Genomic DNA, 144,179 nt, shown 5'->3' on the forward strand with positions numbered 1-144,179 from the left:
ATATATATATATATATATATATGTTTCTATTTTCTACTTATGTGTTCATATATCATGATGATGTGTTCGATTTTTACAACTAACGCAAATGTAATGCATCTGTTAATGTATTCAAATTTTTTGGAATGTGCTGATATGTAATGTAATCAAAGCTTATTTCCAATAATTTAACACACAGATACATGCACAAAATTTGTGGATTTCTTACTGAAAAATGACCATTTAATTGTAGCACAATGCATTGTGAATCTAACTTAACAACCAACTTTTTGATTTCAAAAGCAACTGCTTTTGATAATAGTTCAATAACTGCACTATAGTTGGTAATATTATTAGTTGTTCATCCTAGGAAAATACCTTGTAAATTGATCAACTCACCATCAGGGGCAAAGAGTGTCCAAGATGTGGAAGATAAGTTACGTGTTCTATGACAAGCACCATCAAAAAAACCAACAAAATGGTTCGATGACATTTACGAACCGAGTGGAACATAGGATAAGCAAGGGAAACATGTCTGCAAAGCAAACAATCACACCAAAAAATCAAAATGCACACTAATGAATTCCCATACTAATGTACAAAATTAATTACGTAGAACTCATGCATAATACTTTTTCAGATAAAGCTCGTTGCAGGGTTGTGGTAATGCATTACCTTCCTAGTCAACCAACTCATATGCACCTTTTTACAAAATGAGTTTCACAATGTATGGCCCATGCCACATAGGTTCGAACATCCCAACTCCCAGCTTATTGTTGGCTTGGTCATACAACAATACCAAGTCACCTTCAGTGAAAACTCATGGAGAAACAGTTTGATCATAATGAGCTTTAACTCATTTTTTCTATGCTTCGATAACCATCGCAGCAATATGTTGGGTTTCATCAAGCCTCTGGGGATAAAGTAAACGTTCCTCTTCGGGTGAGGTATCGGGGAGTAACTCAATAGCTATTTTTAATGAATGAATTTCACACTCGATAGGGAGTGTTTCCTCTAAACCATATACCAAGTGGAATGGAGTGAACCCAGTGGTTGTCTTAGACGAAGTTTAGTACACCCAAAGAGTCGAAAACAACATGAAATGCCAATACTTTTTATGCTTCCCAATGGTATGTTGAAGCATAGTAATTAATACTTTATTAATCGCTTCAACTTGGCCACTGGCTTGTGGTTAGTAAGGAGTTGAGCTGTCGCAATGAAGACCCCACTGAGTAGGAAGTGTTGCCATCATGTACTGATGAAAATGTGATCCATGATCAGTGATAATGGCTTGAGAGATGCAAAAACGGGATATGACATGGTTAAAGAGAAATTGAGCATCAATTGTACTGTCAGCATTATAAGTGGGCATCACCTCAGCCCATTTCGTAAAATAGTTGACAAAGATGATGATATAGCCATGCCCCTCGACCAAGTGAGGGTTACAATTCATGAAATCAATTCCCCATTTAGAGAATGGGCCACTGGTAACAACTGGGTGCAAGGGTGCTGGCAGGGTGCACTGTTTATAGTTATATATTTGACATTCATGGCACTTTGAACTACCAAGATGCAATTTTAAAGATAGAAGGCTAGAAATAAACGGCGTGAAGGATCTTCTGAGAAGTGGCATAGCCTAACATGTGACCACCACATGCCCCAGAGTGGCAGTCATTTAAGACTCATTCAGCCTCTTCAAGTGTTAGACATCTTCGAAGAACAAAATCAACACCAAATAGGTACAACATACCGCTAATAATCCAATAAGGTTGAGACTGTTGCTGGATGTAGCGTCGGTCAGATCGAGACAAATCAAATCAGAAAGTTTGGGTATGAAGATAAATAATAACATCTCCATACCATTTGTCAAGAATACTGATAAGAAACAAGGTTTCATAAGGAATTTGCTCATTAAAATCATTGGAGGTGTTTGTAGAAGGAAGCACATAGATCAATTCGAAAAAAACGAGCGACTTCTTTAATTTGGCGATAGTAAACTCCAAATCAAACTCTTGTAGGATAACGATCCATTTAGAGTATTTTACCCCAAGAAATTGGTGATTCATAATATAATTCATGGGGTTATAGTCAGAAATCCCCGTGTTCTTTTGTAGAATAATATAATGGAGAAATCATTGGATAGCATGGACTGTTGCCAAGGAAAGCTTCTCAACATGAGCATATCAAGTTTTTGTGTCAATAAGATTTCGACTCAAATAATAAATCACGTGTTCATTGCCATCGACATGGTCCTGGACTAGTAGAGTTTAGGCTTCTGTGATCCATATCAAGTTTGCAAAAGATTTTTCGGCAAAGATCACATGAAACACCATTTGTCGACGCGTTTCGAACCAACCAGTGTGGTTCATCGTCAGGACAAGTTGAAGAAACAGATCCAGCTTAGCAAGTTAAATAGACAGAGTAGAGCCTCCAATGGCTAAAAAGACCAAAAACTACTTTTGACTATGGTACCGGGATCAAAACCTTTTTAATAATTTAAGGGAAAAAAGTTACCCTAGGGGGACCAATCCCTTAAAATAAATAAAAATAATTTTATGATAATAGTTAGTTAAAAATTATTAATAAATAATTAAAATTTTATGTTAAATTAGTATTTAAAAATAATTCATGATAATAGCTAGTTAAAAATAAATAATTTAAATTTATAATTTAAATTAATATTTGAAAGAATTTAGTTAAAAACAGGACCATTCTAATATGAATAAATGAATATAAAGGAAAGAGATGGTTAAAAATATGAATAAATAAATGAGAAAAATAATATAAGTCAACTTAAAAATAACAAGAAACGAGAAAAATAAAATAAGTCAGAGAGAGAGAAAATAAATAAATAAATAAATAAATAAAATAAAATAAAAATGAAACCTAAAATATATATATATATACATATATATAAACAATAAATAAACAAATAAATAAATAAAAATAATAAATTAAGAATAATAATACTAATAATAATAAATATATAAATAAATTAGTTAAGAAAGAATATGGTAAAAAAAAAAAAAAAAAATGAAGACTAGGTCGAGAGTGCTGGGACCCAACACCGACTGATTTTCCAGCCATCATCTCTATTGAGATTACTCGACCTCTTTTCAATCTCAAGCGCCTCCCTAAATTTCTGATGATGGAAGTGCGAAACCTTAGCAATAACACTAGCTTCCTCAATACAAACATGATGATTGGTTTTCTCAGCATGCTCAGCTAAAGCGGAAGACTTAGTTCGCCTATGTTTAAGGTCTACTGCATGCTCACTAATCCTTTGATTAATGGAGCGACCAGTTTCCCCAATGTAGGGGGTCCCACAGGAATAGGGGATCATGTACACACCTTTCATATCTTTAGGGTCGATAGGATCCTTCGCTGATCTGAGGGACATGCGAATGGTGTTCAGGGGCCTAAAGGTCACAGAGACACTATGCGTCCTGAGAATCCTACCAATCTTATCAGTATTCCCCTGAACATATGGAAGATGGACACCTGGAACTCGCTCCTTCGGTTCTCTTTGAGACAGCGAATTCTTGGAAGCTTTAAGGAAAGCCTTCTGACCCATGTATCTACTATAACCATTCTCAACAAAGACATCAAGGAGATGGGATTTTTCTTTCTCAAAACTCTTCTTATCCGAGATCCTTAGGGCCCGAGTAGCAAGGGTATTGAGAACACCCATCTTTTGAGCCGGGAAATGGTGGGAACTGGCATGAAGATACTGCTCAGTATGCGTTTTCTTCTGAAAAACTTGGTGGCCGAGGGAACCATCACTATTCTTAGAAATAAGAATATCGAGGAACGGAAGGCAACCATCGACCTCCTGCTCCGTAGTGAACTTAATGGCAGAGGATTGATTATTGAGATGATTAAAGAAGAGATCTAATTCTTCTTGGTCATGAGACCAGATAACATTGGTGTCATCCACATATCTTCTCCAAAGCTTTGGCAAGAGCCAGGAAGAGTTTAGAGCCTTGGACTCAAAATCTTCCATGAAAATATTAGCAATGACAGGGGAAAGGGGTGAGCCCATGGCAACCCCGCAGGTTTGCTCGAAGAACTCTCCCTCAAAACAGAAAAAGGTAGAAGTGAGACATATCTCAACTAACTTAGCAGTGTCAGGATCTGTTAGGCGGTTGATTACCTCCATGGCCTCATTAATAGGGATGCAAGTGAAAAGGGAAACAACATCAAGACTAACAAGAATGTCCCCAGGGTCAAGCTTGATGTCCTTGAGCTCCTTAATGAAGGAAGTAGAGTCCTTTACGAAGGACTCCGTACGACCAACCAAGGACTTAAGCTTTAACGCAAGGAACTTAGCAAGAAGGTAGGTAGGACCACCAATGGTGTTGACAATGGGCCTCAAGGGACCTCCATCCTTGTGAATCTTGGGGAGACCAAAACCATGCCAATAGTATTGTCAGTAGCGGCTAGGTACAAGAAATAATCACGGTGATAGTCGGGGGGATGCAATAAAGGAGCACTAATGAGTGTTTTCTTTAGAGCATCGAAAGATTGTTGGGAAATTTCATCCCAAATGAATGGGATCCCCTTCTTAAGCAAGCGAGTAAATCCTTTGGCAAGCTCAGCATAATTAGGGATAAAGTGGTGAATAAAATTGGCCTTCCCTTGGAAACTCTACAACTGGTGCAGGGATGAAGAAGGGGGTAGATTTGCAATAGTCTCTACTTTCAGAGGATCTATTTGGATGCCTTATTTAGACAAAAAAAAACCTAAGAGTTGAATATATTCAAGGTAGAAGACACATTTATGCATATTGAGACGAATATTATAGTGTCGACAACATAGAAAGATTGCTCGAAGGTAGTCCAGATGGTCGCGATGCTTAGCCGAATGAGTTGGTAAGTCATCTAAATAAGGATGAATGATGTGTTTAATATCATGAAATGCATATGACATCGCTCTCTGGAAGGTACACCAATATTTTTGAGACCGAAAGGGAGCTTTTTATAAGAAAAATTCCCCCAAGGACAGATGAAAACAATTTTGTGTTGATCAACAGGTAATATGTTAATATGGTTATAACTAGAGAGACCATCCATAAAATAAAATATCTCACTCCCAGCACACTCATCAATGATATGATCAATAAAGGGAGTGGGATAATTGTCTTTATGGCATGCACGATTGATATCGTGGTAACCAACACAAACTTGAATTGTTCCTTGCTTTTTAGTGATGAGTACAATATTGGAAACCCAGTATGTCAATGGGATATGGTAAATAAAACTAGCCTTTAGAAGCTTTTCAAATTCCTCCTTAATAGTAGCGACCTTTCTAGGATGCACTGGATGGAGTCATTGATGAACGGGCTTCGCATTAAGATACTTGGGTATTTCATGCACCACTATAGCTAGATCGATACCAGGCATTTCCTCATACGACCAAGTGAAGACATTGTGAAATTCTTTAAAAAGGTCAGTTTAAACCCTGATCTCTTTCAGAGAACAGGAAACCACGATGTGAATATTCTCAACAATCCCAATTTTAATGGAAATGTCAAACGACATGGTTGTAGTAATATTTACCATATTACTTTCGGATAGAACTTCATGCATCATAACGGGTGTTTGAAGTGGATGCATTGGGTTATGAGAAACAAAAGTTTCAAAACATGAGGGAATCTCCACTAAGACTTGGAAGAAACGAGAATTGATGATGGGCATCATTCCAAGGAGTTTTGTGAAGAGACATAACCTCAACAATACTTTCGCTAGTGGAAAATATATCGTTCAAGGGATTCGGAGAATGCCAAGAACCAAGCCAAGGATATTGCGAATATGTGTCTAGGTGCATACGAAGAATAGTATGACTTTCAGAAGTAGCCGTTAAAGCCAAAATAACTTCTTGATAAGCTTGTTCTAAAGGACTTAGCAGCATAACATCACTGAAAGAATCAACCTGACCTATAGTAGGGATGATCCATGTATCATTTGAGGTAGAGATCATGTTGATCAAGGCAGCATGCAGAGATGGGAGAGAAAAAATTCCCATTAAAGAAGAATCTTTTAAAAGACCAGCCTGCACACTCTCATACGGAATCTTGATATTTCCCACATATGGGACATTTCCATTTGAAGCACTAGTAGAGAAAAAGCATAATTAATCGATAGTGACAATTTTCCCTTCATGAGGAAAATGGATCACATGGAACAAAGAGGAAACTACACAAAATATGGCATGAGTCCAACTTCATCCAGGTAGAAGGTTTTAATTCAGATTTGCATCTATGACCTCTACTTCTAACTCGACAGTTTTGCCTTCCAAGATGATGGGAAAACTTGTGAGAATACCATAACGACGGGAACCTCCACCATCAAAGGCTTCTAATGTGCTCGGAGACTGATTTAGAGGTGGAGATTTGATGGCCTTCCAACATGAAAACAACGTTATGTGGGTGGAATCACCCTCATCAATGACAATCCAATGAATCCTCTTTCATTTTATAATGGCTTGAAACAAAAACAAAATTTGATGGGGAAGATGAGGAACATGGTTTTCTAGATCAAAAGTGATCAAATTTGAATTGGAAGGATCAATTCCTCCTATAGCATATAATAATGATTTCCACTTTTTAGACAAGTTTGGAGAACTTCCAAGGCAGACATCGTTGAAGAGCCAGATCTTCCACAATATTGTAATGTTGAGTAGCTCTAACATTCAAATTATAAGATGACTTTCGAAGGAAACCTTTAGGAGGTGGTTAGATGAAGGATTCATTATTAGGTACCTCAATAGGAAGAGGACTAGAACTGGGTGGAGCGTAAGTAGAAGGTGTATCAATGGATTCCTTTTCCATCGTCTACTTTTGAGGAGTTTGATAATATTTCGACCGGGTGGCAAAAGAAATGGGCACTGTACCACTCATGAAAACTTGAGAACCTGAAGAGGCAGATGATTGTGGTTGGTCTATGAACTGGGTCTATTGTGATGGAAATGGCTCTTTCAGTACAACCGTAGTCCCTTTCAATAAGTGAGTAACTTCTGCATGACAGGGACAACCCATGGTATAGTGATCTTCCTCGCAAATGAGGCAAGAATACTTAGGCTTATGTTTGGAGGCATTATCAACAGACGGCGTAGGAGGATCCTGTTTTAGGGTATCAGATTTTGCTTTACCTTTCCCATTTTTCTTACCTTTTGAGGCTTTGTTTGCGGAGGTAGACTAGACAATATTAAACTTAGAGGGTTTACCAGGATTCGACGAAGATTTCAAAGGAGGATTGGAAGTAATATTCGAAACGTATTTTTTCTTTGAAGAATATTTGTTGGAAGTTTGAGATACTGATCCAATGATACCATCGACAGGTGGTACACTCAAAGATTTTGAAGATGATAGATTCGAATATGGCCTCAGAGCATTAGGAAAAATTTCATATAGTGTGCCAGATTGGGAATAAACCAAATCTAGATATTGTGAATGAGAAATGGCTTAATCCTTAGTAACACAACCTCCCATTTCTATATGTGCAACAATTTTGTTCACAAATGATTTGGTGAACCATTCAATTAACAACTCATCAGGGATTTCAAACTTGATGAGGCGACATCGACATCTCCATTCATGGATGTGATTAGAGAAGTCGGTCATTGTATCTTGTTTTAGAGATGTAAGTAAATGAGCACCAGTTTCATAAAGAACGGGTAATTGGAAGTGAGTGAGGAAGGCCATGGCCAAAGAATTGACGTCTGAATAGGTACCTTGAGGCAACTCGATGTACCATTTTGTGGATGCACCCGTCTAGGTTCGTTGAAAGAGACAAAAATGAATAAAGTCGTCAACATAGGAATTGGAATAACACCATAAGTGATAAGTCATCACATGGGCCTAAGGGTATTATTTAGATTTTCCTTCGAATTTTGGGAAATCACTAGGAATATTAGTGGGAACTGGAGGCCAATAAGGTGACTAAAGTATTGGATCATTAGCAAGCCTTGAGACATCTAGTAGTTCCAACGTCGCTAGAAATGGCACTTACAGGTTGAAAGGCATGCAAGGCCTTTGATAAGGCCCATTTTGTGTATTCCATCCTTTCTAGTAAGGGTTTGGTCCCCAAAGTGGAGGATTTTGATCATAAGGGGCTTGATTTTGCCCCCACTGAGGGATACCCTGACCATAAGGTGGATTCTTGATCCAAAATGGATCTAACATAGACTTCAAAGTTTATGAATTTTCCTCACAGAGGAAAAATGAAAGTCATTGGATGATTTTCAAAATAGTCTCATTTCGTAGATAGTTTCATTCTGAATCGAATGCAATTTGAACGGGCCAAAACGGACTCCAGATGAAGGAGTTATTGTAAAAAGAAGATTTTTCCAATGTCCTTAGAAAAGGAGGCATTTCTTATTAAATTTGGCCTAAGGGTTAATATTAGGCTTATGTGCTAAAAACCTTTGTTAAGTGCTAAAACCTTTATAAAACGTGTTTTACATTGAAAATAACATGGGCAATCTCGGCCAGGTGGATCCAAAGAATTTAAATAAAACGAGCTAAAACCCTTTGAGTTCTGGAAGGAAGGTCGTAAATGGTATTTTGGGCAAGCTCTAGGCAGTAAATGGTATTGGAAGGGTTGAACTAGATTCCATACACTAGCCGACACGTAGCAGGCCACAAGAGAGAGAAAACCGCTTTTTTGGGCGGGTAATCTCCGTGCAAGTGGGCCACCCGAAAAGACTGTCAATCGTCGAATTAGACATCATGGATCAACGATGGAGACTGAGTGGACTACTTGCTGTTTCAAGTTTAGAGTGAATTTTCGGATTAAACGGTAAATTGACGGACAAGATTAAGTCACGATGTTTTAACCAAAGGCCAAGGGCATTGCGATATGCGATAGGCTGATTGCGATGAGCACTTCGAGCCATCAGATTAGAAAAGGAATCAACGGTGAGGATCTGATTGGAGATCGATGATCAGGAAAGCTTAAGGGCTGCAGACCATGGAAGCAGCGACCACGGATATGCCGAAACAGCAATATAGCAATGGGCCGATAGCACTGATCGGAGCGATCGGAGATCGGATCGCAGCAATGCAAAGGGGAACATAGGGCTATGCGACATGCGATTTGTGATGAAGGCACGAACTCGATAGGATTAAAGGGGCGATTGAATTCCGTTTGAAATCCGACTTTGCGGATTTTCATTTGATTTCTTTGTATTTCCCGTGTATTCCATTATTTTGGTTTTGTTCGGGTTTAGCCATGGGCAATGAGAAAATCGACTTGTGAAATGCGATGAAAGGACAGGCCCTAGAGGATTATAGATGCGTATGAATTCTATTTGAGTTCCAGCTTAAAGGCTCATGATGTGTTTTCGTGAGTTTCGCCTGTGTATTCCGTTATGTGTGTATTTTGGGATTAAGGTAGAAGTAATGCCAAACGATCGAGTTGTCCACGCCCGCCTGTTCCTTTTCAATTACGAAATCATTTCTAATTCAAACATCATTGTTCCCCACCGTAAGGAAATGATGAACAAAATGTGTCATGAAAACATGAATTAAAACGGAGAAGGAGGCGAAGAGATGGACAGTCGGTTTCCATGCTTTAAGCGATTGTGGTAATAGAACGTGTTATAAAATGTGATGAAACCAGAGATTCTACGTGGACAGAGGATAGCCACCAGAGCCGCAGAGCCAGATTTCTTGACAGAGGCAGAGCCATCAGAGGTTGGAGGCAGAGCCGTAGATCCAGAGAGCTCAAAGCAGAATTCTAAGAGCCATGATGTTGTAATGAAGTTCAGAGCAACAAAGAGATCAAATGATCAAGCCATTGTTGGTGTTTGATGTGTGCTAAATACAGAAGAAGGAATTCCTGAGACAGTAAAAGAATTTTGAGGGAGTTGGTGCAAGCCAAGAGCTCAAATAGCCTAGAGCACTAATTGAAGAAAGCTAGTGCAAAGAAGCCTAGATCTGTCTGCAGAGTATGGACCACCAGTTGGATAATATGTTATTCTAAACCCATAGGTGCAGTTGTAAACTAATGGATTTAAGTGTGGAACTTGTAAAAGAAGCATTACCATAATCCCAAAGAGCCTAGTCAAGTTAATCAGAGCTCAAGGAGACGTAGCCCAAGATATCATGGTGAACTCTGTATTATATTATTGTCTTATGTGTTTGTTTATTTGCTGCATTTTATTGTTATGTGTGTTTATATATTAGTTTAAGAAAATAAACTTAAGGCAATTAAGAAGTTAAAGGAAAACACAAGCATACACCTATTTCAAGTTATTTATTCCGCAAATTGTCAATATAAGCATAGATCTTAGAAATTGTTTAAGCTTTGGAGTGGGAGAGGTTCTTGTAAGCTGACAAGAAGCCTTTAGTGCCCCATTTCAGAGCAGGTGGTATCAGAGCATCAGGTTAATTAACCCCACCTTCAAAGAAGGTGATATCAGAGTTAAGTTATATCATGATGCAGGTGATATCAGATCAGGATGCTTGATTGACAGAGTAATTTATATGCTTGTTTGACTTGAAAAGTGTTCAAACAGTAGAAAGAATTCAGATTGTTTGATTGTTTGTAAACTGATTGTTGTTTGATTTTGCAAAGGTGAAGGGAAAGCTATTGATATCTAAGTCTAGGAGAGGACAAGAAGGAAGAAGGGTTGAAGACATTCTTCTTATCCAAAAGGACCTCAAAGCAATCCTTGAAGCACAAGAGGTTTTTTGAAAAAGGTTGCTTGAATAAGCTCTTTGTTAATCTTGTTTGAAGTTCTTTTGTTCATTTTCATAATGACAAATTCTACGAGTCCTCAAATTCTTCCTTCATCACAAGATTATTTGATGAAGACATGAAGCAAGACTTGTTCACCATGATAGATATGGTGAGAGAAATGTATGAGGATGGAAGGAAGAGCATCATACTTAGAGAGCAGTTGAATTCCATGAAGGAAGAGAAGTAGTTGCTTTTTGACAAATTGCAGGAAATGGAGAGGCAACTTCATATTGCAAATATGAACTTGAAAAGGATGCATGAGTTGGAGACACAGCTCCTTGTTGCCAAAGAAGCCTTGGTCAAGTATCAGCTTGAAGAAGGGGTAAACAATTCTTGTTTGTCTTCAAATTCTTCTAAGAATGTTTATGTTGGTTCTTTTGAAAAACATACCAAAGGCATAGGGTCCAAGTTAATGTCCAAGATGCGATATGAAGGAAAAGGATTGGGAAAACATGCACATGTATTGTTGACCCAATAATGGTTGAGTAAAGGCCTAAGTATTTGGTCTTGGCTATGGACAATCTTATGGAGAAAGTTCCAAAGCTGTCATGAAGACAATTGAAACGGTTCCTAGAAGGAGTTTCATGTCAGGTCTTCTACCTCAGAAGTTCAACAATTGTATTCATGGGGAATGCAATAGCTTGAAACATCATTTCTAGGAAGAAGGTGTTCATAAGCATACACTTGAACCAAAGAGTTTTGGAAACTCTGAAACCATTGAATAGGTTGATGGTGTTCCAAAGGGAGCTACTTCTTCATTCAATTCACCTCCTCATGAAGGCAATAAAGGTGAAAGAGAAAGGTATAAATCTGGTTCTAATCATATTCCTTTTGACTATGTTAAGCATGATAAATTTCCATATAAGCATGGGAAAAGAATTGCATGTTCCTTTTGGGGTTTGGTTAACCATAATGTTTCTAGATGTTGGAAGAGAATGACCACATACAGGAAAATTTTGAAGGAAAGAAAGCAAGAAGCCAAAGGTCCATTGGACAAGGCAAAGTTTTCAAGAAGATGCACGTGCATTGCACTTACTACCATAAGCAAGGACATATTGCTGCAAAATGTTGGACTTTGAATCCAACAATGCTTCCATGAAACTTGAATAAGGTGGAAAGAAAGAATGGCAGGAATGGAAAGAAAGATTCCATAAATGATGTGTTTCAATATGATTCACATGTTGTTGTTGATGTGCAGAAAAAGGAAGGACCTTTGAAATGGATTGGGTTTTACCAAGAAGGTGAATGGAAAATTTTTAGTAGGAGACTCACTTTATTGCTGCAACATTATATACATTTCAGCTTCGAAAGTACAGTGTACTTAAGCGAAAGTTGAAGGATGAAATGCATGCATGAGAATGATGTGCATGAACACAGGGATGTTGATGATTTCCTTGTATTTGAACATATATGTGTAATTAACTTGAAGGTTTGATTACTTTGTTTTTAAGCATGCATGTAATGTTAATGTTGACTTGGAAAAATTTTATTTGGTCTACAAGATGGAGATAATGATGAAGTGTTTCATCTTTGAAAAAAGAGTCCTACAGTTCTTTTTCTACATGCTTGACTTGAAGGGTCAATGGTTTTAAAGACATGTTTTGTTGGCCTGTTATCTAGTTAATCATTTGTATGCAGATGTAAAGACATGGAGGTGTTCACAAGATGTGAAATCTGTTTCGTTTATTGAAGCAGGAGTTTAGGCCATCTAGTTGTTGTATATAGTCCTGTTGTTGTTAACAGTTGTTGTTGACAGTATGTCAAATAGATAGAAATGTAATTTTTTGTGAAGAAGATGTAACTTCACATTGGTTTGAGTCACTTTGAATCAATGATCAAGGCAGAGAAGTTCAAACTACCTTATGTGACCTTCTCAACAGGAGTTCTGTAGGAAGTCAAGGAGGAAGACAGTTCTTCCCAGGACGACAAGCACATCGAGGAAGGGAGTGTTCAAAGGATTTGGATCAGAGGCACTATGCAAGGCAAGTGTATGGAGGCTGAAAGAAGAGGGTGAGGTACTCTCATTTACTGTTCAGATTAGTATATCAGTCTTTTGGAGTCCAAAATCTTTTTAGTGGGAAAGCGTGATCCAAAATGGATCTAACATAGTCTTCTAAGTCTATGAATTTTCCTCGCAAAGGAAAAATGAAAGTCATTGGATGATTTTGAAAATATTCTCATTTTGTAGATTGTTTCATTCTGAATCCAAAGCAATTTGAACGGGCCAAAACGAACTCCGGACAAAGGAGTTATCATAAAAAAAAGATTTGCCCAATGTCCTTAGAAAAGGAGGCATTTCTTATTAAATTTGGCCTAAGGGTTAATATTAGCCTTATGCGCTAAAAAAATTTGTTAAGCACTAAAACATTTATAAAGCACATTTTACATTGAAAAGCACATGGGCAGTCTCAGCTAGGCGGTTCCGAAGAATTTATATAAAATGAGCTAAAACCTTTTGAGTTCCGGAAGGAAGTCGGTAAATGGTATTTTGGGTAGGCTCCAGGCGGTAAATGGTATTGGAAGGGTTGAATTCGATTCCATACTGTTTCTGGGAAAACTAGTGTCTTTTTGATCTGCTAGCCCTCTAGGATTGGCAGCTATCCTAGAAACAAACAATCAAAGGAATTTGGGATTTCCTCTATGTATGATAGATAAGAGAGAGACAAAGGAACCAATCTGGATCTTCCACTTAACTCCTTCCTTGATCTCTCTCTCCCTTGATAGAGCTTGCAACTTCTCTCCTACTTATCTCGCTTAGAGAATACCTATAGAAACAAAGTAACAAAACACCATCAAAGCATATTTATCTATTATGTCATAAACAATGTAGAATCAGAAATACATCGAACATACAATGGAATTCACAAATAACAACATTCACAAATACTTGATTGTATGGAGGAAAACTCAAAGAACTTTATTAAATATGAAGGGAGAATTACAACCCAGCTGTCTGATCCAGCATCATCCTCCCAACATCAAATCCCTCTTCACCTCATGAAAAGCAAGATCACCCAAAAATTACAATGCTCTTTCTCAAAGAAAAACTATCAACACTTCCTTACAAATTACAAAATTCCAGCCTCCAGATCTCTCAGATGAGGGATCCATTTATAGATGTCTACAAGGGTGTGAGTCATCTCTGGGTTTTTTATTAGTGTCATTCCACTTCCTATTCTTGGTTTTACTTGGAAATTTCTTGGATCTCTTACTCATCCCTAGGCAAATTCAGAGAGGCAAGTGTCATAGGAGAAGTTTCTAGAAGATTCCATGAGCATCCACTTAGAAAATTGCCTTGGAAATTTGTCCATTCTCGCTCATCGCACCCCACAGAAGGCCTCTTCAAAATGAATCACACTTGGCTAGTGTAGAAGTCAGTATGCATCGCACCCTGACAGTGGAACAGTTAGTATGGTCCAGTTTTGGCCAGTTCTGAGTGGTTTTTCCGGTGGAACTTTTGGGGAATGATGTAATCAGTTGACCATGATCCTCTAGGGTATGAAACAACACTTTTAGGGGTTAAAGAGCCCTAGTTTATTGACATATAAGATTGGGGTTGAAGTGCCCAAATATGTCTATAACAATTTCCCCCTAAAGCATGAAGTCATAAATCTTTGATGTTGAGTGAAATGATTTATCATGAGGATCCGAGGTATTCAAACTGAGAAGATGACATGTATAAGATACAATACAATACATCATCATCATATTATTTTCATGTTCTAGCTAAGGCGAGCATTCCCATGCTCAACTATATAAATTCATTTTCATGTACATAGGATAAATAATCGTCTGCAGTTGCAGACTGGTGATTCTTTATATGTAGAGTCATCATCCCTAGCTTGGATGACCATTTGTTTATCGTCTATGTATATTTGATGTCTTCATATTCCTAAATATATCGTAGCCCAGATGGATGAAACTAGATCCAGGGTCTTCAAACTCATTCAATATTTGCCCAATGTACAAGTCGATCCATGTGAAGAAATGTTTTGAAGTCGAACATGGAAAGACATCGCCTGATTACTAGCCAATATTGTGAGCTGTTAACATACACGAGAGGAATCACCGATAATGATGATGACCCTCAAGGTACTACACTACAATTCACGTGGTGTGAATATATGATCCTATGTCGAACACCATGCAAAATCTTTCGGTCGAAGGCCATTGATGTCCACCTATCAACGGAAGTGAGAAACTTGCCATTGAGGCATGCAAGCTTCAAAGTACTGAAAGGGTTGTTTCTAATTCAACTTCTTGGATAATGAGCTAATGTCGACAGGAAGTGACCCGTCGTAGGAGGGCCTTAATGTATCCCACATCTATGACATGAAATGAAGCAAATGATTTTCTAGAGGTGAAAATGATCTAATGACACAAGGTTCAGGAATGGCGGTCATGAAAAATAGAGGGTGAAGGTATTGCAGTGGATGAGGCATTGACTGGATTGTGGTTTCTCAACTGAATGACTTCTCTTGAACATATTGGCGACACTAAGATGGATTGGTAGCATTAACCCCAAAAGATGGGTGGTATGGAGGACCAATGGTGATATGACCGGTGAACGGAATAACCCAACCCGACTCAATCATGGTGATGGAGTGAAAGTGTCATGTTTAAGAGTGAACAGCTACCATAAAATTCTTCAAGTTTTCTTCCCTTTTTCCCCAGTCATTGCTGACCATTACCTCTTTATTTTTGTCAAGCTTGAGGAAGATAACATATGCTTGTTCTATATTTTTCCCTTCAGGAAAACCTATTGCTATGTTTTAGCCAGCCTAGTGACAGCGAAACTCGTTCTCATCTGGGGGACAAGTTTGTTGCTATTGTTTCAATGAGTTTAACGACAAGGATAACTCGGCCCTTTTCATGTTTAGAGAGTTTGAAAAGGGACGAGAACGAAACTCTAGTAGTTATTTTTCGTAGCATAATCCCTTAAGTCCAAAAAAGGATAAAATAATACAAAAGGGGTCATTTTTCGATCACTTTAGCGAGCCAAAAAGACAAGCACTCAAACTTTTTCATGAGATAATCCCTCAGGTCTGAAAAAATTAAAATGTACAGAAGGGATGGCACTTTCAATTACTTTAGTGGGCTGGAAAGGCCAATAGCTCGACAATATTTTCATATTTAATGAGTCTGAAAAGAGTTTAAAGGAGACTCGTCTTTGAGGAATGAGTGGCGTTTATCGTAGAAAATTGTTTCTGGGTGAGCTTGGAACTTCTCAAAACATGGTGATGTGGAGAGGTTGGCTAACAGGACCACTCATCGCAACTATCCCTCAAAAAGGTAAAAATCGAGTGGAAGCGTATGATCGGCCAAAAGCATGGAGGTGATGGCAGGAACACAACCAAGGCTCAAAGGACTGATAGCATGGCAATCACAAAGGTTATTTACCGAAGGTGGTTTTATTTTTTAACGAGCTTGAACTAGGGGAAACTATGCTCAGTGGTAGGTTTATTTTTTAACGAGCTTGAACCATGCGACAACATGCTCAGTGGTAGGTTTATTTTTTAACGAGCTTGAAGTATGTGATAACATTTCTCAGGGGCGTATTTATTTTTTAACGAGCTTGAACCATGTGATAACATTGCTTAGTTTTTATTTTTTCCTTTTTTGTAAGCTAGAAATGAAAAAACTAAAAAGCTGGAAAAACAAAAACTAAAAAGCTAGAAAACTAGAAAGCTAAGGAACTACTGAGGTTAGGTAGGATGGTTTCATCAGCAGTTGGACAAAACACTTCCTTTGCTTCGTCCTCAGAGAAGAAAAAGGTGAATGGTGTGTTAGAACAATCATCTAACCTAAGAAGTTAAAAAGCTAAAAAGATAAAAAGCTAAAAGGCTAGAAAATGAAATTGGTCGTTTTCAGCTTGCATAGAAAAGGTTTGCATGCCCCCAGGCATCGAGAAAAGGAGAGTTTCTAGTAACCATATGGAAATCACTGTGGTTAAGCAGGACTATTTTTGTCAGTGGTTAGACAAAACACTTACTCGTTGGCTTTGCCAAAAATAGACAAAAGTGAATGGTGTGTCAGACCAATAACTTAACTTACAGGGAAACCTATCTTTTCAGCTAGGTTCGTCCCCCAAAGCAGACAAAGATGCATGCCCCCTAAGCTTTTTTACATTCACCGGACTACTCTCAGCAATCAGGTGGATGGAATGAAGGTTGAAGAGACATTCTTGATGCAAAAGGACCATTTACAGATGATGTTTGACTTGGAGCTGTGTTTAAACCGGGAAATGAAAGCTGGTTAATAGTGACAGTTTTGCCTTCATGTGGGAAACACATCACTCGAAAGAGTGTTGAAACAATAGCCTCCATGTTATAAACATAGTCACATCCAAGGAGTATATTGTAATCTAATGGTCCTTGGACTACCATTATGTTCAAGTGAACAGTTTTCCTTCTCAAAGTAATCGGTAACTTAGGAAGGATCCCTAACAGTTGACTTGTTCCTTTGTTAAAGCTTAAAAAATTCTGTGTAATAGACATAAGCGATGGAGAACCAAGTTCTTTCCAAGTAGTTGAGGAAAGGATACTCATTGATGCCCCTTCATCTATGATAACACCAGACACGATCATTTTGTAAACTTGTACTATGATCTGGAAAGGTACGTAAGATGGAAGGCAAGATCTTTCTAGTCGATTGCAATCAAAGGAAGTGACTAGACTGCTTGGAGGGGGTACCGAATAAATGGTTGAATTAACCCCTTGAGTCGCAGGAACTGGGGGATTCTCTTCCTGTTGTGAAAGAATGGGTGGATTGCCCCCAAGTTCATTGGACTCTGAAGTAACAAAAAGAATTTGAACAGTATCATTCTCACTCTCTTTACGAATGGTATCATCTGAAGGTGGACCTCATGAAGGTAAAGCTAGGTCAACTGCCATCTCAACTTGTTGACTTTGGTCTGGTATGGACTCAAAAGATTCACTTTCAATGATAGGTGTTTTGACTGAAGATTGAGTTATGTCAGTTGGATTTTAAACTAGTAAACGACTTGGGGAGAGTTTCCTGTATCCAGGTGGAAGTCGCTACGGTGAAGCAGGACGGTTATGTAAGACTCTTTTGGCTTCATCCAAAAGAGGACAATGGGAAGGGTATGGTCCCCTTCACATAATCTACATGGAATATTGACCTTTCTTTTCTGCCCATTGACTTCACTATTGCTAGTTGATGGTGTGCTATCAACATGATCACTAGAGGTTGATGACACCAGTTGGTGTGAATGGGGGGACCATTCTCTCAAGATCCAAGGAATGCACAAAAATTCTCAATGAAAATGGTCTCCTTTGTAAATTATGCATGGATTTCTAGGTTTGGAAAGTTCAGTGTGCGAATTTTCACCAGATTCTGCATGGTTTCTCCCTTGCTTAACTGACTTCTTCTTCTTCTCCTTCCCTTTCTTCTTCTTCTCAGTCACCGGGTTACTAGCATCGCTACTTTCACCAAGCAAAGAGGAAGAAGGGTATGGAGAAACAAAAAAATAAGAAGGTGAAGGGTCAACTTCAGTATTAACTGGTTGCTGATTCGATTACTGAGGAATCATGGTATTTTGAACGATAGAGGTTGAGAATAGCCATACTGGCAGGCCAATTGTGATTCCCGGAAGGGACAATGTGGCCATATATGGAGCACCAATATTTCCCCAAGAAGAAAATGGATTAGGATTCCCTTCAAAAGGGATTCCTTGATTGGTGGTTCGTGGATTTGTCTCCATATATCTCAACCTAAGATCAATGAAGGAAAAGGGATGTTATTCTGAATTAAATAAATTTTAATGACGTTTTGACAAAACTTTTCTTTTTCAATTTTTAAGAGTCGAGAAAAAGCTAAAGATGACTCTAGTCCCCTTCGAGTTTTAATGAGCCTGAAGTGACAAGTTCTCAGATGGACCTTTTCTTTTAAGGAGTCAAAAAGGAATGAAAGTGACTACTCTGGAAATCTAGACAGAGGGATTACCAAACCAATCGCAAAACTGCAAAATAAACCTTGGTGATAAATTAAAGAGAAATTACCAAGGACTTATGTACGACAGTCAATCCTCTCGAATGTTGTTTTCAGTTCATTGCGATTGATAGGGCGGAAGACACAACTTCCTATGGATAAAGGATAGAAGCCTATTGTGGTCTTCCAATATATACTCGACGGTACGGGGAGCACAAGCTCGTGCTAGCACTTGTCGTATCAAAGAGGAGGAATCACTTAACCTTCGATGAAAACGATAGTTGCTAGATGTTACGACGTCGGAACACGTCTCTAGCCTAGACCTCCAGATGTGTTGCGTTAGGTTCCAAAGCGTTGTTAAGTTCATTGAAATTTATTCTAGGGTTGATCTTGTTTAGAAGTTTTCCTTTCAATGGTTCACCGCTTAATGTAGATGTAAAATTCCTAAATATGCAATCTACAATGATAAACAATCGTTGTTTATTTTTAGCAATGAGAATCTTAGCTACTAAGGAAAGAAGATACAATTTCTTTCAAACAAAGAGAAAAGAGCACACACTAACTACACTTTTCCTAAATAGTTTATATGCAAATGCAAATGCATGTATTTGTTTTTTGTTCCCCTTAATGTGAAAAATGCCAAAAAAGGAAAACTAAGTATAGTAAATATATGAAATAATTTTACTCAAAGCGACATTTCGACAATTTATTTTTCAAAATAGAAAGGAAGACTAAATGACACTTTTCAATTTTGAATAAAAAATTATTTTGACACTTCAAATATCAAGAAATCAAATCAAATACTTGAAGAAAAGTTCAATCGACTATTCAGAGAAGGAAGACTCAATGACACTTCTCTTTTTGACACAAAACAACAGTTACAACACTTTTTGTACCAAAACGACACATTTATTTAAGCAACTTTTCGACAGAGGATTGTAAATGATGGACAAATACATAAAAACATTTACTAATCCTAATCAATTGAGGCTGATCTATGTAATGCAAGTAGGCTTCAATAATGATATATTGTTCATAAGCAGCAAAAAACAACTAAACAGAGCTGAAAACAAGGACAAAAACCACAAATTTCAAGGAGAGAAATAGGCTTAGTTAGTCATCACACTTGGGCTTCACAAAAATAGGGATGCATCGGACTTTTCAGGCTCGAGAGGTTTGATGCATATTGGATAACGGTGACAGACAGTGCGATGGGCTAGAAAGTGCAACCAAGATGGGTTTTAGCTCAAAATTGCAGTTGATTTCAGTGAGTTAAGCTGAGCTATGATGGACAGTAAAGAGAAAAGTATAGAGGTATGATCTTGAGAGGTTACTGAGCTACCAAAACGGCATCTAGAATTCTTGTAAGTCAGATGTTCAATTCATAAACTAAACTAGAGATTGACTGAAGCAGCATTCATCTACTTTGCAATTGCAGAGCAAGAGCAATTCGAAGGCTATCTAGCTAACTTCAGGCTTTGTATATAGTTTATAAAACAAACAAAAACAACCAACAAACATCTATTCGTTCCCCAGTGGAGTCGCCATTTTGTTTCCGAGAAAACTAGTGTATTTTCGATCTGCTAGCCCTCTAGGATTGGCAGCTATCGTAGAAACAAACAATCAAAACAATTTTGGATTTCCTCTATGTATGATAGATAAGAGAGAGGCAAAGGAACCAACCTGGATCTTCCACTTAACTCCTTGCTTGATCTCTCTCTCCCTTGGCAGAGCTTGCAACTCCTCTCCTACTTATCTCACTTAGAGAATACCTGTAGAACAAAGTAACAAAACACCATCAAAGCATCTTGGTCTATTATATCATAAACAATGTAGAATCAGAAATAAATCAAACATACAATGGCATTCACAAATAACAACATTCATAAATACACGATTGTATGGAAGAAAATTCAAAGAACTTTATTAAATATAAATGGAGAATTACAACCCAGCTGTCTGATCCAGCATCATCCTCCTAGCATCAAAGCCCTCTTCACCTCATGAAAAGCAAGATCACCCAAAAAATACAATGATCTTTCTCAAAGACAAACTATCAGCACTTCCTTACAAATTACAAAATTCCAGCCTCCAGATCTCTCAGATGAGGGATCCATTTATAGATTTCTGAAAGGGTGTGAGTCATCTCTGGGTTTTTTATTAGTGTCATTCCACTTGTTGTTCTTGGTTCCACTTGGAGATTTCTTGGATCTCTTACTCATGCCTAAGCAAATTCAGAGAGGCAAGTGTCATAGAAGAAGTTTCTAGAAAATTCCATGACCATCCACTTAGCAAACTATCTCGGACATTTGTCCATTCTCACTCATTGGACCCCAAAGAAGGCCTCTTCAGTATGCATCACACCTGGCTAGTGTAGAAGTCAGTATGCATCGCACCCTGACAATGGAGCTGTTAGTATGGTCCAGTTTTGGCCAGTTCTGAGTGGTTTTTCAGGTGGAACTTTTGGGGAATGATGTAATCAGTTGAACATGATCCTTTAGGGTATGAAACAACACTTTTAGGGGTTAAAGAGCCCTAGTTTATTGACATATAAGATTTGGATTGAAGTGCCCAAATATGTCTATAACACATACACTAGCTGACACGTAGCAGGCCGCAGGAGAGAGAAAACCACTTTTTTAGGTGGGTAATCTCCGCGCAAGTGGGCCACCTGAAAATATTGTCAGCCTTTGGATTAGAGATTGTGGATCAACGGTGGAGATTGAGCGGACTGGTTGTTGTTTTGGGTTTAGTGTGAACCGTTGGATTAAACAGTAAATCGACGGACAAGAATAAGTCACAATATTTTAACCAAAGGCCAAGGGCATTGCGATATGTGATAGGCTGATTGCGATGAGCACTTCGAGCCGTCAGATCGGAAAAGGAATCAACAGTCAGATCTGATCGGAGATCGCTAATTGAGAAAGCTTAAGGGCTACAGACCATGGAAGCAGTGACCGTCGATATGCCAAAATAGTGATATATTGATGGGTCGATAGCACCAATCGGAGCGATTGGAGATCAGAGATCGGATCGCAACAATGCAAAGGGGAACATTGGGCCATGCAACATGAAATTTGCGATGAAGGCGTGGACCTGATAGGATTAAAGGGGTGATTGAATTCTGTTTGAAATCGAGCTTTGCGGATTTTCATTGGATTTCTTTATATTTCCCGTGTATTCCATTATTTGGGTTTTGTTTGGGTTTAGCCATGGGCAATGCGAAAAGCTACTTGTGATATGTGATGAAAGGATGGACCCGAGAGGATTATAGATGTCATTGAATTCTATTTGAGTTCTGACTTAAAGGCTCATGATGTGTTTTCATGAGTTTTTCCTGTGTATTCCGTTATGTGTCTATTCCAGGATTAAGGCAGAAGGAAGGCCAAACAATCAGGTTGCCCACACTTGTCGGTTCCTTTTCAATTATGAAACCATTTCTAACTCAAACATCATTGTTCCCCACCATAAGGAAATGATGAGCAAAATGTGTCATGAAAACACAAATTAAAACGTAGAAGGAGGAGAAGAGACAGACAGTCGGTTTCCACGCTTTAAGCGATTGTGGTAACAGAATGTGTTATAAAACATGATGAACCCAGAGATGCTCGGGGGACAGAGGATAGCCATCAGAGCTACAGAGCCAAAGTTATTGACAGAGGGAGATCCACTAGAGGTTGGAGGCAGAGCCGCAGAGCCAGAGAGCTCAATGCAGACTTCTAAGAGCCATGATGTTGTAATGAAGTTCAGAAAAACAAAGAGATCAAATGGTCAAGTTGTTGCTGGTGTCTGATGTGTGCTGAAGACAGACGAAGGAATTCTAGAGATAATAAAATAATTCTAAGGGAGTTGGTGCAATCCAGGAGCTCAAGATAGCTCGGAGCACTGATTGAAGGAATCTATTCCAAAGAAGCCTAGATCTGTCTGTAGAGTATGGACCACCAATGGAATAATATGGTATTCTAAACCCATAGGTGCAATTGCAAACCAATGCAGTTAAGTGTGGAACTTGTAAAAGAAGCATTACCATAATCCCAAAGAGCCTAGTAGAGTTGATTAGAGCTCAAGGAGACGTAGCCCAAGATATCAGGGTGAACTCCATATTATATTTTTGTCTTATGTGTTTGTTTATTTGCTGCATTTTACTATTATGTGTGTTTATATATCAATCTAAGCAAATAAACTTAAGGAAATTAAGAAGTTAAAGGCAAACACAAGCATACACCTATTTCAAGTTATTTATTCTACAAATTGTCAATATAAGCATAGACCTTGGAAACTGTTTAAGCTTTGGAGTGGGAGAGGTTCTTGTAAGCTGACAAGAAGCCTTTAGTGCCCCATTTCAGAACAATTCTGCCCCCACAAAGGTGGGTTCTGTCCAGGGTAAGGTTGATATTGACCTATCATAAGCCGTTGAGAACCATAAGGAGGATAAACATTTTGCGTGGCATATGGATTGTAAGGTTGTTATTGCAACTGCTGACCCTGGTAATAAATTTGTTGGCCCTACTGCTACAGAGGTTGGCCTTGTCGCTAAAAGGCTTGACCTTGTTGATATAAAGGTTGGGTTTGATGCTGCAAGGATTGACCTTGCTACTGCAATGGTTGACCTTGTGGATACAAGGGTTGATTCAATTGTTGGAAAAAACATGTTTGTTTCTACAAAGGTTGCCCCTACTATTGCAAAGGTTACCTCTCCTGCTGTAAAGGTTGTTGTTGAACATTTCCTTGAGGAATTCCTTTTTGATACTAATAAGTTCCAATTGGGAATTGACCATATGAATAGGGAATAGGATTTTGACCGGGTTGCACATGAGGACCTACTTGTAGAATATAAGGTGGATTTTGAAGTGCTTGTGAACCATATGGAACATAACACTATTGGAGAGGTATTTGAGCCGAACAAGGATGTTGATAAGGGATATTATTTTCTCCAGCTAGAATAGATGATTCATCCAGATTAGGAATACCACTAACAGGTTGACTCACTCCAACCATGTGAGGTTGTGATCCACTCACTTGGGTTCCACTTGCGATAAGAGGGATATTTTTAATTTCCCCCCCATGTTGTGAATGAGTTGGTGGCACATTTTTTCCACTTTATGGACAAATCGAGGAACTCACAGATGTATAAACCGAAATTGTCAGTTGCACCGAGATTGAAGGTTGAAACCAAGGAGACGGTTGCGTCGGAATATTCTGTTTAATCAGAGTTGACGTAACGACATTTTGCACCTGGATATGAGAGGTCACATTAGGAATAAATGGACTAGAAGTAGGCATATCACTCAAAGACAAAATTGGATTTTGGTATAACGAAGAAGCACTGGGAGTTCCTGAAACTAGTTGAGCCAAGCTGGTATAACGATGTGGAAGCATAGGCCACTATTTTCAGGAGGTGGTTGAGATGGAACTCTTCCTACATAAGGAAAGCCTTCCGAAGGAAAATTGTATTCGAAATCATTATCATCACCAGGGGTGTGAGTAGTTGAAACTTTTGGAGGACCTCGAGGAGAGGTTGGAAACTCACCTTCTGAAGCCATGGGTGGAAATAGTTGGTGAGGAAAAATCTGATATGAATGAGGAGATAACTCCAAAGTAACACCAAGATGGTCGTATGGACTATAAGTTCTTTGAGGAGATATCACAAATGGTTCAAAAAGTGGATTCAGAGGGTATAAAACAAACCTCTGTGGACTCTCAGGGGTTTCTGGATCAGACTCTTGAGATGAAGATGAGTCTCAAGGTGGGGGATGAGAAGCAAGGGGTTAGATACTTGGGACAATTCCAAGTTCAAAGCCTTGAGCTTCAAGTGACTGTGAAATTTCAGGATGAACTCCTTGTGATGAACCTTCAGTATCAGATGATGAAGGGGAGTTGTGAGGTGAACCCAATGGTTCAACCACAATGACTTCTCTCAAGAGTAGAAGGAGAAGAGATGATTTCAATGAGGGCTTTAAAAATTAAAATTTACAAGGAATTAAACAATGTGAGGTCAAGAAGCAATTGCATGGGTTCAACATATTATCGTTGGTAGTTAATTTTATAACTCAAAACAACAAATAAATAAAAAAGGGTTATACTAGGCAAGACAGTTTACCAAGTATCTGTGAACCATTATATACACCTTAGTCGAAACTAAGGACTTAACATACGATGGCCAATCTCCCCGAAACCTAGTGGGGTCTACCAATATATACTCGACAATACGGGGAGAACAAGTCCATGTTAGTGTTATCTAATGTATAACTATTTGGTGAGAGTATCCCCATATATTTCCATACTGAAGTGCCTCCTATATACCTGAAAGCACTGGAGAACCTTAGATATACTTCCGTACTAGAACGAGATTTCACCCTCAGGATATAATGCAGGAAGTTAACAACAACTGCTATGTTTAAAGACACCGGAACACATCTCTAGCCTTGACCTCTAGATATTTGTATTAGGTTACAAATTCTCCTTAGGTTAATTGAGGTAAATTTTAATTTTATCTTGAAGTAGGTTTCAATTTTATGGCTCAATGATGTCACTTGAATTCCTATGATGCAACTAAATGAGAAAAATGAAATATTTTCATTCGATGAAGGCTAAACTAATGAGGGAAGAGAGACAACCAAACAATGCTTCAATCAAGCAAAATACATCAAAACAAATCTCCCTAACTTGTCCAATGCAAGATGCAAAAACGAAAACTACTCTTTCATTTTCACTAACAGATGCAATGCCAAAAATGCAATCTTATGAGAAACAAAAACACTTTCTTTCACTAAGAGGCACTAATATTTTTTATTTTTTCTTTCACTTTGATTAAAGATGCAAATTAATGCACAAGCAAAACAAAAAGTAAAATTCAAAACAACTAAAATGAAAATTTCATTCACTTTTGGTTTCGAATAAAAATCATTTCAAAAATACTCAAATGAAGAGATCCTCTCACTTTTCTTTTTGAAACAACAAAATCAAAACAAGCACACACTTTCAGTTTCACCAAAGCAAACAACCATAATCTACATTTGATAATGGAGCTAAAGTAATTTTCAAAGTATGAATATGATCCAATACTAATGAAAACAACTCCACAAGTATGAATTGAAATAACCTTGAAAATGATGTTCTGATCACAGTAAAACTCTTAAATGGAGGCAATTAATCTCACAAAAACAAGCCAAGTGACGAGTGAAGGGTGACCTACACCTAGAAACCCTAGAAGACAACCTAACTTCAATCACACATCAACATAAGCTAAGAGACAAAAGGAGCCATTAAAGGATAGCAATAAAGGCAAACACGTTGTGATCACACTGAAAAAACACTCAGAGAAGTTGAGATCCACAGAAAATAAGAAGAAATCCTAATTTTCTTCTAACCTATGGGATTATAGCATCTATTAAAGGAAAAGTAGCGATGAAAGGTAGAGCAGCATGATTGTAAATTCAAAATCAGTGCTGGCATCGCTTCTGTAAGACCAGAAAACGCGTAGGACAAGGAAAAGAGGGAAAAAACAAAAATCTTCAAAAATCATAATAGACTCAACACTCTCAAGAAAAAGCCAATGACTATATAAACCTACAGTGATGTACACAATCCAGGAAATCGACAGTTGGTCAAAATCATCAGAGAATCAGATCAAAGGAATGGATGAAAAGGTTATAGCTTCCCTAGTGGAGTCGCCATATTTTTGTCTAGCTAAATCTTCACTGCAAACATAGACGATCCCTCTAACCCAATGAGTAGGTATAGTAATAAACGAGACAGTATACAAGACAGTTTCCTAAATTACAATCTAAATGAGAGAACAGGAAGGAGACCTACCTCGTTCTAATGCTATAATGCGCTCCTTTTTTGAATATGTTGATCACTTTCTCCTTAGGCTCAGCCCTTATTTCTCATAGCATTTGAATACCTACACAAGAGGCCCAAGACACAACAAATCATACAAGTGCATCAAGCATAATCGAATGTAATCTAGTTAACAGATCAAGGAGCATTAAGATAAATGAAACATTGACACAAGAATTTATGGAAAGTGAACTGGAAGTTGTATATATTAATGAATAAAAGAGGAAGCATACCTACGAGGCCTTGATGTTAGTAAGCCCTCTTTGAGTGAATGTCCAAGTCCAAGCTCAAGCTCTCCATGTACTCCTTCTCCAAGCCAAAATGAATAACATGTAGGCACTATCTCAACATAAGGGTGAAAATAATTAGAGACCAATCATATGGGAATGGAAGAGGATGAATATATAGGTATGGAGAGGGAGTTAGGATCTCACCAAAGATAGGGGAAGGTCCTCATATCAAGGAGGAAGCTCATAGGGATAAGATCAAAGGGTAATATTGGAAGAATTTGACCACATCCACAATGAACATACAAATCGTTGTTCTGGAAGCCTCTAAATCATTAAGTTTCTTGTCCTGTTTAGGAACACTTTCCTTTTAGGGATCATTGCGAGTATCTCAGTAAAAACCGCGTTGCTAGCACGAGGCTAGTATGGTGCAACCCGCCATCAACACGAGTAGGCAATGCCACAGTCACGACGACCCTGAAACTAGGGTTTTGAGCTCATTTCCTCATGGAAGACTCAAGGCATGTTTTCATTAGTTTTTTAGGGAAGATCTGAACTACATATTGGGATGGGTAAACTACATAATTGTTAAATTTTGGGCACTCCGGAGTATGACACAGGGAATTGCAGGAGGTGTGACAAAATACTATGTAACAATCCCTTGGGTTTAATATTATTACCTTGGGTTTATAATCCCTTGGGTTTTTAGTATTAATTCCTTGGGTTTAATTCCCTTCAGTTTATAATATCAATCCATTCAGTTTATTAATCTAAGGGTTCATATTCCTAGGGTGTAATATTATTCATAGGGTTGATAATATTAATCCTTGGGGTTATAGTCATGGTCAACCATGTTCCAACATCACATTGTGACAAAGATTGTCTCAATATGAAAATGAACCATGGTCAACCATGTTTATTTTAGGGTTTATAATATTTATCTTAGGGTTTATATACCTTAGGTTTATACTATATTAACCCTTGGGTTTAATATTAAATTAATTAATATAAACAAATTAATATTAATTAATTAATTAATTAATATAAATTAATACCTATTATTAATTATAATAATAATAATATTTTTATTATAATAGTCACTTTTTGTATTATGATTATTATTATTATTATTGTTGTATATTTATCACTATGAATATTAATATTATCATTAATATTAGATCTACACCATTAATGCCTAATGTGTTTTTCAACCACAGTTAGCGATGTGGTTGTGCTAGCATATATTAAGTTGACGCCTACGACATATATCAACCACATTTATATTAATTATTAATTATTATATATATATATATATATACATATATAACTAATTACAGTTATTTTATATATTTATCAATATGAATTTTAACATTAACATTAAATTTATATCATTAACGCTATTTCAAACACATTTATTAATGTGGTTATGCTAGTAAGTAAGATTTTTTTCTTAAAAATAACCATTAATGATTTTTCAAACATTTCAGTAATCTACCATTTTGATAGAACTATTATAGATTTTATATTATTTCAATTAGTTTTCTCACAATTTACAATAAATGAGACCCTTTACTTATCACAAAAAGAGACTTTATATTGAGAATTCTTCACTCTATGTCACTTGAGCTTCGAAAGTTCATTGTTACGTAAAATATTTTGAAACACCAAGTGCAAGGCTTGTGTCTCATACTTTTTTCCTTAAAAATTCAGAAAGACACTTTTTTATGAGCAAAATATATTGTGGTTAGGAACATAACATTTTAATAAATTGTGGTTTATAAATTTAAGCTTTTAAATACATAAAATAATTTATTTTTTTATATAATCCTTTTTCATAAAAATGATTTTTTATTACTTATCATCTTACTTAAATTAATAAAATGACTCATTTTATCTTTATCCAATCATCTTTCTCTATAATAATTTTATTTTTAATCAATTATTAACTTTTTTTAATGATATTTATATTTGATTATTTTGTCTTAAAAAAATTATTAGAATATGTTATATAATTATTTTCTTGTTTCTTATAAAAATGTATTCACTATGTGCATGTTTTAAATTATGTGCATAATATACTTTAAAAACTTATTAATATTGCTCCATAAAAAGCCATGACTAACCTCTAAATTCTCTAGGTTCTAATTAACCCTCTAACAGTTTAACCCATTCCCCTAAGCCTTGAAACCCCTAACCCGTAAACCCTTAAACAATAACCCTTTATCCCTAATCCCATAAAGTAATTAACCCCTAACTTGACCTAACCCCTTAATCGACCCTAACGAAAAAAATCAAATAATATTTCTAGTCCATATTAAGATGACAACCTAGATCAAACACCTCCCAAAAGAATACTATAAAATAGATTTACAATAGAAAGAGAATACAATTTATAATACAAAGACATACAATCTAAAATACAATATACAAGTAAACATTTATAAAAAAAAATCTACAATACAAAGACATATGATGAATAACTTACTAATGGATGATATTCATGTCCACCTTCAATGTGTCGATAGTCTCTAAAATGATTTTTAGCTGATTTTATTAGAATTCTCCTTGGCCTCAAGCCCTTGTGATTTCTACAAGGGTAATAACATCTTCGATCCTTAGAAGCTCTCGATACTGATCCCATGTATCCCTTGTCTCCTTGAGCAATGTTATGTGATATTTTTGTCACCAAATTTACAGTGATGATTTCATTCAAAAATTAAACTCAAAATAAGCATATAACCTTTCAAAACAATCACAACTAATATATATAGAAACTACGTCAAAGTTATATGATGTTTGGGCCTATATATATCTATATTATTGATATTAATATTAATATATAATAATATTATTATATATAATAATAATGATGATGATGTTATATTTATTATATTTAGTTAAACTAAATGTAAATTGGTTCAATATTAGACACTATAAACGGAAAAAATCCATTAATGATGGAATCAAATTTTATGCAACCGTTAATTGCCATTTATCGGATATTGGACAATACATTTTAAAATTGGATATAATGTCAAATATTCGATGGTAAAATAACTCCCATCGGATATTCGATGACTGCAGTGATTATAATTTTTATTTTTATTTTAAATATAAAATGTTAGATAGTTGATGGGTAAAAAAATTCCATTGAGTATCCAACTGGTAAAGAACACATGTCATATCATTGATGACTGTTGGGATTTAAAAAACAAAAGCAAAAAAAAAACAAAAGATACATTTAAATTTCAACACTTTTTCCAATTTTATTTGTTTCATCGGATTCCACCATCATAATTTCCGCCCAAATGTAGTAGTGATAGTGGGAAGTTGATTGGGAGGCAAGATTCTATAATTCTAGGGAGCAGGAGGCACTTTTTGAGCATTCTGATAGCGCAATGCATAGTCCTTGGAGGAAGTGATTATGCAGTTTGTAGTTCCAAGAGGCAGGAAAGGTTGACTGAGGCCTAAGACTATGCAATGCATAGTTTAGGGAGGAAGACCAGAGGGAGGTTGATCGGGGAAGGATCATCTTCAAAAATGAATAAGTGTGGGACCAAAGAGTAGAGAGATGGGGGACCAGAACATGATCACACACTTATAAATGATCAACCACTCGAAAATGAAGCACTTACCACCCAAAATCAACATGTCCTCATCAAAACGATAGTAGAACAACACTTACCTCCAAGTGCGACACTTAAGATACATTTTGTGACAAATGTGACGACACTAACAGAACAATGCTTGATACTTGGGGAATGATTCTAATGCATGTATTTAAGATAGATAGAACACATTGTTACAAAATACTACATCAATTCTACCCTTCAAGAGTGTACAGATAACTCCCTTTAACTAGATGTGACACTTCCCTTACCAAAATGCAACACTAAGGAAAAGTGAAAACGACACTTAAAAAATATAAAGAAAGTGAAAGTGACACATGTTATAGAAAAGATAACAAAAAAACACCACTCGTATAAGTGAAATCAAACAAAAATGACACTCACAAAAGTGAAAGAAACACTAATGAAAACCAAATTACACAAAAGAAATAGTTGAGAAAACTCACTGGAATAGAAGTACAAATGAAACCAAAGTGAGGGAAGACTTTCAATGGAGGGTGCACACTGGTTGTTGACATAGGTTTCACGATTTAAGTACAAATGGACTACACAACCACTATCAATGGTGATTGTGCAATGCTTGACTTACTAGGATGTACATTGATAGTTGGGCTTGCTTGAAATAAAAGTGCTTGTAAATGCATCAAAAGTTAAGCATGTGTAAGAAAGTGACTTTAATAGTCAGAAACATCAATTGAACATGAAGTGACTATGAGAAATCTAGGAATGATAGATCAAAGGATCACAAGTAGGCCCCAAAATTCAGGTGTAGGCAAAATTTTGGAGGGTTTTTGTCGCAGTGACAATAGTTGCCAACACACTAATAGAACTCTAACTTCTATGTTTAGGTTTTATATTTAAGTGAAAGGTCTCCTTCATTCAAGAAATATTGATTCACCATGTAGATTACCCTACCTTTTCCACTTATCCTGGTTAAAGATATCATTTCCTCTTTTCCTTTCACAACTTCAAACACATCAGCATAAGACTAGTCACACCTCAATTGTTTTGATAGGGAATAAGGATAATAAGTATACCGAGATTTTGATAAGGGCATTCCCCAATGTTGTTCCACTAGTGAGTTTTTGCAGCACCCAAATAGAGTCATCGTAGGGAATCACAAGCATTTCATTATTGCTAGCAGGCATATTTAGTACCCTGACGAAGTTTCTTGTTTCACCTCTTTGCATAGGAAGACTTTCTCTTCTTCACCTTTTTATTTAGTTATAAATAGAATGTGAAATGGCACTTATGTATTTTGAAGGTGGAAGAGGGATCCTGACTTATTTAATTTGTAAGAGATCTTGGTTCCTTGTTTAAGGGATTTGAAAGATAACTGAAGTTAATATGATTGCTTAAATTTTTTCTCCTTTTCCTTATCTACTTGATTGAGTCGATAGGTAAAAACACCATTCAATACAACGTTGAGTCAGGAGCGAATATCCTAATAAAAATATTGGATTCATATTTCAACCAAAGGCTTTCCTTCTGGAACGAATCATATTTTCCTTTCAATCATCATGGACTTTAAAGATATATAAACCCAAAAGAGAAGAGGGTAACATATTAGCCAAGCATTATTCGTCGTCACAATTACCCTTTCAAAACTTTGCAATATTTGTCAGACTAGGAGGTAACTCCTCTAATGAAATTATGATATTCATTTAGGTTGTTCATTATTATATAGAAGAGGGAGTGACTATTCAGTTCATCTCTTGATGGCTCTCCATTACCTCTGTTATTTATTTACACTAATTACAGTTGTTCACCCAATCCCTATGATTAGGTATCAACATTTCCTCCCTTAATCTGAAGGGATGTTGGTGAGTCCAACAAGCATTGTTCTGAATCTTTCAAGCTTTTCTCTTCCAAGCGCTTTGGTGAAGATGTCTGCAATCTGCTCATTACTGGAACAATGGCGAAGATGGATTGTTTTGGCCTCAACATGATGTCGAATTAGATGATATTTTGTATTGATGTGCTTTGTTCAATCATGGAACTTTGGGTTCTTGGCCAACTTTATTTCCGAGGTATTTTCAATCATGAGTGGACTCGATTGTACTTATTTTACCTACAAATATTCCAGAATTTTCCTGAACCACACAATTTCTTTTGTTGCCCCAACTACTGCCACATATTCTGCCTCTGTTTTGGAATTTGCTGGAACTAATTGTTTGCATGATCTCTAGGAGATAGCTCCTGATCCAAGACTCATAGCATAACCCAAAGTAGATACCCCTTTTTCTTTGTCTCCATCGAAGTCTGAATCAGACTATCCAATCAAGCTGAAGTCGCCCACCTATGTATACTTGATTCCAAAGTATTGAGTTCCCTTCAAGTACTTTAGAACTCTTTTGCAGCAGACCAATGTCTCTCACAAGGCTTCTGCATAAACCTGGAGATGATTCCTATAGCAAACAAAATGTCTAGTCTAGTAGTAGTCAGGTAGTTGAGACTTCCTACAAGCTGTCTATACTTTGTTGCATCCTCAAATTATTTTCCTTCAATGGATGTGAGCTTTAAGTTTTGTTCCATTGGAGTAGTCAGAGGATTGCATTCAGTCATGCCAAATCTGTTCAAAAGATCTCCAAAGTACTTATTTTGAGAAAGGAATACAGAATTTGGATGTTGAGTTACTTCAATACCAAGATACTAATGCACATAGCCCAAATCAATCATTTCGAAATCTTTCCTCAATTCCTTCTTTATGGATGCAATGTAGCTCTCATTGTTCCCTGTCAGCAAAAGATCATCTACATATACCACAATATATACAATTGTTTTTCCAACCCTAACAAACAAAGTTGCATCATCAAGATCATAATGTTTGAACTTGAGTTTCATAAGATGCTTAGTTAGTTTTTCATACCAGGCTCGCGATGCTTGTTTGAGGCCACACAAGGATTTCAAAAGTTTTCATACTTTATGTTCATGTCATTTTACAACAAATCCTTCATGCTGGGACATAAAAACATTATCTTTTATATCTCCATTCAAGAAAGCAGTTTTTACATCCATTTGATTGACTTTCGAACCATTTTGAGCTACTAGGGCAAAGAGTGTCCAGATGGTAACCCATTTTATTGTGGGGGAAAATGTCTCCTCATAATAGACCCCTTCCTTCTGTACAAAACCTTTTTCCACAAGCTTGGATTTGTGCTTGTCAAGTGAGCCATCATCTTTATACTTGTTCTTGTACACCCACTTGCAGCCAATTCGTTTGGTTCCTAATGGAGGATCAACCAGCTTCCAAGTGCCATTCTTTATTAAGGCATAATACTCCTTTTGCATTGCTTCTTTCCATTCATCATGAGAAGCATCTTCTTTGAAGGAAGTTGGTTCAAAATCTGTAGACAAATTCAATTCACAATCATAAGAAACGTCCATATCAACAAGTGAATCAAAGTCATCTACATCACCTCCATTTTATCGGGTTGAATTTCTAGTTCTTGTCTTTCCAACTTCATTAGGATGAACACTTTCAAGTGTCCTTGTCATCCACTTTGGGAGTCCTTTCTGATATCGTCCAGGCTACTCCGTTGATTGAGTTGGGACTGAATCAAGATTGAGTCTCCCAATTCTGTAAATCACATCACTCAAAGTATCATCCATTGTTGGAGTTTCATACAGGGGAGAGAGTGCTTAAGAAGAAGATTCCACATGTTGATCTAGTATAGGAATCCCCCCTTCAAGATGTGGAATCTAATTATCAAATTCTTGAAATGATTTTTCATTTGCGAATCTATCCAAGAGATCAAGTTGCCACTCAACAACATTATCAGTTTCGGATAATTCGAGAAAGATTACATCTCTAGATACAACAAAATTTTTATTGAATTCATCATAGAGACGGTATGCTTTGGATTAGTTTGCATAACTCAGGAAGATACACTTACGAATTCTTGCACCAATTTTTTTTTAATGTACCTTTGGTATTATTATGGCCTAAATCTACCTTAGGATGAGAAAGGCAGGTCTAGGGTATCATCAAACCACACTTAACTTGGTAGCTAGCCCTACTAGATTGGGAGAGGGCTCTCTCCTTGTGAATCTCAGGAAATATGGAAAATAATGGACGAGATGACTGATATAAAGACTAATTTTAGGCTAGGTATATGCTCAGAGAAGTTTTATTGAGTTTAAAGTTGATTTGTTGGATCAGATGAGGAAGGCAGTTTTGGGTTCGGGGAATGAACTCAGATTTGTAGAGGTTTCTGTGGAGCGAGGTAGGCAAGTGTTTTAGTACTTCAAATTAGGTGTATTGGTGAATTTAAAGACTGGTGAGGAGTTGGAAAGGGCATGCAAGTGTCATGAGTCCTCTTCAAACAGTAGAAAAGATGTAAAACTAAATAAACCCTAAGGCAGAGCATTGAAACATCAATGAATTCCACCTTTACACTTGATCCATTTAGTTATGCAGAGAAAAAGAGAGATAATGGCACACATAAACATATGATAAAATAAATCACGTAGGAGAAAACAATACTAATTCACCTTGCCACAAGAATCCCACAAAATACTGCAAAACCTCGGTCTATGTCCTTTCCAAACAGCAGAAGTGATGTAAAATAGTGCTCAAAGCATCCACAAGAGTCCAACCTTTACAAATGACTGAAAAAACACATGATATAGAAATCCAAACCACCTTTTCTATCCATCAGGGGTCAAATCCATGAGAAAAGGGGTGGTTTCAACCATATCTAAACTAGGAACACAAAAGTAGGCAGTGGAACAACTTGCCTCTAAAACTTAGGAAACCAATTCATTACAGCTCAAAACCACCTACAACTGATGTATCTACCTCCTTAAGTCAATTTTCATCATTTTTACATCATAGTACATCAATTTACATCATATTACATCATGAATTTGACCATGAGAGAGAAAAATTCAAACTGGAAGAAAACTAGGCAAAATTCTTAGCAAACAGGCAAAATTGGCACTTTTTCATCCTGTGCGTAGCGCCATTTTTCTGTGCGTAGTGATTTTTCCAAGCCATTTTTGGAAGGATTCCCGAAGTCCAAATCAGTTTTAGGATAGCTCATTGGAAAGATTGGTGAGTCTACTTTCTGAGACAACTTGAACTTTTTGATTTGGAGTTCATTTTCCCCTCAAAAAATGCAATCTCCCAAGACTGCTTCCTGTGTAGCCAAAAAGTGGCAGAAAGGGCATTTTTAGGGTGTTTTTAGCCCTTTTGGGGGTCCAAAACTTTTCAAAACTTCACAGCCATTTCTGAGAAGGCATAAATTTTCATGATGAATCCAAAAATGCAAAGTTTTCTACAAATAGAGATCCCCATCAAAAGCGTAGCGCCGGTGGCGTTACGCACCTGCAAGAAAAACCTGTTTTTTTCCTGAAAAAATTCAAAAATGTCAAAAATTTCACCAAATTTCTTGAAATTTGGCATGAGTGATCTGTTAGGTGCTATGCTGAGCCAATGAAGCTTCAACCAAGATCTTGAGCTTATCTTGCTCTTTCTTGCTCCTCAAAGCTCTCTCTAACTTGGCTTTTAGGCTTCTTATCCTTTTCTTACAAATTTTGTTCCGGGCCAAATAGTGATAAGCCATGTGGCGCAACATTTTCTTCTCCTTGTTAGCTTTCTCAAGCAGATTCTCCAAGTGCATATTCACCTTCTCCAAGAAATATTCCTGGCCATTATCTTTTTTTCAATGGATGTCAACTTGCCCTTTTCCCTCTTGGAATTTTGCCGGTTTTCTTTGATGATCTATAGCTCCAGGAGTTCTTGTTTGTCGGTAAGCTGCTTCTTTACTTTCTCAAGGAAGTTGATAATCCACTTAGCCCTCTCAAGGCGAAGTGATAAGGCATGGATTTCGGCTTCTTTCTCTTTGATAACCTCCTTGAGTCTTGAGCTTTGGGAGCCCAAATCAATGTCCTCTTCCTGAATCAAAACAAAATCTCTCTCTTGACCTTCAGAAGGCCCTTCATCATGCAAAGGTTGCTTTCCTTTATCCTGTACCTGTACTGCTGAAGAAGAAGGCAAATCTCCTTTCACCCCAGGTGAAGATAACATTTTCCTATGGTCTAGTGAAGGAAATGAGACCCCTTCCACCCCTGATAGAGGTAATACTCATTTGGCAGCTGCAAATAGTCTCCTTGTGCATTTTTCATAAGTGACAAACACTGGCACACCTGTTGTTTTAGTCTCATGACCCTTTGGCTGATTTGAAGGCCCTCCTTCCTCTTGAAATACTGATGGGGTCACCTGAGGGCTTTTGAAAACCTCATGTGAAATGAAGGTATCCCATGAAATATTCAACAAGCTTAGCTGATGCAAAACAACAATCTTAATCAATGAAAATTGGTAAATGCTACTAAACTGCTGAGGAAGAGGTTTCCTTTGCACATATGTAGCCATCTTCTCAATAGTTCTGCATATGAAATAGGGGAGGTTTATCATCCTCAATCTAGTGAAGTACATCAGCAATCTAACATGGTAAGTATACAAATGAGAAAACCTCCCTTCACAGGTGAAATACTTGATAATGAATTTCATAAGTGGAGCATAAGTGTCTTGTAGGTATATGAAAGGAAGGGCCCTATTGATTTGCCTTTGATAACTAGCCTTGATGTAAGGCTCATAATTCACTCTGCCCACATGCTGCCCCTTATTCCACTGTTCTCCCACAAGGAATGCCTATTACTGCTACAATAGTTTCAGGTGTCAAAGTGAAAGAAACACCAGCTAGGTTCACCTGGTCATTATGAAGATGAAGAACAAATAACCTAGCAAGCTCATGGTGATATTTCACCCTCTCCACCATCTCACAAAACTGGTAACAAGGCTGATGTTTAAAACGTGTTACTGCAAGAGGGCAAGCTAGTAACTCTGTGAGAGTGGTGGGCTCCTCCCGGATGTGTTTTCCTCCTTTATGTGGTTTTCTTGGTGCATGAACCTCTTGGGAAGAATCACTGATAGTTTCATCATCCCTCTCATATGTCGAATTTGTTTCCATACTTGCAAATGTGGAGTGAAGAATGATGAGTATGAAGAGATTTTCTCAAGTATAGGGTGACTGCTATTTTTCTTTTGGGGATAAAAGGATTGACTGATAGTAGGACTGTGAATGAGGGTTTTAATGATGGCAGTAGAGTTTTAGGGAATGATAGGGTTTGCGAAATGGGAATTAGGGTTTTGAGAATGGTAGGAATTATGTATAGGACCCATGGTTTGGTGATAGGGAGTAAGGTGAGTGTCAATGGGAGAGGGAAAGAGGAAGGGATTTAGGGAAATTTAGTGCAGGGGGATAGGATGTGGGAAAATAGTCACAAGGGAGTTAAACAGCAAAAACAATAAAAACCCTAAACAATTTGGCAAGACAACTTTGAGAGTAGCTAGGGTTTCATTTTTCAACATTCAAACCACCACCATAGATGAGACAATCCATTGCTAGGGCAGATGAGAGGGTGTACTTACTATTTGAGAGTTTCTTTGCAAATTTGGAACCTTGAGAAATTAATACAATGCGTTTTGGAGCTCATCGAACAGATGCACCACGCTAACCCCCAAGTGCGTAGCACCCATTCAATTCCCTTTGTAAATCCCACACCTGGTGCGTAACGCCAGGCAGGTGTGTCGCGCCAGTGCCCAGGTTTGTCGTGCCGATGAAAACTTGAAATTTTGCTGTAAATTTCCCTCTTTCTCCTCACAATGCGATTTTCTCCCTTGCTCTCTCTCTCACTTGTACACAATGAAATCTTCCAACACCAATGATAACTTTATATCCACCTTGACTTTAATTTTTCATTTAGAAACCCACTTTCCTAAAGTTTCTTTCACTTTGCTTTAAAAACTCTAATTTTTGCAGTTTGGCTCTTTTTTTATCATTTGATGAACTGATGTTTTGATGTTTTTTGTTTCTTACAGTGGCTGGAATGCTGGAGATGGAAAGGTGACCAAGGGCTATAGCTGAAGCTTTATTACATATGAAAAAATTAAAATTACATAGAATTTGTACATGAAATAGAGAAACTCTGTTTTCACCTCAAAACAGAGTTTTGAGGTAAAAACCCTTTATGAAGCAAATCATCAGTGAAATTTGTGATTTTGTGAACTTATTAGACATCCTCATGTGCCTATTGACCTCTTATTGAGTTTTTGAAGACCATGGTGGCAAACCCTAGACCTAATGAGACCTAAAAACCCTAAAATGACATTTTCAAATGGAATGAAATAAAAATGAAAACAAATGATCTGTACATGTGAAAAGAGGCCAGCAAATGATAGGCATGAGGGAAATTGGCAAAGAACCACTACCATCAGTTGATCCATGACCTAATTAAATGCAACTAATCAAATGAGACACCTAATATGAATGCAAAAAGATAAATTTGATCACTGATGGAGGGATGAAGATACTGACACTAACATTGGCTCCAATGGGGATGGTAGCTCCTAGGAGGTGCCAAGAACCATAAATCTCTAGAAAGCAGACCAGTGCCTTTCCCATTGGGAAAAATGGAGTCAATAACTTTAGAAAACTAAAACCAATATCCTGACTCAAAACTGAACTGACTAAAACAAAAAATGACTCAAGACTTACTTAACTAAAACCAGTACTTACAAAGCTTTTAAATGGTAGCATACCATCGAGATTTGAGGGCTTCAAATCATGATTAAAACCACCTGCCTACTGATGAAATATGTACAATCATGTGAAGTGGGCCTTCCAATGTAACCAATCCAGCAGATGGCTACATACTGAAATTCTGCTCTCACTTTCGCCGAGCAAGTAGAATGATGTACATGTAGGCCACTCACAATAACAATTGAAACCAAGGCTTATGCTAAAAAACTAGGAAACATTCATCTTCTCTAGTGCTTGCAAAAGAATACCGAAAGGATCTTGAAAATCTTGAAGCACTAGGTTGTCTTGAGATCCAACAGCAAAAATACAAGTACTCACTTTATTCTGATCTGAAAGAACAACTGGTTGTTGAGTGATAGGAAGGCATAGAGAAGTATAAGCTTCTGTTATTTGAGTGTTAGTTGTAAATTCCTTGAGCATGAGAAATTCTGGCATATTGTCTCTCTCAAGCTCATATTCCTCAATTTCATGGTCTAGGTCATTCTTAAACAGAAAAAAATCTTCAAGATTATCAAACATGATAGTATTATCATCTTCATGAAAAAAAATATTATCTTTTCGTTGATCTAAAAATCTAATTTCAAGAGTGTCATCATTTTCAAAAGAGGAAGAAGTTTCACCAACACCTTCTTGACCATGTGCACACTGCAAACCTGCATTAGTTTGGGCTGTAACCTAACCTTTCAGGAGTTGATCTATCTCATCTTCATACAGAGGAGATAATAATTTTTGTTTTCGTTTGCTCAAACAATGATTCTCTTCTTGAGATAACATTTCAAAACATGAAAAACCTGAATGACAGTCCTCATTTCCCTAATCTTCTGAAATTTGAAAACATTGTTGATCATCTTCATATGACATGGCAATAAAATTATCATTTACCACTCAGTTATCGAAAGAAGATTTTTCACTTACTTGAACAAAGATCTCATCTTGTTTTTCATAAAAGGACTGGACTACTTCCTCGTGAAGACTTTGTTCTAATGAAATGAGAACACTTGGATCAATAACTTTGTCTTCTTCTTTCCAGACAATCTCAACAATAGATCTCTCCTTCATGGGATTTAGAACAAGGTACTCTTCATCATCACAATCTAAAATTGAAACTTGATTTCCCTGCATACTGTCCTCTTCTATGAGCAGATTTGAAATAAGACTTTGTCTTTCATCATTTTCCATTGTACTGAGATCTTGGTCTTGCTACAAATTTTCTTGAGCATCTTGATAAGTATCCACTAAGCTCTCTTTATGCTGCTAAAATGGATTTTCATACAGGGCTTCCATGATTTCATCGTCCATGAAATCATAATATTCATAAATTTTCTCAATGTTTTCAATAAAACTATAAACATGTTTGCAACAGTTCTGAACTAAATTTAAGGATGGATAAGATTCTTTATACCTTTCAAAGAATGTGGTATGAAAATACTTCAAAAAATAAATACTAGTAGGCAGCAAACTTTCATACCAAGATCAGGCTTCACCTTCCAGAGTGGCCATGAATATCTTCATCAAGTAGTATTCAAGAAAATCAACCTTCAACTTGTGAACATGCATGTGAAATCTAACCAGATGTAAAGCAATATCATTCCTATCATCATCTTTAAACATAGGAAAATTCCTTTGCCAATCTACCTTCGGAAATCTGGAAAATTTGGAATGTGATGTCAGCTCATGGGAGCATACCTTCGATCCAACGAATTCATTTTGATAACAATGAATTCACCAAGAAATTCTTTAGGCTACTGATTCTTGAAGAGTACAGTCACCATAAAAAATCTGAACCTTGGGATTCTTTGACACTGGAGTCGCCAGGTAAATGATTTCAGCCTTCCGGTGTCTGATTATTTTTCACCATCATCAATCAGATCTAAACTTGATAGATTTTGTTGAGGAACATAAAAATATGTTTCCCCAGTATAGTCACCACTATGTTATGGCCTAAATCTACCTCATTCTAGGAAAGGCAGGTCTAGGGTGACATCAAACCACGCATAACTTGGTAGCTAGCCCTACTAGGTCGGGAGAGGGCTCTCTCCTTATCAATCTCAGGAAATATGGAAAATAATGTAAGAGATAACTGATATAAAGGCTAATTTTAGGCTAGGTATAAGCTCAGAGAAGTTTGATTGAGTTTAAAGTTGGTTTGTTGGATCAAATGAGGAAGGCAATTTTGGGTCCGAGGAATGAGTTCAGATTTATAGAGGTTTCTGTGGGGCGAGGTAGGAAAGTGTTTTAGTACTTCGAATTAGGTGTAATGGTGAGTCTAAATACTGGTGAGGAGTTGGAGAGGGCATGCAAGTGTCATGATTCCTCTTCAAACAGTAGAAAACATGTAAAATTAAATAAACCCTAAGGCAAAGCACTAAAGCATCAATGAATTCCACCTTTACACTTGATCCATTTGTTTATGCAGAGAAAAAGAGAGATAATGGCACACATAAACATGTGATAAACTAAATCACAAAGGATAAAACGATGCTAATTCACCTTGCCACAAGAATCCCACAAAATGCTACAAAACCCTAGTCTATTTCCTTGCCAAACTACAAAAGTGATGTACAATAGTGTTCAAAGCATCTACAAGAGTCCAACCTTTACAAATGACTGAAAGAACACATGATATAGACATCCAAACCACCTGTGCTATCCATCAAGGGTCGAATCCGTGATAAAAGGGGTGGTTTCAACCATATCTAAACTAGGAACACAAAAGTAGGCAGTGGAACAGCTTGCATCTAAAACTTAGGAAACTAATTTATTACAACTCAAAACCACCTACAACTGATGTATCTACCTCCTTAAGTCAATTTTCTTCATTTTTACATCATAGTACATCAATTTACATCATATTACATCATGAATTTGACCATGAGAGAGAAAAGTCAAACTGGAAGAAAACCAGGTGAAACTCTGAGCAAACAGGAAAAATTGGCACTTTTTCATCCTGTGCATAGCACCATTTTTTCTGTGTGTAGCACTTTTTCCAAGCCATTTTTGGAAGGCTTCCCGAAGTCCAAATTAGCTTCATGATATATCACTGGAAATCTTGGTGAGTCTACTTTTTGGGAAAACTTAAATTTTTTGATTTGGAGTTCATTTGCCCCTCCAAAAATGCAATCTCACAAGACTGCTTCCTGTGTGGCCAAAAAGTGGCAAAAAGGGCATTTTTAGGGTGTTTTTAGCCCTTTTGGAGGTCCAAAACTTGTCAAAAATTCACAGCCATTTTTGAGCAAGCATAAATTTTCATGATGAATCCAAAAATGCAAAGTTTTCTACAAATGGAGATCCCCATCAAAAGCGTAGCGCCGGTGGCGCTATGCACCTGCTGGAAAGACCTGTTTTTTGCCTGAAAAATTCAAAAATGTAAAAAATTTCACAAAAATTCTTGAAATTTGGCATGACTGATTTGTGTTAGGTGTTATGCTGATTCAATGAAGCTTCAGCCAAGATCTTGAGCTTATCTTTCTCTTTCTTGCTCCTCAAAGCTCTCTCTAACTTGGCTTTTAGGCTTCTTATCCTTGTCTTACAAATTTTGTTCCGGGCCAAATAGTGATAAGCCATATGGCACAACATTTTCTTCTCCATTTTAGCTTTCTCAAGTAGCTTCTCCAAGTGCATATTCACCTTCTCCAACAAATATTCCCGGTCATTGTCTTTTTGTTCAATGGATGTCAACTTGCCCTTTGCCCTCTTGGACTTTTACCGGTTTTCTTTGATGATCTGTAGCTCCAGGAGTTCTTGTTTGTCAGTAAGCTGCTTGTTTTCTTGCTTAAGGAAGTTGATAATCCACTTAGCCCTCTCAAGGTCAAGTGATAAGGCATGGATGTCAGCTTCTTTCTCTTTGATGACCTCCTTGAGTCTTGAGATTTGGAAGCCCAAATCAATGTCCTCTTCCTGAATCAAAACAAAATCTCTCTCTTGACCTTTAGAAGGCCCTTCATCATGCAAAGGTTGCTTTCCTTTATCCTATACCTGTACTTCTGAAGAAGAAGGCAAAGCTCCTTTCACCCCAGGTGAAGATATCATTTTCTTTTGGTCTGGTGAAGGAAATGAGACCCGTTCCAGCCCTAGTGGAGGTAATACTCGTTTGGCAGCTGCAAATAGTCTCCTTGTGCCTTTTTCATAAGTGACAAACACTGGCACACTTGTTGTTTTAGTCTCATGACCCTCTGGCTGATTTGAAGGCCCTCCTCCCTCTTGAAATACTGATCGGGTCACCTGAGGGCTTTTGAAAACCTCATGTGAAATGAAGGTATCCCATGAAAATTCAGCAAGATTAGTTGATGCAAAACAACAATCTTATTCAATGAAAAATGGTAAATGCTACTAAACTACTGAGGAAGAGGTTTCCTTTGCACATATGTAGCCATCTTCTCAATATTTTTGCATATGAAATAGGGGAGGTTCACCATCCTCACTCTAGTGAAGTGCATCAGCAATCTAACATGGTAAGTATACAAACGAGAAAACCTCCCTTCATAGGTGAAATACTTGATAATAAGTTTCATAAGTGGAGCATAAGTGTCTTGTAGGTATCTGAAACGAAAGACCCTACTGATTTTCCTTTGATAACTAGCCTTGATGTAAGGCTCATAATGCTCTCTGCCCACATGTTGCCCCTTATTCCACTGTTCTCCCACATTAGGAATGCCTGTTGCTACTACAATAGTTTCAGGTGTCAAAGTGAAAGAAACACCAGCTAGGTTCACTTGACCATTATGAAGATGAAGAACAAATAACCTAGCAAGATCATGGTGATATTTCACCCTCTCCACCATCTCACAAAACTGGTAACAAGATTGATGTTTAAAACATGTTACTGCAAGAGGGAAAGCTAGTAACTCTATGAGAGTGGTGGGCTCCTCCCGGATGTGTTTTCCTCCTTTATGTGGTTTTCTTGGTGCATGAGCCTCTTGGGAAGAATCGCCTCTTGGGAAGAATCACTGATAGTTTCATCATCCCTCTCATATGTTGAATCTGTTTCCATACTTGCAAATGTGGAGTGAAGAATGATGAGTATGAAGAGATTTTCTCGAGTATAGGGTGACTGCTATTTTTCTTTTGGGGATAAAAGGATTGACTGATAGTAGGACTGTGAATGAGGATTTTGATGATAATAATAGGGTTTTATGGAATGATAGGGTTTGGGAAATGGGAATTAGGGTTTTGAGAATGGTAGGAATTATGTATAGGGCTTAAGGTTTGGTGATAGGGAGTAAGGTGAGTGTCAATGGGAGAGGGAAAGAGGAAGGGATTTAGGGAAACTTAGCGCAGGGGGATAGGATGTGGGAAAATAGTCACAAGGGAGTTAAACAGCAAAAACAATAAAAACCCTAAACAATTTGGCAAGACAACTTTGAGAGCAGCTAGGGTTTCATTTTTCAACATTCAAACCACCATCATAGATGAAACAATCCATTGCTAGGGAAAATGAGAGGCTTTACTTACTCTTTGAGAGGTTCTTTGCAAATTTGGAGGCTTGAGAAATTAATACATTGTGTTTTGGAGCTCATTGAACAGATGCGTCGCACCAACACTCAGGTGCATAGCGCACTTTCTGTGCGTAGCACCCATTCAATTCCCTTTGTAAATCCTACGCCCGGTGCGTAGCGCTAGGTAGGTGCGTCGCGCTAGTGCCCAAGTGCGTCGTGCTAGGGAAAACTTGAAATTTTGCTTCAAATTTCCCTCTTTCTCCTCACAATGTGATTTTCTCCCTTCCTCTCTCTCACTTGTACAAAATGAAATCTTCCAACACCAATGATAACTTTATATCCACCTTGAATTTAATTATTCATTTAGAAACCCAGTTTCCTAAAGTTTCTTTCACTTTGCTTTAAAAACTCTGTTTTTTGCAGTTTGGCTCTTTTTTTATCATTTGATGAACTGATGCTTTGATGTTTTTTGTTTCTTACAGTGGCTGGAATGCTGGAGTTGGCAAGGTGACCAAGGGCTGTAGCTGAAGCTTTATTACATATGAAAAAATTAAAATTACATAGTATTTGTACATGAAATAGAAAAACTTTGTTTTCACCTCAAAACTCTATTTTGAGGTAAAAACCATTTATGAAGCAAATCATCAGTGAAATTTGTGATTTTATGAACTTATTAGACATCTTCATGTGCCTGCTAACCTCTTATTGAGTTTTTGAAGACCATGGTGGCAAGCCCTAGACCTAGTGAGACCTAAAAACCCTAAAATGACTTTTTCAAATGGAATGAAATAAAAATGACAACAACTGATCTGTACATGTGAAAATAGGCCAGCAGATGATAGGCATGAGGGAAATTGACAAAGAACCACTACCATCAATTGATCCATGACCTAATGGAATGCAGCTGATCAGATGAGACACCTAATATGCATGCAAAAAGAGAAATTTTATCATTGATGGAGGGATGAAGATACTGACACTAACAGGTATCAAGGCATAACATGTGGAACCAAAGACCCTGAGATGCTTTACCCAAGGAATGTGCCCATACCACATTTCATAAGGAGCCTTGTTTCTAATAGCATTATATGGACATATATTCTTTACATATACAGCACATAGAACTGCATCAGCCCAAAACATCAATTTTACATTTTTTAAAAACATCATGGAGCGCACCATATTTAAGATTGCCCTATTCATTCTTTCAGCTACTCCGTGCTGTTGGGGATTATAAGGCACAGTTGTTTGATGTTTGATCCCATGTTGGCAAAGATAGTTTTCAAATTCATTTGAAGTGTATTGTTTTCCATTATCAGTGCAAATAGAGCTAATATGAGATTGTGCATCATTTTCAATCCATGTCTGAAAGTTCTTGAATGTTTGAAAAACATCAGATTTGTTCTTCAATAAATAAACCCAACACATTCTGGTGTAGTCATCAATAAATGTCATCATATATTTATTTCCATTTGTAGAAGGAACTAGCATTGGACCACATAAATCTGAATGAATGAGTTCAATTTTTCTATGTGCTATGGAATGTGAATCATGAAAAGACTGTTTGCTATGCTTTCCTAGAATGCAAGCATCACATTGCTTAAGTTTCCTAGGAATTGTAGGCAAAACAATAACACCATTTTTGTTCAATAAGAAAAGGCTGTCATAGTTCAAGTGTCCAAATATAGCATGTCGTAATAAACTTGATGGAAATGTACCTTCTTCATAATGAGAATTGTATGAGAAATTTTGTGCACGAGCAGAGGTACCATGTATTTTGAGAAGCCTTTCTTCTTCTTTCCCCATCATGACAAGTGAATGGTCTGATGCTTTTGTCACCTCAAGCTTTCCATCAAACATATGAATGGAGTGTCCTTGCTGGCAAATGTGGACCAATGACAACAAGTTTCTCCTCAGTTGTGGGAGATATAAAACATGATGCAGAAGAAAGTCTGGAAGACCAAGCTAATGGCTTGAGTTTTGATTTTTCTGTAAAGTATACTGCTCCATCAACATTGTTAGTAAATTATCTCTTCTAAAAGTCATGTGCCAAGTTTCTCCTAAATCAAACCAATAATTTTTCCAAGAATCAAGGGAAGCATTAAATAAGTCTTCATTTACTCCAATAATACAGTGTACCACAACATAGTGAGCAGATTCAAGTGCTTTACGTTTCTCTTTTTCATTAGTTTTACCTTTGGGTTGGTTTCTCTCATGCTCAATTCTGTCCCAAGGCAACTTGCATGTGGATGCATCGCATGATCCATCTCTTTTACAGCGTATGCAATGCAAATCTGGCTTTTCTCCTTGAGAGTGTCTGCCCCACTACCTCTAAAATTTCTTCCTCTTCCTCTTCGACCACCTCTTCCTCTGGAAGAATATTGAGCAATATTCTTCTCTCTATGTGCAAGGAACACAACCTCTTCAGAAGACTAAGGAGTTATCTTCTTCCCAAAAGATTTCCCTCTTTCAAAAAAAAAATTCACAAGGGAGTCAAAGGTAATATCTTTGAGGTTTCCATTTGCTTGCAATGACTCAAGATAATTTGAGTAAGTGGGATAAAGTGCCTTGAAAAAAGCTATCGGAGGAATGTCCAGTTCAACACTAGTGACTTTGATAGCATGCATAATAGATTTTACTTCTGATGCAAGAGCAAGAGGATCATAATTTTTTAATTCAAGGGTGAACAATTTAATCTTGAGTTGAAGAACTTCAAGTGCAGAGTGTGAGTCATATAATTCTTTCAGTTTTGTAAGGCTTTGAAATCATTTGAAAATGGCAAAATATGGTGACTCACCTCTTCATTTATTAATGCTACAATTAATGCATAAGCCTTTCTATTCTTATTTTCCCAAATGGAAAATTCCTTGTCTGAGGTAGGTTGTTTTGGCTCTTTGTCTCCTTTTCCAACACACATTCCTTTCCATAGCTCATTAAAAATGAGACTGTCTTTGATTTTCCGCGACCATTCTGGATAGTTCTCCTTCTAGGTGTGAACCACTCCCACAATAGATATCAATGAATGCATTAAAAAAAAAAATGTACCCTATTGCCAATATATAAAAAATACACTTCTGGTGGTTAAAAGTTTCACTTTGATATATTAAAAATAGAGGTATTATTTTGGGGAGGGAATATTTGGGGGAGCTGGACAGTGTAGAAGCCAAACAACATGGTATATGGAAATAATGTTGTATACCAATGTTATAATGTTATATATATATATGGAACAATGTATATATGGGACAATGTATTACATATACGGAACAACATATATGTTGGGACAACGTATTTCATATATGGAACAACGTATATATGTTGGGAGACAACATTTTATATATGGGAAGATAGCATTATATGTGAAAACATCGCTTATAAATTTGGAGACAACAAGTTATATATATGGAACAACGTGGAGTTGCCAACGTTTAGGAGCCAATTTTTACATACATGAGGGAGCAGCGCATATAAGGGAGTTGCACATGTAAGGGAGCCAGCATAACCAAAGCCTGGAATAGTGTTTATGGAGCTCTTATGAAGAATCCTAGAGCCTCTTAAGAAACATTACAACAATACCCATAAAATAAGACTTCGAAAGAACGATTGAGCATAAACTATGTAAAACGATGCTTAAGAAGTTACAACCTTGAGAATCAGAAGAGTCGAGGGCACCACACCCATAAAATCATGACCATTGCCTAAGGGAAGTATTATCAAAGTAATAAAAAATGGACAAAAGAAACATTAGCACAAAAACATGTCTTCTACATAGCAGAGAAATAGTAACTGCTTACTCACAACACCATAGGGCTTGCTTCCACTGCACTAGATGGCTCCATCAATCAAAGCGTGAACCAGAAGAAGTTCAAAGTAGAACCATATATTTTTTTTCATTAGTGTAATATGCAGCTAGGAGAGGCATGGGAGAGCAGCCCATGAAAGTGGAGGAGCATGGGAGATGATTCATTCAGTCAGGAATAGAAACGCATATGACAGTGCACTATTCAGGCCTCTGGAGCATGACAAAGGTGTCAGTTCTAGAAAATAGGTAGAACATAGGCCACGAGGGAGTTACAAGGGAAAATTGTAATGCCAAAGATACAACTGGCTCTGATACCATGTCAAACCAGGAGGTAACTCCTCAAATGAAATTATGTTATTCATTTAGGTTGTTCATTATTATATACAAGAGGGAGTGATTGTTTAGTTCATCTCCTGATGACACTTCATTTCCTCTATTATTTATTTACACTAATTATAGTTGTTCACCCAATCCCTATGATTAGGTGTCAACAATATTGTCTTTTGATCCAAAATAAGCATCTTTCATGCAAGGTCTTATTAATAAAAACATAAAAGAAAATACAAGACACAACAAGGAAACGGGATCAAAAGAGCAAAGGCAATATGAAACTGAACTAAAAGCAACATGCGAGACATAAGTAAGAAAACAAAGGAAAGATTGAAGGAGATCAAGTGTAGGATGAGTACAAAAGGAAACTATAACACAATTATACATGTTCCTAGCCTAACTAGCTTGAAGGTTAGGGTCGAGTGTAATGAAATTTCTAATGTAACTATCATAGTTGTTCTTGAACTATAATAATAAAGATACGAATAATTAAAACTGATATAAAACAATGTACAAAAGAAAATATGAGAACTTGAATAATTTTCACAAAATACTGAAGGTATTTTCTAAAGGAAGAAAGATGTGCCATAAAAACTAACCTTAACAAACCTACAACCTCACCTCTTCGATTAGAAGAGAAATCAAGAAAGCCTTGAAAACTTCTTATGAATGAACTTGAATATGTGTTTTCCTCCTTAGCAAAAATCAAGAGAGATCGAAACTCATTATTAACACTAGGGTTTTCTAAGTAAGATGCTTCCATCTAGTCATAGATTCAATCATAAAATATAAAACAACCCTTTTGAAAACTCTGAAACTCTTGGAAAGATGAACTTTCAGTTAGTGTACTTGAATTATAAGGAGAACCGACAATATCAATTAATGTAAGACAACTATCATCAAATGTACTAATGGGAGAATGATTCATTGAGTGACAGTTTTTAGGTCCAGTGTTATGCACAGATCGATGAATTAGCATATGAAATTCCCAATTCTCCATTGGTTCCCTTTTTATATGATTACATACTAGACTAGTGGTACAAAATCTTGTAGAATTAAAAAAAATTCTTGGCCTTGTAAATCTGAGAAACCAATTAGAATAACATGTTGACAGTAGGTTATAAGGATATGTCAAATCAAATGTAGCATCCCTATCAGCATGGGGGTTTTTATACACTAAATTAGTCAAGAAATGAATGATACACAAAAAGATTGATTAGGATAGAACAAAATTGATTAGCTTCATGACATTCACCATCAAGATTAGGAGTTGACTATTCACCAAAGAACTTAACAGATATGAATTCTTCGACTAATGATAATATTCAGAATGATAAGATTCATAGCTCTATGCATCCATGAGAGATATACATTCCAAACCCAAATTATATACAATAGGTATACATGAATATGAATTAACTACAATAGAATCCTCTATCTGATAAAAAACCCAATCTTGAGAATTAGAGAAATTATCTCGAAATAACCCAAAATCCATCAAGAATGAGTTTGCATCCAGTGAAATAATACAAAGGAAAGAGTTTTGTAAGGAAATCCAGATTTGACATGGTTCAAGGATCTTACCAAGATTGAAAGAACCTGACATAACCATCAACGAAAGTTGAAGGGAATTGGCTTCCTAAAAAGTTACAGAACTTTGAAAAGTTGGATAACTACATTTTGAGAACTAAGTCAGATTGAAAATTACATGTGGACAACTACTATCAATTTAATCAACAAGATCACTATTATCTCAATGGTAGCCATATACATCAATGGTTTTATCATATTTTACAACTTCAACAAATAGATTACTCAATTCATAAGATCCTTTTGGTTTTAAATCTAGAGATTTATGAGTCAGAGAAATATCATGAGCAACCTTTTTCGAAGAGTTGTCCTCATGCAAAGTAAAATATTGCAAGGAATGGGATGGATGCTCAATAATTTGATTACTTTCTTCTTCATCATGGATAACCTTACTACCTTGTTTCAAATCAAAATTTTGCAAATTAGACTGTAGATTCAAAAAGAATGACATATTTTCATTACAAGAAATAAGACACAAGGAAAAATGGGTTGAAGAAGAAGTTTCCATAAGAAAACCTTCAATGACCAATCAACTTTTAGATCTAAATCTTTCAAATCAAGATCTTCTTGAGAAACCAAAATATCAATTGGTGTACTTTGGCATTCATTATCATATACATCAATGGAATAATCGTCATCAGACGGTTGGTTTCCCAAGACTTTAGATGGATCATGCGAGTAGATTTCATTTGATTGACTATCAAAATTACTAGATTCTAAATCATCCAAGAATGAAAAATCATTATCTTGACATACAAAAATTTGAAAAATGGAATAAATATCAAGAGAATATTCACCTTTATGCTCCTATACCTATCATATAGGACTACCTTTCACCTGATCGCCACTTGGATGTGGAAGAGATTGATAAAGTAGATCAAGGGGCAAAGGAAATTGACAGAGAGATGATAGAGGATGACAGGTATCCAAATCAAATTCAAGACTACAGTTATGAGTGCTAATATAATATTGAGGAATGGAGGGATTAGTCTTCACCCTAGGTTCCATGAACCATTCCATGCTTTCCTCCATCAAATCAAGATTGTGGAAAGTGGATGAAGGTTGAAGAGATGAATCAATAATTTGGTTTCTAGATTTCCCATCTCCAGCATCATCACAAGAAGGCACCCATATTGTTTCTAAAAAAAGAGGGGGGAAAGGAATGAAAGGAATAATAGTTTCCTCCTCCAAAATTAAGGGTGTCTCATGGTTCACAAAAGTTGGAAGAGAAGAAACATCACGGGGTTCATATTCACAATATAAAGAGATTTGAACCAAATGTTCAAACTTTTATTTAAAGAGATTTGAACATGATTGAAGGAATTGATTATTAGAATCATCAGTTGACTCATTGGGCTTCATTCTTAGTTGATTAATCCATTTAAGGACATCTTAGTAATGATACCTATTAAAGGCTTGATGAAGCTCCTTGAGGAATTATTCAAATGAATGAATGGAAGTGGGTGGTAGGGTATAAAACCATCATTTAACTCAACCTTCAAGTGTGAGGAAGAAAACAACAGAAGTCAAATATTCACAATCAATTTCATAATGTTCACATAACTTGAGAAAAAGAGATCCCTCACCATCAAACTTTAATTAAGACATGTTATAAAGAGGTTCATCAAGATTAAAATTTTACTGTTGGATTTATTGGAAAATAACCTTGGGAGTATGCTTTGGGGATGATCCATTTAAGATAAGATATTCAAAATAGACTCAACATGATTAGCTTGTCATTTGGCCCTCCTTCTAGCTCCAAATATAGATGGTGTTGGAAATCCGTCAACTAAGGGCCTGAGGATATCCCCAGTATGAAGTCTCAATTAGACCTCACATTGTTTGGAGTAGGAGACCCATCTAGAGTACTGACCGAGCTACCATAACTCTAATGTTTTCCTTAGCTTGAATGAATAACATAAGAGAGTATGCACATAACCTTTGAAATCAACAAGTAAGTTGACACTGTGAAACACCAATTGAAATGTGTAAAAGGAGACTTTCATGAGAGGGAAGTAAAGAGTGAGTTTCTAGAAAGAAAGTAATAGTACTATCCTAACAAAGGCACACAAGAGAAAGGAAAGATTCATTAAATAACTGGTCAAATAGTTCACATTAACACAATGATCATTAAATAAAATATAACACAAATTCAACAAGATAAGCACCAAATCCCATGAAGTAATTCAATTTATTTAGTACATATGAACATAACGTATACCACAAACATCCAAATAATAGTATTACAATATTCATGATACATGCATGAAAATGTGTTAACTTAGTGAGCTTCTAATTATTAGGTGAAATATCCAAGTACACAGTTATAATGGTGAGACACTATCTCCAATAATGGAACATTAAGTCACTTCTTGCTTCTCCAAAGAATGATCTTCTTTCCCATGACAAGCTAGAGAAGCCAACGCTATCTCTCCAAAGTATATGACTCCAAAAGCCCCCTTTTTCCTTGAGTTATGAGGGTTTATTTATAACAATAGGAATGACCTTTCCTATCCTCATAACTCTTGAGCTTCCCTCATGACTATTGTACTTCCAAATGACTCTTGAACTTCTACAAGACTCTTGATCTTTTCTTAGTGACTCTTTTTCCACATGTGACTTTTCATATTCCACTTGTGAATCTTGTACTTCCATACATTTACATTTTTTTATCTTCTAGAAATACATAATTACATTCCAGATCATTTTGAAAGACCCATTGGCACATATGACATTGTGATGAAACTTGTACAATACTTGGAAAAATACGATGGATCTTCGTGATGATGTATCGATGCCAAAATTTTCTTCTTGTTGTTATCTTTGTCTCTTCAAGATAGATGTATCATGTGCTTCATCTTCATACTCCAAGATGTTGATTGCTATGGAGTCTTTCTGTGATCTTGTTCTTTAGTCTTATATCATAAGCTAGTGTCCCTTCATCTTCTTGCTTGATGACTCCTTCATGGTTCCATGTTCCCAAGTATCTTCTTGTGTGATATCGTTTGCATCCTCCTTGAACATAATCTTTTCATCTCAAGAAACAAAAGCTACAGATGGAATTTACTCATGACAAGATGACATCAGTCAAGAAAATTCCTAGTCTATCTGATTCTTCATGAAATGCACCAATCAACCCAAAAATGAGTTTTGGCTAGAGGAGAAGGCTCATGGATTATGCAATGCACAGTTCTAGGAGGTAGGAGTGAGAGACCGATGAATGTGACTGCACGATATGTAGTGATAGAGGCTTGAGAGACAAGAGTGCAAAGTTGAGGGAGATAGAGTTAGAGTGAGGTAGGTTTTTCCATTATGACTACTCAATGTGAAATTTAAGAGGGAGAATGAGCCACTAGATTGTGTTGTTTCACAATTCAGAGAGAAAGATAAACAAGCTATTGACTAAAAATGCGTACTGGAGGCTTATTGGGAGGAAATATTGCACAGTTCTTGGGAGAAGGAGGCAGTTGTTAAGCATTGTCATTATGTAGTGCGTAGTCCTTGGAGGCAGTAACTACGCAGTGTGCAACTCAAAGAGGTAGGATAGGCTGACTAAGGCTTGATACTACACAATACGCACTTCAGGGAGGTAGACCAAAGGGAGTTTGATCGACGAAGGATCATCTTCCGAAAATGACTAAATGTGGGACAAAAGAGTAGATAGATGGGGCTAAAACATGACTTGAATATGATCACACACTTATATATGATCAAGCACTTGATGATGAAGCACTTACAACCCAAAATCAACATGTCCTCATTGAAACAACAACATAACAACACTTACCTCCAAGTGGGACACTTAAGATACACTTTGCGACACATGTGATGACACTAACAAAATAGTGCTCAATACTTGGGGAATGATTCTAATGCATGCCTTTATGATAGATAGAACACATTGGTACAAAAGAGTGCATCAAGACTACCCTTCAAGATTATACAAATGACTCCCTTTCACTAGATGCAACACTTCCCTTGCCAAAAGGAAACATCAAGAAAAAGTGAAAATAGCACTTGTAAAAGCTAAAGAAAGTGAAAGAAACATATGCTATAGTGAAGAGAACAAAACATCATCTCTTCTAGAAGTGAAGTCATGCAAAAGTGACAATCACAAAAGTGAAGTGACACTAATGAAATCCAAAGCACACAAAAGTGACAGTTGAGAAAAATCACTAGAATAAAAGTGAAAATGCAACCAAAGTTAGAGGAAGATTGGTAATGGAGGGTGTGCACTGACTGTCAACATAGGTTGTGCAATTTATGTACTGATGGACTATGTCGTCACTATAAATAGTGATTGTGCAATGCTTGACTTACCAAGATAGAAAGATAAGAATGTGTAAGAAAGTGACTTTGATAGTTAGAAACATCAACCAAACTTGAAGTGACTACGAGAAATCTAGGAATGACAAATCATAGCAACAAAAGTAGTTTCAAAAATTCAAGAGTAGGAAAAATTCTAGTGACTTTTTGTCGTAGAGATAACACTTACTTAGCCTTATTATAGATGTAGTCTCTTCTATTCCTATTGCAAGCTTAACACATTTCACAAGACTATTCAAACTTAAGTGGTTTCGATCAAGGAGTAGGATTGTGTGAGTTTCGCGTGTTTATGATATTCATAGTTTTAGTATCATTTTTGGTGTTGCTTCATTGCTAGTAGGCCTATTCAGTGCCTTGGTGGATTCACTTCAAGGAATCACAAGGGATAAAGAGGGATCCTAACTTATTCTATGAGCAAGAGAGTTTGTTTCTTGTTTTACATAGAATCTTATATGTAACTTTGAAATTAGTTTTCTTTCTTAAGATTTATCCTTTCCTTTTTCTACTCGATTGAGTTGACGTGTTTAAGAAATATCAATATAAATGGTCGATTCAATGAATGAAGAGCCTATTATAGGTACGAGCATTGTAGACCTTCTAATGTTTTTTTTAAAGATGAAACATATTTTTCATACATGCATCATTGACCATAAAATCTATTTAGGCCCAAAAATACCCTTTTAACCTTTTGCCACATTACCTTAGAGCCAAACAAAGCAGTTGGAATATACAATATTATTAAAAGAAAACAAGTACCATGAGACAAAATAAAATCAACATGACATAAAATGAAAGAGAACAGGAGAGAAAAGTCAAACATAAAGACTTGTAAAGACATGTAAGGAACAAGACTCCAAAGAGAATGAGGGTTTGGAAAAGTATTGTAATGCGATGAAAAAGTAAGTCAAATTGACCTAGATTTTCTTGGATGCAGAGAGCTATTAAGAAATATGAACATAATAGCCCTCTGCACCCAAAAAATAACATTCCAATCCTAGGTTTAATACAAGAGGTTTGCATGAAGATTAATTAACTAAAACATAATCCTCTATCTGATCATAATCCAAATCTTGAAAATGAGGAACAATGACTTGGAAATGTTGAAAACCCTTCAAGAATGAGTTTGCATCTAGTGAAACAATGTAGAGATAAGAATTATGTGAGAAAATCCACATCTGACCTAGTTCAGGGATCTCATCAGGATCGTGATAATCTGACATAACCATCAACAAGAGTTGAAGTTCCTCGACTTCCTAAAATGTCTCGAAACTTTCAAATATTGAATAATTATTTTTAGAGAGTTAAGTCATATCATGAATTATATATAGGAAACTTTTATCAATTATTTCAACAAGATCGTTGTTATCTGGATGGCAACTATCTACATCATTGGTTTGATCAAATTTTCAACCTTAAGAAATAGATTACTCAAACCATAAGGTTCTTATGATTCTGTGTCTTAGGATGTATAGATCAGAGAAATTTCATGAGAAACCTCAACTAAATAATTATCCTCATGCAACACTGGAAATTTCAAGGCATTGAATAAATGCCCAATGATTTCATTTTTCCCTTCCTCATCATGTGCGACCCTACCACCTTATGTTAATTCAATTTTTTTCTCGTCAGACTGTGAATTCAAAGAGCATAGCATATTTTCATCATGAGTTAATTCATTAAAAGTTGTAGGACACAAGGGACAGTGAGATGAAGAAGAATTTCTCATAAGGAAATCTTATTTGATCGAATCAGGTTCTAGATTTAAACCTTTCAAATCGAAGTCTTCTTGAGAAATCAAAATATCAGTCGATGTACCTGGGAATTCGTCACCATATATATCAGTGGAGTCATTTTCATCAGAATGATGGTTGTCCAAGGCTTCAGTTTGATTAAGAATCTAATTTTGTTTGACTGATTTCCAAGATCACAAGATTCTAAATTCGCCAAGAATGAAGGAACAACATCCTAACATAGAGGACTTTGAAAGATGGAAGAGAGATTAAGAGCATCTTCTCCCTTCTACTCCTCTACCTATCGAATGTGACCACCTTGTACATGATCATCAATTGGACCAACAAATTGAGAATTGAGATTATCTAAAAAACTTGCTTGTGAAGTGGATTGATCAAGCGAATCGAGATACAAAGAGCCATGAGATGTTGATGATAGAGGATAATAAGTAACACTTAAAGAATCAATATTTTCGATGATATCAAATTCAAGATTTATATTATGTACATTCATCTAATCTCAAGGAATCAAGGAATCTGTCTTCACCTTACGCTCCATGTATTTATTGAAACATTTGATTTTTTTCTAAATAAGATATCGATCATGGAAAATAGAAGAAGGTGGAAGAGGTGGATCAATAATCTGATTTTCAGATTTCCCAACTTCAACATGTGCATGAGAGACCACCTTGTTTGGTAATGAAAAAGGAGGAGTACAAGGGACAAAAGGGGAAGTATATTCCTCCTCTGAGATTCGGGGTGCCTCAGGATTGAGAAAAGTTGGAGTGATATCAACCAAGGATTCACATTCAAATTGTTTCAGGGAGATTTAAACCAAAAACTGAAATTTTTCATTGAATACATTTCAATCCACATCTTCTTCAGGAAACTCATAAAATTGGTAAGGAAATTTGTCGGCAAAATCCTCTATTGATTCATCAAGTTTCATTCTAAGTTGATTAATCCTTTTATAAAAATCTCATTAATCGTACCTATCAAAGGCTTCATGAAGCTCCTTGAAGAGTTGTTCGAATGAGTGAATGGAAGTGACAAATAAGGTATGACACCACTACTTAACTCGACCTTCAAGTGTGAGGGTAAAAAGTGTACAAGGAACCTCTTCACAATTCATTTCATGAAAATCAAAAAATTTGAGAAACATAAGTGTATGCTCTAGAATAGATGTTTTACCCTCTCCATCGAACTTAAGATGTGGCAAGTAATATATTAGTTCCGTGGGGATTCAAAGATTGACATCCCATTAAAGAAATTTCGAGGTAAAAATGGGACTAAAAACAAAAATGTACAACAAAATTCAACTTTATAAGAACCAATAGGATTCAATATGATGATGTCAACCATGGGGGACGATTCACCATTTTTGGAGTAAAAAGGTAAAAATATTAAAACATTAAAAATAAAAATAAAACTACTTTTTCGAATTGTATTTTTAACTTATCTCTCTATTATTTTACTCAAATTTTGAGTGGGAGCACTCGTTGGATGCATAGTTTAATTTTTCATCCAAAGACTATGCATGTTGCATACTTTAAATGCACCCTACTACATGAAAAATGTGAAATACATGAAAAAGTGTGATTGCAATCATGTTTTTTCATGTATTTCACATTTTTCGTGTAGTAGGGTCCATCGAAAGTATGCAACATGGGTATTCCTTGGATGAAAAATTAAACTTTGCATCCAACAAGTGCTCTCTCTTGAAATTCGAGTAAATCATAGGGAGATAAGTTGAAAATACAAATTCAAAAAGTAGTTTTTTCTTTTTTCCTCCAAAACTTGATGTGGTAATCTAATCTTATTTTATTATTTCCACTATTATTTTATAATATTCCTTGGGAGGTCCATTGCATACCTCAAAATTTCTCTAATGTCAGAAAAACACCTCAGGATTAATATTTTAGAATGAGCTAATCAGGATGAGAGATTCAAAATAGACTCAACAATCTTACCTTGTCAAATATCCCTCCTTATAATGTCAATTTGTTGATGGTGTTGGAATTCTGCCAACACAGAGGGTCTCCCTCGTATGAAGTTCTAATTAGACCTCACATTGTTTGGAGTAGGAGCCCCATTTGGATAACAGGTCTGACTGCCATAACGTAAATATTTTCCTTAGATGCAATAAATAACATAAGAAAATATGAAAACAACTTTTGAAACAAACAAGTAAGTTGACACTGTGAAGCATACAATTGTAATGTGTATAATATAATTTCACGAATGGGGAAAGAGAGAGTGAGCCTTTAGAAGAAAAGTAATAGTACTATCCTAATAAAGACAAACATGAGCATAGGAAGAATCATAAATCAACCTGTCAAATATTTCATATAGTGACAATGATCATGAAAGAAAGTAACAACACACATTCAATAAGATATATACCAAAGCCAAAAAAATAGTTCATTTTCTTTAGTATGTAAACAATATCATATATCGTAAAAATTAAAATAATAGTCTTACAACATTCATGATACAGCATGAAAGTGCGTTGACTTTGAGTCCTTCTAATATTAATTGAAAGTTCCAAGATACATGATTACAATGATGTAACACTAACCCCAATAGTGGAACATTAAGTCACCACTTGCTCCCCCAAAGAATGATCTTCTCTCCTATGCCAATATTTAGAAGCCAAGGTGAAAATTCCTTTGCTTGAGCTATGACAGTTTATTTATAACAAATGAGGTGACTCCACCTCCCATGTGACTTTTGATCTCCCCCATGACTCTTGAGATACCATATGACTTTTGTGCTTCTATGTGAGCCTTGAGATCCTACATGACTCTAGGACTTCCTAATGACTTTCCACATTCCATGTGTCACCCTTGGGCTTCCACACATTTTACATTTTCTCATTTTTTGGAAATAAAAAAATACATTCCAAAAATTGTGGCATAATACATGGACAACATAATACTTTTGTGATGACACTTTGAGAAGCCATAATTTGGCAACTATGAATAAGACTTCATTTTAATGTATCAATTGAAAGTTCCTCTCATTATTGTTATTTATTTAGTTCTTCATGATAGATATAACTTGTACTTTTGTCTTCACCCACCAAATGGGTCTGGACAAGTATTGGAACCTTCAAAGTCAACATGAATTTCCATTTCTCTATCATGGTCCAATATTTTTTTACTCCTGCGTGATAGGATATTTGTGTCTCATCTCCACAAGTGTCCTTATTGTAACCTTTGCTAACCTCCTTGATCATAATCTTGCCATTATAGGATGATAGCACCTGCAAATGGAATTCTCTCATGAAAAAACAACATCAACCCCAAAATCACCTAGTCTACCATGTTTTCTTTTGCAAAATGTTGACTATAATGGGGCATTGCACAAGGGATGAGAGAAATGCCTTCTTTGGCATAGTGTGAAAGATTAGGAGGCAAAAAACGGAGGACTGGGAACTAGGAGCATGCAGTGCACAATGGAAAGAGGTATAGGTAGGTATTTGTGCAAGTGAGCACTACAAGGGCTGAATAATGGACCTATTGTCCATTGAGACTATGCAATGCACAGTGAGGGAAAGTTTGGCCAAGGCATTTCACGACTAAGTGTAAGATACAAGAGTGGCAAAATTGAGCATTGTGATTCTGTATCGCATAATCATTTAAGAGGAGGCTCAAGGGATTGCATCGTTTTCCACTAAAAGGGCTAAGATATGACCCCACTATCCACTGAGACTGCACAATGCACAATACAAGTTAGAATTGATCAAGGACTACACAATGGGAAATTGTAAGTAGCAAGGTTGAGGGTTTGTGCTTTGAGGTTGCTCAATGCATAGTTGAAGGTAGTTTTTGTCAAGATGGGAATAGTTCACAGGTATAAGCTATAAGGGTCCCATCATTGATGCTTAAAAATGTACAATGCACTCACCACTTGGCTAGAAGTTGAATGTGCTCATGATTTGTGCAATATTTGAGGATAGGGAAGGACTCCAAAATCGACTAAGTGTGAGATAAATGAGATAAAAGAGTAAGAGAATATAGCTTGTATTGAACATGATTACACATAAACATATACGCCCAAGCACATGACAAGAAGATACAAATTACAAAAATCTAACATGCATACAATCTAGTGATAGTAAAAGGACACGTATATTAAAGTGTAACACTTAAGATGTATATGTTTATGACACAAGTGTTAATTGTAACCAAAATGTGTGCTATGCTATGGGAAAGTTTCTATCACATGCTCTTATGATAGGTAGCATCAACTAGTGCAAGATAGTGTGTTGGAGCTTCCTCTAAAAGGTGTGTCGAGGTGCTCTTAGGATATATGAGAGTGACACATGTGAGAGTGAAAAAGACACATGTGAAAACAAAATAAAACACAAGAGACACATGTGAGAGTGAAAAATACACATGTGAAAACAAAATAAAACATAAGAGACACATGCAAGAATGGAAACAAGAAAAATTGACACTTGCAAAGAGAAAAAGAAATCAAAAGAAACACTTGAAAAATCAAAAGAAATAGTAAAGAAACTCACTCAGATGATGGCACACTTGTAACCACGAGTGAGAGAATACTCCTTATGCTCCAAAAGTTCACAAAGATCGAAAGACAAAGATGAATGTGATATGATCTTTAGGTTTGACTCTTTATATAGGCAAAGAAGACATGTAGTTAGGGTTAAGATTGTGAGGGCGTTTAGTGCATGTTGAGAAACTAGGATTGAAGATTGAAATGAATTCCACTAATAAGTTTGATAGTACTAACTTGGAGAAGTATACTCTCACTATCAACAAAGAGTGCATAATCACTAGTTGCATAGGATGCCCTTCCATTGTCACTAGGAACTTTGAAATCACTATGGGTAGGGATTGCATAGTGACTATGAGCAAGGGTTGTGTAGTGACTAACTAGAAATTACACAATCATTATTGGAAAGAATTGTGCAGACATGAAGGCATGTGTTAGCTTGTGAAGACATCAATAGTTTGGCATGTGAAAGCAAGTAGATTGAGACTTAGGATCCCTAAAGGAAGACTTGAACACTTAAACAACATGACTAGGAATGACCTTAATGGCTTGATGGCATGATCATAATGAGGCTCCAAATTTGAAGGTAGGAAAAATTTGGAGGGTGTTGTAGTAGCAACAATAGGAGACAAGGGTGTGACACTGTAAAGATGTAAGAGGTTGTGAAAACAGATTGTGTAGTGGTATTGGATCAAGATATAATTTTGAAAAGAAGGAACAATGAATGCAGAAGTGTAAGAGAATGGAGAGCATGAAATTGGTAGTGGATGTTGATCTACCAAGGAGAAATAACATTTTCTAACCTTGTTCTATATTAGGGAAATTATTCCTTCTTTTTTACTAAGGTCAGTGTGTGTGCCTATGAATCAATTGGTCAATGAGATTTCAATGGATTTGGATCATTCAATGCTTGATTTGGGGCTAATAATCCATTGTGATTCTTTCTAGAAGGCTGAAAAACCACTTGGCGAGCTAAAACACCTTGGTGCTTGTTGAAAGGGATGATAAACTACTAAGTGTTAGCCTTGAGTTTGATAAACCACTTATTTTCTTGCCCAATAAGCTAATAACCACCTAGATAGTGGGCTCTTGGCCCATGCAGTGCTATCCTTGGGGATGGTAAACCATTTGGATACTTGTTGGAGGGTTGATAAACCACTTGACAGGCTAAGACACCAAGGTTCTTGCTGAAAGGACTGATAAGCCACTGAATTCTAGCCTTCGGGCTGATAAAACACCAGGATAATGGGCTCTTCAATCTTGTAGTTATTTCTTAGAGAAGTAAGTTAATAAACCATCTATATAGTGTATTCATTCTCCTTGAACTAATTTGTAACTCATTGAGCCTTGGATGAATTCCCATGGTTGATTTCTACTAGGACAAAAAGTCACTGTGGTGCTTACTTCTAGAAGCAATTGATAAACCTCCTAGAAAGTGGGCTCCTCCTATTAACATATATTTTATTGGTTATTGGTGATAATAATCTTGAGAAATTAAATCCATAGAATCCAAATCTATCTTAGGGGTGGTCAGCTACAAGAAAAATTTCGATGTAGTTGTCCTACAGTTGGGTGGAGAGTTGAAGTCCCTCCCACAATCTCTAGTCACTCACAATAATGAGATAAGTATATCTACTTATACACATGTAGCACAATGAATGATGAATGATGTTTTGTGGTATGTGATAATGAATGTATCAGCTTTGTGAATGGAGGAATATGATATTCCTGGTTGTTTATAATGAAATATTGATATTAGTGTTCTCATGGTTGAAGGGCTTGTGGAACCTATTCTTTTAATATGTTATTGAGATGAAGATTCATTTATATGTTTATGTTTGATTATTTGAAATGATCAGTTGACTGTTAATATGCAATATTTTTCATGGTTTGTTATGGTATGTGTAACATGGATTTCTATGTTTACAGACTGTTGATTGTCTCTCTTGGTGAGGGTATGTAAATGATATAATGTATAATATATCAATGGATCTGATAATGTTTCTTGGGACCAATTATATGGGTTAATATGATATTGTCTTGTTTGAAATTACAGAGCAGTGTTAGCCATGGATACACTTACTCTTGTGCCTATTAGAAGACATGCCAATAGCCTTGTCTCTCATGCTATGAGTATGTAAAATGTTGGACTGTTAATGGTGTAATGAAATTTTTATTCCTAAGGAAGTCAGTGTCCTAAGAAACACTTCAATTCAAGGAGAACCTGGGAAAAATAGCCAGAAATACCTTAGAATTTATATGTTGAAATATGTAGAATCAAGCTTGTATACAAGTTTGAATAAGTCCTTGGTACGTTTTATATCTGAGAAAGATGCATTTTAGGTCCAACGGATATATCCATGAATCCAAAAATCCAGGAATTTTGTGTTTATGCATTTCATGGAAGCATCCTATGTGATATGATCTAAATATGTCGCATGAAAAGGGTAATATATAGGGTGGGCCTAGCAACATGTTCAAGGCTTAGAGCTGTATTCACTTTATGTCCACTGGATGTATATGGGAATCAAAACATTCCGTATTTTTTGTTTATGTGTTTCATGGAAGTGTCGGATGTGAATGATCTAGATATGTTTCATGAAAAGGGTGAAATCTAAGGTGGGGCCCATCGAGGTGTTATTTATTATTATAAATAACTTATATTCAATTATTGAATTGAGGCTTCTATGATCCATATCAAATATAAGAGAGTTTCTTTGGCATAAATCACAAGAAATTTCATTTGTCGACGTGTTTCGAACTTGTTGGTTCGAAACGTGTCGACAAATGAAATTTCTTATGATTTACGCCGAAGAAACTCTCTTAACTTATATTCATATAATAGTTTTATAAATATTTGATTTTTTATAAAATATTACTATAATTAATAATAATTTCTTATTAAAAAATAATGGATTTTTGAGCCATCTTCTAATCTTACCAACATTTCATATCCTATCCAGGTCAAACCATACCACAACTCAATTTAAGCAAGTGTTCCAAGGGAGATGCCAATAGGTCATATGGTGTGCATAATATGTTGAGTCAGTTCGTGAATATTCATCTATATAAGTTATTTAAGAGACATCTAGGTGATGCATGTGGGATAATTGTCCCATACGTTCCTAACAACAAAATAGAGGAGCATCACACCTGTATTGTAATTTTTTGCAAATGTGGTATGACACCATCAGATCACGAGTGGGGTGAATCAATGGCCTAGGATAACTAATAGACCCCATCATATGCTAGATGTTTAACAAGGGTGGGGGTGGGGGGATACGATATTTTATTTTATGAAAATAGTGTTTAGTAATGTGGAAAGAGTTGGTGAATATCATAAACCCCCAAATGGTTTTCAATACCTCTATATATCCCCCTTCTATTTTGCTTATGTTTTTTACCATACGTCTATACAATGTTAGCGTGACATTTAATCTATCAAATGAGGTAGCGATGGAAGTTTCGAACCCGCAATTTTAGCAAGACAATTATTCTCGATAAACGTTGTTCTGAGTACTAGCTAATTCTCATGGAATTTCACAAGCCTGGGATAGAGTGGTTTCTACTTATGTCCATACTCTTGCAATCTTATTCATTGTTTCTCACACTTATAAATGTCTATGTGTATCTTGTAAGCAAGTTGTTCTAAGCTACAACATCTTTAGTCAATCCATTTTCCAATATCTTCAAGGAGAATGTATTTTATATACTCTATTTCACTTGTGGTCTATCTTTGAAGGATGTTCTCCTTGTTCACTTGTTGGAAGATGTATTTCTTCAACTCAACATAATGTGATGTACAGATTGAAGAAGCATAGAGCCAATGTTCCCTCATAGAATAGTTCATGCAATAATTTGCAAAGTGATACACACCATTCATTATGTTGGAAGCTACATGAATAACAGTAGAAGAATGCATTGATCATTCAAGGGAGCCAAATATAATTTTTTTACTCGATGGTTGCAGCAAAGAAATATTTAGATGGCATTTTCCTCTATAAATTTATGAGCATTAGTTATTATATTTATAATCAATTACACAAATAATCCCAAACGAGGCACCTATTGGATGTGGGGAATTTCCCATTGCTATTGGTTTGTATGCCTTTTTATTTTGTGGTCATGTCATGGCTCCCAACATATATTCTTTAATGATAGATCGAAGACAATTTTCTAAGGTGTTGATTCTATGCTTTGTCATTTGTACTATGATTTATGGGAGCATTGTTTTGATGAGATATATGATGTTTGGTAAGGAATTGGAAACTCAATCAATAACGAACATGTTGACGATGCTCGACCCGGCAACATGTTAGGGGATCCCCTGGTAAGAAGACCCAACTAAACCTCAAACTATTTGGTGTAAGAGTCCTAGCAGTGAGTACTACGGTATCGCCTTGACCGCAGTTGCGCGCAGAGGTAAGTAGGATGTCCTTTTTGGTAGCAAGGGTGTGACCTTATAGCAAGTCAAGGAAGGTGCATGAATGGCTCTAACACACAAAAGGGGAAGTGAGTGCACCCCTTAGAAACCATTGATAACACACAACTTGAAAGGGAACACACGAGCAGAAAGACATCACAAGATGGAAAGAAGGATAATGGATGATCCAAAGTGATGGATTATATCAACAACACATTTCGATAAGATTCATACAAACACATACGGAATAGTCCATACATGCATGCATAAATAATAGCTACATATATCATTAGAGTAACCAGGATAGTTTAACTACAATAACAATATATGCATGAAACATGTTGGCTTTGTTATATCAAAAGAGTGAAAGTACCAATCATACATACAACCGAGACTTCCACTAGCCTCGATAGATGAACATTACAGTCATTACTGCCTGCTCTTGCAAATAGATGTACTAGCTTTGCAATGTGGAGAATCCAAGGCTTATTACAATACACTCCAAGATTTGTCTAAGTGACACCTATAGGAAGCTTGGCTCCCAAAATCATGTACAATGAGTTAAGAGGTTCTATAAATAGCAAAGGGTGGGGTGACCCTTGACATTCCCCTTTGTGACTCTTCACCTACCCTCATGACTCTTCAACTACTATATGACTGTTACATTCTATTATCGACACTTGGTCTTTCACTTTTACAACACGTTTACATTACAATATACACATGTACCCATGTGAGACAAAAATAGGCTTCAGTAAGCCATGCAAGACATCACTAAGACTCAAACAACTATGTGAAGACTAAATCTTTGACTTCCTCGTGATGATTGACGATGGTGAATTGATGCCAAGCTTGGTAGTCGGTTATGGTGTCCGCTTTCTCTATGGTGACATCTTTCTTAAAGTGAACTATTTCCTCCATTGCATCTGGGTACACTGATTTGGCACCTTTGTCAAACTCGTGTGATAACATGTGCATCATATCCTTGAGTGCATCAGGACCAACAACATATTGATGCATAGTGTCTTCGCTGATTTTCAAGTCGACATTGGTGCCTACACACATCAACTGATCAAAGTACATGTATAGCTCCAATCAGACTTGGTTCTTTGACTTCGCCTCATTGAGTGTGCCAACGGATTGGATCACATGCATGCGCACAATGAAATCCATCCTCCTGAACACTCGTGCATGTGAAGCCCGAAAACTGGTGATGAACTGTGGGAAATCCTCATGGTTCCAAATCTAACTTTGGATGCATTCTTTTAACACTACCACCTTTGACTTCATCATCTTTGGCAAGTGCAATGGGGCTCTTTTGTATCTCATTATCCATGTTTGCATGCGAACAATAGCAGTGTGCGTATCTTATAAGATGCATGCTCTCCTAGCACATCACTGTTGTGAACCATTGAGATGGACAATTGACTTATGCACGGCAATGAGTCTAGAGTACAAGTTCCACATGATTGTCTCAAGAGACGATGCTTGATCTAGTATCACTCTCCTAAAATATTCTATGGCAGATGTTGTAACCTATTCTTCTCCATGCTTGGCCACTTGTAATGTCTTATCCATGCGCACATTCTTAGCTATCAAGAATCTAACACTCGAGTTGGTGGCTTCATCATATGATTTGGTAGCATCAGCCAATGTGGCTAAATGCTTGCGCAAATTGGACACAATCCCTCGCTCTTAAAACTATGCATCAGATATATGGATATCCAGAGTAGGCATTGTGTGCAACTGCACAACTTTATGTTATGACACATCGAAAGATATGTTGTGCATCTCTGCCTCCAGATTGTCTTCAAGGATTTCTATGCATCCTTGATCACTTGGGACTTTCTCTACTTCTAGATGTGTTGAATCTAGTGGGGTGACCTCATGGTTCTAAGGCATGAGGTCAATATCCTGATCTGACTTTGGCTTAACCATATCCGTGTTTGTCTGGTCTAACATCTATTCAATCTCTTAAGCCAAGTCCTGCTCCTACAACCTCTCATCTTCTCTGCTTTGTCCCAGCTGCTCGAATGAGTTTATAACCTGTATGGGTGTCGTTTCATCAATATGTACATGTTGCACCTCTTGTTATTCCTATTCCTACTATGCTTCCTTCTCTCTTTTGTGCAACTCTTTTCCTTCCCTGAGTTGTCGCTTCAACTCCTGCAACTCCTTTTCTATTTCCTCCATCTTTTGTTTCTCCCTTTGCCTTTGTGCAATCCTCCTTTCACATTGTCACCTCTTAGCCTCAATATCCAAAGCTACTTTTAACACAAGTGGATCTGTTTTGAACTTACATCTTTGCTCTACCTCTATGTTGTCAACAACCTTCCTCTTTCCTTTGTCATGCATAGGTCTGCTACTGATGATGTTTCTCCCTGAGATGCTACTGTTGATGATGATTCTCTCTAAGATGTTGATAATGATGATGATTCTCTCTAAGATGTTGCTACCTTCTGCTTTGCTAACCACTCTACAGCTATGTTGATTGGTTCAATGAGCCTTGAGAAATGATACCAGTATCTCCAAGGGTCTTCCTTATGCCAATGACACACCCCATGGATCCAAGAATGGGTCACTCTTGCACAGTGGTCCTTTACTAAGCGATGGAGGTCATACAGATTAAAAATTATGGTGTCAAAGGTGAATCTTTTTAATTCCTTCATCTCGGCCTTAGCATGCTTGAGATTCTGGACCTCATACAGCCTGATCTGCAAAGGAAGAGTGGGCCAAGGTGCCTTCTTCTTCCTGTGTAGTCTCACTAACAACCCTATCGAGATGTGATATGACACTTCTTTCATGATGAACTTATCCATGTAAAACTTCGATAAAACATGTCGAGCCTTCTCCGCATTGTACACACGTATGAAGGTGCCAAGGGGTGAGGCATACCAATCTATTTTGTCAATGAATGCCTCCATTGTTTCTTGCGACATGCAAGGTGGATCATGCTTGAATATCATCCTGTACACCAAGGTGATAAAGTGGTTTGATAACTATATGATAACTCCATGGAAGATGCATTCAGAGAACAACTTACAATAAGTGTGCACAGAGGTTTCCGAAGGTGTCCATGCCCAACCCAAGCCTGGGAACTGCTAACGGGCAAACACTGCATCAAGTATGTAAGCGGACATGTATATATTTGCTTGCTAACCTTTGGGTGGATGTTAGGCTTTTGTTACCTATTCCTTCAACCTGAGAGCCAACATGTCGGACTAGTTGCAAGGTCTTCCTTCGCTTGCTACTTGATCCAACATAATCACCCAACTCCTCGGGAAGGTCTCTGTGCTCTCTTGGCCATATAAGCGACATGAAAATATGACCAAGAACTGATATGCCTTCCGTAGTATCTTTTTCTTGTAAACATGGTTGGGTGTTGTCCTTAACTTGGATGGCTCTTTCACCCAACTCTTCAATATGTCTCTTTAGTTTGCACTGCTGCTGGGACTAGTGAAGGGTGTATCCACCATGATCACCCTTTGTGGAAAGTGATACATCTCCTGAAATTCCTTCGCCCTGAAGGTAGAAATTTTTGTCCCACTGACACTTCTCAACACCATTGTCTTTGGATCAGTATGCAATACACTCCAATGGATCATGTCCATGCATGGAAATGCTAGATACCTACATGTAATTCGGTACAAGGAAGACTTGTGTATGTTGACATAGACCTAGAAATCTTCCATATTTTCCTCAAATGTGGCTGAAAAGGTGTCATTGATGTCCTTCCATTTCATCTTGATATCCTTGTCTACGAACAACTTACTGTCTTCATAGATAGGTAAGCCCACAAACACTTGCTCAACTGCATCTCCAGTTGCACTCTCGACGGTTTCCTTTGACCCTGCTCTCTTGGAGGCCATTGTACCTGTACTACTGAGAGACAGAAGAACACCTATGATACCTGGAGACATAGTAACACTCATGGAAACAAATCTTTCAGTTGAAAACCAAAAGAAACTTGACGACTAACACATAACACACCTGGGTGACTGATTGGAAAGATTGCACCATTTTCACCGAGAGCCTGGGAGACTGACTGTCAAAACTATGCAAAGCATATTTCATACTATCAATGGGATAAATGATAGCTGAAACTATGTAATGCACAGTCTAGCTTGGCCTGTTGAGGACTGAAACTACATAATGTGTAGTTTAAGTCAGTAATGACTATAACTAGCAAATTTTAGTTGCGCAATTTCTGGGGCCAGCAAAGCATTACCTCTCAGAATTTCATAGAGCAAGCCTGGAGGCCATTGTTGGGCTAGGATTTCATAATTTATGGGAGGAAGGCAGAGCCTTCACTCTTATAAATGTGCATTGCAAGTCGAGTAAGGCAAGGTTTGGGCCAAGACAGCCCAGACTCGCTAACGGGCGACTGAAAACATGAAAATTCTGAATGCATGGTGAAGTTGAGTGTAAACAAGAGTGAATGATCATCTCTAAAAATAGTGAGTGCATGATTTAGTAAATGGGGACACAAGTAAGTGTGTGAAGCGAGTCACTGCAACAGTGGCCGTTATTGAAGAAAAAATGTCATGTATACGACAATAGTGAGATGCAATGAAAAACTTGAAATGGTTCCACTACAAGCTAACATGCATTAAAATGATAAAAATCATTCAACAAAACCAAGAAAACAACAATCACACAAGCCGAAATACAAAAAGCAACAGAAAAGCACAAAAAGACATGAAAAATAGACTTACCCATAAAAAGATTAGTTGAGTGTGTCAAATGCTCCTAGATGTGATGTGGGATGTCAGAGCCCCAATATCAATGTGAGGAATGAGATGCCAAGCATTGAATAAATAAGTTTGATAAGATCGAGGCTTATGATGTGCATGCCACAAATCTAGGAAAAAGCGACTCTTGGCAGGAGGTTTCTAAAATGGATTTTCCCTGTAACCTCCAACTACTAAAAATGGATCCTCAAAATATAGGGATGCTTTTTGCTTTTTTTTTTCATTTTTTCTTTTTCAGAAAAAGAAACCCATGCATGAAAATCAAGATTGCTCAGTCCTATAGGGGACCGGTCAACTTGGGAGCACATGCAATAGCCCGCAAGCCTAGGAATGACTTTTTCATAGTTTCTGGGTTGAGCGAGTCTAGTTGTCCCTCAGGGATTGTGCAATTTCTATACTGAAGCCCTGGCTATTAGTCAGAATTGCACAAATTTTGAGAGAAAGCCAAGTGATGGGCTACATTGTGCAATTTCTAGAGGGAAGGTTGGTTCCCCTATAGAATTGCGCAATTTTCCAAGTGAACATAACAACCAGAAAATTACCAATTTCCAAAATGTTAGCGTATGGGTGAGAGGTAAACAAGTTGTCACACACAACTTGATAAATCTTTGAAACTCAACTGAAGCATAAGTACTTGTCAGTGCAAGACATGCTGCTAAGGATGGTTGGTAGGGAGGCTACAAAACAAAGCCAAGGAAAAATTTTGGAGGGTGGTTGTAGTCACTACAACACTTGGCAACACACTGGTAGAACTCCAGATCTCTAAATGTACCTTGTTTCATGAAAAGAAAGTCTAACTCCTCTAAAGACATTGTTCGGTTCTCTAATCATATTGGTTTCCACAGCTTGATTGAAAGATGTAACACCTTCCATGCTCTTGGTTAGTCAGTACAAATTCCAAGCCAAGTCAACACAATTGTTTCGATTGGGGATGAGGGGTATATTGGTACACAAGAAATATGATTGTCATAGTTTAAGTTTCATCTCTGGTGTTGCTCCTCTGCCAGCAGGCCTGGACAGTACCCCGATGGAGTCACGCGAGAACACAGGCATCGCTCCACTACCGGCGAGCATGATCATTACCTCGATGGGGTAACTTGCATCACCTGTATGCATAGGAAGCCTTTATCTTCTTTCACCTTATTTATTTTTTCAAAATTTTTCACATTTTCATTTTGTTCATTTTTTATTTTTTCAAGAACTGTGCATAGCACATTCATTTCAAAGGTGGAAGAGGGATCCCAAGTTATTGAGAGAAGAAGAGGTTGTTCCTGTATAAGCCTCTGACATAATTGTTAAGGTTTTCCCCCTCACCTTACTCTACTTTACTGAGCTGACAAGGGTTAATCCAAAACAACTGACTAGAATAGGTGGTACTAGTTAGCGCGCAAACGTTGTGTTTTCACCAAGGTTCACTTTGAACATAACATATTTTCCACTGGTGTATCATTGACTGAAGACAACAAGTTTGACATGAAGAGAGAAGACAACAGATAACCAAGTATTGATAGCTTGTACAAGTCCTCTTGTACTTTGCCCTGCTTGCTTCGAGAGTTGTACATGGTTTCATGTGAAACTAACCTACAGGCATAAGAAAACAAACAAACAAAATAGACAAGAGTAGAAGTAAATGTGAAAGCAAAGCAAGTAAGCAGAGTAAGTAGGCAAACAAACAAACAAGAAAAGTAAGAAAGAAAAAATGCATGCAAGCAAACAAGACAAAATCAAACACTACTTCTACTCCTAAGCTTACGATGCATGGGTCTGATCACGTGAAGTGATTGTTAGAAAATTATATATTACGGAGCAATGGAACACATAAAATATTGCAGAAATATAAACACAGAAAACACACAAAACAAGAGAGACACAAATATACGTGGTTCACCCAGTTTGGGCTACGTCCACCCCGAACAGCCAGTCCTTCCTTTCTATTATCCAGAAAAATGAAGAGACACAACCTACAGCAAATCCGCTGTAATATCCTCTGTTTTCTCTCACATTCTCACCTCTCTGTTTCTTGCTCACCGAATACACATCTATTTCGTAGCCTGAATTACAATACCCTCATACAGAGAGAGGGGTTGCCTTCTAGGGAAAAAAACCCTAAACTAAACATAAGTTCTACCATCAAATCATCTGCCTAATGAACGGCCCAGATTGACTAGAAATTACTATACTTTTATAAGGCAATTTTACATTTGTTTTAGCTTCGGGGGCGCTGCCCCCGAGCCCCCGCCGGGGGACCGCTGGCCCCCGGACCCCCCAGCCGGGGGGGATCGTCCCCCCCGGACCCCCGTGGGGGGGACAAGTCCCCCCCGCGTGGAGGGGTGTACAAGACTTCCTGGGGTATGCATCCGGCTGAAACAAAGACCTTTGAACAATCATGCTCCACACACAGCAATCTCCCACTTGGAGAATGATTGTAGCAACTCCACTGTTGCTTCATTTATTGGACAATGACTCCTCTTTGGACCTGGCTATTTTTCATCTTCATCGTCATCCTTGAAGACCAATTGAAACTGAGCATGTTCTCAGTTTCTCCCTGGTTACAACTTTTGTTAGCATATCTGCAGGATTCTTGCTAGTGTGTATCTTTTCCAGCTTCAACTCTCCATCTTCCAATACTGATCGTATGAAATGGTACTTGAGTTGTATGTGTTTAGTCCTGGAATGAAATGCTGAGTTCTTTGCAAGATGAATGGCACTTTGACTATCACTGTATAACATGCCCATATCATGCTCCTTATCCAGTTCACCCATAAACCTTTGTAACCAAATCATTTCTTTACTAGCCTCTGTAGCAGCAACATACTCTGTTCTGTTGTTGAAAGTGCAACAACACTTTGGATTTTTGAAACCCAACTGACAGATGTTCCTCCAACAGTAAATACATATCCTGTAGTGTTCCTCCTGTTATCTCTGTCACCTGCCATATCTACATCAACATATCCTTGTAGGGAGATGTTTGAACCACCAAAGCATAATGCTTGATTTGTGGTACCTTTCAAATATCTGAGAATCCATTTCATTGCCATCCAATGTTCCTTTCCTAGATTGTTCATGTACCTGCTTACAACTCCCACTGCATGCGCAATATCAGGCCTTGTGCAGACCATTGCATACATTAAGCTTCCAGCTACTGATGCATATGGAACTTTAGACATATAATCCATGTCTTCTTGGGTCTTTGGGCACATTTCCTTGCTAAGTTTGAAATGGCTAGCAAAAGGTGTACTAACTGGTTTTGCATTGTGCATGCTAAATCTTTTCAAGACCTTTTGTATGTACTCATTCTGAGACAATGTTAATTTACGATTTTTCTTGTCTCTAGTTATTCTCATACCAAGGATTTGTTTTGCAGCTCCCAAATCCTTCATTGCAAATGAATTTGCCAATTTTCTTTTGAGCACATTTATTTCCTGCATGTTAGATCCTGCAACAAGCATGTCATCTACATACAATAACAATATAATATAGCTGCCATCATTTTTATTTTTCAAATAAACACAATGATCAGAGTGACATCTAGTATAACCTTGTTCAGACATAAACTTGTCAAATATTAGATACCACTGCCTTGGAGCCTATTTTAAGCCATACAAGCTCTTCTTCAACCTGCACACTAGTTTCTCCTTCCCTTTCACCTCATATCCTTGTGGCTGCTGCATATATATCTCTTCCTCCAAATCCCCATGGAGAAAGGTTATCTTTACATCTAACTGCTCAAGATGCAAATCTTCAGCTTCTACAAGACTTAAAATGGTTCTGATTGAAGTCATTTTAACAACAGGAGAAAATATTTCATCAAAATCAATACCTTTCTTCTGTGCAAACCCCTTCACCACAAGTCTAGCTTTATACCTCTGTTTTCCTCCATCTTCTTCCTTGAGCCTGTAAACCCATTTATTCTTCAATGTAGTTTTTCCTACAGGCAACCTGACTAAATCCCAAGTCTGGTTATGCATTAAGGAGTCCATCTCTTCTTCCATGGATACCTCCCACTTCTTCTTGCTTTCAACCTGCATTGCTTCTTCATAACATTCGGGTTCACCGGAACCAGTCAACAATAAATAATATAATGAAGGAGAGTATCATTCAGGGGGTCTACTTATCCTAGTAGATCTTCTAACACCATTTTCAGGTGTTTGGGGTGCCTGTTGTTGTTGTGGTGGTTGCTGTTGTTGTGGTTGTTGATTATTATTATTTTCAGGCACCTTTCCTTTTTCAGTGATTTCATCAAGAACTGCGTATTCCTTGTTTTCCTTTTCCTGTTTCTTTTCCTGCAACTGATTCTTATACAAGACCTTTTCATTGAATATTACATCTCTGCTCCTAATGATTTTGTGATTTTCATAATCATATAAGCGATAACCAAAATCATTAACACCATATCCAATAAAGGTACATTTCTTTGACTTTGCCTCAAGCTTTGTTCTATTTTCTTTATCAATATGGACAAAGGCCTCACAACCAAAAGGCTTTAAAATAGAGTAGTTTACCTTTTTACCTGTCCATGCTTCCTCTAGAACACCACCATCCAAGGAACTTGAAGGCCCTCTGTTTATTAGATAAACAACAGTATCTACAGCATATGCCCAAAACTGTAAAGGCAATCCTGCATGCAATCTCATGCACCTTGCATGCTCCATGATTGTTCTATTCATCCTTTCTGACACACCATTTTCTTGTGGTGTTCTTGGAACTGTCTTCTCTCTGCGAATTCCATGCTCTGAAAAGTACCTATCAAACTCTTTGCTACAATATTCACCTCCATTGTCTGATCTAAGACACTTCAATTTCTTTCCTGTCTCAATCTCAACCAAAGCTTTCCATTTATTGAAAGTATCAAATACATCAGATTTATTCTTAATACAATAAATCCAAGTTTTTCTAGTTGCATCATCAATAAAAGTAACATAATAATGAGAGCCACCGAGAGATGATACCTAAGCATGTCCCCATACATCTGTATGCACAAGCTCTAATTTTTCATTCTTCTTTTCTTTCCCAACTCTGAGAAATCTGACTCTCTTCTGTTTTCCATAAATGCAATTCTCACAGAAGTCCAAATCAACATTCTTCAAACCTGGCAACAAATTCCTTGAGTGAAGAATCTTCATCCCCTTTTCACTCATGTGTCCGAGCCTATGATGCCATAATGTTGCATCTGCTCCTTTGGAAGTTAAAGCATTAACAGAGTTAGAAATACCATTGCATAAATACAATGTACCAACCTTTTCGCCTTTTGCTATTACCAGGGCTCCTTTGGTGACCTTCCAAGCTTTATCTGTGAAAGTTGTCACACAACCTTCACTGCCTAACTGCCCTGTTGAAATCAGATTTTTCTTTAGATCTGGAACATGCCTTACCTCCTTTAATAGCCTTTGATTTCCATTCTGCTGTTTTACAAAAACCTTACCCATTCCAACGATTTTACAGGGTTTATCATCACCCGGACGAACTTGTCCAAAATCTCCTTGAACATAGTCATGAAATTATTTCTTATCAGGTGTGGCATGGAATGAAGCCCCTGAATCTACCACCCAGGAATCAGTAATATTTTCGAAAGAAAGAATCAAAGCATCTTGTAACACCTCACCTGTCACATTTGCTTCATGATTGTTTTCTTGCTGTGCATCTCCTTCTTTTCCCTTCCGAGATCTACAGTCTTTATTTAGGTGTCCTTTCTTTCCACATTTCCAGCACACTATCCCTGATCTGGACTTGGATCTACCTTTCCTTGATTTACTGCGATATCCTGAGCTCTTTCCTCTTTCCATTTTTATTCCTCTAGACTCTGCACTCAAAGCATTTCCCGATGTCTCACCGGAGCTTTTCCGTCGCATTTCCTCGCTAAGGATAGCACCGACAACATCATCAAACTTTAAAGTACTAGATCCAGAAACGGAGTTACTAATGGCCATTACCAAACCATTCCAACTTTATGGTAATGAGCACAAGAATAACAGAGCTCTAAATTCATCATCAAAGTTTACCCCTACAGAACTTAACTGACTTGTAACTGTATTAAAATCATTTAAATGGTTTGCAACATATCCACCTTCCGACATATTCATATTAAATAACCGTTTCGTAAGAAATACCTTGTTTGAGGCCGAGGGTTTTTCATATAGTTTCAACAACGTCTGCATCAAACCCTCTGTCGTGGTTTCCTTCGAAATGTTGAAGGCGACTGACGCAGCAAGGCACAACCGTATTGTTTCGAGTGCCTTTCTATCGAGAAGGTTCCATTCTTCGTCTTTCATACCTGTCGGCATCTTTGTTTTTCCGCCCAATGGTAGGTATAGATATTTCCGATACAGATAATATTCCATCTGCATCTTCCACAGCGAGAAGTTTTGGCCGTTAAATTTCTCAACCCTAAACTTACCATCTTCTACCATTGTTCCCACTCGAACCAAGAACCCTTCTTTCCTGCGATTTTATCAGCCAAATAGACCTTCGGCTCTTATACCAGTTGTTAGAAAATTATATATTACGGAGCAATGGAACACATAAAATATTGCAGAAATATAAACACAGAAAACACACAAAACAAGAGAGACACAGATATACGTGGTTCACCCAGTTTGGGCTACGTCCACCCCGAACAGCCAGTCCTTCCTTTCTATTATCCAACAAAATGAAGAGACACAACCTACAGCAAATCCGCTGTAATATCCTCTGTTTTCTCTCACAGTCTCACCTCTCTATTTCTCACTCACCGAATACACATCTATTTCGCAGCCTCAAATACAATACCCTCATACAAAGAGAGGGGTTGCCTTCTAGGGAAAAAACCCCTAAACTAAACATAAGTTCTACCGTCAGATCATCCGCCTAATGAACGACCCAGATTGACTAGAAATTACTATACTTTTAAAAGGCAATTTTACATTTGTTTTAGATTCGAGGGCGCTGCCCCTGAGCCCCCGCCGGGGGACCGCTGGCCCCCGGACCCCCGCGGGGGGGACAAGTCCCCCTCGCGTGGAGGGGTGTACAAGACTTCCTGGGGTATGCATTCGGCTGAAACAAAGACCTTTGAATAATCATGCTCCACACACAACAATGATAAATTTTCCAATGCAGCCACCGATGCATTAGATTACCCATTTTGGTGAAGGCATGCTTCACGAAAAACACAATTAATCGAACCATAAAACGTGAAATATATAACAATGAAGACAAACACACTTCGATTTTAAATGCATCCACAGAAAAGATAAAAGTGAAAGCACACGACATGCACTCTATGGACTTACCATGGTGCTGTGATACACTATGTGTAGATGTTAAGCATATGCACTCTCTTAACTGTGACATGCTAGCAAACATGAGAAACATAGACAACTTACGTTGCATAAGTATCCTTGTTGCGTAATATTCCTCCAATGCATGAGCGATAGGATCATGTGATTCGAGTGGAGGAAGTGTAATCTTTGTGTCAGATTGATCTTCAAATGCATACAATTGAGTGATGAGGAGCCTTAGGTGTTTCAACAATTTCCTAATCGAATCTGAAACCAACCTCAGCAGAGTGAGGGCCTGACATAACCATCAGCTTGGGCTGAAGTGCCTTGATAGCTTGCGCGTTTCGACTTCATCGACAGATCAATCATCATAAACAAGTAGCTTTGAAAAATCAACAATGATAGAATCAACAACGTGATCTAATATAGGAGTAAATGGATCATGACAGCTAAAATTAGAAAAATCAATGAGTTCATCGGAATCCTCATGATCAGATAAATCAAACAGATGGGTAGATGAGAAGCAAGAATGTTCACCCTCTGCATTTCCAGAAAAGGCAGATGAAAAATCAAGTGGATTTTCAATGAAGAATTTGTCCTCTCCACTATCGAATGATGGACTGACATCAAGTGTGTTTTTTGAATGATTGGAATTAGATGCATTTATTGATGGATTTACACAAGGAAAATCATAGATAGCAAAATCACCAAAGATGTCAGGAAAAAGTGGAAGAGGTGAAAACAGAAGGAGGTCCTCCTTCACTGCGGGTTGATGTTTAGATTCCTAGTCATACTCATCGTAGATGAAAGTGGAGTTTGGTTATGCAACATCAACTCCGTTGATAGCTTGATCCTCATTCACAATAGGTGTAGAGTCCGAAACGGAAGAACACAAGATAGTACAATCTAGAGGATCAGCAGAACATGAAGATGAAGGTTGAGGTAACAAATGCATGTGACAACCCATGGGCTTCCCAACCAAATATTCTAAGAAACTGAGAGTAGTAATGATGGGAGGATGTGACAGTTGAACAGACGTGTGTGCATGTTCTCCCACACCACTCTGCGGGGGTGGAGTTGTTTGATGAGGGGAAGGAGCACAATCACTTGTGACATCGACTATGTCTGCCTGTGATTGTGCAACTCCATCACTGAAGTATGTTGAGTCGGGTTTCAACTTCAACTTCATTTTTGGATAGAATGATTTGTGAAATAAATATTCAAATCTGTCCCAAAATATTGGAATTTCATCTGGTTTTTTAGAGGTTCAAACTGAAGTACATGGAAGCACTGCCAAAAATACATAGGTGATTCATGCAGAGTCTTCCACTGTTTTAACAATTTTTTTCAAGAGGCTCAGGATCAAAATGATGGAAATAGATTCAATTAGATCACAGAGCTGTTTAAATGAGTGCATGTAATTTTGAGGCAAGTTGCTACACCAACATTGTTAGGATTCACGAAGTGTGGTTGAAAGCAACATGTTGACCTCAACTTCAACAAACTCGTTTGCATCCTCCAAGAATGCAAGGGGGTCATGTAAGTTCTCAGGCTAGGCCACTTCGCCTTCACCATCATAAATGAATTCTAATAAGAGTGTTATGATACCAGTTCACAAAAATATAGAAAAGATAGATCAACGCCTTAGAAATAAGCCTCTTCGAGGGGGAAACCTTCTTTACATTACACAAATGAACAATTCTTGGATGATACAAATGACAAGACCTCCTTTCTATATATAGAAGTCTAAGGGGTCATAATATAATCAGAGCCGACATAACAATAATAATGTAAGGGAACAATAATAACAATAGTGTGCTTCTATGGGGCACAATAATAACAATATGGGCACAACAATATAATAAGGGGGTTGTACTAATAACAATAAGGGGATACACTAGTAGTATAGGGACCTAACATGCCCCTCCCCTTCAAAAAGTGTTGTCCTCGACGCTTGAGTAGTTCTTGATGCTTCTGTATAAAATTCTCATCCTTCCATGTGGAATCTTCAGTGGGTAAGTTCTTCCACTTGATGAGATACTCTAAAATTGATTGATTTCATAGTTGTCAACTTCTTGGTTCTATGAATGCTTCAGGTTCCAATATGATTTTTCCTTCCTTGTCAAGTTCTGGCAATATTTTTGGAACTGGGATCTTCGACAACTTTTGAATGAGTTCCCATCCTGCTTTTCCATTCTTCCATTCATCCCTTGCTTTGTTTATCAAATTTGGTTGGATAATTATAGCAACCTCTACCATTTCTGCAATCATCTGTTCAATTTCACTCCTTTGGGCATATGGATATCTATAAGGCCTGACGTTTAGAGGAACACTTCCTAGAATCAAATGAATAGCATGATCATGATCACGAATACATGGGAGACCTTTGGGAGTTTCAAATACCTTGGAATTATTGTCCAAGACTTTTTGGAGATATAGAGAAATAGATTATTTTGATGTGGGAGCCATTAGCGAACATAATTATTCAATTACGCCTTGTTGTTCTTTCTTTAGAATCTTTATCATTCCATTAGAGCTGATTATCTTTCCTAGTTTCCCTGTGATACCCCTTAATTCAACTTCCTTTCCTTCTGAAGAAAATTTCATGAAAATTTCTTGAAAATTAGAAGCTATTGTAACCAAGGATTATAGACATTGGACTCCTAGTACAACATCAGTACCGCCCATTGGAACGAAAAGCATTGGGCTATTCAATACATATTCTCCCATGGATAGCTTGATATTATGGCACTTTCCAGAGCAATTTATGGTTCCTCCACTTACAATCGTCACTTGAAACTATGGTGTTGGATATAGGCAGAAATTCAATTTCTTGACTAACTTACAATGGATAAAATTATGGGTACTACTCGAATCAATCAACACTATTACCTTTTTCTTCTTGATATGTACTTCTATCTTTATAGTTTGAGGAGTGGAAATTTTGACCAATGCATTACAAGATATGGTTGGATTTATTTCTTATTTCTCTGGGGTTGGTTCGTGGTGAGTATCATTTTCTTTTGATGTTTCTTGATACTTTTCTTCCTGATATTTCATTGCTTGAACCTTCTTCTTCTTGATATGTCCTTCTATCTTGAGAGTTTGAGGAGTGGTAATTCTACCATTGCAATACAAGATATGATCGGATTCATTTGTTCTTTCTCTAGGGTTGGTTCCCGGTGTATATCCCCTTATTTTGACGTTTCTTGATCCTTTTCATCATTAGGAGACCTTCCTTGTAGCAGCTTTGTCCCACCATCCTTCAAGCCTTCCATGTCTTTCTTCAAATCTTCCATGCCTTTCTTCCAATATGCTTTCATACCATTGATATCAACTTCCATGGAATAGATAAAACTATTTATCTTTTGCTTCTCTAGAGTATCATTTACTCTTATATTCAAGTTTTGAAATTCCTCAATGTGCTCTGTGATTGAATCCTTTTGTTTGAGATTTATCAATTGGCTAAAGAAGGTGTTGCTCCTGGTATCCTCATAATGTGCTACCATTTCCTCCGTGAAAATTTGCCACATGACAAGTGGTTTACGAAAACAAATCCCTTTATACCATAAAAATTGATTCAATTCTAAATAATTAGATGCAATATGTACCTTTTGTAATAGTGGTACACCATGTAAATCAAAATATTTCTCCATCTGTAGTATCCAATTTACCGGATCCTTGCCATGAAACTTCCTCATCTCGCTTTTTCTTGATTTTAGGAGCTCGATCTTGAAACGACTGTAACTTTGTAATTTCATATATTTAAGTTCTAAAATTTGGGCTTGTAAAATCTCTCTGCTTCTTATTTCTAACTCCGCAAGTCTGATCTTAATTGGGTTCCCAAAGAAATATTTATTCTCAATCTCCCATGATAAACCTAATTATAGACTAGCCCAGTAGAGTAAACTTGTATGATGTGCCACGTGTCACCGTTTCAACCTTAGGTTCTGAAAATTATACCCAAACAAAATTAAGTCTGTCCTATTTCTATAATTTCTTACAAAATTTCAATCTAATGCTCAAAGAGAAAGTTATGACGTTTTTCCCAAGTTCACCTGTTTAGGATTTAATTCGGGAGTCTGCAAAAACACTAATTTCCTCAAATCATATATCCAAAAATATATTGAGCCAAATCTTGAAATTCAGACCCGAAGTTTAGACTAATTTCTTCTCAAATGGGTTTTTTTTAGCTTCTAAAACTTCATAGCAAAAATGTTCTAGTGAAAATTCCACGATGACCTGTTTTAGATGAAATTCTGGAGCTTGCTAAAACCCTAACTTCCTCAGTTCATATCTCTGAAACTATAGGGAGAAAAGATCTGAAATTCGGACCTAAGGTTCAACGCAATTTCATCTCAAAGAGGTTTTTTGTTTCCCTTTTGAAATGTCGCAGAACAAAAGGTATAGCTAAACTTCCACGATGATCTATTTGGAGTAGCGAAACCCTAAAATCCAAAGCTCCAATACCAAATGTTATGAAACTAGTTCACAAAAATATAGAAAAGATAGATCAACACCTTAGAAATAAGCCTCTTCGAGGGGGGAACCTCCTTTACATTACACAAATGAACAATTCTTGGATGATACAAATGACAAGACCTCCTTTCTATATATAGGAGTCTAAGTGATCCGGATCTTGGGGAGAGAGGCCCCCAAGATCTAAAAGGTTGAAATGGATCTTGGGAGGAGAGACCCCCAAGATCTGAAAACTTGCAATGCCAGAAGAAAAAAGAGGAGAATTCCCAATAAACAAAACCACAAAGAAACTTTTATTTAAAATAGTAATGGAAATAAACCAGCTAGGGTGATGGTAGCTTATCTCTGAGAAGAGATGTTGTGGCTACATGCCTCTGAAATATAAAGGCTACATTGTGGCCAACAATCTCCGCTTTTACAAAATGTGGCTTGTAACTTATAGTATTTTTCAGTTACAATACCATGGGTCAATTCCATGGGTGAATGAATACCATGGGTGGATTTTACAATACCACGGGCAGATGCCATTTACAATACCATGGCTAAATTCCATGGGTCAATGAATAATATGGGTGGATGAGTACCATGGGTTGATCCCATTTTCCATTTGGATCATTCCTCCCTCCTTAAGAAGCAATGGTCCCCATTGTGTAAAGTTCCCTCCTGCGAAGCCTTTGTTGAATATGAAGAGCCACTGAAGATAAGGGTTTTATGTGGTTAACCCAAAACCCTGATAAACGAAGATCCGAGGATAGAGATACCCTGTAATGCTTGTGACCAATTATGATTCTAACAGTGTGCGGCCTAGCAAATGGACTTCGATGACAATGATTTTATGTGGTTGACCCATAACCGTGATGTTGGTTGTTGATGAAGTAGCGGTGCCTACATAGCTTGGGGTGGGAGGGCACGTCTCCAAATAACCCAAGTCGAATATTGCTATGTTGAAACTGATGAATGTGAAGCAGGTGCCTACTAAAGTGGGGTGAGAGGGCACGTCTCCAATGGAAACCCACTCCGAATGCTGCTCCAAAGTTAAAATGGACATAACTCGGCCAATATAACTCAGAATATTTATTATAACCTGTTTTTAGAAGCAGAAGGATCATTTTGCATCTTTCCATGAGTTGGAAATCCTTATCTGGACACTCTGAGATCTCAGATTCGCGCTGCAACAGTTCCGCCGTCACAAAAATTCTGATAAAATAACTAATTTTAAATTAGCGATATCGCCCACATCCAGACTCCGATTTGACCCATTTTTTTTTTGAAATTGGGTGATTTTTCGAGAGGAATCAAGATCTGGTATTTTTTTTGTAAATTTTGTATCAAATGTTTCATATCTGATCTGCAAATTCGCCGCCCAAAAAAATTCCTGCAAAAAAATGAAAAAAGAAAAATTCTTCTTGCTTGACCCAAGAAATCATAACTTGCTCCGATACCACTGATTCGGATCTTGGGGAGAGAGGCCCCCAAGATCTAAAAGGTTGAAATGGACCTTGGGAGGAGAGACCCCCAAGATCTGAAAACTTGCAATGCCAGAAGAAAAAAGAGGATAATTCCCAATAAACAAAACCACAAAGAAACTTTTATTTAAAATAGTAATGGAAATAAACCAGCTAGGGCGATGGTAGCTTATCTCTGAGAAGAGATGTTGTCGCTACATGCCTCTGAACTATAAAGGCTACATTGTGGTGGACAATCTCCCCTTTTACAAAATGTGGCTTGTAACTTATAGTATTTTTCAGTTACAATACCATGGGTCAATTCCATGGGTGAATGAATACCATGGGTGGATTTTACAATACCACGGGCAGATGCCATTTACAATACCATGGCTAAATTCCATGGGTCAATGAATAATATGGGTGGATGAGTACCATGGGTTGATCCCATTTTCCATTTGGATCACTAAGGGGTCATAATATAATCAAAGCCGACATAGCAATAATAATGTAAGGGCACAATAATAACAATAGTGGGCTTCTATGGGGCACAATAATAACAATATAGGGACTACATGGGCACAACAATATAATAAGGGGGTTGTACTAATAAAAATAAGGGGTTACACTAGTAGTATAGGGACCTAACAAAAAGATCATAAAACTCCTTTGTGATGTTAAAGGGTTGTGCATTTGATAGACATCGTGGAGGGTGGACTCTAATGATATCCATGACAGATGTGCGAAGATTCAAAATAGGACGTGTGGACATAGCTTGTCATTTGGCCCTTCTAGCACCAGAAAATTTGACAGTGTTGGACCCGCTAACATGTCAAGGGAACTCTCCGATAAGAAGTACCAACTAGACCTCAGACCATTTGGTGTAGGAGTCCCAGCAGTGGGTAGTATGGTATCACCCTGACCGCAGTTGCACGCAGAGGTAAGTAGGATGTCCTTGTTGCTAGAAAGGGTGTGACCTTGTAACAAGTTAAGGAAGGTACATGAATGGCTCTAACACACGGAAGGGGAAGTGAGTGTTCCCCTTAGAAAATTGTGATATAACGCAGCTTGAAAGGGAACACACAAGCAGAAAGACATCACAAAATGGAAAGCAGGATAGTCAATGATCCAAAGTGATGGATTATATCAACAACACATTTTCAATAATATTCATACAAACACACGCGGAATATTCCATACATACATGCATAAATAACAACTACATATATTGTTAGAGTAACATGGATAGCCGAACTACAATAACAACATATGCATGAAATGTGTTGGCTCTGTTCTATTAAAAGAGTGGAAGATCCAATCATACATACAACTGAGACTTCCACTAGCCTTGATAGCAGAACATTACAGTCACTGCTGGCTAGTCCTCCAAAAAGATGTACTAGCTCTGCACTGTGGAGAAGCCAAGTCTCATTACAATACACTCCAAGCTTTCTCTAAGTTACACCTATAGGAAGCTTGGCTCCTAAAAGCCTGTACAATGAGTTATGAGGTTCTATAAATAACAAAGGGTGGGGTGACCCTTGGCATTCCTCTTTGTGACTCTTCACCTACCCTCATTACTCTTCAACTACTATATGACTGTTACATCCTACTATTGACACTTGGTCTTTCACTTTTACAACATGTTTACATTGCAATCTACACATGTGCCCATGTGAGACAATAATAGGCTTGAGTAAGCCATGCAAGACATCACTGAGACTTGGACAGTTGTGGGAAGCCTAACTCTTTGACATCCTCACAATGATTGACGGTGGTGAATTTATGCCAAGATTGTTAGTCTGTTATGGTGTCCGCATGCTCTATGGTGATATCCTTCCGAAAGAGAACTCTTATCTCTATTGCATCCGAGTACACTATTTTGGCACCTCTGTCCAACTCATTTGATAACATGTGCATCATAGTCTTGAGTGCAGCGGGACTAGCAACATACTGATGCGTAGTTTCTACGCTGACCTGCTAGTCTACACTGGTGTCTATGAACATCACCTGATCAAAGTACATGTCCAACTCTAGTCGGACTTGGTTCTTTGACTTTTCCTCGGTGAGTGTGCCAATGGATAGGATCACATGCATGTGCATAATGAAACCCATGCTCCTAAACGCGTGTGCATGTGAAGCTTGCAAACTGGTGATGAACTGTGAGAGTTCCTCATAGTTTCAGATCTAACTCCAGATGTGTGCCTTCAACTTTACCGCCTTTGGCTTCATCATCTTTGGCAAGTGAAATGGGGCTCCTTTGTATCTCATTGTCCATGTTTGCATGTGATCGACAGAAGTGTGTAGATTTGACAAGATGCATGTTGTCCTAGAACATCATTGCTACCAAACTTTGAGACGGAAAACTGACTTATGCACGGTGACGAGTCTAGAGTACAAATTCTGCATGACTGTCTCAAGAGATGATACTTCATCTAGTATCACTCTCCTCAACTCTGCTCTAGTGGATGTTGTAACCTATTGTCATCCCTGCTTGGCCACTTGTAACTCCTTAGCCATGCACTCATTCTCAACTATCAAGAATCTAACACTCGAGATGGTCATATGCTTTGGTAACATCATCCAATGAGGCTAGATGCTTGTGCACATTAGACATGATCACTCACTCTTCGAAATGTCTAAGAGATATATGAACTTTTGGAGTAGCAATTCCGCATGACTGTACAACTCTGTGTTGTGACTCGTCGAAAGATATGTTGTGCATCTTCACCTCCGAATTGTCTTCAAGGATTTATGTGTCTCCTTGATCTCTTGGGACTTTCTCTGCTTCGAGATGTGGTGAATCCGGTGGGGTGACCTCATGGTTCTAAGGCATAAGGTCAATATCCTGATCTGACTCTAGCTAAACCATATCTATGTCCATCTACTCTAACATATGTTCAATCTCTTGAGCCAAGTCCTGCTCCTGCAACCTCTCACGCTATCTTCTTTGTGCGAGCTGCTTGGATGAGTCTATAACTTGTATGGGTGTAGTTTCATCAATTTGTGCATGTTGTGCCTCCTGCTATTCATGTTCCTGTTGCGCTTCCTTCTCTCTTTTACGCAACTCTTGTTCTTCCCTAATTTGTCACTTCAACTCCTGCAACTCCTTTTCTATTTCTTCCATATTTTGTTTCTCTCTTTGCCTTTGCACAATCCTCCTATCACGATGTCGCCTCTTAGCCTCAATCTCAAAAGCTAATTTCAACGCAAGTGGATTTGCTTTGAACTTGCAGCTTTGTTCTGCCTCTATGTTGTCAACAACCTTCCTCTTTCCTTTTTCATGCACAGGTTTGCTACCCTCCATTTTTGTTGATGATGTTGTTCTCTGTGATGTTTCTACCTTCTACTTTTCTAACCACTCTACAACTATGTTGACCAGTTCATTTAGTATTGAGAAGTGATAGCAGTATCTCTAAGGATGTTGCACACCTACACAGTGGCCCTTTACTAAGCAATGCGGGTCATACAGATTAAAACTTCTGGTGCCGAAGTTCAATCTTTTGAATTCCTCTGCCTCGACATCAACATGCTTGAGATTCCAGACCTCATACAACCCGATCCACAAAGGAAGAGCAGGCCAAGGTGCCTTCTTCTTCCTGTGCAGTCTCGTTGACAACCCTGTCGAGATGTGATATGAAACTTCTTGCATGATGAGCTTATCCATGGAAAACTTCAGTAAAACATGCAGAGCCTTCTCCACGTTGTACATCCGTATGAAGGTACCAAGGTGTGAGGCATACCAATATGCTATGATGATCAATGCCTCCATTGTCACCTGCAACATGCAAGTTGGATCCTACTCGAATATCATCCTATACACCAGGGTGACGAAGTGGTGTAATAATTGTATGATAACTCCATGGAAGCTGCATTCAGAGAGAAACTTGAAATAAGTGTGCACAGATATTTACAAAGGTGTCCATGCCCAACCCAAGCCTGGGAACCATTGACGGGCACAAAATACATTAAGTATGTAAGCGACCATGTATATCTTTGCTTACTAAACTTTAGCCATATGTCGAGCTTCTGTTACCTATTCCTTCAACCCGAGAGCCAACATGTCGGACCAGTTGTAAGGTCTTCCTTTGCTTACCAGTCAATCCAACATAATCACCCAACTCTATGGGAAGGTCTCTGTGCTCTCTTGGTCGTATAAGAGGCATGAAAATATGACCAAGAGCTGATATGCCTTCTGCAATATCTTTGTCTTGTAAACCTGGTTGAGTGTTGTCTTGAACTTGGATGGCTCTTTCACCTGGCTCTTCAAGATGTGTCTTGAGTTTTCACTATTGTTGGGTCTAGAGAAGGGTGTATCCATCGTGATCGTCGGCTATGGAAAGTGATACATCTCTTCAAAGTCCTTCACCCTGAAGGTATCAAGTTGTGTCCCACTAACACTGCTCAACACCATTGTCTCTGGATCAATATGCGAGAAAATCTAGTGGATCATGTTCACGCATGGAAACATGGGATACCTGCATGCAATTCGATACAAGACAAACTTGTGTATGTTGAAATAGACCCTGCGATCTTCTAGATTTTCCTCAAATGTGCCTGAAAAGGTTTCAATGATGTCCTGCCATTTCATCCTGATATCATTATCTAGGAAGATCTTAGTGTCTTCATAGATAGGCAATCTCATAGACACTTGCCCAACTGTATCTCCAGTTGCACTCTCGATGGTGTCCTTTGACCTTGCTCTCTTGGAGGCCATTATACATGTACTGCTGAGAGACAGACAGACACCTATGATACCTGGAGACATAGAAACACTCATGGCAAGAAATTTGTCAGTTGAAAACCAAAAGAAACTTGAGGATTGAAATGCAACAAACTTGGGTGAATGACTAGAAATATTAGGCAATATTCATGGGGAGGTTGGGAGACTAATTGTTAAAACTGTGCAAAGCATAGTCCGAACTATCAAGGCTAGTTGACTGCTGAAACTGTGAAATGCATAGTCCATCTTGGCCTTCTAAGGACTGAAACTTCACAATGCAATGTTTAAGTCAGTAATGACTGTAACCAGCAAATTGCATTTGCACAATTTCTGGGGCCAGTAAGGCACTTCCTCTCAAAATTGCACAGAGAAAGCCTAGAGACCAGTGTTGGGCCAGCTTTGCAAAATTTCTGGGAGGAAGGCAGAGCCTTCACTCTCAAAAATGCGCATTTCAAGACGTGTAAGGTGTTAGTGTCAGTCAGTTCAGCCTCTCACAAGTGAACAAATATGCTCCTACAAGGTGTTTTTAGGGTGTCAAGTCAAATTTTTGTCATTTCTGTGAGTCTTCAAATAAAAATTTGGTCACCAGTTGTTGTTTCTAGGTCATTGCTGCTCCCTTCACTTACTCATGGTTCTCATCACTCATCATGGTGATTGTCTTCTTCCAGTATCATATCTTCATTTAAGTGTCTTGGGTCATGAAACAGTCAAATTCTTCATTTTAGGTCATGGTCTAGGGTTTCACTCCATGTGTCATCTTGATATGATAGGTAAAAAAAAACATGTCCATCATTTAATTCAGTGGGTAAATGGAGTTAGTATCTTAGGGAAAGCAAAATAAAGGTAAAGGTAATGTTTTATTTCAAATAAGACAATGTTGTAGTACACTACCTCATCTCATCATTTCTCATAGGGCCATTTTTTCTTCAAAATATGTTTATGACCAAATGGAGAAGAAGTTTACAAACGTGAAACAGGTTTTCGTCAACGATAAGCCAAGGAAAAAAAACCTCCTTCAGTTTATTCACTGGTATTATGATTTGAGAGAAATTCCCAAACTACACTTGCAAAAGGAGAGTTGTTACACTTATGGACAGTTTGACTTTAAGACAGATTTTTAGGTATTTGGAGTAGGTGTTGGCAGTGCTTAAGGACTCTATTGTGTATCCAACCTCCTAATATTTTCAATGGTATCTTCAGATAGTGATTTGAATTAGTGGAAGGCATCCAAAAGTTCTCTAAAAGTTGGTGTAGCACTTTTGTCAGAAACACCCTGGGTTTTTGGAGTGACCTTGGGAAAATCAAGTTTCATCCTTACTAGATTGTCCAGATTACATTCTTCATGAGTCCATCTTGTAGCAAGCTTCAAGAACTTTCCAATGAGCTATCAAGTTCGAAATTTGGAGTAGTTTAAGGCCTCCAAAATCCCTTTAGAATACGATGATGTGATTTTGTGAACTGTGTTGTACTTCTGGAAGTGGCGTTGCGCTTCAGCCAACGGCGTTGTGCTTGGGACAGAGTAGCCAAAGACTTTCCAAAATCACCCAAACTTAAAATTTAAGCTTGCATTCCTATTACTCACTCTTCTAAGTTGATCAACAAGTAATTACCATCATCTTACTCACTCTTTTACTTTGGCAAAACAAGTGCAAATGTGAGTTTTCTTCATCTAGGTTTTATGTGAAATTTTCATGTTGCAAGACTAGTGCTATTGATGGGTTTGGTTACTTATGACATTGAAAAATTCACCTCATACATTTGTACATGTATAAATCACCCTTTAATTCACTAATTAACTTATCTACCCTCAAATTATCTTACCCATACATAAACCCTAGCTCATATCTATCATTTTGGACAATTTCCTAGTAGGACTATTTTTAAATTCTCCTACTCATCTCTCTCTCTCTCATTTCACTCCAATAAAACTTCCTAAGTTTTCCACCACCCCTATCCATCTCCCAAAATTTCCCTATCATCATTTTCCTTCCCTAACTCCCTCATTTCATCATTTCCTTCCTTGAGCAAGAAAACAGTTAGCGTAAGGCTAAACAACTCATCATGGACAAAGAGCAATCCAAGGTGTTGCAGCAAGGAGAAAAAGGTAAAGCAGTGTTGGAGCTTGGTGAACATGATGAACCTAAAAAACAAGTTGGAAAAAGAGGCCAAGGACTAAAGGACTCAAAAAGGCATTGAAGGAGGAGAAAGGACATAATCCGCTAGATGAAGACGTGACATGGAGGACAAAATTGCCTTGGAGATCCATGAGAATACAGAGTATTGGCTAAGTAAGGTCAATGACCACTTAGAACAGCCTCGTGACAAAGCCAATAGGGATAATCAGCTATTGAGACACATGGCCCATCATTATCAAACCAGAAATATGATTTGTAATATCAAGCTCAAGTAGTTGAAAAATAAGTTAAAGGAAACCCTAAAGGACAAAATTGAGAGGGGTAACTTGGAGATGCTTATTGAAGCATCCATGAGGGAATGACATACATCATTTTTCACTTCATGACCAAATTTCAATTTTTTTTGAGCATTTTTGGTTTTTTGAGAATTTTGGTGCCAAATTCATAAATTGGGCTTGTCACAGAAGCGAAACGCATTGGTGTTGCGCTTTTTCCTCAGGGCTCCAAATGAAAAATGGCTTACTTTTTGGAAATCTAATGACCTCCTCTCAAAACCCATTTCATAATATTTCTCATAAAGGGCTCAAATTTTGAGAAAAAGGAGAAAAGGGGTCAAAAATCATCATTTTGCCACTCTTTTTGACATGCGTTGTGCTTCTGGAGACACCTTGGGAGAATGAGTTTTTGAAGGCCTTCTCATGGGTAATTTTCAAAAATTCAAGGTGTTATTGAAAATAGATAGAAAAGGCTAGTTTATCATTCTCTCAGATCTCAATTTGGACTTCAGGAAGGCACCTTAAAGTGGGCCCACAGTAGGCACTGCGCTTCTGCAAATTTCTGAGTTTTTATTTAAAATTTCACTGCGTAATTTCCTAGTTTTCCGGTTTGACTTGGTCAAAGTCAAAACTCATGATTTAATTGTAGTAGTTCGATGTTATATGATGTAATCATGAATAAATAGACATGATAGGTTGTTTTTATGGTTAATTAGGCCTCATAAAGGAAGAAAAAATCAAAACAAAGTCTAAGAGAAGAGTTTGTATTTAACCTTCTCACTCTCACCTGTTGGCTGAGAGAATTTTGGAAATAGTTCTACCACCTAGGAATTCGACTCCTGAAGGTGGGGAAGTTGTTTGATTGAGTCTATATGTGTCATTTCTCATTCAGGGGGAGGGGTTGGACTTTTGTGGAGAGGCTTGGTACCTTATGTTCTCTTACAGCTAATATAGGGGCAGTTGCAACTATATTTCATGAATTCTTGTTCAGTGACTCTATGGTGTTGTTTTCTTTTTCTATCAGCTTCTAATTAATGAAATCATCTCTCTTTTCATGATTTATATACTTCCTATGAATTTCCTTTCATTTATATAAATAGAAATATTATATTTAAGCTCTATTTATGTGGAAATCATGCTTGTGTTTCTTTTCTTCTAAGAGTAATGAATTCATGCTTTCACATGCTCATTATGTTCTCTTAAAATCATAGAACTACACTACATTGACAAACATTTCAATTTCACCATAACACACTAATATATAGCTCCTCTTTATACTTGGAGCCTTGACCTAATTACCTACTTTAATCCCTAGTCCAGCAAACTAAAAACCATAAATTCACAAATACTAAAACAACACTTGTATATCTAGCATAAAACCTATTTATTTTCATTTATTCATTGACAAATCTTTAGATAGATCCCTCTCTATTTTAGTAGGGCTAGCTACTGAACTGAAAGTGGTTCAAGGTTACCTCTTTCGATCTCCTCCTCAACCTAAGAAATTGTAGGGGATGACATTTTTACGTCATTGCCAGGGAAATGAGTGATATATCTTCCCTGGGAAAGCATGACAAGGATCAGATCTGATTGTTGATGGTGAACAGTGATTAAACACAAGAAAGGCATTACATCTTTCACCTGGTGACTGCAATGTCGAAGAATCGAAAGGCTTAGAATTTTCATGGAAACTCCATTGTTTAAAAACCAGTAGTTTGAATAACTTCTTGGTGACTTAATTGTTTTCAAGATGGATTCAACCGATTGAAGGTATGATTCTATGAATCGAGCTCATATTCCTGGTTTTCCAAATCAAATTCCTTGCATAGATTGGCAAACAAGGCTGCCAAAGTTTAAAGGTCACGATGGAGAAGATGCTAGTTTGCATTTGGTCAAATTTCATTTTCATATTCACACATTAAAGACTAAGTTTCCTCAAGATTGTCTGATGAAGATCTTCATGGCTACTTGGAGGAAATAGTGAGGAAATGGTATGAGAGTCTACCATATTCTAGTTTATATTCTCTAAAGGATTTTTCATTCAGTTTTCTTTCAACATTATCAAAGCTACAATTTTTCCTTATCAATGATGGATAGATGTTGTGAGATTTCTGAAAATTTTATTAAATTTATTGAAAATTTGTATGGGGATGAAGAATGTGTTGAAGAAGATATATTAGAAGCCCTTTATGATTTTCCCTCCCATCAAGAATTAGTAGCTTCCTCCTTGGATGAAGCGGATTGAGATCAAAATAGAGAAAGGCTTATTCCTGATCTTGAAAATGAAAATCACCAAGACAATGTTGATTTCTATAAAACTCAATGTTCTACTCTATCTGAAGATGAAATAGATCAGCTCTTGAAAAACCATGTTACAGCCCAAGTTAAGGAAGGTTTGCAGTTCTCACTCAATCAAGAATGTGTAAGAGAAATTTCTTCCATTATTGAAAATGAAAATCTGGGTTTAAATGATGACAGTCATGAGACTTATGAAACTATACAGGAATTTGTTGTGAGTAAGCCAATTTGTGATGTAGATTTCTTATAAGGAGATCAACTAACAGGGACTATTTTCTTTCATGAAAAGGATAGGGCTGACATGTTTAATAATCTTGAAGAATGTGTTCTGTTCACGGATGATTTAGACTATGAATTGGAAGAGTATGAGTCGAACATAGATAGTATGCCAAATATAGAATCAAAGTTGTTCATGCTTCAGGAATTTATAGCCAACACTCAGGTAGCAGAAAGTCATACTTCCCTATGTCTTCTTATGGAAGAACAACCAAGTATTCTTTCAGATCAAAATGAAAGGAGTACTTGTATTTTTGTTGGATTTCAAGACAAGGTAACATTTCAGATTTTTAAGGATCCATGCACTAATTTGTTGCAGCCATCTGGGAAAATGATTTTTCTTGTATATATGGATCATAAGCACATTTTCAATGGACACTCGGAGTTTCCTAGCTTTTATTTTTTCTGCTTGCTCAGGGAAAGTACAAGAAAAATTCAAGTAGGTAGTCATCTGTTGGAGTGGTTACACTGGAGGGATCATTACACATGATTGTATATACATCCTCAGTAGGTGGGTAGTTATTATTAGGATTTGAAGCCCGAGGTGAAGGCCCTAAGATCCCGATGGTTTGCTGGCATAAGGAGGTTCAGTCAGTATGTTTTTTTTATAGTCAAGTCAGTTAATTTGCCAGTGAGTTTTCTGTTTGAGTTTAGTCTTTGCATTTTGACTCCATGTCCAATGAATAAGGCTACTAGGTCTATGGTGTTCTTGACAACTCCAAGGAGCTTCCATCCCTATATGGAGCCAATGTTAGTGTCAGTCAGTTCATCCTGTTACCAGTGATCAAATATGCTCTTACAAGGTGTTGTTAGGGTGTCAAGTCAAATTTTTGTCATTTCAATGAGTCTTCAAATAAAAGTTTGGTCACCAGTTGTTGCATCTAGGTCACTGCTACTCCATTCACATACTCATGGTTCTCATCACTCACCATGGTCATTGTCTTCTTCGAGGTATCATATCTTCATTTAAGTGTCTTGGGTCATGAAATAGTCAAATTCTTCATTTTATGTCATGGTTTAGGGTTTCACTCCATGTGTCAGCATGATACCATAGGTAAAAAAAAAAACATTTCCATCATGTAATTTAGTGGGTAAAGGGAGTTAGAAGCTTAGGGAAAGAAAAATAAAGGTAAAGGTAATGTTTTATTTCAAATAAGACAATGTTGCAGTACACTACCTCGTCTCATCATTTCTCATGGGGCTATTTTTGCTTCAAAATATGTTTTGGACCAAATGGAGAAGAAGTTTACAAAAGTGAAAGAGTTTTTTGTCAATGATAGGCCAAGGAAAAAAATCCCCCTTCTGTTTATGCATAGGTATTATGATTTGGTATAAATTCCCAAACTACATTTGGAACGGGAGAGTTGTTACACTTCTAGATAGTTTGACTTCAAGACAAATTTTTAGGGATTTGGAGCAGGTGTTGGTACTGATTAAGGACTCTATTGTGTAGAAGATATCCTAATATTTCCAATGGTACCTTCATATAGTGATTTGGATTAGTGGAAGGCATCCAAAAGTGCTTTGCATGTTGGCGTTGTACTTTTGCCAGATACACCCTAGGTTTTGGAGTGACATTGGGAAAATCAAGTTTTCTCCTTGTTGACGTGTCCAAATTACATTCTTGATGAGTCCATCTTATAGCAGACTTCAAGAAATTTCCAACATGCTATCAAGTTCGAAATTTGGAGCACTTTAAGGCCTCCAAAATCTTGTGGGAAGACGGTGATGCGCTTCTGTGAACTGTGTTGCGCTTCAGGAAGTGGTGTTGTGCTTCTGTGAATTACACTGCACTTGGGACAGAGTAGACCAAAACTTGTCAAAACTCACTCAAACTTCAAATTTAAGCTTTCATTCCTATTACTTACTCTTATAATCTGATCAAAAAGTAAGTACCATCATCTTACTCTCTCTTTTCCTTTGGAAAAGCAAGTGCAAATGTGAGTTTTCTTCATCTAGGGTTTATGTGAAATTTTCATGTTACAAGACTAGTGTAACAGATGGGTTTCGTTAGTTATGACATTGATAACTTGAAAATTTTTCACCTCATACATATGTACATGTATAAATCACCCTTTAATTCACTAATTAACTTATCTACCCTCATATTACCTCACCCTTACATAAACCCTAGCTCATACCTATCATTTTGGACAATTTCCTAGTAGGACTGTTTTTAAATTCTCCTACTCATCTCTCTCTCTCATTCACTCCATTAAAACTTCCTAAGTTTTCTACCACCCCTATCCATCTCCAAAAATTCCCCTATCATCATCTCCCTTCCCTAACTCCCTCATTTCATCATTTACTTCCTTGAGCAAGAAAACAATCAGCTTAAGCCTAAATAGCTCATCTTGGAGAGAGAGAAATCCAAGGTGTTGTAGCAAGGTGACAAAGGTAAAGTAGTGTTGAAGCCTGGTGAACAAGAGGAACCTAAAAAATAAGTTGGAAAAAGAGACCAAGGACCAAGGGACTCAAAAAGGCATTGAAGGAGGAGAAAGGACATAATCTGCTAGATGAAGACCTAGACATGGAGGACATAATTGCCTTGGAGATCAATGAGGATAGAGAGAATTGGCTAAGTAAGGTCAATGACCACTTAGAACATATTCTTGAAAAATCCAGTAGAGATAATCAACTATTGAGACACATGGCCCATCATTATCAGACCAGAAATATGATTTGCAATATCAAGCTCAAGCAGTTGAAAAATAAGCCAAAGGCAACCCTAAAGGACAAAATGAGAGGGATAGCTTAGATATGCTTGCTGAAGCATCCATGAGGGCATTAAATACCTAATTTTTCACTTCATGACCAATTTTGAAGCTTTTCTGAGCATTTTTGGTTTTTTGAGAATTTTGGTGCCAATTTCAAAAACTGGGCTAGTCACAGAAGGCGCTGCGCTTTTTCCTCAGGGCTCCAAATGAAAAGTGGCTTACATTTTTGTAAATCTAATGACCTCCTCTCAAAACCCATTTCATCATATTTTTCATAAAGGGCTCAAATTTTGAGAAAAAGGAGAAAAATGGGTCAAAAATCATCATTCTGCCACTCTTTTTGATAGGCGCTGCGCTTCTGGAGACACCTTGGGAGAGTGAGTTTCTAAAGGCCTTCCCATGCATCATTTTCAACAATTCAAGGTTTTATGGAAACTATACAATGTAAGGATAGTTGACCATTATCTCATATCCCAATCTGGACTCCAAGAAGGGACCTTAACATGGGCTGAAAGTTGGCACTACGCTTCTACAAATTTCAGAGTTTTTATTTAAAATTTCACTGTGTGATTTCCTAGTTTTTCAGTTTGACTTGGTCAAAGTCAAAAATCATGATGTAATTGTAGTAGTTCGAGGTTATATGATGTAATCATGAATAAATAGACATGATAGGTTTTTTTATGGTCAATTAGGCCTCATAAAGGAAGCAAAATTCAAAACAAAGTCTAAGAGAAGAGTTTGTATTTGACCTTCTCATTCTCACCTATTAGTTGAGAGAATCATGGAAACAGTTCCACCACCTAGGAATTCGACTCCTGAAGGTGTGTAAGTTGTTTGAATGCGTCTATATGTATCATTTCTCATTCAGAGCGAGGGGTTGGACTTTTGTGGAGAGGCTTGGTATCTTATGTTCTCTTACAGCTAATACAGGAGCTGTTGTAGCTATATTTTAGGAATTCTTGTTCAGTGAGTCTATGGTGTTGTTTTATTTTTCTATAAGATTCTAATTTATGAAATCATCTCTCTTTTCATGCTTTATCTTATTCCTATGAATTTCCTTGCAGTTATATAGAAATAAATCCTAGATTTAAGCTCTGTTTATGTGGAAATCATGTTTGTGTTTCTTTTCTTCTAAGACTAATGAATTCATGCTTTCACATGCTCATTAGGTTCTCTTAAACTCACTAACCTACACTACATTGACAAACACTTCAAGTTCACCATAACACACTGATATCTAGATCCTATTTATACTTGTCACTGCATACTTGGAGCCTTGACCTAATTACTTGCCCTAATCCCTGGTCTAGAAAACTAGAAACCCTAAATTCACAAATACTCAAACAAAAATTGTATATCTAGCCTAAAACCTATTTCTTTTCAGTTATTCATTAACAAATCTTTAGAGAGATCCCTGATGGGCCTCTAAATTAGACATAAATTAAAGCCCATGCCTCTAATTTAAAACATAAATTAAGGCCTATGACCATCCTTCAGCACATTAAACCTCTCTTTTTTGCATTAGATAATTTATTTTTATTTTTAATATATTTATTAGGAAGGTTTATGAATAATTCAATATTTGTGCCTAATATTATTTATTTTTGTGGAATATTATGAGAATATTGGGCATATTATGAAGAGTTGGAGGAGGATATAATTAGGGACTTGTTCCCTACTACTGGAGGATCAATAATAAATAACAAGCCAACACGATATTATGGAATTATGGCACAAATTGTGTAACTCAAATGATTGAGAAAATCTAGGAATGTATTCCACTAATCAAGGGAGTAGATCCACCAATCAAGGGAGAAGATCCACTAATCAAGGGATTTCCGTGGGGAAAGCTTCCTCCATCCATGGGGAATGATTCTTAATCATTTTGTATAAGTACCAAGTCGAATTTTCCTCTAGAGAATGATTGATAAAATCTAGGAATGTGTTCGCTGCCATTTAATGCAAATTCCTAGTATCGAGGACTAGATCCACTAATCAAGGGATTTTGGTGGGGAAATATTCATCCAGTCATGAGGAATGATTCATAATCATTTTGTATAAGTACCAAGTTGAATTTTCCTCTCGAGATAGTTTTTCCATTAGTATTATTGTGGAGAGAGCTTGTATTTTTGCAGCTCCATTGGATTTTCTTGCAGGGATGTAACTCTATTGATGAAAATAATGAACATTGGTGTCATGTTCAGCTTCTAAATCTTGTTATCCTCCATAGGTCTCTGATTTTCCTTGGTCTTGGCCATCCCAGGAACCTTAAATCCCTTTTGTATCATTTTCTTTCCCTCTTTTCAATGCTTATTCACATGCATCTCTTGTTTTTATTTATTTCTATTTCTGCATTTAGAATTAATGATTTCTTGTTGTAGGATTGAGTTAAATGGTTGATGTAAGTTATTTTACAGGATCAAAAGCATTATTTAATCCTTGGAAAAGCTTTGGAATTTCATAATAATCATTGAGTTTCTTGGATTAGCCTTCTCATTTCCAAATCTAGATTGTTGGACCTCCTTTTTAGCAAAGAACAGTAAATTTCTACTATTTTTTAGAGCATGCTAACTATTGGGTTGTGTTATATTCTTTCCATGACTAGAAAATGTAGTTAACTGGGGGTTAGAGGGGGGGAGGTCACATGGGGTTTGAGGTGCACACGTAACCCCACTTTATGGGGTTTGGGATAGCACCCCGGAAAATTTTGTTTTTGGACCCTATGTTAGGATGGGCGGATCCAACTATGGTTTTGTGCATGATTTTCGCACATGTTTTTGGATGCGATGGTTTTCGGTCCATGGTATTGGATGCTTCGGCATGTATAAATATGTATTATAAAATTGAAAGGAACATAATGAAAAATCAAGCTGGTAGTCCTGGTTTTGGGATCTAAGGAAAAATCTCTGTGTATATGTGTTTTATGTGTTATGCTTTCGCATTGTTTATTTTGTGTGTTTTAGAATTCGTATGCAGGTAATTTCCGTATGGGTTTAAAACCTACATTTGGTAATAGAGTTGTTTTGGCTTCAAGGGGATGCCTTTGTTGCTGAGGGGTTTCGCTTGGGCCTATCGTAGACCCTGTTTAGTGGGATATCTGCGAGATCGATTCTAGTGGTGAAAGAAGATGGTGATCAGTGGAAAGATAGAGATCGAGAAATTTGATGGTCAGAGTTTTGAGTTGTGGAAACTCAAGATGGAGGATCTATTGGTGGATAAAAATCAGTGGATCGCGGTAGATCTAGGTACTAAGCGAATGGGAGTGTCCAATGAAGAATGGAAGAAGTTGGATCGGAAGGCAAAGAGAACAATACGATTGTGTGTCTCAGATTCAGTATTGCTGAATGTATCAGGGGAAGCTATGGTGAAGGCTTTGTGGGACAAGTTAGGGACTTTGTACCAATCTAAGTCTCTGGTGAATAAATTGTTCTTGCAGAAAAAGCTGTATAACCTGAGGATGAAAGATGGAGACTCGTTGACAGAGCATCTGAACGCATTTAATACTGTGGTAAGTCAGTTAGCGTATGTTGATATTAAAATTTTAGATGAAGATAAGTGCATCAGTTTGTTGTTTTCTCTACCAGATTCATGGGATAGTCTGGTTATTGCAATAGGTAGCAATGCAACTGCCATGCAGTTTGATGAAATAGTCTCATCTTTGCTAACGAAGGAGATGAGATGGAAAAATATGGAGAACTGGAATGGTGATGCCTTGTCTGTATGAGGATGGTCCTAGAACAAAAACAAAAATAAGTCATCGAGTGGGAGATCTAAATCTAGAGGGAGATCTAAATATCCAGGAAAACCTGTAAAGGTGGTGTGCTGGAAATGCGGAAAGGAAGACTACTTCAAAAGGGGCTATAAATCTAAAGCTCCTAACAAACGAAAGCGATCTGATGAGGCTCCTTCTACAGAGGTGAAAACCACCTCAGATGAAGGTGGGGATGTGTACTTGGCTTCTTCAAGTACACATGTAGATCATGAGGCATGGTTGATTGACTCAGGTGCATCATTTCACTTCACTCCCCATAGAGAGTGGTTCTGTGAGTATTAGAAATATGATGGTGGTGATGTCTTCTTGGGGGATGACAGGAAGGCTAAAATCATTGGTCGTGGAAAAGTAAAGTTGAAGCTGCAAGGTGGAAGGGTTAGAACACTTCTGCATGTTCTGCATATTCGTGCATTGGCCAGAAATCTGATTTTTGTTAACAAGCTAGATGATGCAGGTCTAAAAATAGTGTTCGAGAAGGATACCTACAAGATGGTTCGGGGAGCACTGTTATTGATGCGGGGAGTTCGGATTGGAACTCTGTACAAGTTGCAAGGTATCACTATTGTTGATGGGTGCAACAGTTCCGTGGTTCTTTAAAGTGGAGCAGAAAATCTAGTGGTCTCTGGAGAAAAGACCATGTTGTGGCATCAAAGGCTTGGACATATTGGAGAGAAGGGCCTTCAAATACTTCATGGTAAAGGAATGGTAGAAGGTATGAGTAATAGCTCTCTGGATTTTGATTTCTATGAAAATTGTGTATATGGGAAGCAAAATCGACTGAGTTTCCCTTCTAGAGGTAAGAGGACGAAACATATATTAGAGCTTGTGCATAGTGATGTGTTTGGACCTGTGAAGGTTCCATCACTGGGTAAGTCTGTGTACTATGTATCATTTATAGATGAATTCTCAAGGAATACATGGATATATTTCCTTAAGAAGAAATCTAAAGTCTTTGATAGGTTTAAAGAATTTAAGGCTCTAGTGGAAAACTAGACAAAGAAGAAGATAAAGGTGTTGAGGACAGATAATGGTGGATAGTTTTGCAGTAAGGAATTTGAAGAATTCTGCAAGTGTGGTATAGCACTGCAGAAGACTACTCCATATACACCCCAACAAAATGGAGTTGCAGAAAGAATGAACAAGACATTGATGGAAAAGGCAAGAAGCATGCTCAGTGGTGTTAGAGACATTTTTGTGCCTTACAGCATTGAGCATGAAATGTCCATAATCTAAGGGATCCAAAGTCCATAAACATGTTGTTCCTACCCCTAGAGGAACAAGGCTAACAAACCACAACAATTCACAAAAGTTCTCCACCTGAAACTGCTCAAAAACAAGTCAATTCAGGATCATTTCAGTGGCTACACTAGCTGTTTGCGCTGAATGTCAAAGCCAACACTGGCTACCTTCATTGAATGTCAACTGGAACAAAGGCTACCTGCGCTGAACGAGAGTGGACAAGTGGCAGGCTCATTTCTCAAGGTGTCAAAACCTAGGAAGCTTCCAAAATGACACTTGCCTCAGGGAATTCGACTAGTGATGAGTAAGAGGTTCCAAATCTCCAAGTGGAAGCAGGAACCTCCAAGTGGACTCAAGAACTGACAGAGGGAGAGGACACTAGTCAGATCTCAAGCTGACTCATCCTCTCTCCAAACATCTATATATGGATCTCTCCTACATGAGATCTAGAGGCGGGAATTTTGTTATTGCAAAGAATTGTTGTTGGTTTGAGACTGGAATCATTGGGTGCTTAATGCTTTGAAGGGGGAAAAGAGAGGAATTCCATTTGCTGGGAAGGAGATGCTGGATTGGAGCCCTCTGGGTTGTATCTCTTCCTGAACCTTGTTATTCATCAATAAAACTATCTTGGTTTCTCCTATATGCTGATGTATTTTGATGTATGAATGTATTAGTGTATTTGGTTTATTTCTAATCCTAAACTAGTTATGAATGTGAATATCTGTCTTTGTGTAGTGTTCTTCTCTTGTCTCAAGTAGTTGTTCTCTTGTCGCAAGTAGTTGTTCTCTTGTGATCTTGCAGGAAGTTGTAGCTGGATAAGCAAGAAGGCAAGTAGCTGTGAACACCCAAAGAGAAGGGAGATTGGATTGAGGGACAAACGGAAGACACTAGTAAGTCTATTGATCTCTCTTCTTTCACATTTCATAAAGGAAGAAACCAGTATAGTTGTACTCGTTTTTTGCTAAGGCACTGTCACACCTTAGGTGGATAGGATCGTCCTGCATAGGCATTTTTCCCCACAACAAATTGGCGACTCCACTGGGGAGAGATTTGTTTAGTCATTTTATTTGTGTTTCTATCATTGTTTGCATCATAGACTTGACAGCAACAATTGAACTGCATCTTTCCCGGATGCAAAGTAGAAAGTTGCTGCTTTGATCCAATTGCTGGACTTGTCTATGATATTAACAATGGATTCACAAATGATTTGATGATCCTTGTGATAGATCTTAGTAGCCTCTCAAAGCATCCCTTTGATTACACCTTGCTTGTTGCTTTTATTTGGCCTAAAACAGTGAATTAAATAGCAATCTGTGACCCAGAACCTGAGGGAAACGAGAGTTTCTCCTCCAGCGCAGACCCAGTGAAGGGATTCTGCATTTCAACGTAGGTCCCGTGAAGGCTACCTGCGCTGAATGTCAAAACCCCTGTGTTGAGGTTGCGCTGAACCAGTTTGTCCTTGTGCAGCTAGGGTTCTCTGCTCTGTTTTGCCTTGTTTTGATCTCTGTTTTTTGCAGCCTGTAATCAGCATAGGTACCAGTCTAATAACCCCTGTTCTCTGCTTACATTCCGCCTCCTTTTGTACAAAAAGACTGTGAGTGTTTTTATGTGTTTGTGGCGTCATTTACAGTTTTCCTTTGCATGAGTAAAATAGTCATCCTGTAGCCTTTGATTCAGATCTGATTGATTGTGATCTTAGAAGAGAGTTCATTGGCTGTTTGCTGATTGATTATACATTTACTTTTGCTTATTGGTTTGAATTTGTCTCTTTTAAGTGTCAAAACAAGTATTCATTTCGAAAATCGTTAAGTATTGCAATCTCTTCTACCCTCTCTGATTTCGAAAAAGTGAACTTGTTTGTATTGATCATTTAAAAGCAAATTCAAAGTTGTACAAAAAGCTTTCTTTGTAGGCATCAATACTAAGAAAGCGGAAAACAAACACCTGCATTGTTCATTTTGCATTTGATAGTTTGCATGTTGGATTTAGGAAAAGTGCATTAGAGTGTGTTGATTGCTCTTTGAGAAAAGATGGTGTCTTTCTTTTCCCTTAGTAGCTAGGATTTTCAAAGTTGAAAAGATATAAAGCTTGCTTATCATCTTTAAACTGCATTTAGGAATTTGTATCATACATCTTGTGGTGAACCTTGAAAGGCAAACTTTAAAAAGATCAACCTAAAATAAATTGAATGAACTTAACAACGCTTTGCAACATAACGCACAACATAGAGGTCTAGGCTAGAGACGTGTTCCGGCGTTGTTAAGCCTGGTGACTGTCGATCTCGTGGAAGGTGGGTGATTCCTCCTGAGGGACGATAGCGCCAGTACGGATTGTGCTCCCACGTACCGTCGCGTATATATTGGGAGACCCCTATAGGCATAAAACCTTTATCCTTAGGAAGCCGTGTCGACCGCCCTACTGATCGCAATGCACTGAACACAGCATTCAGGAAGATTGACCGCCCGTACCCTAAAAAGTATTCTGCGGTTTTGCGAAAAGTTTGGCACACCCTCTGCCTAGAACTCCAGAGTAGTTCCTTTTGGCCTTTTTCAGACTCTATAACGGAAAAAGTCCATCCGAGCATTTGTCACTTCGGGCTCATTAAAACATCGAAGGAGACTAGAGTCATCTTTAGCTTTTTCTCGACTCTTTAAAATTGAAAAAGCAAGTTGTGTCTAAGCGTCGTTAAAATTTATTTTAAACGGAACAATCACCCTTTAATTCCTGCTTTGATCTTTAGGTTGAAAAAATGGAGCACACCAACCAAGGAATTCCCCTTGGTGGAAATCCTAGTCCCTTCTCCTCTTGGGGAGATGTTGGTGCGCCCCACATGGCCACATTGTCGCTTCCAGGACTGACAATTGGCCTGCCAGTCTGGCTCTTTTCAACCAATGTCGTTCAGAACGTCACCATTCCTGAACAGTCGAGTCAACAGTTAGACCAGACCAGAGTCGTCCACCAGCCTTCTACTTCATCTTCCTCTCCTCCTTCCTCTTCGCTTGACGAAACTGGTAAAACCAAAAACCAGGCTCCTAAGGAGAAGAAGGAGAAGAAGAAGAAAGAAAAGAAGAAGAAGGAGCCAAAGGTGACTTGGGGCAAACGAGAGTCGTCTAACAAAAATCCACACACAGCACTGACCAGGCCTAAATCGCCATGCGTCATATGCAAGGGAGACCACTTCCATAGAGATTGTCCCTGTATCCCTCGAATACTAAAGGACTGGTCTCCCCGTTTGCACAATTTGGTAGCATCAACCTCTGATAGCCATGTTGACTGCTCACCATCGACTAGCGAAAGTGAAGTCCCAGGACAGAGAGGGAAAGCTAGATTTCCCTATAAACTGTGTGAAGGCGATCACGCCATCCACCGTTGTCCCTTCTTAGACGAGGCTAAAAGAGTTCTGGAAGATCGCCCGATTTTACGAGCGCAACTTCCTCCTGGATATCAAAAACTCCTGCCAAGTCCTTCACTAGTTGAGAACCTGGCTGGCCCGCCAAGGTGGTCAACCGAAGCACCTATCATTGAAGATGAACCATCTGGATCCATGCCTGACGAAAGTCAAAAGGTTGATATGGCAGTTGACCCGGTTTCGCCTTCAGATGCTCTATCTTCGAATGATACCATCACAGAGGAGAATAAAGACGACACCGTCCAAATTCTCTTCATCAACACTGACTCTGATGAACAAGGGGGCAATGCCCCCATTCCTTTATCACAGGAAGGAAGTTCGTCAGAGCGATATCCGGTCGTTTATTCGGTCCCACCACCAAGCAGCCTGGTTGTGTCCTTTGACTGGAACCAACTAGGCAGACCCCGGTTGCCAGCAAGCATACCATTCAGAATTATCGTTCAAATATACAGAATGGTAATGGCTGGCACTATCATTGATGAGGGGGCATCTGTGAGTATCCTTTCCTCTATTGCTTGGAAAGTGCTTGGTTCGCCAGCGCTTTTGCCTGAAATGAGAAATCTATCAGGTTTTGATAAAGGAACCAGTCGACCTTTAGGGATCCTCCCCAATGTGCCCATAACATTGAAAGGGAAGACCGTTCAAATGAACGTGATGGTCGTTCAAGGACCCTTGGATTATAACCTACTCCTTGGACGAGACTATATATATTGCATGGGAGCTATTGTCTCCTCACTCTTTAGAGTAATGTGTTTTCTGCATGAAGGAAGAGTGGTCAAGCTCGTGGACCAAATTTCATTTCCCGGATCACGCATCGCAAATAGTCATATACCATCCCTAAATGGTCTATTCACGCAAGAAGTGTCTCAACCCACGGTCCATCCTCCTGATGAGCGCGAGTAATCCGAGAGGATATGACTGGAACCCAAGGGGCATGCGTCCTGGCCTGCTTCGGCAGGAAAACTTTGGGTATAGGGTAGGTTTCCGCGGGAGAATATGACTAGTCCATACCCCGTCCGTGGTTGGAAGAGGGGTTGTTCTGGAACAAGATTCTCTTGTCAAAGTTATGTGAGAGGACGGGTCTCGTCACTCACCTTTGTTTATTTCGGTAGACACTGCCGATGAAGTGTTTTGTTTGAAAGATTAACGAGACAATCTTTGGGTAGCCTGAAAGAGGTAGGCCTCTCCCGGTAAAACAAATGTTTTATCTGCAAATTGAGGGGTAATCTTGAAATCGTACTTTATACCTAGGGGCATGCAAACCTTTTGGAGTGCAAGCAAAGAGCAGTTATTTACCTGTTTTTTGGGTTAGCCGTTTCCTAACTTGCATAAAGAAAGGATGCGGGGCATAGCTTTGGTAAGGCGCAAGCTCCATAAAAAATGGAATCTTACATGAGACATTCTTATCATATGACTGGGTAATCGAGCAGTTTTAGCACACAGTTCATGCTCGTTAAAAAATAAACTCAAGATTCGAGCAGTTTTAGCACAGTTCATGCTCGTTAAAAAATAAACACAAGATCCGAGCAGTTTTAGCGCATAGTTCATGCTCGTTAAAAAATAAACATAAGATCGAGCAAATGTTTCCACCCGCGTTTAAGCTCGTTAAAAAATGAACTATCCCGGTAAATAACCACTGTGAATGTAATATCATCAGCCATTAAAGCCTTGGTCGTGTTTGCACCGTCACCTCCACTTTTCATTTGGCCGATCATTCACCTCCATATGATTGTTTACCCATTTTGAGGAACAGCTGCGAAGAGTGATTTCACCTAGCCATCCTTGTGACACTGCCGTGATTGGAAAATTCCAACCTGTACCTGGAATCAGCTGCTATCCCTGTTTATCACTCGTTCCTCAAAAGACGAGTCTTCTTTAAGCTCTTTTCAACTGACTCGTAAAATATGAAAAGATTGCCAAGTTTTGGCCTTCCAACTCATTAAAGCGACCGGAAGAGCTATCCCTCCTCTAGATTTTAATCTTTTTGGACCTGAGGGATTATTGCACAAAAAGATCGAGCGCTTGTTTTGTTCGATTCATTAAAACTATCGAAAACTCATCCCTTCTGTATTGTTTTATACTTTTTCGGACTTAAGGGATTAGATGACGAAAAAGGACTTCTGGAGTTGACTTTATGTACGTTTTCAGACTCTCTAAAAATGAAAAGGACCGAGTTATCCTTGTCGTTAGACTCGTTAAAATCATTAAATAGCGACAAACTTGTCTTTAGACGAGAACGAGTTTCACTATCGCTAGGCTCGTTAAAACATAGCGATGGGCTTGCCCGAAGGGCAGGTTATAGAACAAGCATATGTTATCCTCCTCAAGCTTGACAAAAATAAAGAGGTACTGGTCAACAATGACTGGGGAAAAATTGGGAGAAACTAAAGAAAACTTTGATGGTAGCAAGTCGCTCTTGAACATGACACTTTTCCTCCGTACCACAATCGGGTTGGGTTGTTTCATTCACCGGTCACATCCATGGTCTCGCCATACCATCCATATTTGGGGTAATGCTACCGATCCATCGTATCAGTGTCACCATATGTTCAAGAGAAGTCGTTCAGAAAAGTCAACCGAGTCCCATCCACTGCCATACATTATCCTTCATCCTTTCATGACCGCCACCCTGAATCATATGTCACAGATCGTTTTCACCTCCATTAAAATCATTAGCTCCGTTCCGTGTCACTGATGTGGGATTCATTAAGGCCCTCCTTTGATGGATCGCTTCTTTTCGACATCAGCTCATTATCCAAGAAGTTGATCTAGGAACAACCCCTTCAGTACTTTGAAGCTTGCATGCCACAATGGCAAGTTTCTCACTTCCAGCGACAGGTATACATCAATGACCTTCGACTGAAAGATTTTGCGTGGTGTTCGACGCCAAGTCCTTTATTTACACCACGTGAATTGTACTGCAGTACCTTGAGGGTCATTACCATTATCGGTGATTCCTCTCGCGCTTGTTAACGGTTTACATCATTGACCGGTAATCAAGCGATGTCTTTCCATGTTCGACTTCAGAACATTTCTCACATGGATCGACTTGTACTTAGAGTGAAGATCGAACGAGTTTGAAGACCCCGGATCTAGTTTCATCCATCCGGGCTGCGATATATATTCAAGAAAGATAAAGACATTGACATGTACATCATTGCAGCAGATAATCATCCTACTCAAAGGATGATAATTTCATCAAAATTATCAGTCTACCATCAGACGATTGTCTGTTCTATGTACAGAAAAATGAATTTATAAAGCTGAGCATGGGAATTCCCGCCTCAGCTAAGATCACGAAAGCAGTATGAAAAATAATGTATTGTATTGTATCTTATTACAGGTCTCCTCCCAGCATTGGATGAACTTCGGATCCCCCTGATAAAGCATTTCGCCCGATAAACAGCCTCATACTTTAGGGGGCAACTATTATAGACATTTTTGTGCCTTACAGCATTGAGCATGAAATGTCCATAATCTAAGGGATCCAAAGTCCCTAAACATGTTGTTCCTACCCCTAGAGGAACAAGGCTAACAAACCACAGCAATTCACAGAAGTTCTCCACCTGAAACTGCTCAAAAAGAAGTCAATTCAGGATCATTTCAGTGGCTACACTAGTTGTTTGCGCTGAATGTCAAAGCCAACACTGGCTACCTTCATTGAATGTCAACTGGAACAAAGGCTACCTACACTGAACGAGAGTGGACAAGTGGCAGGCTCATTTCTTAAGGTGTCAAAACCCAGGAAGCTTCCAAAATGACACTTGCCTCAGGGAATTCGACTAGTGATGAGTAAGAGGTTCCAAATCTCCAAGTGGAAGCAAGAACCTCCAAGTGGACTCAAGAACTGACAGAGGGAGAGGACACTAGTCAGATCTCAAGCTGACTCATCCTCTCTCCAAACATCTATATATGGATCTCTCCTACATGAGATCTAGAGGCGAGAATTTTGTTATTGCAAAGAATTGCTGTTGGTTTGAGACTGGAATCATTGGGTGCTTAATGCTTTGAAGGGGGAAAAGAGAGGAATTCCATTTGCTGGGAAGGAGATGCTGGATTGGAGCCCTCTGGGTTGTATCTCTTCCTGAACCTTGTTATTCATCAATAAAGCTATCTTGGTTTCTCCTATATGCTGATGTATTTTGATGTATGAATGTATTAGTGTATTTGTTTTATTTCTAATCCTAAACTAGTTATGAATGTGAATATCTGTCTTTGTGTAGTGTTCTTCTCTTGTCTCAAGTAGCTGTTCTCTTGTCGCAAGTAGTTGTTCTCTTGTGATCTTGCAGGAAGTTGTAGCTGGATAAGCAAGAAGGCAAGTAGTTGTGAACACCCAAAGAGAAGGGAGATTGGATCGAGGGACAAACGGAAGACACCGGTAAGTCTATTGATCTCTCTTCTTTCACATTTCATAAAGGAAGAAACCAGTATAGCTGTACTCGTTTGTTGCTAAGGCACTGTCACCTTAGGTGGATAGGATCGTCCTGCATAGGCATTTTTCCCCACAACAAGTGGTGCCGGGTTAGGACAGGAATTCTAGGCAGAGGCGGTGGATACTGCATGTTACCTGATCAACAAGTCACCTTCATTAGTGTTGGAGGATAAGACTCCACAAGAGGTATGCACTAGTAAGAAATCCTCTTTTTAACATCTGAGGATATTTGGATGTGATGCATATGTACATGTTCCAAAGGAGAAACTAACCAAGTTGTATAGTAAATCTGAAAAGTGCATCTTTATTGGGTATAAGGATGGTTTAAAGGGTTATAAGCTTTGGAACCCAGTCACACAGAAGGTTGTGTACAGTCGAGATGTGGTGTTCAGAGAGGTAAAAGATGTTATTAAACATGAAGTCCAACGAAAGGAACCTGAGAAGATAGAGTTTGAGCTAAAGGAGGAAGAACCAGACTCTACAACAAAGGAGGAATCAGAAGATGAAGAGCCACAAACTTCGACTGTGAGAAGATCAGTTCGAGAAAGAAGTTAGCCAGAAAGTTATAGTCCATCTACTTTCTGTTCAAATTTTTCTTTGTCTATTACTAATGATGATCCCAGAACTATGAAGGAAGCAGTGGATTCAGAGGATGGAAAACTCTGGAAAGAGGCCATGGTTGATGAAATGGCATCTTTGCACAAAAAAGAGGCTTGGGATTTGGTGGATTTGCCGGATGGAAGGAAACCCATTAGCATCAAATGGGTGTTCAAAAAGAAGACAAATGCAGAAGGAAAAGTGGAGAAATAAAAGGCTCGGTTGGTAGCAAAAGGTTATTCCCAGGTTTTGAGAATTGATTTTGGTGATATTTTTTCTCCTGTTGCCAAGGTAACTTCTATTAGATTACTTTTATCTATTTTTGTTGCTTTTGATTTTGAGGTAGAATAGATGGAGGTAAAGACAACATTTCTTCACAGGGATCTGGAAGAGGAAATATACATGAAGCAACCTGAAGGCTTTGCAGTGAAGGGTAAGATAGAACTGGTATGCAAGTTAAATAAGTCTTTGTATGGGTTAAAACAGTCACCAAGGATGTGGTATCAAAATTTTGATACATTTATACGGGGACTTGGCTTCACCATAAGCAAAGCAGATCACTGTGTGTATTTTAAATTAATTGGTGACCATGTTATTTATCTGGTCTTGTATGTGGATGATATTTTGCTGGTTGGAAATGACAAAGCAATTATCCAGGATTTGAAGACCCAATTGTCCTCCAAATTCGACATGAAAGATCTTGGTGCTACAAACTATATTTTGGGCATGGAAATTAAAAGAGATCGGGCAAAGAGGAAGCTCTGGTTAAACCAGAGGAAGTATGTCGAGACAATATTGCAGAGGTTTAATATGCAGGATAGTAAACTGGTGAAGGTTCCTATTCCTGTAGGTGTGAGGTTATCTTCTGAACAGTGTCCCAAGACACAAGAAGAGGAAGAAGACATGTCTCGTGTTCCATATGCAAGTGCAGTCAGTAGCCTGATGTATGCAATGGTTTATACTAGCCCAAACATTGCACATGCAGTGGAGTATTGAGCAACTTTATGTCAAAACCAGGGAAGGAGCACTGGACAGCAGTGAAGCGGGTTTTCAGGTATTTGCGTGGCACTAGTGATTATGGTTTTTGCTATCAAGGAAGATCAGGATTGGACAGAATGTTGGATATTCATGGCTTTGTTGATGCAGACTGGGCTGGAGATCTTGAACAGAAAAGATCTACAAGTGGGTATGTGTTTAACCTATTTGGAGGTGCAGTCAGTTGGATGAGTAAGAAACAATCTTTAGTGGCACTATCAACTACAGAGGTAGAATACATGGCAGCCACTCATGCAAGCAAGGAAGCAGTTTGGTTGCAGAGATTGTGTTCAAGTATGGGGTTAGTACAGGGAGCTATAAGGATAGACTGTGACAGCCAAAGTGCAATTTTCTTGGCAAAGAACCCCACATATAATTCAAAGACAAAGCACATTGATGTTCAATATCACTTTGTGAGGGATATCATAGAAGACAAAAAGGTGCTGCTAGTAAAGGTGGACGCTTTGAAGAATATTGGTGATGCATTGACAAAATCTATGAGCTCTGAGAAGTTATCTTGGTGTAGAGAGACAATGGGCATTTCCGGACTGGATAAATGACTAAACTCTCTTGTGGCCCCCTGTGGAAAGAAAACAACAAGTGGGAGAATGTTGGGTTGTGTTATATTCTTTCCACGACTAGCCCACATAGTTAACTGGGGGTTAACCATATGGTTTTGTGCATGATTTTCGCACATGTTTTTGGACATGATGGTTTTCGGTCCATGGTATTGGACGCGATGGTTTTTGGTCCATGGTATTGGATGCTTCGGCATGTATATAAATGTATTATAACATTGAAAGGAACATTATGAAAAATCAAGTTTGTAGTCCCAATTTTGGGATCCAAGGCAAAATCTCTGTGTATATGTGTTTTATGTGTTATGCTCTCGCATTGTTTATTTTTTGTGTTTTAGAATTCGTATGCAGGTAATTTTTGTATGGGGTTAAAACCTAAACTAACGAGCTTCAATAAAATTTATTCTGCTTGAATTAGATCAAAAAAAAATTCTAGTTCTTAAAACAAATTACCCCTTTACATTTTCACTTGATTTGGTTAGGCATTTTTTAGATTTACTAGCTCACTAGTTCTCGAATTTCTAGATTTTCAACTAGTAATGTTTTTTATTTTTTTTGTATGGGTTAACATAGGTATTTTTGAGTGATTCCAATTGGAATAGGGACCTATGAAATCCTAGTTAATAAAAGAATTTGTCCCATCCAATTTGTATTTGATTTTCTTGGTCATTAAACCCTCACCAATTTCATCATTTCACAAGGAAACTTCTTCAAGCTTTTTGAGGAAATCCATCCATCTCCCGACTTTGGTTTTGAGTTCTGAGTGATCCTAGGAATTTTCCCACTTCATTCCACCTATCAAACACCTTTCCTAGGCCTCCCATCACCTCGAAAATTTCACATTTTTCTATTGGATGTATCCTGTAGGTTCACTGTAATTCCTACAGGATCATCCTATAGGTTTCTAGTACATCCTATAGGTTTACCTGAAATGGCCTGTTTTGAGGCCAAATTGAGAGAAATCCTCTAGGAAGTCACCAAAATCCTCCCAAGGGTATCCCACGCCATCCAACCATCTCCTAACCCTTCCATCCAACCTCCAACATCCTTAATTTACCTGCCACATCACCAAAGGAAATTAGTTTGCATACTTGATTTTGCATGAAAAGACAAAAAAACAAAAACATATTTATTTCAGTCCCTTTACTTGCACATTAGTGATTTTTTATGCTTCTTAATTCCATGCTTAGATAGTATCATTTGGTTCATGATAATTTAGCAATATTACAAAGCATAGTTTCTTAGAAGTTAATTAGGAAATGGGGTGATTTAGCATTGAATTTCAGTCTCTTTCCTTGTATTTTCTTTCTTGCAATAGGTTAAGGTTCCATTTCGAACATTTCATTTTCTGCCATTAGTTTAGGATTTGACTTCAGTACATGCACTCCATTACATCATGATAACAAAGGAATGACACATTGTATGCCGCACATATAGTGTCAACACTTCTTAGGTTTGTATGAACCCCGTGTTGATAATTAAATTCGATAGCCTTGGGAGTTGCAAGGATATTGTTGCAGTACCGAACTCTGGTTTAGTAGCACTAGCTACTGAACTGAAAGTGGTTCGAAGTTACCTCTTTCAATCTCCTCCTCAGCCTAGGAAATTGTAGGCGATAACATTTTGGCATCCTTGTCGGGGAAACAAGTGATATATCTTCCCTGGGAAAGAACAACAAGGATTAGATCTAATTGCTGATGGTGAACAATGATCAAACACAAGAAAGGCATTGCATCTTTTACCTGGCAACTCTAGTTTCGAAGAATCCAAAGGCTTAGAATTTTCATGGAAACACCATTGTTTAAAAACCAATAATTTGAAGAACTTCTTATTGAGTTAACTGTTTTCAAGATGGATTCCACTACTTGAAGTTATGATCCTATGAATCGAGCTCATATTCCTGGTTTTCTGAATCGAATTCCTTGCATAGATTGGAAAACGGAGATGCCAAAGTTTAAAGGTTAGGATAGAGAAGATGCTAGTTTGCATTTATTCAAATTTCATTTTCATATTCAAAAATTAAAGACTAAGTTTCCTTAAGATTGTCTGTTGAATATCTTCATGGCTACCTTGGAGTAAATAGCGAGGAAATGGTATGAGAGTCTACCATCTACTAGTTTATATTCTCTAAAGGATTTTCATTCAGTTTTTTTTCAACATTATCAAAGCTGCAATTTTTCCTTATCAATGATGGATAGATTTTGTGATATTTCTAAATTTTTTATTAAATTTCTTGAAAATTCGTATACGGATGAAGAATGTATGGAAGAAGATATATTAGAATCCCTTTATGATTTTTCCTCCCAACAAGAATCAGGAGTGATCTGAAAATCACTTGTGAGTGATCTCAGTTAATTAATTAATGAGTGAAGGTATTACAGACTCATGTGCTAGTGTGTGTCTATGTTATCTTAGGCAACAAATCGATAAGATTGTAAAATACACAGACACTGGAAAACAGTAAGAGAAACACAGTAAGAAATTATAGGAACACAACAAATTAATAAGGAGTTGACCCAATCCTCCTGGGCTACATCTTCAGTCTAGCTTTCAGTGGTGGCCTTCTTTTATTGTGTCTTTAAACAAAGTTTTTACAATGAGGAGCTCAATTTGAGTCTCCTGAAATAGATGATTCTTAGTAGAGTGGTTCTTGTATTCCCCAAGCCACTAGAGTGCACAGACTCTTTCTTACCAAGTCTCGACCTCACTAGTCTTAATGGTATGAGTCCAATTTGGTGCTCGATTCCCAACAGATATCCTCACAGGGATTGCTTGAATCTCTCAAGCTTGGTTTTGTCTACTCGATGCTGCCTTAGCTCTGTAGGTCAGCTCAGCTCTCTGTTCTCTGCTTCTATTTTCTCTGTCTCATTGTCTCCTTCTCTCTTACAGTGCTCTCTCTTGTTCCCTATCTATTATCTGTTCTATTTGTGACTTAAAGCCAATTTGTCTCATGACTATTCACTTCCTCTTCCGCCTCTTCGGATCGCCTGCTCTTGTTCACTTGGAATTCCCTGCCTTTGCGTCATCACCACTATGTAATGTCTCACAGGGAAGTGGCCACTTGTCCTCTCACAAACTGCACCAACTCTTCCTCAAACGGTTCAGTATTTCAGTTACTTTGTGTAATGATTCATCTACCAACTCAGCAGTCTATTCGGACTTCAAACTTTTATACGTCGTGGATTATTTCCTCCGTCAAATCTGGTTTCCCATCAGGTGCAATCTTCGTCATTAGATCTGGAGCCCCCAGATCCTATGGTGTTCGCTCTTATCGTGCGGTTAACTTGCTCGGACATTAGCCCGCGATGAGAGTGGTTTTCTCTCTCATCCGCTAGACACACATCATATGACGTATGGAATCGATGGGTCCTCTGACAATTCTGCTTACTGCCCAAAATGCCTCTGATATTCCACATGGGACCCGCCTGTCATTTCAATGCTTTTCCCATAGTTTTTAGCTTTCCTTGTGACTAAGTGCTCGAGGCTATTCCTTCTCAAGAGGTGTTTCCCAGCGATGCAATCGCGCATCAGAAACAACCTTCATTTTCTGATCTAGACTTCCTAACTACTAGTTTGCATCTTGCGCAGTCTCCATGGGCCTTAGTTAGCGCACTTTAATCGAGGTCCTCGTCATTCTTTGCTGGCTACAAACTGCCACTGTCCAGAGGTCTTCCTGATAGCTCATTGTCCACAAGTTTTTGAAGTCTGTCACAATTTTGATACAATCATAGAGTTCTAATAATTTTCATGGATCCAATTCCGATCACGGCCTTCCCACTGAAAAGCTTTTGGACCACCAAAATTTAGTTTTCAAGCATCGACTAAGTGAGGATATAATTTTCTCACTTGTCCAATCTCTATCAAATTTGCATTGCTTAGCTTTGAACCCTTGAGCCCAATTCTGAGGTACTCAACATCTCCCATGCGCATCGTCCTCACCTTCCTGTCTAGAACTGTGTCTTCTTGCAATTCATTAAGATATTCAGGTAACAGGTCATCAATAGAAGGCAATTGACTCTACTCTTCGGGATCCTCAATTAGTGAAGGTTCAAACAATCTCAAATAATCTGCATTCACGACTGAGTAGATGTGCATGTAAGCTGGTAGATCAAGGCAAAAAGCATTCTCACCAATCTTCTCAAGTATCTTGAAAGTCCATACCTGATAGGTTTTAGCTTTTTACCTTCACCTTGCATTCTGTCCTTGCTGATATATAGCCAGACTTGGTCACCAACTTGGAAACTATGCTCCATCTGATGCTTGTCATGCCTTGCCTTGTATTTGGGTTGGCTCTTTTCTAGCTGTTCCTGTACCGCCTGATGGATCTCTTGGATTTGTTCAATGAACCTAGTTGCCCTATCCACATCACCATGTCCTTCAACAGTGGTGTCGTTATAAAAGACAAAATCCAAAGGAGACCTTGGTGTGAAACCAAAACAGGTCTCAAAACGAGATCTCTGTGTAGAAGAATGTTTTTCTTTGTTGTAAGCATGCTGCAGATAACATAAATGTTCATCCCAAAGCTTAGGATGCTTGTTGCAATATCCCCTAAGCAACTAGATCACTGTCCTGTTGACTACTTCTGTCTAGCCATCGATTTGTGGATGAAAAGTTGTGCTTTTCTTCAGTTTGGTGTCTATTAGTTCCCACAGACTCTACCAAAACTTCCCCACAAATCGGGTGTCTCGATCAGATACAATAGAAGTGGGTAATCCAAAATGAACCCATACATGTTGAAAGAACAATTTTGCAGTTTGTTCAACTGTAATCTGTTTATTACAAGGTATCAAAATACACATTTTACTGAACTTATCCACAACAACATACAGATAATCATGACCTTTCCTAGATTTAGGTAGTCCTCCAACAAAATCCATGGAAACACTTTCCCGAGGGTGAGAAGCAACTAGTAATGAAGTGTACAAGCCTAGTTTTCTATTGTTGGGCTTGCTTTTAGCACACATAGTACACCCTCTTACATATCTAGAAACTGTCTCATTCATTTTTTGCCAATAACAAAATCTTTGCAGCTGTACAATTGTTTTACTTACCCCAAAGTGACCTGATATTAGAGAAGTGTGTGCTTCTAGAATTATCTTTACTCTTTCAGTTTTTGGAATGCATAGCTTCCCATAATGATATAAGAGTCAGTCCTTTACGTGATAATCCAATTCTTCTACTCGTTTTCCTTGACTTAAAGTTACATATACATCTTTGAAATCTATATCTTGAGCATACTGTTCAATGTAGCTCTCATGTAACAAAGAATTATTCTTAAGTATAGTAGATGCATTTATCATGGGTCTAGATAACATATTTGTAACTTTATTGTGTATGCCCTTTTTATATCTGATGACTAAATGAAATTATTGTAGGAAACCCATCCATCTATAGTGTTTTGATCACTGCAACTTAGTTTGGGAGTGTAGATATTGAAGTGGTTGATGATCAGTATGTATTACTGTCTCTTTTCCCATTAAGTAATGTTTCCACTTTTTCACACTCTGTACTAATGCATACAATTCTTTATCATATGTAGGATAGTTAACTACTGCAGAATTAAATGTCTTAGAATTATAACATATGGGTTTACCGTGTTGTGTCAACACTGCTCCCATGGCATAGTCACTGGCATCCGTTTGGATCTCAAATGGTCTTTGAAGATCAGGCAGTGCTAGTACATGTGTTGTACTAATCTTTTCTTTCAAGGTGTTGAAGGGTTTTTGTTGTTTGCCTCCCCACTAAAACACCTTGTTCAATCTTGTTAAAGCATGTAAGGGAGCTGCAATTAAGGAAAAGTTAGAAATGAACTTTCTCCAATATTGTGCTGCCCCTAAGAAGCTCCTAACTTCTGTAGCATATTTGGGTTTAGGCCAGTTCACAATGACTACCACCTTAGAGGGATCTATCTTAAATTCACCACCCCCTACTATATGTCCCAAATAATTCAAAGATGTTTTGCTAAATTCACATTTTGAGAGTTTAACATAAAGTTTTCTCTTTTCAAAACATCTAGTGTCTACTTAACATACTTTAAATGTTCTTCCCATGTTTTGCTAAATATCAAAATGTCATCTAGATACACAATAACAAAATCATCAAGAAAAGGTCTGAGTACATCATTCATTAATCTCATGAAAGTAGCGGGAGCATTAGTTAATCCAAAAGGCATAACTAGCCACTCATACAATCCCTTCTTTGTTTTGAAAGCAGTCTTCCATGCATCTTGTTCTGAAACTTTGAATTGATGGTATCCATTATGCAAGTCTAACTTGGAAAAATAAACAACTTCTTTCAATTGATCTAACAGATCATCTATGTGAGGAAGGGGATAAAGATTTTTTATTGTTATCTTATTCAGTGCTCGTAATCAATGCACATTCTCCACGAGCCATCTTTCTTTCTCACCAAAACGATTGGTGACCCACATGGTGATGTGCTAGGTCTAATGAACCCCTTCATGAGCAACTCTTGCGCCTGCTTCTTGATTTCTGCATTCTCTAAAGCGAACAACTTGTACATTTCAATGTTAGGCAATGGAGCATCTTGCTGCAAAATAATATCATGCACTATTTCCTTTTTGGGTGGTAGACCTTTAGGTTCTTGAAACAAGATATCATACTCTGAAACAACCTTTTCTAAATCAGCTTGTTTTTTAGCATCACAACCCTCAAATACATTGGTTTTATTAGGTTTCTTTTCCTTTACAACCATCAGTAATAATTGTTTGCATGAATTTATCATTCATTTCATCTGCCCTGCGTTTATGAGAGTGTAATTATTTTTGAGCTTATGAGCTCTTACAAAGTATTCAATTCCATCTTTATCGAGTAGATACTTGTTCCAGCTCTATAGAAGATAGCTTTTCTATCATACAAGGACTTCCTAAAACAATTCCACATATATCCAAAGGAATTATCTCTAACTCAACCTCACCTGCAAATGCTGACCCAAAAGAAAACTTGAGTTTGCATTGTCTAGTCACTTGTAGTTGTGCTTTATCATTTAACCATCCTAATGGGTATGGTTTCTTTTGAGGTGTAGTCACTAATCCCAACTTCTTTACAATTGCTTCAGAAATTAAATTTACTTGTGAGCCACTATCAAACAAAGTATCAATCTTTTGATGTTTGGAAATAACTCGAATATGGAAAAGCTCATGTCTTTTTCTCTCATTTTATTCATCAATAGTAGATTGTGCAGAATTACTAGTAGATGCTTCAGAATTATTACCTTTTATACCTGTGGTTGCAATGGTTGTTTCATCTCCTGTGTTTGACCCCAAATCTTTCTGAATAGCTACAACAGTCTTCTTCTTCTTGCCCTTGAACTACTTAGGTCTCAGCTCTGGATGCAGAATCCAACAGTGCTCATCATCATGACCATCCTTCTTACAGTGAGAGCATGAGGACTTGATTTTCTGTGTAGTGTTAGCATTCCTTGCTTTCCATTTCTATTTTCTTTTCTCCTTATTCTTGATTTCAGTGGATTGGTATGATCCCCCAACTTCTATATTTCCATTATTTCCTCTAGCTTCTAGATGAGTAGCTTGAACAGATACCTCATCTATACTAGTGGGATTAAACATGAGGATAGTGTGCCTCATGTGGCTTTGTAGACCACCAATGTACTTCAACAGAGTCTCAGGTGAGTCTAATGAGATTCCTAGAATCAATGCTCTCTTTCTAAATTCTTGGGTATATCCTTGTACACTTTACCCTTTCAACTATCGAAGAGTTTGCCAACTCATCATGGCTTGCTGCATGTAGGCCAATAGATAGAACTGCTTTTTTATTGCAGAAACAAATTCACTCCAGACAGAAATGGTCTTACCATGTCTCTTCATGTCAGCTTGGGTCCTACCTTCCCACCAAATCAAGGCAATGCCTCCAAGGCATAGGCTTGCCAACTGAATCTTGCTCTTGTCTGAATTAATACTCTACACTCTGCAATAAACATCAATTTGTCTAATCCGATTGTCCAGCTTTTCTGCATTCAACTCTCCATCATATATAGGTAAATCCAATTTAACATCTAGTTTAATCAAAGATGCCTTCTTTTTATGTTCAGTGCTATTAGGAGGTGTGAGAAAGCTTTCTTCTTTCCCTTTGCCTTTTGGGTGGTCATGGAAGTGAGACTATTCTTCTCATTTTTCTTGTTTGAAGCCTGATGAATCTTCATCCTTGTGTTTTCTAAAGTCCTTATACATTTCCTCTACCATGGACCTTATGGCTAGGAAACTTTCTATGAATTAAGTATCTGGCCCCACAGAACCTTCCTCTGACATTGTCTTCCGAGGAGAGACTCTCCCAATTTCAGGATTAGTTTCGACTAACTCTCTTTCTCCTAATTTGAGATTTGATCTAGTTAGCATTCAACAACTAAATCCAACACAAGCTTGTCTAACCTTAACAGCCTAAAGCTCTAATACCACTTGATTTGAAAATCACTTGTGAGTGATCTCCGTTAATTAATTAATGAGTGAAGGTATTATAGACTCATGTGTTGGTGTGTGTCTATGTTATCTTAGGCAACGGATCGATAATATTGCAAAATACACAGACACTGGAAAACAATAAGAGAAACACAGTAAGCGAATACAGGAACACAACAAATTATTAAGGAGTTGACCCAATCCTTCTAGGCTACGTCTCCGGTCCAGCTTTCACTGGTGGCCTTCTTTTATTGTGTCTTTAAATAGAGTTTTTACAATGAGGAGCTCAATTTGAGTCTCCTAAAACAGATGATGCTTAGTAGGGTGGTTCTTGGATTCACCAATCCACTAGAGTGCACAGACTCTTCCTTACCAAGTCTCGACCTCACTGGTCTTAATGGGATGAGTCCAATTTGGTACTCGGTTCCCAACAAATACCCTCACAGGGATTGCTTGAATCTCTCAAGCCTGGTTCTATCTGCTCGATGCTGCCTTAGCTCTGCAGGTCAGCTCGGCTCTCTGTCATCTGCTTCTGTTTTCTCTATCTCACTGTCTCCTTCTATCTTACAATGCTCTTCCTTATTCTCTGTCTGTTCTCTGTTATGTTTGTGGCTTAAAGCCAATTTGTCTCATGACTGTTCGCTTCCTCTTCTGTCTCTTCGAATCACCTATTGTTGTTCGCTTGGAATTCCATGCCTCTGCGTCATCGCCACTTTGTACCGTCTCACAGGGAAGTGGCCACTTGTCCTCTCATGAACTGCGCCAGCTCTTCCTCAAACGGTTCGGTATTTCTGTTACTCTGTGTAATGATTCATCCGCCAACTCAGCGGTCCAATCGAACTTCAAAATTTTATACGTTGTGGCTTATTTCCTCTGTCAAATCTGGTTTCTCATCGGGCGTAATCTCTACCATTAGATTTGGAGCACCCAGATCCTACAGTGTTCACTCTTATCACGCAATTGACTTGCTCGAACATTAGCCCGCGATGAGAGTGGTTTTCTCTTTCATCCACCGAACACGCATCATCCAACGTATGGAATCGCTGGGTCCTCTGACAATTCCACTTACCACCCAAAATGCCTCCAATATTCGGCTGGTTTTGGAGCGCGGGACCCACCTGTCATTTCAGTGCTTTTCCCATAGTTTTTGGCTTTCCTTGTGACCAAGCACTCGGGGCTATTCCTTCTCGAGGGGTTTTTCCCACCAATGCATGATTACGCTAGTTGCACATTAGAAACGTCCTTTGTTTTCTGATCCAGACTTCCTAACTGCTAGTTTGCATCTTGCACGGTCTCCATGGGCCTCAATTATCGTGCTTTGATCAAGGTCCTCTTTTTTCCTTGCTGGCTACAAACTACCACTGTCCAGAGGTCTTCCTGATAGCTCATTGTCCACAAGTTTTTTAAGTCTGTCACAATTTTGATACAGTCAGAGTTCTAATAATTTTCATGGATCTAATTCAAGTCAAGCAGCTTCCTGCATGGATGAAGTAGACTGGGATCAAAATAGAGAAAGGCCTATTCCTGATCTTGAAAATGAAAATCATCAAGCCAATGTTGATTTCAATAAAACTCAATGTTGTCCTCTATCTGAAGATAGAATAGATCAACTCTTGAAAAATCATGCTACATCCCAAGTTAAGGCAGGTTTGCAGTGCTCACTCAGCCAAGCATATATAAGATAAATTTCTTCCATTATTGAAAATGAAAATCTGGGTTTAAATGATGACAGTCATGACACTAATGAAACTATATAGGAAGTCGTTGTGAGTAAGCCAATTTGTGATGTAGATTCCTGCAATGAGATCAACTAACAAGGACTATTTTCTTTCATGAAGAGGATAGGGATGACATGTTTAATAATCTTGAAGAATGTGTTCTGTTCAAGGATGATTTAGATATGCATTGGAAGAGTATGAGTCAAAGATAGATAGTATGCCAGAGATAGAATCAGAGTTGCTGATGCTTCAGGAATTTACAGCCAACACTCAGGTAGCAGAAATTCATACTTCCCCATGCCTTCCTATGGATCAACAACCAAGTATTCTTTCATATCAAAATGAAAGGAGTACTTGTATTTTTTCTAGATTTCAAGACAAGGTAGGATTTCAGGTTTTTAAGGATACTTACACTGATTTGTTGCAGTCATCTGGGAAGATGAATTTTCTTGTATTTATGGATCATGAGAACATTTTCAGTGGACACTCGGAGGTGCCTAGCTTTTGTTTTTTCTGGTTGCTCAAGGAAAGTACAAGCAAAATTCAAGTAGGTAACCATCTACTAGATTGGTTACACTGGAGGGATCATTACACATGATTGTATATACATCCTCAGTAGGTGGGTCATTATCATCAAGATTTGAAGCCCGAGGTGAATGCCCTAAGATCTTTATCGTCTGCTGTCATAAGTAAGTTTAGTCAGTAAGTTTCCTTTTATAATCAAGTCAGTTAGTTCTTTGTTTAAGTTTAGTCTTTGCATTATGAATCCATGCCCAATGAACAAGGCCACTAGGTCTACGGTGTTCTTGACACCTCCAGGGAGCTTCCATCCCCAGCTGAAGCCAATGTTAGTGTCAATCAGTTTAGCTTGTCACCAATGATCAAATATGCTCTTACAAGGTGTTGTTAGGGTGTTAAGTCAATTTTTGTCATTTGAGTGAGTCTTCAAATAAAAATTTGGTCACTGGTTGTTGTGTCTAGATCACGGCTGCTCCCTTCACTTACTCATGGTTCTCATCACTCTCAGGTATCATATCTTCATTTAAGTGTCTTGGGTCATGAAATGGTCAAATTCTTCATTTTAGGTCATGGTCTAGGGTTTCACTCCATGTGTCATCATGATACCATAGGTAAAAACAAAAACATGTCCATCATGTAATTCAGTGAGTAAATGGATTTAACTACTTAGGGAGAGAAAAATAAAGGTAAAGGTAATGTTTTATTTCAAATAAGATAATGCCGCAGTACACTACCTCATCTCATCATTTCTCATAGGGCCATTTTTTCTTCAAAATATGTTTCTGACCAAATGGAGAAGAATTTTACAAAATTAAAATAGGTTTTTGTCAATGATAGGCCAAGGAATAAAATCCTCCTTCAGTGTATGCAAAAGTATTATTATTTGAGATAAATGCCCAAACTACACTTGCAATGGGAGAGTTGTTACACTTCTAGATAGTTTGACGTCAAGATCGATTTTCAGGTATTTGGAGCCAGTGTTGGTAGTGCTTAAGGAATCTATTGTGTAGAAGACATATAAATCTTTCTAACGGTAACTTTAGATAGTGATTTGGATTAGTGGAAGGCATCCAAAAGTTCTTTTCAAGTTTGCACTACACTTTTGTCAAAGACACCCTGGGTTTTTGGAGCGACCTTGGGAAAATCAATTTTTCTCCCTGCCGGAGTGTCCAAGTTACATTGTTAATGAGTCCATCTTGTAGCAAACGTCAAGATATTTCCAACGAGCTATCAAGTTTAGAATTTGGAGCAATTTAAGGCCTCCCAAATATAGTTGGAAGATGGAGTTGTGCTTTTATAAACCATGCTATTCTTCTGTGAACTGTGTTGTGCTTTGGCGCTGTGCTTCTCCAAACGGTGCTACGCTTGGGACAGAGTAGCCAAAACTTGCAAAAACTCACCCAAACTTCAAATTTAATCTTGCATTCCTATTCCTTACTCTTCTAAGTTGATCAACAAGTAAGTACCATCATCTTACTCACTCTTTTCCTTTGGAAAACAAGTGAAAATGTGAGTTTTCTTCATCTAGGGTTTATGTGAAATTTTCATGTTGCAAGACTAGTGTAACCAATGGGTTTCATTATTTATGACATTGAAAACTTGCAAATTTTTCAGCTCATACCTTTGTACATGTATAAATCACCATTTAATTCACTAATTAACTTATCTACCCTCAGATTACCTCACCCTTACATAAACCCTAGCTCATACCTATCATTTTGGACAATTTCCTAGTAGGACTATTTTTAAATTCTCCTACTCATCTCTCTCTCTCATTTTACTCCATTAAAAATTCCAAAGTTTTCTACCACCCCTATCAATCTCCCAAAATTCCCTTATCATCATCTCCCTTCCCTAACTCCCTCATTTCATCATTTCCTTCCTTAAGCAAGAAAACAGTCACCATAAGGCTAAATAGTTCATCATGGAGAAAGAGAAATACAACGTGTTGTAGCAAGGAGACAAAGGTAAGTAATGCTGGAGCCTGGTGAACATGAGGAACCTGAATTTAAAAAAAAAGGGATAAATAAATAAATAATAATAATAATAATAATAAAATAATAAAATAAATAAATAAAATTGGTAAAAGAGGCCAAGGACCAAGGGACTCAAAAAGGCATTGAAGGAGGAGAAAGGACATAATCTGCTAGATAAAGACCTAGACATGGAGGACAGAATTTCCTTGGAGATCAATGAGGATAGAGAGTATTGGCTAAGTAAGGTCAATCACCAGTTAGAACATCTTCTTGACAAAGCCAACAGGGATAATCAGCTATTGATACACATGGCCCATCATTATCAGACCAGAAATATGATTTGCAATATCAAGCTCAAGCAATTGAAAAATAAGCTAAAGGAAACCCTAAATAAATAAATAAATGAGAGGGATAACTTGGATATTCTTGCTGAAGCATCCATGAGGGCATGAGATACCTCATTTTTCACTTCATGGCCAATTTTGAAGTTTTTGTTAGCATTTTTGGTTTTTTGAGAATTTTGGTGCCAAATTCAAAAATTGGGCTAGGGCGTTGCGATTTTTCCTCAAGGCTCCAAATGACAAGTGGCATACATTATTGGAAAGATAATGACGTCCTCTAAAAAACCATTTCATCAGATTCTCATAAAGGGCTCAAATTTTGAGAAAAAGGAGAAAAGGGGGTCAACAATCATCACTCTGCCACTCTTTTTCACACGCACTGCGCTTTTGGAGACACCTTGGGAGAATGAGCTTCTGAAGGCCTTTCCATAGGTAATTTTAAAAAATTCAAGGTTTTATGGAAACTACACCATCAAGGCTACTTGATCATTCTCTCATATCTCAATTTTGACTTCAGGAAGGCACCTTAAAGTGGGCTCAAAGTTGGTGTTGTGCTTCTGCAAATTTTTGAGATTTTATTTAAAATTTCACTGTGTAATTTCCTAGTTTTTTAGTTTGACTTGGTCAAAGTAAAAAATCATGATGTAATTATAGTGGTTCGAGTTTAGATTATGTAGACATGAATAAATAGACATTATAGGTTGTTTTTATGGTTAATTAGGCCTCATAAAGGAAACAAAATTCTAAACAAAGTCTAAGAGAAGAGTTTGTATTTGACCTTCTCACTCTCACTTGTTGGTTGATAGAATCTTGGAAACAATTCCACCACCTAGGAATTCGACTCCTGAAGGTGGGGAAGTTGTTTGATTGAGTCTATATGTATCATTTATCATTCAGAGAGAGGAGTTGTACTTTTGTGGAGAGGCTTGGTACCTTATGTTCTTTTACAACTAATACAGGAGCAGTTGCAACTATATTTCAAGAATTCTTGTTCAGTGAGTCTATGGTGTTGTTTTCTTTTTCTATCAACTTATAATTGATGAAATCATCTCTCTTTTCATGATTTATCTTCTTCCTATGAATGTACTTGTAGTTATATAGACATAAATCTTATATTTAAGCTATGTTTATGTGGAAATCATGCTTGTGTTTGTTTTCTTCTAAGACTAATGAATTCATGCTTTCACATGCTCATTATTTTCTCTTAAACTCACAGACCTACACTACATTGACAAACACTTTAGTTTCACCATAACACACTGATATATGGCTCCTCTTTATACTTGTCACTGCATACTTTGAGCCTTGACCTAATTACCTTCTCTAACCCCTAGTCCAACAAACTAAAAACCCTAAATTCACAAATACTCAAACAAAACTTGTATATCTAGCCTAGAACCTATTTGTTTTCAGTTATTCATTGAAAAATATTTATAGATATCCTTCTCTGGTTTAGTAGGGCTAGCTACTGAACTAAAAGTGGTTCAAGGTTACCTCTTTTGATCTCCTCCTCAGCCTCGGAAATTGTAGGGGATAACACAAGGCAAGGTCTGGGACAAGACAACCTAGACCCACCTATAGGTGGCTGAAAACATGAAAAGTTTGAATGCATGGTGAATATGAGTGCAAACAAGATTGAATGATCATGCATGCAAACAATGAGTGCAGGATTTAGAAAATGGGAAAACAAGCAAGTGTGTGAAGAGAGTCGCCATAACAACGATCGTCAGTGCATAAATAGTGTCATGCATGCAACAATAGTGAGATGCAATGAAAAGCTTGAAACAGTGCTTCTAGTAGCTAATATGAATTAAAATGAGAGAAAGCATTCAAAAAAACAAAGAAAATAGTACTCACAGAAGACGAAATACAAAAAGAGACAAAAAAGCAGCAAAAGACATGAAAAGTGGACTTACCCATAAAAAGCTGAGTTGAGTGTGTCGAATGCTCCTAGATGTGATGTGGGATGTCAGAGCTCCAAGATCGATGTAAGGAATGAGATCTGAGGCGTCGAATAAATAATTTTGATAAGATCTAGGCTTATGACGTGCATGCCACAAATATAGGAAAAAACGACACTTTGCGGGAGGTTTCTAAAATGGCTTTTGCATGTAACCTCCAACTCCTAAAAATGGATCCCTAAATTATAAGGATGCTTTTCTTTTGGCTTTTTTATTTTTCTGTTTTTGGCTTCTTCTTTTTTTGGGAAAAGCAGCCCATGCATGAAAATCAAGATTTCTTAGTCTTGGAGGGGACCAATCAACCTTGGAAAACATGCAACAACCTGTAAACCCGAGAATGACTTTTGCGCAGTTTTTGGGATGAGAAAGTATGGTTGTCCCTCAAGTATTACACAATTTTTGGACTAAAACCATAGATGTCAGTCATAATTGTGCAATTTTTTAGAGCAAGCCCAATTATGGGTTGCATTGTGTAGTTTCTAGAGGGTAGTTTGTCTAGTTGTTTTGTAAATTTTTGGAGAGCAGCGGGCAGCCCAGATGGATTGCGCAATTTCCAGAGGGAAGGTTGGTTCCCCTCCATAATTTCATAATTTTCAAGTTGAACATAACAGCTAGAAGCTCACCAGGTTCCAGAATGTTAGCCTACCAGTGATAGGTAAACAAGTTTTCATTCACAAGCTTATAAGCCACTAAAACTCAACTAAAGCATAAGTACTTTTCAGTGCAAGACATGCTGCCAAGGATGGTTAGTAGGGAGGCTCCAAAACAAATCCAAGGAAAAATTTTGGAGGGTGGTTGTACCCTCTACAACAAAACCTCCCAAGAAAAATAGCATCCTTGAAGTTGGAAACCTATATAGCATCGATAAATCGTCTTGTAAAGTTGTCTTGGACAATTACTTCTTTAGCCATAACCTTGGAAGAGTTATTTCCTTCATCAAATGTTGTTGGCACTTTGACTGTGAGCCTGAATTGCACTTTTTGTGTGTGGTGCACTGAAAAAATAATTTAGTCACACTGACCCTTTCAACAACACTTGTGAAATAGGCGAAGTCCCACATGAGGCACCTAATGGGGGCTACAAGAACTAGGTTTCTATAGCTAAGAAGGGGATGGGATTCTAATGGATGCCATTTTCTCATCGGATTCATATTCTTAATGCTTCGCCATTGGGTTTAAAATTATCCAACCACGCATAGTGTGCTAACTACAATAGGATTTAACCAACAAAAAAAATTAACAAAAAAGAAAGATGGGTCTAAATCCAAATAATAGAGTTGGTATTTTATCCATGTAACAGTCTCAGTTAAACCCATAGTTCACATTAACATGATAACAACAAGAATGATAATAATGAAACAACAACAAACATCAAACCATACAATAACAAAATAACAACAAAATTTTCCCAATGATTTCTTCTATTAACTCATGGTGATGGATTACATCTCAATTACCCAGTTTTGCATGTTTTCATAGCTCAGCAACCTACAAGAATCACAGTTATAATGCAATGCTCAAAATCCCTAATAGAGTTAGAAAACCTAGCCAAGAGTTCTCCAAAACAAACCAAATATCGAACCCCTAGCTGAATAAGCTCTGTTAAGTCCCTATAAAACTAATGTAGTCCGTTATTATTATTGTCATTATAGCTCCTTATTGTTATTATGGTTCCCATGTTGTCCCCATATTGTTATTATTGTGCCCCATAGAAGCCCACTATTGTTATTGTTGTTCCCTTACATTATTATTTTTATGTTAGCTATGATTATATTGTGACCCCTTAGACTTATAAATATGTATATATATATATATATATATAGAAAGGAGGTCTTGTCATTTATATCATCCAAGAACTGTTCATTTGTGTAATGTAAATGAGGTTTCCCGCTTGAAGAGGTTGATTTTGAAGTCGCTGATCTATATTTTCTTCTATTTTATGAGTTGGTTGCATAACAATTGGTATTAGAGCTTTGGATTCTAGGCTTTCGTTGCTTTAAATAGGTCATCATGGCATGTTCGCTATAACTTTTTTTCTAAGAAGTTTCAGAAGTTGAAATCAAAACTCATTTGAGCCAAAATCGTGATAAACCTCAGGTACACATTTCAGATCATGGATCGCTATATTTTCGGAGATATGATCCAAGGAAGTTAGGGCTTTTCAGGGTCTCGAATTATATCTCAACTAGGTGACCTGAGGAAAATCATCATAACTTTCTCTCAGAGCATCAGATTGAAATTTCATAAAAAGTTTTAGAACGAGGAAGGACTGTAGTTTTCTTTATATCATTTCTAGGTCCAAAGGTCAAAAAAATGACACATGTAACTTCGTACAAGTTTTCTTTACTAAACTAGTCTATAATCAGGCCATCGTGGAAGAATTGGAAGAAGTCTTTCTTGGAGAATCCAATATTGATCAGAATTTCGGGATTGGAATGGGGACTCAGAGGGATACCACAGGATGAAATTTTAGACCTTGGATATCCGAAATTACAGAGATACAAAATATTCAATATCGAGCTCCTACAAAGCGAAAAAAGGTGTGTAGCCTTTTTAAAATTTTGCATAAGCTTGGTTTGAACAATTAGTTTGACTGAATTCAAAGGCCATAGTGAAGCATAATTATCATTAATTGATGCCTCGGAGAAAAAAAATGGAAACACCTAGTAAGGAACCTGAAATATCTACCATGACTCATGCAGAAGAGGAAAAAATGCAACATGATATATCAAAATTACGAGACCAAGTGCAACAAATTTCACTCTCACAAAACGTAATAGAAGCTAAGATGGATGGTTTAAAGAAATGCATGGAAGCTAAGATGAATGGTGTGGAATTTAAGATGGATGGCATGGAAGCCAATATGGATGGTATAGAAGAAAAACATAAAGGCAACATGGAATATTTGAAGATAGATTTGACAAAGTTGCTACAAGAAATGCTTACTAATGCTGAAAGGGTTGTAAAGGAAACTCTTGATGAGAAAAAAAGAAATGTTAATCATGATTTCATAGACTCTAAAATTGGATTGAAGACCCACGATGTTCCAAAGATCGATGTGAGTAAATTTGATGGCAAGGATCCCGTAACATGGATACTACAGATGGAGCAATATTTCAATCTCCATAATGTGAAAAACACACAAAAGCTACGCATTGCAACTTTATATTTGGAACCCAATCAGTTTATATGGTATTGATGGCTTTTCTCAAGTAAACAAATTGTCACTTGGGAAATGTTTACAGAAGAAATGATATTACATTATGAGGATACAAAAAGCAACACCTTTTTTATCCAATTGATAAATCTCAAACAAAAGGGTTCAATGGTGGAGCACATTGAGGACTTCCAAAAATTGAATATAAGGTTAAATGATATTCCAGAGGAGCATAGGATTGATGTGTTCATAGGCACATTAAAGGATAACATCAACATGAGGTTCACCTTTGGAAACATAATTCATTTTAAAAGGCATTCAGGTTGGCATGAAAAATTGAAAGAAAAAGTATGCCAACAAGGAAGCCTACCACTCACAACTATAAAGTTGGAAGTGTTGTTGCCCCTAACCTTCCACAAACTACAAGGTTGACACCACAAAAATTGGAAGAAAAAAGAGAAAAAGGGCTTTGTTACAGTTGTGATAGCAACTACAATAAAGGTCATAAGTGTGCTGAAAAGAAATCATTTTACATAGATTGTGAAAATAAGAGGATATACACCGGAACAAACCCTAGAGAAAGAAGAAATGAATTTGACCATATCTTGAAATGCATTGGCTGGGATTACCACTCCTCAAACTCTCAAGGTAGAAGGACATATCAAGAAGAAAAAGTTAATAGTGTTAATTGATTCGGGCAGTACCCATAATTTTATTCATTGTAAGATAGCCAAGGAATTGAATTGCTTCTTATATCCAACACCAGAGTGTCAAGTGATGGTTGCAAATGGAGGAGCCATAAATTTCTCTAGAATGTGCCATAATATCAAAATATCCATGGGAGAATATGTTTTGAATAGTCCAATGATTTCCATTCCAATGGGTGGTGATGATATTGTACTAGGAGTCCAATGGCTACAATATTTGGGTATGATATATTTTAATTTTCAAGAACTTTTCTTGAATTTTTTTTCAAAAAGAAAGGAAGTTGAATTAAGGGGTATCACAAGGAAACCAGGAAAGATAATCAACTCTAATGGCATGACAAAGCTTCTAAAGAAATAAAAACGAGGCAGAATTGCATAATTATGTTCGCTAGAGGTTCCCACATCGAAATCATCTATTTCTCCAGATCTCCAAAAAGTCTTGGATAATCATTCCACAGTATTTGAGACTCCCAAAGGCCTCCCACCTATTTTTGATCATGATCATGTTATTCATTTGATTCCAGAAAGTGTTCCTCCAAACATCAGGCCTTACTCATATCCCTATGGCCAGAAGAGTGAAATTGAACGTATGGTTGTAGAAATTCTAGAGGCTGGTATCATTCAACCTAGTCAAAGTTCTTTCTCTACTCCAATAGTATTGGTGCACAAGAAGGATGGATCACAGCGCATGTGTCTAGATTGTAGGGAGCTCAACAAGATCACTATTAAAGATAAATTTCCCATTACTATCATTGATGAATTATTGGATGAATTGCATGGATCAATTTACTTCACCAAGTTGAATCTTCGTTCAGGATATCATCAAGTTAGAATGAAGACTAAAGACATTCTAAAAATAAGATTTAGTACTCATGAGGGTCATTATGAATTTTTGGTCATGCCTTTTGGCCTTACTAATGCACCTTCTACATTTCAAGGTTTGATGAAGTCCATTTTCAAACCCTTCCTTAGAAAATTTTTGTTAGTACTTTTTGATGATATACTAATCTACAAAAAGTCTTTGAAATATCATGTTCGACATGTTGACACGGTGCTCAAACTATTGGAGGAGAAACAATTATATGCAAAAACCTCCAAATGTTTCTTTGGAGTAGAAGAGGTGGAATATTTGGGTCATATTGTATCTCATGAAGGTGTTAAACTAAACCCTAAAAAAATTAAATCCATTAAGGAATGGAAAATCCCCATATCCATAAAGCATATACGAGGATTTCTTGGGTTGATAGGGTATTATCGCAAGTTTTTTAAGAATTATGGGAGAATAACAGCATCTCTAACAAAATTATTGAAGAAATATGCATTTTCTTGGAGTCCAAAAGTAGCAAAGGCATTTGAACATCTTAAAGAGGCAATGTGCCAAGCACTGGTCTTAGCTATGCTAGACTTCACAAAAACCTTTATTGTGGAACGTGATGCCTCGAGAAATGGAATTGGTGTTTTTTTAATGCAAGAAGAAAGACTCATTCCTTTCGAAAGTCATCCAATCAAAGGAAAGTATTTACACAAAGCTATTTATGAGAAGGAAATGTTGGCAATAGTACATGCACTTAAGAAATGGAGACCTTACATAATGGGAAGACACTTCATGGTAAAAACGAATCATGATGGTCTTAAATAATTTTTAGAACAAATATTATCTTCAGAAGAGTAGCAAAAATGGGTCACAAAGATGTTGGGTTATGACTTTCAAATCATCTACAAAAAAGGGAAGCAAAATGTTTTTGCAGATGCACTCTTAAGAAAGGATGAGGATGTCAAAGCATTTCTTTGCGCCATTTCTATTATCCAACCAGATCGGATAAATGAAGAAAGGGATAAATGGAAGAATGACGAAGAAGTGTGGGCACTCATTCAAAAGCTACAACAAGATCCCAGTACATCTGATACATTTAGATGGAAAAATGATTCGTTATGGTACAAAGATTGCTTATACCTCTATAAGAATTCCCAACTCAAACAAAAGATTCTTATGGAATTTCACACCTCTCCCTTAGGAGTGCACTCGGGATTTTTAAAAACTTACCACAAGGGTTAAGAAGGATTTTTTTTAGATGGCCTTAAATTTGATATTCAAATGATGTGCTAGAATGTTTGGTTTTCCAAAAAAATAAATTTAAAACAATTAAGACCCCGGGTCTATTACAACCTTTATCCATTCCAAGTCAACGTTGGGAGGAGGTTTCAATGAATTTTATCACAGCTTTACCCAAGTTAGAAGGAAAGAGTTTCATCCTAAGCCACTCAACCCTTCTCCTATCTCCATTGTTCTGGGAACGTCTATGTTTAAGGAATTAAACTCATGCCCATACATTTCTGATCCATTCTAATCCCTACTTGGGTGGCATCACTTTTTCAATGTCTTTAAACTCCATCTCCATTGTCCTAGAAGCCTCCTTCATTAGTAGTGTGCATTACCTTTATTGACCTATTATAGCAGCCCCAAACCCAAAATGGAATGTTGTGCCATGATCCTCTTCCCGGGTATGATCTCTATGATGGATAGAGAGTGTTACCTTCCACCACTACTTCTGGATGTTGTCCTCCTTCTTCCTTAGTAGTTTTTGCAAGCTTGACAAGAAATGGGAACTAGAGGGGGTGTACCCAACCATCTAGTAGGGTTCACTTGATACCCAACTCCATTTGGTATATCGTTCCTCTAGTTTTTCTTGTCTAATGTCATCACTTGTTTAACTACCAAGGTTTGGTTTCCCTTTCTAGTGAAAAACTTTGCATACCAACCTTGTATGCATGCAAAGAAATCCCCTTATTATTGTTGCAGCCCCCATTACAGGGGCCACTCCGACACTGATTTCCACTTGTGCATGAAACTCTCGCCATTAAGTAATGTCGGTCTAAGTTAACTGGTGTGTCTATGCTCTTCTCTTTAAAACATACCTTGAAGGGAGCCATACATAGTCGTAGAGACACCAACCATTTGATGAATTCTCCCTTTTCCTCCTTACATACTCCTACATATCAGTGCTTCCTAGACTTCCATTGATGCTTGGAGTTGCATTCTTATGAAACCTAAACTCCCTATTGCCTCATATCTTCAATTATCCATGACCTCTCATTTGTAATCTCCCACAATTGGGTAGTCCCATCTCTCCCTCACTCCATATTCTTAACTCTTCCTCGCCTTACATTCTTCATGCTCTCTCGTATTCTACACTTCTGCAAATTCTCATAATTCCATCATATCTTACAATAACTTCTCTTTATCACTGATTATCACAATCATTCGCTTTCTTAGGGTTTTATAATTATCTCATTGGATTTATACTTACTCGGAACATCATGATGTTGAGCACCTTCTTCAATGCATCAAGATATGAATCACAACGTTCCCAATCTACACTTATGTGAAATATCTATATCACTAGTTGAGGAGATGGAGGGCACGTTCTCATTCTCATAATCATCCCACCTCATCTCAAATTTTTTAGGTTCACCAGCTTTTATTTATTCCATCCAGTCTTCTTGAATACCAAAGGGTTTATAAGCTAAGTGTGAGCTACTAACATGCATATGGATTTTGTTTACAGACTCTGATATTTTCTTGGGATACAAAAGTTGTCATCTAGCCTGAAATAATGATTTAAATGTCTCCACACATGGCTCTATCACGTTTCCTGCCATCATTCCACGTAAAATGAATTTGCATATTGATCATGTTCCTTTGCACCAAATATATCACACAATCTATGAATGTTTTACAATTCAATTTGACACCAAGAATTAAGATGTACTTTCCTTCCTGCTGCTGAAAATAAACAAATAGAACTACTACCTACTTATGTATGAAGGAAATAATATATCTCACTCCTTTTACATTTTGTGCGGATGGTCGATTGTTGTTATAGAGCTTCAATCGGCTTCTGTTCACATAACCCTCCAATTTCTCACCATTCAAAGTCTCCAATTGCACTACGCTTGCATCTATGACAACACAAATCCTATGAGGGCCTATCCAATGCATTTAAAACTTTCTTGGATGCTTCAAAAACTTGTTATCGTATAATTGTACCAAATCCCATGCCTAGAATTACTTTTGTTTGATGTACCTATCATGCCACACCTTATCCCATGCCTTCAAATCCTATGAGCATACAATCTTCTTCAAGAAAATATAAATCCTCCATTTTTCACATCAACGCTCCTACGTCTGACATCTAGGTGTATGTTGTAATGCACAAACTGTGCATGATGAATTCCATTAGAATCACAACTTCTTATCCATACACAAGTCTAAATGGTGTATGTCTAGTAAAATGCTTGCAAGTGGTGTGATGCACCCAAATAACGACTAGAATATGAATATACAAGTCATCCCTAAGAATTAAAAATATTCATGAGAACATTCTCTAAAATCTTGTTGAAAATTTCCATCGTGCCATTAGCTTGAGGGTGGTATAGGGTACTATTCTACTGGTAGATCTCAAACTCTTGCGTTATGGCTACAATAGTTTTGTTCAAAAATTGTGTACCTTGGTCACTCATTAGGATTATGGGGTAGCCAAATCTAGTAGCAATGTTCTCAAATAGAAACTACACAATAGTCTCGACATTGTAATCCTTCACCAACATAGCTTCAAACCACCTAGTCAAATAATATGTAGTAGTAATAATGTACCTTTCACCTAATATTCTAACAGGTGGTTTGATAGGACCTACAAAATCTATGGCCTACTTTTCAAAATCCTTCAATGTAATATGTGAGACTAAAGGCATGTCATCCCTTTACTTCTCTTATATAACTCCTTTGTGTATGTGTACCAATGACCACCATAATCCTACATGCAAAATCTTATGTGTCATGACTCATCCTGCATAGTGTTCTACTACCACACCCTTATACCTCTAGGACAATATCATCAGGCGTTCACATTGTAGGATGCATCTCCTCAAAAATCCATCAACACCCAACTTATATAAGAATCCTGCAATTAACTGGTAGTCCACAACCTTGATGACTAATTTCTTCTTCAGCATAACATTATAGTTTGTATTTATGGCTTGTTGGGTCCCTATAATACTAGTGATTACCCCATTACTATTGTAGTTATACCCCTTATTTATATTGTTGTGCCCCTATTACCCCCATATTATTATTTCTGTGCCCCTTAGAATCCCTCTATTGTTATTTTTGTGGCTTTATATTATTATTGTTAGGTCGGCTGGATTATATTGTGACTCCTTAGACTCCTATATATAGAAAGGAGGTTTTGTCATTTGTATCATCCAAGAATTGTTCATTTATGTAATGTAAAGGAGGTTGCCCCCTCGAAGAGGCTGAATTCTAAGGCGTTGATCTATCTTTTCTATCTTTTCTTGAGCTGGTTTCATAACATTTGGTATCAGAGCTTTGGATTCTAGGGTTTCGCAGCTCCAAATAGGTCATCGTGGAATTTTCGCTATAACTTTTTTTCTGTGACGTTTCAGAAGTTGCAAAAAAAACCCATTTGAGAAGAGTTGACGCTGAACCTTGGGTCTGAATTCCAGAGCTTTTTGCGTGATATTCTCAAAGATATGATCTGAGGAAGTTGGTCTTTTTGCAGACTCCTGAATTACATTCAAAACAGGTGACCTGGGGAAAATCATCATAACTTTCTCTCTGAGGATCGGATTGAAATTTCATAAAAAGATGCAGAAAGAGGACAGATTGTAGTTTCTTGTGGGTGTTTTTTAGATCCAAAGGTCGAAACAGTGATTCGCAGCACGTCGTACAAGTTAGCTCTACTGAACTAGTCTATAATCAAGTCACTGTGGGAGATTTCGCATAACTCTTCCTTGGAGAATCCAATTTGGGTCAGACTTGTGGCATTGGAAAGAGGACACCGAGAGCTACTACAGATCACAAGTTCAGAACTAGATGACTGGAAAGTACAGAGATACATCAGAGGCAATATCGAGCTCCTACAAAGTGAAAAAAGGTGTGTAGATTTTTTTAAATTTTTGCTTAAGCTTGGTTTGAAAATTTATTTTGAAGGAATTCAAAGGGCATAGTAGAGCATTATTATCGGTAACTGATGCCCCGAGGAAAGAAAATGCAAAAACCTAGTAAGGAACCTGAAAGCTCTAGCATGACTCATGAAGAAGAGGAAGAAATGCTACATGATATATCAAAATTACAAGAACAAGTGCAACAAATGTCACGCTCACAAAAGTTAACAGATGCTAAGATAAATGGCGTGGAAGCTAAGATGAATGGCATGGAAGCTAAGATGGACAATTTGAAGATAGATTTGAAAACAAATTTGAAGACAGGCATGGAAAATTTGAAGACAGATTTGACGAATTTTCTACAAGAAATACTTACTTATGGTGAAAAGGTAGTAAAGGAAACTCATGATGAGAACAAAATAAATGTTAATCATGATTCCATAGACGCTAATGTTGGATCGAAGAATCACCAAATTCCAAAAATCGATATGAGGAAGTTTGATGGCAAGGATCCCACCACATGGATATTACAGATGGAGCAATTCTTCGATCTCAATAATGTGCAAAACACACAAAAGGTACGTATGGCAACTTTATATTTGGAACCAAATCAATTTGTATGGTATCAATGGCTTTGTTCTCGTAAACAATTTATCAGTTGGGCAATTTTTATGGAAGAATTGATAGCACATTATGAGGATACAAAAAGCAACACTTTTTTTAGCTAATTGATAAGTCTCAAACAAAAGGGTTCAATAATGGAGCACATTGAGGAGTTCCAAAAATTGAACATAAGGGTAAAAGATATTCCAGAGGAGCATAGGATTGATGTGTTCATAGGGTCTTTAAAGGATAATATCCAACATGATGTGCACCTTTGGGAACCTAATTCATTAGAGAAGGCATTCAGGTTAGCAAGAAAAATGGAAAGCAAAATTATGGCAACTAGAAAGCATACCATTCACAACTATAAAGATGGAAGTGTTGTTGCCCATAGTCTTCCACAACCTACAAGGTTGAAACCACAACAATTGGAAGAAAAAAGAGCAAAAGGGCTTTGTTACAATTGTGATAGCAAATACACAAAAGGTCATAAGTGTGCTGAGAATAAATTATTCTACATAGATTGTGAAGAGGAAGAAGAAAAGGAGCAAGAAAGGTCAAAAGAAGAGAATATATTCCAGGAACAAAGCCTAGATGAAGAAAAAATAAATCCGACCATATCTTGTAATGCATTGGCGGGAATTACCACTCCTCAAACCATCAAGATAGAAGGACAAGTCAAGAAGAAAAAGGTAATAGTGTTGATTGATTCAGGAAGCACCCACAATTTTATTCATTGTAGGGTAGCAAAAGAATTGAATTGCTTCCTATATCCAGCACCAGAGTGTCAAGTGATGATTGCAAATGGAGGAACAATAAATTGTTCTGGAAAGTGCCATAATATCAAGCTATCCATGGGAGAATATGTATTGACTAGCCCAATGCTTTCCATTCCAATGGGAGGTGCTGATGTTGTACTAGGAGTCCAATGGGTTCAAGCAGTGGAACATCACATCGAACATCAAGAACAAGTCCTCAAACTCTTAAAGGATAACCTCGTGTTGGCACAAAATAGAATGAAACAACAGGCAAATCAACATCGCAGTGAAAGAAGTTTTGATGTAGGTGATTGGGTATTCCTACGGCTACAACCATATAAGAAAATGTCCCTAAAGCAAGCTAAGAAGGATAATAAATTATCACCAAAGTATTATGGTCCGTACAAGGTGTTAGAAAAGATTGGTACTATGGCATACAAATTGGAGCTTCCTGTAACTTCTCGATTGCACCCAGTTTTCCATGTTTCATGTTTAAAGAAGGTTATAGGCGACAAGCTCCCAGTTCAAACAATATTGCCAGAACTTGACGAGGAAGGAAAAATTATATTGGAACCAGAAGCAGTCACAGAAACAAGAACTCAACAGCTACGAAATCGATCAATTTCAGAGTATCTTATCAAGTGGAAGAACTTATCCGCTGAAGATTCCACATGGAAGGATGAGAATTTTATGCAGAAGTATCTATAACTACTCAAGCGTTGAGGACAACACTTTTTTGAAGGAGAGGGGCATGTTGGGTCCCTATAATACTAGTGATTACCCCATTACTATTGTAGTTATACCCCTTATTTATATTGTTGTGCCCCTATTACCCCCATATTATTATTTATGTGCCCCATAGAATCCCTCTATTGTTATTTTTGTGGCTTTATATTATTATTGTTAGGTCGGTTGGATTATATTGTGACTCCTTAGACTCCTATATATAGAAAGGAGGTTTTGTCATTTGTATCATCCAAGAATTGTTCATTTATGTAATGTAAAGGAGGTTGCCCCCACGAAGAGGCTGAATTCTAAGGCATTGATCTATCTTTTCTATCTTTTCTTGAGCTGGTTTCATAACATGGCTCCAGTACTCAGGGGCTACTCAATTTCTGGAAAGTAATCATCGACCATTGTCACAAGAAATAGTTGTGTATTGGGCAAGTCATCATTGAAAATTTTATATTTTTCTCCTGTAATGATTATGGGTAAATGATCCATGGATGCATTCAAGCACCCAAGTTTAACCACCACCCCAAAGTCATACTCCTGGAATAATAGTAACCATCGACAAATACGCACCCCCCCAAGCATAAGCTTGTTGACTAGGTACCATAATGTAGAATGATCTGTATATAGCTTGGATTTATTTCCCAATAGGATATGTTGGTATTTATACAAAGCATATACCATGGCCAATCATTCACGCTTAGTAGACGTGTACTTTTGCACGGTTGTATATAAATATTTGCTTGCAAATTCAATTAGGTTATCCACATCACATTCTCCTGGTTGCGCTAACATGGCTCTCGACACAATTGATGATGCATATACATGTACACGAAACCATTTTCTCTAATTGGGAAAAATCATGATAGTTATGCTGACCATATTTTTCTTCAATGTATCCAAAGTCAGTTGAAACTCCTCTTTTCATTCAAATGTGACCTCTTTCTTTAGTAGACACTCCATGGGTGCAGTTATGTGAGCATAAAATTTTATAAATTTCTAGTAATAATCGGTGTGACCCAATGTAGTGTGCAAATGCCAAACTAACATAGGGGAGGAAGGTCCACTAGAATTGCAACCTTTACAATTCTGATCAATAACCCTTGTTTTCACACAATGTGACCTAGTAGGATGCCAAATGGAAAAGAAAAAAAAACACTTCTTGAGATTCAAGGAGATTTGTAACTATCGACACCTGTCTAGCATTAATTGTAACATTTCAGTATGCTTTTGCAGTAGGTTAAACAACATCTAATCATCCAAATGGACCTCCAAGAATTTGTGTATAAACTCCTTAAAATATGCTACTAATACTCTTGAAAAAATATCTTGTGCATTCTTTAGACCAAAGGGCATTATCATGTACTAGAAGCAACCTCATTTTTTCACAAATATGGAATTATGTTGGTCTTCCTTAGCTATCCAGATCTTATGGTACCCCAAAAATCCATCAATGAAATAGTATGCCTCTTAAACCCCAACACTCTCTAATACTTCATTTGTGAATGTGGTGGGAAAAAGGTCATGCATGCATGCATAATTAATTTTCCTCAAGTTGAAACACATGCAGATCTCCCATGTTTTCTTGTTATGCACCACCATGAGGCTTATCCTTTCTAATTCCTCCAATGTTTCAATGATCCCAACTTCTAGAATCCTGTCTATCTCCTTATTTAATTTTTTATTATACAACAGATTAGGCCAACACAACCTTTGTTTTACCAATTTTTCATTTGTCTTGAGAGGAATTCACATTTCACCAAGTTCTCCCACTATACCCTTCATCTTGGTAAAGGTGTTAGGGAACATGTCCTAGTACTCCCTTAACAAATTCACGACCTTTTCTACAATCTAATCTTCCCAATAGTTTCTAATAAATGCCATCTTTGGGTTGTCCTCACTCTTGATATTCACCTTCTTCATCTTGATAGGCTTATAGTAATCCTTAGTCCCCAATTCTACTCTCGTTACTCAACTCTCCCTTCAGATGATGAAATATTTAGATTCCTCATGTCCTCATCATCAACATCCCTTGTAACATTGTAACACTCCAAAAATTCTCGCACCTGCTACTAATGTTGGTGGATAGGGAACAATGACACTCTCCTCTACTCTAGCCACCATTCTGTCGAGAATATATTCTCCTCCAATGAATTTGATGCACAGTCCAGTGTCGCATCATCAACCATGTAATGAAATGTGGCCTTAAATATCCATGTCATCTCATCCCATTAAGAAGTTCTTTTGCATCTCTCCAAATTGACATACTAATTCGTGGGAATGGTATCTAGAATCTACACAAATCTGTGAACCCTTTCCTCCTAGGGAATTCCCCTTCATTACCATGCTACAACACATCTCTTTAGATGATTCATGGGGAAATCCATCCATGTGTACTTCACTACCTTAATTTCTACCTCAAAATTGAATTGAATGCATAAAAAATACTTAAATTTTGGCCAAGTTCCAATCCCATCCTTATGCACCATCCACCAACTTGCGAAAGTGGATTTCAAAGAAACATCTATAGCTAGAAATATCAAGTTCTCAAGCACCTTCTAATCAAATTCATAAACAAATGATCCAACATAAGTTAAGCCATCATACCTTGGGGGATTATTCACTTTTGTTCTTATCCAGCATATTGTGTGTGTGATGTGCACACACCTTAAAATTGAGATCTCATGCAACATGTTCTGTCAGTTCTCTAAGCCTTATTTAGAGAATGAGGCGCATAATCCAATATTGTGCCAAATCAACAATCCATTTTTGGTTAGGTTGGCATGGTCCTACTTGCGTGTGGTGACCTTATATATCTTGCCAAGGCTTCACCATCCACTTCCTCTCAGACAGGTTCCACGTACCAATGTCCTTCACTTAGATCCAATAATGTGATTATGAATACATATCCCAATTCGAAGGTCATCTAGCCTTTTATTCAAATTTATAACCATTTGGTTATCGAAGGTCTCATTTATCCCTAGAAAGGTTGGGTAGTGGTTAGAATCATCAACGATTTAAATCACCTCAAAATACACCATGCTATTGATTCCATCAATGTTGACCTCCACATTAGCCAATCCACTAATAAAAAAATTCTTATACTGATTGGCCAATCTGAGTTGAATAGGGGACCAAGTCATCTTAGGTCTTCCCATCATCTCCCATATCTTCTTTAGCAAAATGTTCACATCATAACCCAAATCCAAAATTATATTGTCCATTTAGTAGGCTCCTACTTGTGTGCTAAATTTAAATTCTCAGTTGGTTCTCTTCTTCTGTGTGACTTGGTTAACTGTATGCCTTGGCATCTGCGTTGCTTCCTTATCTGACTACTTTCCACACTAGTTGATTATCTTTTGTAGCTCTTTTTGGGAACCATCATCTTGCATCATATCCATGAAACTTTTCCAAAATGCCAAAATAGACTTATCTCTACCTTCCAAACTCTTCTCAGTTATCTTGTGAGAAATTCGAGGCATAGCATAAATAGGGCTATCCTTAGGAGAAATATATTTTGTCATAATCAATTCGTTGCACACCTCTTTGTATGTATTCTTCTATTTCTAAGGATAAAATATCTAAGGTGGGTCTACAACCTTGCACCCATTTCTGACTAGTACCAACTTGATTGGTAGTGTTTGTGCGAGTATTGGTTCCTCTGAGCATCACCACCTTTATCTATGGATGATCTTTGCATAGTTGTGTCATCATATTTTGTAGGTTCTGCCCCTTCTTCTCCTAGATATTCACCAAAAAAATGGCTAGTCCTTTGTCACATGGTGAAGTCTCAACAATATTTATAGGACAAGTAAGGATTAGGACAACTCTCACAAGGTTCCCACACTAGCTGCAATTGTAACAAACATTTGTTCCTCTTCCACATATGAAATATCCTTGTCCTCATCTAGGTCCTGCAAATCCTCCAGGTCCTCTCCCCATTGCACCCTGACCTCTACCAAGTTGATTATAGTTTGTGTCAACTCATCTTGACCCTCTTTCACTCTATATGCATCCATAGTACAGTCGCACATCAACTCCAATTCCTTGTAATGATGGATATCATGATCAACCGATTTACAAAAATCACAAAATAATGTTCTCACAGAAGACTCATATTGTTTCATCATAGGGAAAGTTGTGGGTGTATGACCCCACACTCTATGGAACTCACACCATAGGCCTCTTCCTTACGCCATGGAGTTGGAAGAACTTGGCACCATGTACTCATTCAACATGGGGAACTCATCCCTATTCTAGTGAGATAAATAGTACATGAGACTTCAGTGTGTTATGCCTTTCCTTTCACTAAATCTTGCAATTGTGTAGTGAGCGTAGCCATTTGTGACTAAAGTTGTGTTGTCCCATAATTATCTCCCATCATTGCAACTGTTGGAGATGCTTCTAAATTCAACGCTCTTTCCAAGTATTTTGACTGGGTGTGGACATCATGTTGGGTCAATGGTACCTGAATGTGTGGAAATGCTCCTACAATGAACCATTCTTTGTGTTGCTCATCAAGGATCTCAAAAGCTGGATTCCCAAACAACACTTTAAATCATTGGTCATAGTCCTAATAGACTCATTCATACTCTTCTTAATATCCTTCAACTCGGTCATGCATTGAGAAATAGATTAAGGTCTATGAAACTATCTCAACAATGGTTGCTTGATATCTTACAATGTTCTCGATTGCGTTGGTTGTGCATACTATTGTACTTCATATACCACATGTTGATTTTCCATAAGATCTTTTATTATGATAATTGATTCTAATGAGTTTAATTATTTTACACATTTTTATCCATGATTCCATCATCAAGCAATTACACAAAAATACAACAATAAAACATATATAATAGTAGGATCATTAAGAGGCAACCAACAAAGAACACAAAAATTTACCTTGGGAAAACCCACATGGGGGAAACCCAACAACCTTTTCAATAGAGAATTCTTCAATTCAACATAGATACATCTTAGTCAAAAACTAGGTCAATCTCGATCCATCCTCCTAGTCAAGCCATCTTCCCACATAACAAATTAGGCATTCTGCCTTCCTCAGAATTGGTTCTCTTGCTCTTCTTCCTCATCACAAAAATTTGGCATTTCCATTCCTTCATGGATTTAGTCCTATAGTTCTATCTCACTTCAAGAACTCGACCCTTCAACATAATGCTAATCACATAAATTTGACCTTCAATAAAGAAAAAGGTTCATCCTTTAATTCATCCTCTAATGCAGAGATATGCTCATCCTTCTTTCTTGTCCCCATCGCAAAAGATATCAAGTGATAATGATGTGATACAAATTTCCCTTATAGGAGGTCAAGTCATACTTTTTTATACAATTCTTAGATTGAATGGGTGCCTCTTTGTGCTTGGGTTGACTTGAATAGTAGGAGGTTGACTCCATTTTTTTGGAGTCTAAAAATTCAATTTTTACAAGTTCAAATTTCTCTCTTTTTCAACCGACATGAAGAAAATGTCTTCTAATAATTTATTTTTGACTCAATCATGAAGAGCATGCTTACCAAATACAATAAATTCTAAAATATACATTATGAAGACTAAACATAGTTACAAAATTCAACAACACACTTATGCATGGTCCCTAAAAGTAGTGCCAAGATGAAAAATCTTGGCATTCTGATCCTACACATTGTTAACATCCTAGACTGTTTCACGAATAGGTTTTGTTTAGGTCCTATTGTAGTGGCTACAACCATCCTCCAAAATTTTTCCTAAACTTCGTTTTGGATCCTCCCTACCAACCATCCTTAGCAGCATGTCTTGCACCACTAGGTACGTATGCTTCAGTTGAGTTTCTTGGCTTTTCAGCTTGTGTTTGCTAACTTGTTTTCCTTTCACCCATAAGCTAGCATCTCGTGACTCAGTCTTCAACTGAATCTTGTGCTCACTTAGATAATTGCGCAGAACTAGAGGGCAACTAGCCTTACTCTTCATAATTGCGCAGAGCATCAAGGCATCCTACTGCTTTCCAAAAATGTGCAGAGAAAGTAGGCTACCTTCCCCTTGAAAATTGCGCAGATCAACCAGTCACTGGGCTTACTCTAAGAATTTGTGCAGTTCTGGCTGGCAATCTTGGATTTAGTCCAGAAATTGCACAAATCTTGAGGGGCATCCAGAGCTACTCAACCCAAAAACTACGCAGAAGTCATCATGACGCTTGTTTTCCATTGCATGTGCTCACAAGTTGACAGATTCCCTCCAGGACTGTGCAATCTTTCCTTGCATGCATGGAGAATTTTTTCTAGAAAAAGAAAAAAAGAAAAAAGAAAGAAGAATCCCTATATTTTAGGTATCTATGTTTAGTAGTTGGGGGTTACATGCAAAAGCCATTTTAGAAACCTCCTGGTAAGTGTCACTTTTTCCTATATTTGTCGCATGCGCGTCATAAGCCTCGATCTTGTCAAAACTATCTATTCGATGCTTCAAAGATCATTGTTCACTTTGATCTTGGAGCTCTATCATTCCCATCACATCTAGGAACCTTCGGCACACTCAACTCATATTTTTCTGAGTAAGTCTTCTTTTCATTTCTTTTGTTGCTTTTCTATTGCTTTTTTTATTTTGGTTTGTGTGAGCATTGTTCGCTTGGTTTCATTGAACGCTTGTTGTCATTTTAATGCATGTTAGCTTGTAGAATCATTGTTTCAAGTTTTCCATTGCATCTCCTTGTTGTTGCATGCATGGCACTGTTTTTGCACTGACGGTCGTCGTTGCGGCAACTCACTTCACACA

This window comes from Pinus tabuliformis, chromosome 8 (assembly GCF_031772625.1).
Source record: "Pinus tabuliformis cultivar Carrire ecotype Pingquan chromosome 8, CPIR1, whole genome shotgun sequence".
NCBI lineage: Eukaryota > Viridiplantae > Streptophyta > Pinopsida > Pinales > Pinaceae > Pinus > Pinus tabuliformis.